The sequence below is a fragment of the Ruditapes philippinarum genome, unplaced genomic scaffold (genome assembly GCF_026571515.1).
Source record: "Ruditapes philippinarum isolate M1 unplaced genomic scaffold, ASM2657151v2 ctg57_1_1_1_1, whole genome shotgun sequence".
NCBI classification, from domain to species: Eukaryota; Metazoa; Mollusca; class Bivalvia; order Venerida; family Veneridae; genus Ruditapes; species Ruditapes philippinarum.
This window is the reverse complement of record NW_026855294.1, coordinates 41996-154657: the sequence shown is the minus strand read 5'-3', so window position 1 is coordinate 154657 and position 112662 is coordinate 41996. Positions and strand designations below refer to the sequence as shown.

Below are 112662 nucleotides of genomic sequence, written 5' to 3'. Positions count from 1 at the left end.
GAGTATCAATATACAAAACCTGAGCAGCAAAAATGTGCAGGCCGATCTGGCGGCAACTGAATATTCTTATGAGATCAGTGCAGACTAATCAGCCGACACATCCGTGCCATTCCTGTTCGATACTGTCAGTACCTAGTTTTATAAATTCCCTAAAAATGATAAATGGTCTTGTCCAGATTAAAAGATGAACAAGTCCATTACAGATAATTAGCGTGGTCAGGGTTAAAAAACATCAAGACGAAACATTTGTAAAATATAAATCAGTTTTATATCATGGCAATTAATATATTACATAATATATCCAGAAAAAACACGCTTATATATATAACGACTGTAAAATTATGGTTGGCCATAAGTATTGTTTTTTGTAAGTCGCCATTCATGAATTATAAAGGCCCATTATGCCTTAGAAATGAATAATTTTTTTCCTTCTTAAGAAAGGGCAAACATGTGTTTTGCAGCGAGGAAATACATTTAATATTAGATGCTTATCACCCAAAATGTTAATTTATTCGTTATAAAAGTAGCAAAATGTTGAATTTCATACATAGTACTAAAAAGAGCCATAGAAGCAAAATATGGTTCGGGTAATTTGCCAATGAGTAACTTTTTTTGGAAACTAAAACAGGACACCAAAACTAATAAGCTTTTGAGTAAAAAAATAAAAGCATTTTTGAGGCACAATTGGCCTTTAAACAATAAATGTCATTTAGCCATAAAAACTAAAGTGTACATTTCTGCAGTACTATAAATTATGGGACAGTGACATATTTCTACAGAGATAGCATTATAGCACGACGGGAATCACCAGTCTGTGCATCAAGGGATCTAATTATTATCATGTATTATCAGTGAGAAAAGTGTGCCAGGGGGCCTTCCACCTGTCTACGTCACGAGGTGAGATTAAAAGTTGACATTTGATTAGCACACTACTATCAGATAAGGAATTCTGTATATCACGATGAAATTGACTGGCTAAAATTGGCTTTGTCTTTATCACAACAGGTGACTTTGTCATAATATACTGCCGATATTACCAAAAACAGAAAAAATGAAAATTTACAATCTTCGTAAAAAATCTAGCGGACAAAGGTTAAAGAAGGTCACGACAACTTGATCTTTTCGTTTTAACATTGGAATAATCGATCTTAAAGCTATGCCTAAAGATCCACAGAGATACATGTAGTTTGTAACAATAAATATTAAATTAATATTAGCTGTAAAAAGACATGCATATTCAAAATATGACGCTATTCACATATGTAATGCAACTTTTCACTGAAATTACTACTTTTTTCATTTGATTCTATTCTTTAAGTGTAATTTGAATATTGTAATTTCTGTGAGAGTAGTAAATTTATGTGCATGGAAGTATGCCCGAGTGGTTAATGTGTCGGGCTAGTGATCTAAGGTTGGCTGGCTGCGTTGGTTCAAACCCCGTCAGGGGCAAGCCATTGTTTCGTTGCTTAGTTATGGTTAGTTCCAGGAACGGATTCCAGAATGTTTCAATAAGCTTATAGCTTTCAACACAATCGAACTAAAATAAATTAGTATAAACTAATTTTAAGTGCGTAAGACCAGTCAGCATACACAAATTATCAAACAACCCTTACCACGCTATATCTCTAAAACAGTCTTGCTCATCTTTCAATATAGACGCAACCATTCATTATCTGAAAATACTGAAAATTTCAAAATATGTACCGACTTAATAGCAAACAGTGCAGACAATGAACAGACGGTATATATGTGCCGGCTGATATTGGTCTGCACTGTGGCAGTATGGGCATATTCGGTTGCAGTCGTAAAACATCGGGACTTCCGGTAACTGTTGGTTGCGAAGCATAATAGCCGAGGAGATCAGATTATTTCAGTTGCTGCAAGCAAGTTAAGGGTTTAAATAATTTTCCTATTCTTTAACACTTCAAATTTTCTTGAATATTGAAATAAAAATAATAGCTAATTTGTAGGCAGAATGCTTTAAATTAGAAAAAATAATTTTTTCTTATATTTTCAACCACACTTAAATGTTTGATCCTCAACATAATTGTAACCAAACTATATTATAAGATCGAAATATTTTAAAATTAAACAACAAACAAACATACAGTAAATCAATGGACATACAGTAAATCAATGGGAGATAGTAATTCATTATAAACAAGTAAGTATTAAACATGGGTTTTAACTGTCCTTCAAACATAATCTTCAAAGAAAGAGACACACTCTTATACCAGATTTACTATCACTACAACTTGTCAACGATCAACCCTACAAAAAATTCAAATCAATATTTCTTTTTTTATTTGTTAGTAACCTAAGGTTGGTAACTTGACCCTTTTCTCATAGGTTTCCTTGATATATGTGACACTTTTTTCAAAGATACTGACAGCAAACTGTTTAAAGTGTAATTTATTTTCGGATAGAAAAATCTATATTGATTACTTTATATACTACTATTTAACAATACGCAATCACTAGTTGCGTCCCTTTAACCAATAATAGATAAGACAGTTCAAGTTACTTCCCTTGATCTTAAAAAAAACCCTTATAATATTAACGTACCTGCTTCCCTGATTTCTGTTAGGGTTTATAAATTTCGCACTTACAGAATTGTAAAACAAATTGTTAACATGAATTACATGTGCAAGACCAAAATGACATTTGACCTTTTATTCTGACACAGAGGAGGTCTGGCAAGATTTATACCATATTTGGAACAAGGATGTAATGTACATGTATGGAATGTAACAACAAAATCAAAGCGCTGAAAGCACCGTATGACACAATAAAGCCAGAAGAAAAAAACTTGCCAAATCAGGGTGATACAGGCTTACTTATATAAATCAGTGCAATATAAAGAAACACACAATGGAAACCAGCAACTTCCTGTGATGAAATAAAACATTGAAGATGACAGGTCAATACCATTTCCTTTCATCTCCAGCTGATCAAAGAGGAAAAATTAAACCAAATCAAAGTATTTCACTCAATTGGACTGGAAAATTGAAGGGAAAAAATCCAACAAAAAACAACACAAAGCACACTTACTCTGGCAAAATATATTTAATGACAAAACCAAAAACAAGTAAAAACACCAACAGTTACTTAAAATCATTATCATCATCATTTACCCATCATTGAAACAATTGTTTTACGCATGATTAAAATATGTTAGTGGGGCACATTATACTTAGGGAAAACACTAATAAAAATGTATATTTTTATAGGGGAAAAACACCTATTAGAACTAGCACAAAAAATGAGTATTGTTGCTTAAAGTATTTTAGTTAAACAAATGTAAAAGTAAACTAACAAAATATGATATGACAAAAATGGAAGGAATAAATCATAATATGACATAAATGGAAGGAATTTTGAAATGTGTTTGTCAATTCAACTTAGCATTTATTTGTTCATATATTTTGTACAATACAGGTCTTTCAAAAATAATATAAAACTGAAATCAATTCTGGTCCATGAATTTTTTACATAATTGATATTGTTGCAAATTATACATTTATTTTGATATTCTAAAAATCTCATTTAAGCATAAAACTGGCAAGAACTATTTTGGACATACTATATTAATAAATAGGGGTAAGATAAAATGACAAGTTATCTAACAAAAGGTTTTAAATACAGGCAAAAACATCTAAAAATAAATATAATAAAACAATTTCATAATACAAAATGTACACACTTTTAAAGTTGCACACCTCCATATTTCTGCTATAATATTTTTTTCAATAGAAGTGTTTGTTAACAATATTAGAAATAGATCTACGATCACGTGAACATATAAAATGATTTAAGATGTAAGATAGTCCTAACTACTATATATCTATTGAGAAAGTGTCAGAATAGACCTTAAGTCTTTTAATAAGGCTTAAAGTGAAATACAAGTATTGTTTGTTTCCCTTCCTATAACCTATCCACAGGAATCACAGTAAACAATTTTTTTAACCCCCCCCCCTCCAAAAAAAAAAAAATTAAATACATAAAATAAAATAACAAAAAATTCTTTTTACTAAATATCAACAGAAGCAGTGTCTATCAATGAGAAGTGCATTCATTGTACGTTTTTATTATCTCATGTATTTGCATTGTAATTATACAAACTGGAATATATATTTAAAATAAACTTAGGTTCTAAACTTAAAACAGATGCTAAGCATTCACCTTTTATTCAGATATAAATAATAATTATCTTCAATAAAAAAAGAGGGGACACAAAAATACATTGCAAACATTTTTCTCACCTATCTACCAACCTAGCTACCCAAACCAAAACTGGCATTGGTCATTCATTGGTGTGGAAAATATTATCTATAAATTTCTTAAAATTTTCAACCATTTGAGACGCGTCACGACAAAACCTACATAGTGGGTTTGCGGCCAGCATGGATCCAGACCAGCCTGTGCCTCCGCGCAGTCTGATCTGGATCCATGTTGTTCCCTATCAGTTTCTCTACTTGTAATAGAGTTGGTAAGCGAACAGCATGGATCCTGATTAGACTGCGTGGAGGCGCAGGCTGGTCTGGATCCATGCTTGTCGCAAACCCACTATGTTGGTTTTGTCATGATGCGGCTCATTTTTCTTTTAAAGATTGATCTAGTTGATAATTTTTTATGCATCTGGAGGTATGCAGCTTCAAACTATGTTAACATTTTTTACAAAATAATATTTTGGACCCAAAACATTTTGAGCATTAATTAGTCTCATTGGTTTTTATATACAAATTCAAATGAAAAATCAGCAGAAAAAAAGAGAACGATTTGTCTGTCGCAAATTGTCTTATATGTCTGAAGCAAATATATCTTAAAATAAATTTTGATTAATGCAAGTTATATTATGTCAAAAGAGATCATTGTAAATCATATTAAAAATTCAGAGAACATGGCCACTCTCTGTGAATTTTTAAACAATTTGCCTGCTGATCCAAATGATCCCACTCCCTTCTTGAAAGAAATCTTCATAAGCCTTCTTAAAATATTGGCATGTACATTGTATGCCCAAGGTAAATTATATTTAAAAATTTCATTGTTGCTTCCTCGGGTTAATCATACTTTTTATAATCAGAGATCATTGTTACTCCCTGGAGTAGAGCATATTTAGTAATCAAACAGAATTGCCACTTCCTGGGGTTAAAGCCTATTTAATAATCAAAGGTCATGGCCACTCCCAGAGAGAGGGGGGGAGGGGTTAAATCATATCCAATAGTCATAGATCACAGCCACTCCCTTTGGGATAATCATATTCCAGGCCTTTCCCAGGGTTAAATCATATTTAATAGTCAGAGGCCATGGCCACAGTCTGGGTTTACCCACAGCAATTACCCTGCAAAATGTTAAATTTTGGACATAGGTTTTAGCTTAATGTTAAATTGTGAGTTTTCCACTTGACTAGAAGAATATGAAGTCTCTAGCTTTACTGGAAGGGGATAAGGCCAGGTGCCCATCTACATATCAAGGACCAGCAAGCAGTTGGGGATCAATAACTCAGTTTACAAACAATTTCTAAATTTTAACTTTCTTATGCATGTATTTTATAATTTTTTATAACATTTTGCAAACAAAAGTATGCTTAATTAATTATTCAAATATGCAAAGAAAAATGGGTGTATACATATTAATCAATTCACTGTCAGCATATATTTGACCTTAGGGTCTCACACTTTTGATAAACATTCTAAAATATGAGTATATTTAATGTTTTATGTCATGGTTTCCAAATAAAATTTCACTCTTTAACAATGCAAATTATGAAAAACATTACCTAATATAGGTCATATAAGGTATGGTAAAAATGTATAGTCTTAAACATTCAGTTTGTACCTATTTGTTAATGATGTCACACTGAAAAAAAATAGGCAATGATATCATGAAAACCATATTTTCTCCATTTAAAATCTATACTTCCTACTATATACGAGGGTTGATCAATAAATTCGTGGACACACTCCATAAATTGTTTTTTTTGGGAAGGAAAGTTAATATAATTATATTTGACATTTATTCAATTATTTATCAATTTGATGCGTAAGTTTCAGAGAAATAATCCATATATTTTATCCGAAATGACAGTTTTCAGAAATACATGTAAAGCTGATCGCCGCAGCTCATTTGCAACTAACGTTACGTCGTGACGTCGGCGTTACATCTTCTCAAAAACAATGCAGCACCAACTTCTACACATCGTTCATGCCTGTGTACCCACCAACTGAAAATGTTTTTATACAATGAAGTATCAAATGAACGCAACACAGACAATGCTATGGACTGCAAATCATGGAACCCGGTTAACTTGTGTCACTTAAACTCTGCCTTCAATTTCACTCGCATAACGTTCGCATCGCAACAAGTTTTAATTGGTCTGCCGCATCTCTTATCATCCTGAAGTTCTTCTCTACCCTCACAGAAGTGTATGTGTCACTTATAAACTAACGAATAAGACACTTTTTTTGTTCCAGATACAATAAGTATTTCAAAATGGTAAATATAACTTTTTTTGAGCTGCGGCGGTTGTACGGTATAGGGCTGCTATGGCGATACATATAATGAACAAAATGAGATTTGTTTTTAAAAAAATCACAATATATTTGAATAGTTTTAAATTATTCTCCTAAATAGCAAAAAATCTTTATAATATCTTGAATAATTATTAAGTTATTAATAGTGTCCATGAATATATTGATCAACCCTCGTAGCAATAAACATCTGCTTTTATATATTGTCACATGTAAACTTCACCATCTTCCACAGAATTTACTTGTCACATAGACCTCTGTGACATAGACCTATTTAACATAGACCTATGTGACTATATACATATTTTACACAGACATGCATTGTGACAAAGACCTATGTGGCATAAACTTATGTGATATAGACCCATGTGACATAGACCTATGGAACACAAGATATTTCAGTTATCAGTAAAACAATAATCTTTTGTGAATACATGCATGTTATATTTGAAGTACTGACATATTCTATAATGTACTTAGCCACATAGGTTCAAGGTGAATATATAATACTGCACTTTTTTAACTTCCATTTTCATTTGGTAATTGTGATGTCTATGTAATCCATATACACGGCTACTTTTGATTTATCAATAAACTATAATTTTTAACCTAAATGTATTATTAATTCACTACAAAGATATTTGACAGGTTGGTTATATGGCTGTATATAACAGGCTGTTTGCTATATAACCTCCAACTAGTGACTCAGGTCATATAAGCTTACAATTTTCCTATATAACCTCCACCTAGCGACTCAGGTCATTTAAGTCTACAATTTTGCTATATAACCTGAACATAGTGACTCCATTCATATAAGCTTAATTTTTTTCTATATAACCTCCACCTGGTGACTCTGGTCATATAAGCTTTCAATTATTACACAGGGTCATATAAACCTGCTAAATAATCATTATTACTAATGATATCTGTGCAGTTTGACAAGACTTAATACTTATTACTAATGATATCATTGCAGTTTGACAAGACTTAATACTATTGACTGCTCAATTCAAACATTTTCTTATCAAAATCCCTCATATTAACAATGGACTTTAAAACTGGAAAGTTACAACAAAATGAAATACCATTAACATTAATGGCGATTTTGGGAGTTTTCATACAGACATAGAGGCAAAATCAAAATTGTTCAAAAGAATTTCTTTTAACTTGGCATGTTGATAGAATATGATAACAGAAACATGTGAAGGGGTCACTGTTCCCATTTTTGAGTTATCTGTCCTTAAATTTGAATGTAGGGAAAATAAATCAGCAAGAATCATTTTCAAAATACTGAATTTGTACTAGAAAACTATCAAAATCTATGCTAGGAAACAAATAACAACAATGTTTTTGTAAACTTTTCAAAGACATACACATGTATATGAACACTATTCATTAACCATCATGTGATTAGATATAAGAACCTTAGTTTTTGTAAAGTCTATCAAAAATCTTGGTAACAGTCATGAATGCTCTCCCAAGATGCTTCACTTTGAGGAAAAAATAAGAAAATCTATTTATAGTCTCATTGACCTTGACGTTGTTCCAATTGCCCTGAATATTGTGCAAAAGGGTAAAGTTCCATATATAACTGAACAATACACTGAATATGAGTGGTGTCAGTCAATAATGAGAATTAGTAAGGAAGTGTAACAGAGAGAAGTATGTACAAATGGAACAACTAACCAGTAACTATATTTAAGCTCAAATAAAAAATTCAGGGAGCTTTAAAATTAAAAACTGTTTTGGAATAAGGACGATTTACATTAAAAACAGGCAATGACAGTAAAGTTTTGATAAAATCATATAGGAAAATGGAAAATAAATAAAATAATAATACACTTATACATGGGAAAAAAACTTAACGAAAGACTTGACCCTATGAGGGTGTTTCATAATGATGCCTCCATGAAAAATGTCACAAGCTTTTGATTATTTTCATATAAAATGATATCTTAAATATGTAAACCTATTTAATATCAAATATTTTCAATATTACACTAAAAGACAATGGTCCCATTTCTAATTACAAAATCTATAAAAATATTTAGATTTTCTATGATCACACTAGATTTGAGCTACTGGCTACATTGGACATCTCCACCCTGCCGTTTAGGGTGTGATCCTTAAGTAGTCTATTAGAGAGCCTCTCCTGCAGGCTGAAGCCCATGAGGTCCTTCCTGGTAATTAAACCTTTAAGAATGTTTGTATTATCTATCACAGCTAGATGACGTAGACCGAGCGTACGGAATATCACATATGTACGCTTTAATGAAAACTTCTCTGGTATTGCCAGAGCTGACTGGTTTATATATGGATTCTGAAAATTACAGAAAATAATTTATAATTTGAAGATTAAAAAGAACAAAATCTTTCAGTTGATGAATATGTTTGACTTTTCTTGGCGCTTGATTTAAAAAAAAATAGCCTGAATAAAGTAAGAATAGACTAACTCCAGAATTAAGAACATTGGGTTTTTCCCAGCTAATCTATAGGTACAAACAAACTTTTACAGTTACAGCTTTGAAAATAAGCGCAACAGGCTGACTAATATATTGTGATGGGTTTTGCAACGTGAAGCTATAACGGTAAAAATTAGGTTGTACCTAGAGATTAGCTGGGAAAAACCCACATTTGACGAGTACCAGATAACATCTATTCTAAAGATGAAATATTTCATTCAAAATCCATGCTACAGATATGAATCTTGCAAAGTGACCTATAATTATGGTCCCAATGACTTATGAGGTTTCAAAGAGGATAACTTTAATATAAGACACATCGTCCAATTGTGATGTACATAAAAATATTGAAATATGAAAACATATTTACCAAATCTATGACTAGGTCCTTGTACTTTGGATCTCTAAGATATCGCTCTAATTTATCAACTACTACCTCAGGATTTGGAACTTTATGTATATTCAACTGAAAATACAATATAAAATATATGTTCAACTGAAAATACAATATAAAATAGATAAAAAAATAATATTTAAGAAATAACAAACTCCAAATTTTCAATATTTTCGGTAGCACTTTCAACCATTATACTGGGCAACTTAACCTTGTACAAACGTAAACCATCAGTCCGCATATTTGTGACGTCTGATTTTGGTCTGCACTGTAGGCTGTTAAAGTTACTTAGTCGCCTAAATCACTTAGTCAAATGAGCATTAACATCTAAGTATATTTCCTACCTCAAATATAACAAAATCTAAGACTCTCTCTTACAATTCTTATCTTATGAAAGAAGTGAGTATTACCATAAATTTCCCTCACTCTCTTACCTCTATGTGATCGAATTGTCGAGCTTAGAAATCTTAATCGACGAATGTTTACTTCAAGTATTTCAAAATCCCAAGTACTTATTTTCAGCAACCGACAGTGCAGTGTTTAGCCAGGCTAGATTGCAGACTGCAAGTTGACTTGAAAGTTCAATACTCTGTAGCTAATTTTATAATTTTCCACAGTGTACTTTGTCCAAATGTCATATGGGTTCGCCACACAGTTCAGAGCAAAGCAACTTACCTGATCAAACTCGATCCATGTCGGTTCATCCGGAGATGTGTAATGCTGGTCTAACTCGGACATCGGGAAAAACAAATCCTCGTTCATCAGTATCACAGTCAATTCTAACCTGAAATTACAACATAACATCCCTAAATTTGTGTAATGGATTTGTCCAGCTTTGAATCTGGAAATGTCTATTGTTATATTAAGGGGTTTCAATATCACAAGTATATATATGTACATATTGGGAAGCTAAAAGTACGGTCACTTTGCACTGATGTCGATCGTGTTAATAAGACGGTCTTAAGATGGAGTGTATGACCATCATAGATCAAAATTCTTCGATAAGAATTCCAAAGTTGTACGATTGTTGATAAGATGGGCCTCTGGTCCACATTTGATAATGTCTAGTCAGTGAGAGCAATAAATGTGGTAAGTACAAGTATCTACCTTCTAACCAATAAAAAAAAATCTGACACCATTTGATAACATTTTTCATTATTTAACAAATCCTTTGTAATACCATAATATTCATGTTACATGTCCATGCTTAAGATACAAGTTATCTGAAGAGTTTCATTCAATAATCACTTAAACAACAGTCACCTCTTCATGCCAATTGCATGCATGTCTGTATACAAATATAAAAATATACCAGTAAATCTATTATCTATTATTCATCATTATTACAAAAAGGGCCATATTTTCTTACAATGGCTTTTTATTTTTCTCATAGTTATATAGAGTGAACTATTAACAAAATGTTAGTAAGAATATAGAATAGACAAACCTTGTTATCATTCCGTAGAAATGTTGTTCCTCGTCTGTACCGCCTTTCTTTATAACAGGAAATCCTCCATGAGTTGTATCATGCATCAGTTCCGCAAGGGTTCGAACATATTCCTGCGTCTTAATGGTAATCACAGGATGTGACATAATGTCACATGCCTGGAATAACTCTAAATTTACCCTGAAAAATTGAAAATCTATTTCTGTATATTGCAAACCGTTCATAAAAAAAATGTTCAGCCTTTAACATTATACAGCTCATCACAGGCTTGCTCTATTAATATTTGTTTGATACGTCCAATGTGAGTCCTTATAAAATATAAACTCATTAAAGAGTCTTAATTTCATTAAACATGTGCACATTGTGGAAAACACTGGCTACAGTGACCTACTTTCTGCTCAAAATTCATATATTTGGCTAATAGTCCATGGAAATTGCATGGAGGTAAATCATGTCACTTTGTGCTCTCTTTAAATCATGTCCTGGGTCTGTGCGTACTCAACAGCGAAAGCTGCTTTTTGTGCCTTATCAGGCCAGGCTGATGGATCCTCAATAAGCATACACTATAAATAACATTCTACTCAAGTGCCAGCTTGTACTTAAAAAATACACAAAATTACACCTGAACTCTTGTCTACCAGTTAGTACATGTACTTGACTTTTAAAGTCAATGATATTACTTGAAACGCAAATATTAATTAACAAAATTTTCATTAGTCTATACAGCATGTACAGTATTCATATTATAAAATTTCAAAAAGCAGGAATAGGTTAAAGGCACTGATTGGCAAGCAAAAATTACGTTTTCATCAGATTACATATGTATTTTTGTATATTATATTTGAATATGAAAAAGCAACAAAAAGCAAATGGAAAGAATATTTTCAAACCATTTTTCAGTATGATGAAATTTTTTCAGGGAAAATTTGAGGAAACAGCAGGATTTTAAAACATGTATAAAAAGGAATGCATTTATTTAAAAAGCATTTAACACAAACCTAACAAAACCTCCTTTTTCTTCTCCTAACCTAGTTTATTTAGAAATAAATATCAATTAAAACTTAGGGCATATTTGTATGAATTTTGCATTTATGTATGAAAGCATAGCCATTTATCCTTAGTTTAAATGTATCTACTTTTAGTTCAAATGTGATGTAAGTAGTTCAAATGTGATGAAAGTAGTTAAAATGTGATGAAAGTAGTTCAAATGTGACAAAAGCTTGAAGCTTACAAGTTCACTTCCTGGAACTAACCAGTACTGATTTCATATAAGACAAACAATTGTGACCCAAGTAGGGCTCAAACCCAACATCCTTGGTTGAGAGGCAGACACTCCTTAGCTACTAGACCACCCCTCTTCCATACCGTTATTCAACATTTTAAGTTCACAAAGAAACAAATTGTTCAAGCCTCTGTTTTAAACTGACCGATATTCTTGTTTAAAGAAAACTGAATTAATAGTGTACTGTGTGCATATTTTTACAAAGTCTCTACCAAAGCAATGTGAAATTATCACAAAGTTTTATGTTCAAAACATACATAATTATATTTTATAATGCAAAGAATTCATGCAATCTGTGTATATGTTCATTTTATTTATGTTTTAGTGAATAAATTATTCCCAACTATAGGATTGCTGTATAAAACTTACATTTTCTTATCAATTGTAACTCTGGGTTCTGGATCCAGGAAAGGTATACATTTTAATTCCAATAGAGCATGGTAAATTGGATGTGTGAAGAAATCCCCCACCCACTTAGCAACCATAACTGCCACCATGACAGGTAAGAGTACTTGAACATCATTGGTTAACTCCATCTGTAAAATACAATTTCATTGGTCGATATCACATTTGGTTAATACCGAATTTATATTTTAGTTCAATTTGTGTAGAAGACAATAAGCAATCAGTGTAAGTTTCTTGCTCAAGGAAACAACAGCTTGCCTCAATGGGTTTGAACCCACATGGCTAGTGATCCTTGGACTTCTAGTCCAAAATGTTAACCACTTGGCCATGCTGCCAGTCAACCACATATTTCATTTCAAAGTCATATTTGGCTTTACATCAATATAGAAACATCACATTGCATTATATAGAAACCATTCAGATTTACACATTATATGGCCACATTCAAAAAGAACCTTTTGTGAAGGAAGACTGTAAGAGGCCTCTCAAAGGCAATAAGGTACTCCTTCAGGCAATTGTAGAACCACAGACCATCCCTAAGCTAACTAAATAGCTAGTTATCATAGTCATATTGGTGATATATAAAGAAACCAGGGATAAGATACCTGCTAGAATGTAAGAACCTTATTAATAATATAAACTCATCAGTAACATATCCATAAATAACTTAAAATATGACTCAATTTATTGTTTTTACTGATGAAGGACTAAAGCTCCATTTTATTCATGCAATTATATAGCTTGAAAGTATGTTTTAGTACATTTGTATATCAATAATTATCTATGTACCATGATGACAGTGGTCGCCAGTGTGAGCCTGGTCACACCACCGAAGAATGAAGCAGCTCCAATGAGAGCGAACGCTCCAGGATCCATCCATTCCCAGTACCCCATCTGATGCACTCCAAACATGGTCACCATCATTCGACCAACAATACGACCATATATTGCACCAACCATTCTGAAAAATGATACATGGATTACAAAGATTTCGTAAAATATATCATTCATACATCTGCATTGTTTCAAAATAATTTCTTTATTAATGGTCTTAACAAGTAAAGTCAGATTATATTTTAAAGAAAATTTCAATCGGGAAGAGGCCCTTTATCGAGTCTGTTATATAAGCAAGAAAATCACTGGAAACTGTTTAGAATGTCTTTTACAGCTAATACAAGTTAAAATAGAACTGAACAAGAAGTGTTCATTAAAAACAAAAGTCAGCATACAAAATCTTTTAATTAATAATAGTTTAATGAATTTTGAGATATATATGTTTTAAATACATCAATAACTATTTCAAACTAACAAAAACCAATAATAGAACTGCTTTTCCAAATACGATAAAAATCATAAACTCATGTCCTCATATGAGCATAAAGAAATATACATGTATATCATATTTACTCACCTCTAAGACTGATAATCTATAAGTCGGGGGTCTACTTATACACTTAAATCGGCATTATATGTAATTTAGATTAAAGTGGTACTTACAACATAGGAACCAGCGCTCCACATGCTACAGCAGTACTACATGCCCATGACACAGCGATGAAATAAAATGGCAAGACAGAAAACAATGCTGGGTAGTTAAACTCCAGATGTGTGTCACGAGAAAACAAGAACGTCACAGCATCTTCTAGTGTACCAAATAACAAGGACGCCACTGAAAATTTGTACATCAACATAGATAAATCAAATATAACATGTGTGTACTTTACATACTTCATTTTGTGGGGGTTTAAAAAACAAAAAATTATCAATCTCATCTACCGTTTTATCAAATTAAGATAAATTTCTACTTTTTTCTTTAAGAGGTTGTCAAAAGTTCAAACCTTCATTGTAAGTTCCATTTGTAAGCATTGTAGTATTTGAGGTTTTCCAGACAGTACCCTGGGGACATGTGTATCTTACTACATACTCGTCTACATGCAAGGTGTTCCTTGTGTCATTGAAACAGCCCTTTCTATAAATAGAAACAACAAACAAATATCCGACAACAAACAACTATCAGATCAACCCTTAAAATGGCGACTTTTTCTGTATAGTGTATTTGTAATTTTTGGAACTTTGAAAACTGTACATTGTTGGCATGGGGAGATTGGTTCAAAATTTCAAAATAAAGTAAAACAGGCAACTGTACAGAGACCGATCACCCTGCCTGGATATGCAGGATGGTCCGCGCTATACAGTTGGCATAGGTAAATTACTACTAGATTTGCACTCCTATCATTTAATTTATACAAACTAACAAAATTATGAGGTAAATTTATATTTAAACTTAAGAAATAACCAAATTATTTAATGTTATAGCAATCGCATTAAAAGGTTAACAAACACCTTTTATTTACATGTACAAAATTTGTAAATGTTTACTAACATAAAAATTTACCTCTAATTAGTACATATGCATTGGATAATCTACACTGATTTTTTTTTTTTTTTTTTGGTTCTAGGAAGAAATCAACTTACACAATATCCCCTGTCTGCCCCTCTATGCAGGTAAACTGTGTACAACTAAAGGCAGCTGGTATGAGTATTGAAAAGATGGTTACTATTATCTAAAAAACAAAATAAACATTAAATATAACTTTTCTTGGAGGGGGTGGAGGAGGGGGCATCCAGGGCCAAGTGGTTAAGGTTGTTTACATCAAACCACTTGCCCCTCATCCCAGTGGTTTCGAAGTCCAACAAGAATTTTGGAATCTTTCATGTGAGGAAGCTTTCCAGCTAGCTTACAGAACGTCAGTGTCTGTTTGTGGCTAAAAAAATTCACAGAAGGGCAACCTGCCCTTCAGGTCTTCCTCCACTAGTAAAGCTGGATCATCTGCATATGACCTATACTATGTCAATGTGACATAAAACCCAATCAAACAAACAAACAAAAAAGGTTTGCTAAACTGAAGGATGAATAATGTAATAAGTAATTATGAAAGAGGAAAGTCTAATTTAACTTACCATAATAAGGCACGGTTCTATCAACTTGATCAGTTTTTGTGCCCAATCTTTCTTCACTTTGTACAGTATAGTTTTTCTAAACCTGGTAATTTTCAGGTTTAGAATGGTGAATGCTGCCCCTAGAAGTCCTCCAATTATTCCTATTATTAATGTAGGTAGAAACATAACAATGTTTACATCCACTCCTTGGTCGATCTGTGAAATATTAAAATATATTTCATATTTAACAATGAGATACAAGATTTCATCTGTGAGATAGATAATGTATGACTTATTTATTGCTTATCTCCTAATGTGCAGTACTACACCTACATCCTCAACTATGTCAAGTTGTAAAAATATCATATCTATTTGATGATGAAATACAATATTTCATCAGTATGATATTACCTTTATCACTCTCTGTTTTTTTCGCATGTTCTGAAAACTTGATATATTTTTTACATAAAATAGCACACAAAATATAATAGGAAATTATTTATGGCAGAACATTTAACTTTTCAAAAGCTGAATTGAAAGCTTCCATGCATGAATGAACCCTTGCGAGGATTTGACTCCAAGGTGGTAAGGGGGAGAAATGAATTTTGGTTAGCAACTTGAAAAACATAGCCACATAATCTCTTATTTTGAGAAACAAAAGCTCTCCGTAAGACAGTGCACTCTACTATTCCTGAAGCTCGACAGTAAGAAAAGAGGCATAACTCTGTAAAAAGGTAACATAGATTTTTTTAACCTTTGCTCATCATGTTAAGTCAATCACAGAAAAAAATTATGTGACGTTAAAATTGCAAAACTTAACCAATTGTTATGCCGAGGTGAGTACAATAGCTCTCCCTATTCTTAGAATAGTCAGGCTCAATATTAATATAATTTGCTTATTAACTCATGTATTGTATTGCCGTACTCAAAATCAAACCTTTAATGTTAACAGACCATATTCCTATTACTGCCATTCACAAATTAAAAACTCTACTGAAAAAGAAGTTAAACTTATTGTGACTTTTTGAGGCTATTCATTTCATTTCAATACTGACAATTACCTTTAAAATCAATGCATTCCTACCTCAAACAAAATATATCTGTTAGTTTTGAACTTTCCAAAGCTGCCTGTATAGTTAAAATCCATGAAAGCAGAGTTGAATAAATCTGTTGTGAATGTGGACACTATACAACAAAAGAAGATCTGCCACGATAAGGTCACTGTCCAGAATGATGACACTTCCTCCATCGAGAATAATAACCCACCCACCGGGGCACCGAAAGCAGAGGCCACACCCGCAGCAGCACCCGCTGATACAAAGTTTCTCCTGGAAAAAATATATGAATCACACTAAATCATGATTCTTAATTTTAAATTACATGTGAAATTTTATACAAACTATAAATTAAATATAGCTTTGATCATAAACATATCTGTCGCAAAAAGTTAAAGTTCTAAAAGACAACAATTAAATTAATAATAACAACAGGTTGAATTACTTTCCAATTATTAACATTCTAATTTCTACAAATTTCCTAAAAAGTCAATGATATCAATGTAAAAAAACAAACAAACACCTAAATAAAAGATATTCTTGCATAAAAACTACTCATGCAGGTCTACATTAATGGAAAAGAAAAACATGCATTAACGGATAGATCCTCAGGACCATATGCCATGTTTTCAATATGCATGACTCAGGGCACAATGTAAAAACAGTTGAATGCAATGATGGCCCCTATAGTCTTATTATCAAAACATGTCTGTCAAAATATATTCCACAAGCACATGGAAAGCATGGCAAAATTTTCATTTTATTAAAATAAAATACAGATAATGAAAGGTGAAATCACCAATCTAGACATACACTTTTATGCAAGGATAGTGCTAATGCATCTTTTACATCCTTATGCATACACAGATGTTAATGGAAAATACTACTTTTTCAACAATTTGTCAATTTTCAAGAAGGCACTAACCTAGCTTCCGATGTTCTGAATTTCTCCAAGATGGGTAATTTTATACCCAATGTCTCTGACTTGAACTGACTCAAACCAGCTCCAACAAGTGCCCTGCAAAATTAAGTACTTTATTTATTGTAAAAATGTCTAAAACATTGTAATTATACAAATCATCAGCTTGTTAAATGTTCCATTTGAATTAAAAGCAAATACTGAGGTAACGAAGGTTTATGGTCTTTGAAAATTTAAAACTTTTACTTTTAAACCTAACTACATGTGTAACATGTAACTCAATCTTAAAGCAACCTAAAAAGCGCAATTACTGATTACTAAAAAGGGTCAATTTCTGGCCACTTAAAGAAGCCCAATTACTGGAGGCTGAAGAAATGTTAAATGACTGGTCCATAAAAAACTAAATACTGGCCACTGAAAAAAGCTCAATTATTGGCAATGAAAAAAGCTAAATCATTGATCACTAATAAAGCTGATATACAGGTCACTGAAAGTAAAGATGAAATCCCCAAAGCTACCAATGGACTATTCTAAATTTCAAACCAGGGGAAAATCATTTACAATCAACATAATTACAACAGGAAGAACACATTCTGATTACTATATATCTTACCCTAAATGGATCATGGGCCCCTCTGGTCCAACCGGCAGACCACACCCGACACATGTGACACATGAGAAGAATTTTACAACCATGGTTTTAATGTTAAAGATATGACGGACATTTGTGCCGTTCAGAAAACCAGTGATCTCTGGAATGCCTGACCCTCCAGCACAAGGACGGAGATACTGCAAATATATTAACAGTGATGCTAAATATAGATTACAGTGATGCTAAAATTAAATTACAGTGATGCCAAAAAGGCATGCTAAAAATACATTATAAAGATGCTAAAAATAAATATTGATGCTGAAAATAGATTAACAGTGAACTGTGATTCCAAAAAATAAATCAATAGTAGAAGTAAAAATAGATTAATAGTGATACCAAAAAGTAAATCAATAGTAGAATACTAAAAATAGATTAAGAAGCAATGCTAAAAATAAACCAGTATTGGTGCTGAAAATAAATAAACAGTGATTCCAAAAAATAAATTAATAGTAAAACTGAAAATAGATTAACAGTGAGGCCAAAAATAAATAAAATAGATGCTAAAAATAAATCAATTGATATGTTTTAAAAAAATTCAGACGTATTCTATTTAAATCAACAAGAACTGTTTTTACCAATACATTCAAGTTCTTTTATACATTTTTAGCATGGTAATGGGAAATGTTTTGAACTTATATGTAAATTCAAAACATACAATCCTGATTAGTAAACAGGAACATTCCATTACAAAATCAGTATTTATCATTGTAACCTGCGATGGAACTTAGTCATAAGCATTTTGCCACTAGAATAGAGCTGAGATAACCAGGACATCTTTACAGTCTGGCCAAGTTTTATTCTGTCTGTAGCTTCATTTTTTGTATTTCCATACTGAAATCCCATAAACTGTGAATGGACTGATCCAAATTCAAAGATGAGCTAAACCATTACATAAAACCAGCCATTAAAGGGACTCCACTGAGGTCTATAAGCCTAAAGACATAAAATTTGAATTTCTTACATAAATGAGTTGGAGCACTCGAAACAAAAAGATATGCAAAGATAATTAAGAAATATAATTTTAGAAATAAATAGAAAATCATATTTTTGTCCTTTTCTTAGCCCGATTTGGGTTCGGTTTGGTTCATTACTAACAATTAGAATAATTATTCCGGAAAAACAGAGTGAACTAATGAGTAATAATTTGAAATTTTACTCAAATGTTGATAGTCTAGACTAACAGCAAATGTAATGTTAATCTTGAAAAAAAGATTTCCAGTCCTGCGATGTCAAAATTTCAGTGGAGTGTGTCAAAATTTCAGTGGAGTCCCTTTAAGAGGTTAAATGAAGGTAGAACAAATACTTACAATAACAATACCAGCGCTGAATATGATAAATGCTACACTGTACCCAGTGGCAAACAAACATGCCAAACCAAAATCATTATCCTGTAAATATAAAGACAAATAGAACATTAAGAAGATGGTATTTTTTGAGTAAATGTTTTCCATATCATTATCTTAAGAGAAGTGAGATATTTTGAATATTCTAACTCAGGTGTTTAGCAAATGTAAGATAATTTTTTTTTTATCTGCAAATATGGCTTATTCCATAATCAATTTAAAAAAACATTCCCCCCATCCCCCTTTCAATTCATGGAAAACTGTATATTTACTACAACTAGAGATTTACAATGAGTGATATAAACTGTATTTCGCCATTAAATAATTCATCACCACATCTTGGCCTATTGCTATAAGTCAAAATTGATTTTTTTTCATATGCCATATTTACTCATCTATTAGACAGGTTATATTTTACAGTTTTATCAGCAGTATTTTGCACTGACTCATATTTTCTTCAGTATTTTGTAAAGTGCCAAAATGGTGTCAAGTTCAATTCCCTAGAATGATAGGGAAGATGTCGTATTAAGCGAATAAATATAGTACTTAAAAACAAAATTTAGTAAGAAATATAAATCAAAATAAAAATACCTCAATATATTTCTGAGTTATCTCCCATTTAACATCAGCTATTTTCTCAATCAGCTGATGAAGTAAGAATCCTATGACACCAATGGTAAATCCAATCAAGCCCATCAGTGCCCAAACCTCTAATTGGTAACTAAACAAAACAAAAGATCTGTCGTCATACGAAAGTCAACAAGCTTTGTTTAATCTAACTTGTCACTAAAAGGTGAGATAATGAAATATGAATTGTATTCATATTATTCAAAGGGACAGTTCACATAAAAATGATAAATCCCTTCTAAATTACACTGTTTTAATTGTGCATTGGAAAATCAACTTTAATTATAGCACCAAAACAACACCACTACAAGGACAGGCAATGTTGGGACAGAAAGAAGGCTAATACCTTCTACAATCCCCCTCCCACATATATGTATTAGTTTGTTTGGATCTTATGAGCACCAACACAATTTAAGTCATATGATGCTGAAACAGAAAAGATGATTTTGGCATACCCCAGGTGTTACAAACTCAAAGCAACACCAGGGGTCAAAACCACCTCACCTGCTAGAGCAAAGAGATGCATATCCAATTTAGTTGCCTCTGACGATCATGCAGAGATAAACAGTGGCTGCAATTCTTATGCCTCAACCCTTGAAGGCAACCCCTCAGCCACAAGGGGTACATAATTATAAATATGTATTAAATGTTGATTGTACCTTGATACTTTCTGATGTTTGATCCATTTCTTGTAGATATCACTATGTGAGGGGAGATAATCTAAACTCTCGTAAGCTGCTAGAGTCAATCTTTCTTGATCAGTGTACTTGTGAGTTGTGTTCATTGACTCAAAATCTCTTCCCTAGTAAAATTACACATAATTTAGTTTCACTAAGTACTTTGTCCATTTGTTATTAGGTCTGCAAAAGTTGTTTATATATTGCAAATGAAACCATATCCAAAGAACAATCAATCCTAAAATACAAACCTTCTGAAAACACCTGAAAAAGTTTACAATCACTTTTAATGACACAAGTGATTGATTTATCTTTAAAGGCAAAATACCCAATCTGTAAAGATATTTTCAATAGCCTTTTTAAATAAATGTTGTCATCTTACCTAAATTTACTCAGAACCAATATGCAGATATTCTTTAATTTTCAAAATGATCATTATTTCTTTCCTATTCTTTTACATATCTATTAATAGTCTCAAAATAAAGAAAAACACTTTTACTTTTACTGTTTTAGCTTTAACTGACATAAATTCTGGCAAGTCTTTGCAAGTAGTCAAGAAAAGAAACTCAAGGGTATAGCCAGTGTCACTTCTAAATGCAAATTAATCTGAATAATTCAATTAAAATACATGTATGTTGAAATAGGTCTAAAACTTTTCAGAAAAAGAAATGCAGTGAAAATATCAAATATATCTTACTGCAGCAAGAAAGCTGTATTCATCATCAGTATGATACCGTATACTATCATCGACGATCTCATCGGTCATGGTGCCTGTTTTACTCATTATCTTCTTGGTTCTGTTAGTCACACCCGCTGACGTACCTCTCACTGTCGTTGTTATCGTGTCTCCGTCCATTGTTGAATTTTCACTGGCCAATCGGATATACTCATCTGCCATTACAGTCCATGCATGGTCATATTTTAACTAAAATTTACATTATATTTTCAATCTTCATACTCATAAACAATTACATACATCTCAGTTTCATAGTCATTTGTCTCTCAAAAGTTATTGACTTCATCATTTACTTATTCTTTACTGAAAAAATCACCTACAACTTGTGTATTCAGTGTGTAAAGGCTAGCATAATGGGCTCTTAAATACTAGCAACTTCCTATCAAAAAATGAATATATTGATACATATTATAAGGAAGTCAAAGTGCCCCTGCTTTGGCTTGTCAGGATATAGACTACAAAAAGTCAAATGCATATTTAAAGGAATTTAAATAAAACATAAATAAAAAAAGTTTTCTATCAGTTAGTGTCTTTTTTTGTTCATGGTCACCACCATTTAAATGTAACTCAATGATAATCTGCAAGTTATTCCAACAAAGGAACAATAGCAACTTTTTGGATGAAAAGTAATAGAAAAGCTGTTCAAATCAAATATGGAAAGCACGCATAGATGATAGAAATATAGAATAACACCTTTAAAACTAAAAATGTATAATAAAAATAATTTTTTTATCTGACTTCTCTGTTCAAAGACATACACATGCAGGCTATGCCAACTTTCATATTAGCATCAAGACAATCTTATCACAAAAAGAATGTTAAAAACTTACATCAGGTGGCTTATATTTCTCATTTTTTATTGTTATGGACAAAAACCAAATTACATCAAGATAAAATAGAAAAGCTAGTTGCAATAATATACATTCTTTTTATCATGTTGTCACGATTCAGAACTGTTCACTATTTAGGGGACAGGACAGAGAGGCAGTATGCTATTCAGAGGGTCTCGGGTTCGAGTCCTAGTCAGGCTGCACATTTTCCTTCCTTATTACATTTGGTGCCCAACTGGCGACTGTGACTGGATATAGCTAGGAGTTTAACCTTTTACCCCATGAGCATATTGCGAAAAATGGCCGTTTTCATTGAAAAGCCTCCTGTAACAAGTTCAAACTGCTATGAAACTATGAAAAATGCTTCAATACTGACGAAACTTGGCACAAATGTTGACTAGACCATAGCCTCTGTAACAGCATGCTCAATTGTAAATTTCCTGTTACCATGGCAATGGGGGGACGTCTCAAAAGTGCCAAAAATCACTATTTTGCATTGTTTTTTCCCATCAAAACTGATTTCAAAGTCTTGCAACTTTTCAAAGAATTGAGATAGAGTAAATGGCTTTTCAGTGTCGGTTTCTAGTTACCCTAAAATTGACCTGAGGCCATTTTTAGCCTACAGGTCACATGTCCAAAATTTTCTTGGTGATGAGGGGGACTAATGCCCCCCTTCAAACCCCCCAAACAGAAGGGGGCACATCCCCTTCTGACAACCCCCTGATGTAACATTTTGAAGGGGGGCGGCGCCGAAAAAGTGGTCACTTTTATTAACAACATTCCTCGAACGAAAAGCGAACGAAAAACAGTGTATGGGGCCTAGATAGGACATTTTTCACTGTTTGCGACCTCAAAAAAGGGGGGGGGGGGGGGGCAAAAAGCCGTTAAAACACGTCTATATCAGGGAAAAGGTTAATAAACATTGCTTTGTAACCCTGAGAAATTCGGGGACGATCTACAATCGCAGAGGAGTAAGTGTACTGTATGTAGCCCTATGTAGCCCTATGCCGGCAGATAACTCAGTTGGTTGATGCGCAGTACAGTATTCCGAGGGTCTCGGGTTCGAGTTCTGGTCATGCTGCACATTTTTCCCACCCTGTTACAAGGTTCAAAGCAACCTTGTACAAAAAATATATATTTTGTATATTTTTGGTCCCAGAATAGGCAGAAAGCAAAACTAGAATTTCCTAAACTTCCCACCTCTTAAAGTTTAAGTTAAACGAGTAAATTTATCAAAACAAAGACAATAATTTATATCGACAAGAATTTGTTGCGTTTAAAACAATAAAGAGTGAATTGTTGTTTCATTTTGATAAGATCAAAATAAAATTAGAAGATTACCTTTTTAACCTTAATTACTAATAGTTATGTGTTAGATGTCCGCCATTTTGTAGTCATGTGATATTTCATGTTTGATAAAGTTTCGCACCACTGACAATTCGTTCCAGTTTATAAATATTCCAACCCTTTTTTAAATAACCACATGAAACGTATTTTAAACCATTAGTTAACATTAATAAATGATTAAAGCATATTTAAAATCTATATCTGAAGTGATTCTGTGTTGGCCTACGAATCTCCGCTAACGGCTCATATATGAATCTCGGTTATGTCTGGCTCATAATATGAAACATTCAAATTATTTGGTACATTTATTTAATCAGAGAAAGATTACAGAAAATACAATGTATGAAGCTCCATGATTAAATCGATTACTAAAATATCATTAAATAATAACCGGTTTCAGACTCGTTGTGTAGAGTAAAATGTAAATAACGATACAAAACATAATTTCAATCACCTAATAGGTGAGGGTTTGTTAAATCAGAATTAAATCTACCAGATAACCTTACCTAGAAGACTTGCTGAAATTACCTGTTTTCTTGTCTTTGTTGTTGTGGTTGTTTTTTGTTTTTGTTCCCGCCCCCCCCCCCCCCCCAGTGTGGTCCGCCCCCCCCCCCCAGTGTGGTCCGTACTGTTGCAGTTACCTTTCCAGTCTACGAAGTATACGTCAGCAAAAATACTATAAAATGATACAATGCACAAGAAACGAGGATAAGAAATAATATATCTCTTGAACTAAAATATACTCAAAAGCAATATTATATATATCCTCATTTTTGTGCAAACGATGTGCGTACTAGCTGCTTTTCATCTTATTGAATAATACAAAACGTGCTGTAATTTTGCCGCAAGTAAAACACTGGCAGTAACAAAAGTTATCATAAGAACTCTAGGATATCTCCAGAGTTTTCACAAGAACTCCAGGACATTTGAAAATCGGACATAAATTTGTTAACCGGTGCGTCATATATATGTTTGCAACTTTGCAATATAATTTATTATGCCCCCGCCATGTAATGGCCGGGGCATATAGTGTTACCCTGTTCCGTCCTTCCGTCATTCCGTCCTTCCGTCATTCCGTCCTTCCGTCATTCTGTCATTCCGTCATCATCAGTTTCCGTTCATTATCTTAGTAACGGTTGCACACATTCAACTCAAATTTGACATATGGATATGTCATGAGAAAATACAGGTCAAGTTCGAATTTGGTCATGGTTTGATGATTTTTGGCAGAGTTATGCCCCTTTTACTTTAAAATAATATGAAATTTTCAGTTTCTGTTCATTATCTCCCCAGTGGTACAACACATTCAACTCAAACTTGACATATGGATATGGCATGAGAAAATACAGGTCAAGTTTGAATTTGGTCATGGTTCGATGATTTTTGGCAGAGTTATGCCCCTTTTACTTTGAAAATAATATGAAATTTTCAGTTTCCGTTCATTTTCTCCCCAACAGTACAACACATTCAACTCAAATTTTACATATAGATATGTCGTGAGAAAATACAGGTCAAGTTCGAATTTGGTCATGGTTCAATGATTTTTGGCAGAGTTATGCCCCTTTCACTTTGGAAATAATATGAAATTTTCAGTTTCCGGTCATTATCTCCCCAATGGTACAACAATTTTAACTCAAACTTGACATATGGATACGTCACAGGAATGCGCAGGTCAAGTTCAAAGTTGGTTATGGTTCAATGATTTTTGGCAGAGTTATGCCCCTTTCACTTTGAAAATAATATTAAATTTTCAGTTTCTGTTTATTATCTCCCCAATGGTACAACACATTCAACTCAAATTTGACATATGGATATATTTTTGGAACGCCCAGGCCAAGTTGGAATTTGGTCATGGTTCAATGATTTTTGGCAGAGTAATGCCCCTTTCACTTTGAAAATAATATGAAATTTACAGTTTCTGTTCATTATCTACCCAACTACTCAAATTTGACATATGGATATGTCAAAGGAATGGGCAGGTCAAGTTTGAATTTGGTCATGGTTCGATGACTTTTTGGCAGAGTTATGTCCCTTTCACTTTGAAAATAATATAGATACATCTTAGGAATAAGCAGTTTAAGTTTGAATTTGGTCGTGGTTCAATGATTTTGGACAAACTTATCTTTCTTGAATGTTGTAAAAATTTTGAAATTTCAGTTTCAGCACTGAAATTTATGTAGCCAATGCCCATTATTTTGGCTACAAATATGAAATATGCTATTTTCAAAAGATTTAGACTGAATAATTTCAGTGCCTTGAACATTGTATGAAAATGGTTAAAAATTATTTGTGCAAACAAATTTGGAACTAAATATTATAACATCTGAAATTTTGGCTGCATGCGGGGGCATCCGTGGCATGATGACACATTTCTAGTTTATTATGAATGGCAGGACTAAAGACCAGAAATAAACGGGTCAATACGTGCGAATTGGCAAATAATTTGGATATTTTACTCAAAACTACCAGATTTTAAACAAGAGGCAATGAAAAATGGCCCATGAAAAAGTTTTTGACACATAATACAAGATGTAAGGCAAAGGTAATCATTAAAGTTAAACTCACTTTTTAAAGATTTTGACGAGTGTTTTTGTAGTATATACAAAGGTTTTCCGACGAACTCCGTGACAGTTATCAGAAGAACTCTTGACGAACTCAATCCATCGTGTAACAGTTCCTCCCCGTGATAAACGTGCACACCTTTATCATACCTTCACTCTCATATGCGCGCGCTTTGTACATATCGGATGACAGCTACTGCAGATATAATGTTACCTCATTTGTGAAGAAATGGTAAAACTACTTAAATCAAATCCGCTTTTGCCTTTAATGGTATTAAGTGCTATAAATGGATATTATATAGTTTCATGCAATCAAAGTAAGTCATATTTTAATGTTAAAACAATTAGTGACTATTTTATAGTAAATCTATGCTTAGTTTAAGCTATGTAATATGTATATAGGGACAGTAAAACTCTCTGGGCAGATTATATGAATAATTATGTACCATTTTACCTTAAAATAATTAAAATAGATTTTAGAAAATATCTAATTATTAAAAAAATGATTTAATTGAAAAGTCTAAATTACGAGTATAATTTATATATAGAAACGCATTGGTTTAACCCATTCCCCAAAATAGGCTTATCGGGGATTTCCTGTTTCACCATGTGAAAAGTATATATATCGATATATTAAAGAAGAATCAATTCAATTCTTATTATATTTCACATTTTTGTCTTTAAGGAAAAACAAAGTATGCTGAAATTAAACTAAATATTTACAATTTTCTTGCATTAGAAAAGCTGGGGGAAAAAAAACATGAACAAAAACGCAGGCATCACTGGAATCCCTGAATTACTTTTTTGTTTTGTGACATTATGCTCATCCATGAGTGAAGCTCAAAATAATTTTACATTCTGTCTTATCTGTTTTCAATTTTATAACCAACTTTATCTGAATAGTCAATAATTTAAATAACATTCTGAATTTATCGGTAACAAAGGGAGGGCAGTCTTTCTTTTATATTTTAGGCAGTTTTTATATTTTATCCTAAGTGTTAGTGTTTAATATTTTTAGTGTTTGAAATTATATTTTTTCTTTGCAGTATTTCAAATGAATCGTAACACATTTACTAACTCTTAATCAGTGTAGTAAATCGACTATTTATAAAAAATATAATTTAAAACACCGCGCCTGACCAATTTAAATTTATAAATACGTACGTATGAAGTTTAACATTATACTCAATCACGGGTCAATGTCCATTAAATCTTTAGAAAAATGCAAGGTTTTTGGCTTACTTGACAGTAAAAAAAATGAGCATAATGTTACTCTTTAGGCCAATAGTGCCCCCAAAAGTACTTTTATTTTCATTTATCAATTTTATATATGTTTGTGTTCTATAGCTGTTTAAAACGTTACTTATTGGCCAATTACCTGAATTATCATTTGCATCAGTTGCTCTTTGGCAAGTTTTGTGATTTTGTATACATGTCAAAGTACTACATTGTTTACACCTTGCTTATTTCATGACAAATAATTTCATATTCAGCGCTGCATTGATCTTCCGCTGTTATCATCTAACAAGCTCAAAGGTAGTAAATATCATGTTTGACCTTTCGAAAGAAGAAATAAGAAATATTTATTCCTCACCTTTTATATTTTTGTATACAAAAGGCCTAGTAAAAGCATCGTTGGAAGATGCATGCATTTATATACGAGCAGTGTTGCTAACATGTTATCGTATAGTCCGGACAGGGTCTGATAGAGACCTTAATGTCAGTTCTTACAAATTAAGGAAAGAAAATAAAAAACTTATAAATTTCATTTAAGAATGAATTCAACAATAAAAGATCACAAGCGTAACAGCAAAAATACAAAATATTGAAGAAAAAACAAATTACCTCATGTTGAGGGCCTCGTGGAAGATTGATATGTTGTTCAAATGAGTTCTCTCGTTAAATGAAGTCTTTATTTATTATTGTTATTATTATTATTATTATTATTATTATTATTATTATTATTATTTTTATTATTATTATTTTTTATTATTATTATTATTATTATTATTATTATTATTATTATTTTTTATTTTTATTTTTATTATTATTATTATAATGATTTCTGCTTAGTGAAAATAAGGTACGTTCGGGGGTCCAGAGGGAAAAGGTGGGTGTGATGGGGTAAGGGGGGCATGACTGCTTGGCCCCCATCCCCCAGATGGGGAAGTAAATAACACGCAAGATCAACAAAATTAAGTGAGCATTTACTATGAGCAATATTCATACAAATTGCACACCATCACTAATTAATAGTTCAACAAAATTAAGTGAGCATTTACCATGAGCAATATTCATACAAATTGCACACCATCACTAATTAATAGTCATCATTAAGAAGTGAGCGATCACTCCCTGAAAAATGTTCACACTTTATTCTGTAATTAAATTTAGTATAGCAATGGTGATTGAATAAAAAAGATAATAGCTTAAATCTCGAGGCGTACTGCTTTAAACACGAAACTGCCTAGAGAAAAAATATTTAATTTATACATGCTTTACAAAAATATTTAAAAGTCAAATATGCAAAGATAGATAAAACTCTCTTTTAATGCCAATTATAAAGATATTGTTTACTATATAAGTGATGAGGGGAAATAACAAAACTTGGGCTTTACCCAATAGTCACGTGAAAGTTAAAGTTGCATCATTCATTTTATAAAGACATTGTTTACTATATAAGTAACAAGGGGCAATAACAAAACTTGGGCTTTACCCAATAGTCACGTGAAAGTTAAAGTTGCATCATTCATTTTTATTTTGATAGATTTAAAGACATGGGTAAATTTAATTACAGAGGCATATATTTTCCAATATTCTTATTCTTGTTGGAATATATAAGCTCAAATGAACAAGGTAGCTTTTGCATTCATAGATGTGTACTATATTTGTTGATTACGGGATTGTTTTCCAATTGTAAAGTTTAAGTTATTTTTAGATCCAAGAAACCTGGCTAAATCCCTCACAAAGCGATTTTAGTTCTTTTTTTTAATAGGTAACAAATAGTGATATTAATGTTTGTAGATGTTGGTCATCTGTCATGTTATCATGATATTTAAGTATCTTTATACATGCAGGTTTCAGTATGCGGAATTCTATAAATAGTATCATGCAGTTGGGTAAAACCAATTTTTATACCCAAAAATAGACGGGAAATTCCACGAATGAATTATCGATATCTATATATATGCATTATTGGTGCATAATTTTTACATATAATATACTACTATGAAATGTATCGGAATCCCACAATTTAAACTTGTCGCTACAATAATAAACCAAACGATTGACACGCTTGACACATACGTTTGACCTCATACCAATGCCTATTTTACTAGCATTGTAACTCTTAATCTCTTAATCACATAAACACGCTAAATAATAATAATAATAACAATAATAATAATAATAATAATAATCAAAAAACGAAAAAAAAAGAAAAAAAAAAAAAAAAAGAAAACCAAATAAAAACGAAGGAAATGTATCGGAAATGAAATGTATCGGAATCCCACAATTTAAACTTGTCGCTACAATAATAAACCAAACGATTATTAGGTGTTGTCCACACAAAAAATGAATGTCATTGAAGGATTTTGATTAAAACTTCTCGCAGTGATAGAGACAAGTGAAAGTACAGTGTCTCAGAACTATAACTCTACCTTAATTAACTTCTATAATTTTTTTCCCTCAGTTAACTCATTGAAGTTTCACACAGTAATTAATGCTCTACATTGTTAGTTTTTTTTGTCGAGCTCGCTCGCGGTGAGCTCGACTTAGTCGCCACTTAGTGTACGTGCGTCAGTCCGTCCAGTCTATATCTGGCTCATTTTTTTTAAAGATTACAAAATAATTTGTTACACATGTCCACCATGATTGGGGGTGTGTTGCACACAAAACCCAGGTCCGCCGCTCAAAGGTCAAGGTCACACTTCGGGAGCAGCGCTAAACCCGTGTCCGGAGGGTAACTTCTACATGCATGAAGAGATCTTTATATGACTTGGGACAAATGTTCTCCATAGTGAGGCGGAGTGTCGCGCGAAAAATTTAGGTGTCTGTGGTAATTTGGTAAAGGTCAAGGTTACAGTAAGGGGTCAGATGTCAAATAACAAATTAAAACATAGATGTATTTTAATGTTAACTTAGCACAAAGGTTCTCCATGTTGAGTTGAGTTGTCTCGCGGAAAAATGAAGGTCAAGGTCACAAGAGGTCAAAGGTCAAATAAAAATATTAATATTTTTTGTTTGCGCTGTATCTTGCGTATTCTTTGAAGGAATACAAAATAATTTGGCACAAAGGGGTTGGTATGTCGCACGTCCGCCGTTCAAAGGTCAAGGTCAAACATAAGGGTCAAAGGTCAAATAACAAAATAAAACATTCATTTGCGAGTATATACATAAATGCATTTTAATATGACTTAGTACGTTGAGTGCAAAATGAAGGCCAAGGTCACAAGAGGTCAAAGGTCAAATAAAAATATCAAAACTGTATTTAACGTATGCTTTGATGTATTATGCTTACTGGTCAGATAATTTTTGAATTGTTGATTTCCCTTTTGGTGAGCTTTGATTTCCCTTTTGGTGAGCTCTACTTCGTCGTCACTTCTCAATTTTGGCGGTTTGGTGTATATGCGTCCGTCATTCCGTGAGTAATTCTAGATTTGTCCTGTCTATAACTTGCTTATTCTTCGAAGGACTACAGAATAGTTTCATACAAATATTCACTATGATGGGGTGGTGTGTCACACGCAAAACCCAGGGCGACAGCGCAAAACCACGATGGCCCTAACTGAATTCCGTATGTTTTTGCGAGAAAGTACGAGCTCAGAAGAAAGATACGTACAGTGATCGAAAGTAACATGTGTTTGATATCATAAGAAATTTCTCACAATGGTTCATGCATGGGTTCACATATTTCGTATATCGCCTTTGTATTATCAGAACATATAAATTATTATTATTATATTATTATTTCACTGTGTATTAACTGCAATTCACAAGAGTTAAACTTACAAGCATAAACATTTGTATCTAAAGATAATGTGTCCTTGTTATTTTTTATTTCCAGCTACTCAACACCCATCTAGAACCGTCATTGTGTGGCACGCAAGCACGGTGCAGTCATTTGCTGCACAAAAGGACTTTATACTACGTGGCATCTCTCAACTCCAAACTGATTACTCAGAGATAATCATAATTCCAGTTAGTGCAACTGGTAATGAAACATTGAAAATTACAAAGACTGATAAGGACTGGATAAGTGATTTCGTATATCTAAGATTCAACCAGGGTAATGTCATTCAAAATACACTAATAAAAGATGCTTTAAGAAAGTATCTTAATCATGATACAAAAACAAAGATTGCCGAAATGCTATACTTTGTTGTCGATGATGCTTCAGAAATAGACAATGTGAATGAAGTGGTAAATGAATTAAAACGGAAGAAGGTATTCGTGATTTGCGCAACACATTCAGGAATTCCAAAGATGTGGCAAAGTCTTGCGACGGACAAGAACCACATCTTACAGCTGACTGGAAATAAAGATGATGTTGTCGTGGAAAATAAACTGATCGGGCTTAGTTACAATGGTAAGTCAGGGACGGAAATAAGATAGTTATGTCTTTGCATTTTATTACATACATGTACATGTGGTTATTTTTTATTCATTTTATTTTTGGCAAGTCAATAGTATGATTAATGCACTATTCTTGATATGCTCAAAAAGGGATTGAATTACATCTATCATAGATTATATACTTTTTATGTCTTCACATACTTAACCATTAATAAGCTGGAATCGAAAGTAATTAGTAATTTTCACATGTATATACCAAGGCCATTTTGCAAAACCTTGCAATCTCGCTGCTCATCTCCAGTTCAACAGGTTAATAATTAGAAAGAAAAAAGTTAGGATCTGTTTGCATATAATACACATGCTTCATTATTTCTTGTGTACTTTTTTACAGACTCTCGACTTCCCTGTGATACCAACTTATACTGGGATGATGTAAGATGCACGGAATGCATAAACATGTGCTCCATGATAACAAAATCTGTACCACCTAAGTGCGAAAAGCACTGCCCTTGTAAGTTTATTTTGTTTATCTTTATTTAGATGGGGGAGAGGCATTCCGATAGTTTTAGGGTCATAGTGACTTTCAAGCTTTTCTGATGAAAGGTAACGAAGATCCTTTCTTTATCGTTTGTTTGGATTCACTGCGCACTAACACAGTTTAGGTCATATTGCGACCAAGACCCATTTGAGCATTTTTTCAGGTGATTAATAAGTAGTGATTAATCTTCGGAAATATTTCATCCTATAATTAAAGAAGTCAACGTCAGTGGCCATGGTGGCGGGAGTCAAACCATTAGAGGTGACATTTTTAGTGTTCATCGACCTTAATGATTATTATGAACTGACCAAATCTAAACCGATTTGATTGACTTTATTTGCTTTTGTTTGTTCAAACAATCAATCCTGCATAGAGGCTTTGAACATTTCAGCTAAAACATTGTATTGTTTTGTGAGATATTACTACTTACTTTTAAGTACATTTTTAACCGAAAAAAGTGTTTACACTATCGATGAACTTACACTATCGATGAACTCTTTTTTTTCAAGATCTGGACAGAACGCCAACAAATCTCCCGACAACTATAATACAAGAAGATGTTGAAACAATTATTTCGGACCATAAAGGGCTCATCATTGGTGTTATAGTTATTACTATTATCATTGTGATCTGTTTGATCTGTCTTGTCGTCTTGAGAAAAAGGTGTTGTCGGAGACAAAGGGATGTCGAGACTGCACTTGCTGGTAGAGATACCACTGCAGTTACGGAAACAGGACACACTGAAGCCGGAGATAATGTACCAAACAATGATGACCATAGCACTGAGGAAGTATGAAATGTTTAAATGTTAATTCTCAAACTTGATCGCATAACTGAAAACATGACGGCATAAATGAAAACTTAATTGCATTGGTCAAACATAATTACAGACAAATGCGCATCGTTATCACGTTCTGCAATTTGCTTTATTGACTTTGTTTTTTACAACTTAAGTTTTGTATGTCAAATGTGCTGAGTTTATATCGGAATTTAAACGTATTCAGTGAAATTTAGTTGTAAACTAATTTACTTTTCAGCAGGATGAGGGACATGAAGAGACGTCTTTTCTTGATTCGCAAGCAGTAGATGACACGGCTTCACTTGCTACAGATGACGACAGTGGAAGAGAGAGTGCTGTAAGTGAACCCACTGGACAAAGTGAAAACCATCCAGAGGAACCGGTTGAAACAAATGAAGAAAAAATACCATTTAGTATAGACTTTAGATCTGGCGCCGAACTAGATGCAAGTAAGTAAAAATAAACATTAAGGAACCATGTTGAGGAAACGAATACTTGATTTTAAACTGTTTAGATTTTTCCATTACCCATTATGACATTACCCATTATTATTTACATAATGTATAAAGTTGTTTTTCATAATATCCTTAATACCAATTCCTTTCATGTTTGCCCTTAATAAGAATTGCTTCAGTTTCATTGTTGCCATTTTGTAACTTACAGATGGTCACACTTTTGGAGGGCCTGTCGTAAAACTCCACGCAGATACTCCTGCAGATGCGACATACGTTAAAGGACAGTATCCGGAGGATATGTAGAGAGAGGATGATATAGAGTCAAACAAAATGGACTGTACTGTAGTTAGTTATTTTGTTTGTTGGCTGTTCATAGCAATATTCTTATTATCATTATTTGTAATATATATAGATGATGGTGAACAACCATACTTCGATGGAGTTTTCAAATCACCTTCCGTTGTTGAGGCTGATTAAATAAACTCGCGTAAACAAAGTTCTCAGCATCCTTTTATGTTAAATAACACATAAATAATGTTTAATTATTGTTGTGCAGCATATAAAAAGTTGGTGCATGTGAACTCTTAGCGGTCCTTGGTTTTAAATCTTGAGGAAAAGGTAAGACTCAATGTCTCTTAAAAAAACATAACACTTCGGGAATGTCTTCTACAATTTTAGTGGCTGATCAGTCAGTCCATATACATTTAATTGCCAGACTGAGATATGGCTAACAACTACACTGGTGCAAAGCGTTATGTACTATTTCTTATATTATATCGCACTTTACTATACTATACGCAGAGACAAAATATGAGCGCTTTACTCCATTTCAAAACCTTGGGCACGCTTACAAATGTATATATTTGAACTGACGTAAACATTGATTTTTGACTATGTATGTCTTTATTAAAGAAACACGCATTTAGATTTATGCTTCCATATGCATTTCTAAAGGGCAAGTAAATTTATTATACATTTTCCTCAGTTATGTCCCCCTTTTTTACTTTGAATTTCTTGGTTAACGTTTTTTTGTTAAGGTTCATTTTTCTCAAAAAGTACCGAGTATCAAAAATGTTCACTTAAAACTTGGAGTGCCTGACTATGTAATTTAAAACGCATTTCCATTGGGCAGATAAGCATTTTTTGCTTAATTATTTCCTTTGTATTTCTTAATATTTTGCCTTTTTCACACACACAAAGAAAATAAAATAATAATGAATGAAATAACTAACAAGGGCAGGTAAAGTCTGCACATTTGCAGAATTATAACTTAACATTCACGTGCTTTTGTTTGTTTGTTTGTTTAGATTTGAATAGCATCCCGAAACAACCACTTTTCAATCACAACCTAAATTCGAACACATTGCTGATGTCATGTCAGACTAAATTGCACGAAGTAACATGTTGCATGTTGTGTAAACTTCAACTTCTGCAGAAATGCCAAATTTGATTAATTAATTGTCAAGTTTTAAGTGAGACATTGTAACAGTAACTATATAAACATATTCACTTGTTTAAAATAGGGACAAACATTTTTCCAAGCAAGCTATTTTTTTTTATAAAGTATTACCTACAGAAGTTTTACCATTTACCTCAGTCATAGGTGTATTTAAAATAATAACTTATATGATGTAGCACGACTTTACATAGTGGTCCTTATTAATATATTTTTCAAATGATGATTGTACAATAGATCTTTTCTAAGTGATACCAACTGGCAGATCTAGTCAAATTTCCATATTTGTCAATATTACAAAGTGGGGAAGGTAAAATGGCTGTGATGGTTGGATGCATTTATCATTTTGCGCCCCAATAAACGTACTAAGAAATGACACCTTCAGCTGCTCTTTTTGTACACATTAACAGTTTTCTAAGAAAGACCAATTTTAAAATTGATAAATGTTAATAGATTCTTTAAAGGCTAAAAGATTTCAAGCATAACCCCCCCCCCCCATTATTATTGACTGAAAACAGGTTAACTGATTGAATATTGGTTATTCTGGGGAAAAAAGTAGAGGTATTGTTACAGTCATGGCGGCGTTCCCGTTGCCGTTTTCGTCCCCAAACTTTAACCTTGATCGTTACTTTCTAAGTTCTCATATTTGGCCACAACGACCCTTGGGACAAGACTTTCAAGAAAACTAGACTAAACTTTGCGTTCATTCATAAATGACCTCGACATTCAAGGTCAAATGGCTAAATTTTGCTTGATTTTTGCTGATTTTGCTATAAGTGGCTATAACTTTGTTCTTTTTGAATGGATGGCTTGCAGACTTGAACATAACAATCTTCTAGGAAAGACCTTCAATTTAACCAAGGAGATCTTGACCTTCACTCATAAATAACATTGAAGGTCAAATTATTGTTGGTTTCATTTTTGCTGCAACTAGCTATTTCCTAGTTATTATTGAATGGATCTTTATATCAAACGCAAAGTGACATTGACAAGTGCAGTTATTGAATTTCGATTACATCGTCATAATTTTGTTATTTATATACGGATTTGATTTATACTTGACCTTTACATAATTGACATTGACTGTCAAGGTCAAATTAATAAAATTCTCTAATTTCCTATATCTTTGACAGCTGAACCATGTGCACAGTTTTAGATGTAAATTTGAACTTTGATATCAGTTGACTTAGATTTTAACAAAGTGACCTAGTTTTGAACTTTGATATCAGCTGACATAGAAATTTTATGAAGTGACCTACTTTTTTGTGCAATGAAATTTTAGACAATTTGCACAGTTTCAGATGTAAAATTGAACTTTGATATCAGCTGACCTAGATTTTGAAAACTTGTCTTTTTATGTACAGCTATGAAATTTAGACCATGTGCAAAGTTTTAGATGTAAAATTGAACTTTGATTTAAGCTGACCTTAATAATTGAAGAAAGTGAATATGCTATTGTCCTTTGATGTACAGCTATGAAATTTGAACCATGTGCACAGTTTTAAATTTAAAATTGAACTTTGATATCATCTGACCCAGATTTTGATAAACTGACCTACTTTCTAATCATTTGATGTACAGCTATGAAATTCAGACCATGTGCATTGTTTTAGACCAGTGACCTAGATAATTTGATATGATAACCTACTTTCTTTCCCTTTGATGTACAGCTAGTCAATTTGGACAATGTGCACAGTTTAAGATTGATATCAGCTGACATAAATAATTTGATGAAATGGCTAATTTCTTGTTGTTTTTGTACACCTGTGAAATTTGGACCATGTGCACAGTTTAGATGTAAAATTGATAATTAAACATTATAGTAATGAGTAATTTTTGTACAGAAACAAGTGTGACTAGACCTAACTATTGAAATAAAAAAGGGAAGAACGGATTTTCTTTCTTCAAGATTTATTTTAAGTCTTTTATTTCTTTGCTTTTAGAAAAAGTGTAAGAAACGAGCATTGTCCCTGCCAGGCCGTGGCTCTTGTTTTGTGGAGGCATAAACCTTTAAGCTTGTTTCAGTAATGTTGACGTGTATTTATTGTTGAATTATGTACATGTTTAGTATATGATTGAGACTAGAGCATCACACTAAATACCATATTCCGGTATACATCGGACAAAGCGCTTGAATATTAAAGATCCTGTAACACAATTTTTTCATGGTTTTATTTCATAAATATGATGCACAAATTAAGATTTGTCAATATTGTAAGTTCCAATAAGCATTCTAAGTCAAATTCTGCAATAAGAAATGAATGCATGTAATTTATTGATTAAATATTATGTGCACAAATATTTGAAGTACACATTTTACATATTCTTCGATGTTTGAAAATTGTTTTATTTGCATAATTATATACATATATAATATTTTGCAAGTGTGGTATACAAACAGTAACAATATCAATCACAAAACATACAGGATCTTTAAATACTTAAACGGCCGATATGCATTTTAAGAATGGAAAATGTAAGAAGCGCTGAAAAGCAATATTTTCTTCTTGTGGCAAGCGTCTACAAGTGTTGCTCCAGTTATATAGAGGATATTTGTTTGTTTTGCATGTAAGATTGAAATATAATTTAACTGAGTGAACACCAGACGCAACATTTTCACGAGTGGCGTAGCCACGAGTTAAAATATAATAGCTTGTGTTCACGAATGAAATAAATTTTAATCTTATATGTAAAACTTTTTTTTGTTACATTTTTAACATGATGTATGATGACATCGACTTTCTTTTCCTAAAGAAGCAAAAATTTACGCATGACGACATTTATTTCTGCCTGTTATTCCAGTTAGATATGATTTTCTTTTCATCCGCATTCAGATATAGTCCGGCTACAGTGAAAATTATATTTTATAAATTTCACTGGTGGTTTATATCAGAATAAAATCATCTGATAAATTACAATAAAACACGGGAAAGCATGAAATAAATCCATATAATATACATACTGTAAGTTTGTTACGTCGCTTTTCATTGGATATTGATTGGTTATATATCCATACAACCGTCTATGTAGAGCCATATTACTTGTCAATCATCTTTATACATGTAACTTATTTTATATATGCATGCATATATTTTTGAAGATTTACTAGTATATATACAAATTACGTGGCATATGTTCTGTTTTTATAATTGTGAACAGATAGAACAAACTTCATTAATTTACTTAACTTAATTTGTGGTGATAGAATTTTGTACATGAGTGAATACAGTAAGCGACATACATTTTGTGGGCTTATTTTGCAAAAACAAGTAAGAATTAAGATAAAAAATTTGGACATGCAATAATAGGTTTTGATATTGATCTAATTTACTAACTCCAGTGTTATATTCATTTAAAATTATTTTACCAAAACAGAAGAAATGTACCAAGATCAATTTGATACTGTATCTTTGCCGTGTTGTTTATGAAATCAAAATTTCACCGTCCTTGATTAAACTTGCTATACTTATGCATATGAAAGTACATCTACGTGTAATTGTATTTTTGAGACTTTATAGGGTTTTAAACTTCATTTATTAATTTACTGTTAAATGAATGAAATAAATTGTTTCTAGCTATGATTATTGTAACTAAACAAATCACTATTTACCTTCATGTTTGTTGTTGTGTATCAATGTATCAATCGTATATATATATATTTTTTTCTTATTTTTGTATTTTTATTATAACTGTTTACATGTATTTTCTTACTCTATTAGCAATAGTACATTTTTTCATTTTGATTTTTGTATTTTTATTATTACTGTTTACATGTATTTTCTTACTCTATTAGCGATAGATTTTTTCTTATTTTTTTATTTTTGTAATTTTATCATAATTATTAACTGTTTACATGTATTTTCTTAATTCATTAGTGATAGTATTTTTTCTTCTCATTTTTGATTTTTGTATTTTTATTATATCTATTTACATGTACATTGTATCCCCCCCCCCTGAAATCCAGGTATTTTAGGGAATTCTGACGGAAAAGCGAATGGGTCAGCCTGGTCAAATTGCATGGATGGACGTGCAGGCTTACATGGCTATATAATGGTGGCTTAGGCTAATCACTCCCGGTTTCAGCAGGGTAAGGGTTAAAAACACCTGGTCAGCAGTTTTCGTGTAATTAAGTTTCGTGCAAACTTAAAGCAGCATGCCTCCAGATTCATGCTAATTTTCATGAAAATTTTGAAAATATATTGAAAAGTTTAATATTGTGAAGTGAACAAAGAAAGGAGTTTACACATTGCAAACGACACTTATAATCCAAGAAAATTACCAAAAAAATAGGTCAAAATATACATAAATACCTCTTATTGCGTTAGTACTTAACGCAGTAAAATCTCAGTGATTGATACTGCAAAATCAGTCATTACTCGCACATAACATGTAAATAATTAATCAGATATTGAATCTTTTTTTTTCTTCTTCTTGTCGTTCGCCCTTCTACAACGTCACCCCAGCCACAGCGATGAAATGTGCAGTCTTCCGGAGGGCCTCAAGATTCCCGTAGAATTTCTCCTCCAGTGGGGTGCTTGCATGCTGGCCACACTTCTCTTTGCAGCTGCTCTAGATGTGGGAATCTTTGTAATAGATGTTTTGCTGTTTGATTTTCTACGGCACAGGAGCATACAGGTGATTTGGACAGCTTTAGTTTATCATACATGTGTGCGTTCAGCCTGTTGTGGCCAGTTCGTAGCCTGACATGGGCTACCTGTTCAGCTTGGGTAAGCAGATGGTAATCACCTTGTGCTGTCTTTGGCTTTCTCAATGCCTTTATACTTTTCTTAAGATCTTAATACATTTGTCTTAAGATTAAATTTCTTGATAATATTTTGGCTCATCTGGAGGCGTGCAGCTTTAAATACTGAAATATACTAAAAACATACATGTACTGTATTAAATAAAGATACCTGGAAAAAATGTTTCAAATCTTAACTGAAATAAATTGTTACAGGATAACTAGTTTTAGTGTAAAATTGTTACTGAAAATAGAAATATTCATTTAGAACATAGTACAAATAAGTTTATAATGATATCTGACTGGATTAAATGTATAGGAAAGGTGGGAAATTGTAAATAAATATTAGATAATATATTGTACAAGTTCTTTGTTTTACGTTGACAAAAATATTGTTACAACGTTGAGCTAACCGAAGGCTGAAATGTGCCATATATTAATATCCACGTTTTTTATATTTCTATAAGTCAATTGTTCATACATGTATTCTTGTATTCTGTTTTTTTTTTCAAAATAATTTTTATATATCATATTAATTACCTGACTATATTGCTTGGCCAAAATATTTCTGAACCTGAAATCTCCTTAAATAAAAGAATTTTGGTTTTCATTCAGGGGAAAAGAAAATGCAATTCAAATTATTTTGTACTTTTTTAAAATGTATATACTCTATATGCAGTCATTGGTCAACTCGGGGCCAATCAGAATATCAGAAACAGTCATATTTTGGCCATAAATTGTAAATGTAATGCTTCTATTATATAGCTATAATTAAATATTAAATGTGTGTGTGTGCAGTGAAATGTCAGTTCTTGTTTTCTTTCTCAGTTGTGAACATTTATACGAAGGCCATTGTATTAAAAAATATGTAATGGAGTCCAGGAAGAAACCATGCCTGTCTAATCAATACGTGGATATCGTAAGTTTGATTCTCAATGACTGTACCACATTTATTCACATTTGGGGGCTCCGTGGCCAATGTCGCTGACTCAGAACCATTTTCCCGTCACCGCAGTGCTACTGGTTCGAATATCGCTGGGGACTTTGTATTCTTTCATATCTTTTCCACCTAGCTCACGGGAGGACACACGTTTGACTAAGAGGCCTACCCGTGCCTGAAAAAATACTCAAAAGGGAACCTTAGCTGTTCTTTATGAATTAAACATGTTTCTGGGTCAATGATCATGAGGACACCCGAATTTTGCGTACTTTATACAAGTGTTTAAATGACAAAGCGGTAACCAAAACTCTTCCTTGACCTCGATCACGCGACATACAGTATTATATGCCGTGTAGATATTACTATGTTGGGGCCACATGCAAATATGAATTCCACCAGCTTGATCTTATAATTAATGTCATGGCCATTGAAACTTAACATATCTAGAGGCCATGCTTCTGGTATCTGCCATGTATCCCTAGCTGTGTCTGATATAGCTGTCAGTTGGAGACTAAAGGCTATTGCACTTGCTAATTTGAAATGTAATTAGATAAATGGGTAAGGCAGGTGGACCCTGGAAAACTGTTCTTTGAATAAAAATCGTAGTTTATGTAGAGCAATTACAAAGTCGTCGTAAAGTGGGAACACCACCCTATTGCAAAGGCAAAGTTGGAATGTAACTTAATCAAATGAAAGCTTTACGGTGGCTTCCGCAAAGTTTTTAAGTGCACTTACAAAATTTCTGCACCTGGTAATGTCAATGCCACGAGGAAATGGTGGTTCCAAATTATTTCACTGGCAATGCAATCGGAATAAGGATGCACTGTTTAAATACCCGGTAGAACAAAATTAAAATTGTCGCATCAGAAAATGACAATGCCACGCGGACATGTGGCGGCCACATTTCTTTGTCTAGCGCCCCGTGCTTTATATTTCCGTGATGCTGTTACTCAAATTTAAACTATTGCACTTGGCTAAATTAATTATGGAACAATGGATAGCTTCAGTGTTTTAACGAAATTTTGTAGAAGAGTTTTTTTGTAAAAATTAAGAACAAAATCGACGCACGCTAAGATGGCATCTGGCAAACTGGCGGCTATGTTCCTTTCACGGATTTTTATTACATGTTATTAAGATCAAGGGTTCTTACATGAGTGTCTTTAATTGAAATAGTTAAAGTTCCTTTTGCAAGAATCACAATTTAACTCTATTTAAAACAATATACAATAGATCGATTCAACTTTAATCAATGAACTATATAAGAAAAGATCTAATGATTTAAACTGGCTATTCTAAAAACAAGGTTCTTTTGAACTAGGAATTTCTCATTTAAAAAAAAAAAAATAATAATTTGATATAAATGCCGAGGACGGGCCTCATACATCTTCCGAATACTTCCGTAATTTAACGAATCATATTCCGCAAATCGAGTCATGCGTGTCAGCGTACCTCTGTAACGCTTGGTAGATTACACGGCGGGAATACACAAAACAGGGAATCTGACGCTTTGAAAATAAACATGGGAAGACGAAGCCGGTCATCAGCGGAGGGAGTGACAAACAACCCCCCTAAAAGAACAAGACGGAGATATAACCTAAGGCGAACAGCGTATGTACTGTTACTTTGCATTTACTTGTATTGTCATGAAATTAAAAGTTGTTAAACCAGTAGCCTTTTTTTTACAATCCGGTGCTACTGTAAAATATTCCCATGCTAAATCATCCGTGTACTGAAGAAAAATAAACAATGGTATTTGTATGCACCAATCCGAGGAAACCTTGAACACCATATAAATAATAAACTGATAATTTATGTTCAAAGTATTCTTGTTTACTGAACCACAGGTTTGGTGATGTAGCTCATTAATTATGGACTGATTGCACAAATTTTTTAATCAGGCCTGTGAAGTAGGCCTAGATCGTGCAGGTACAGTAGGGTCAGTTTTTACTGTAATGTTTTTACTTTTATGCTGTCCATGCAGTGATGGAAGAAAGCTGTTGTCGAGCATAACTATGCTGTAAATGCTGGAGGTCATCTTTATGGAGCAAATTTTAATTTTGACTGGTACGGGTTTTAGCCATGCTTTTCCCGGATTTGTCAAGTTGCATTATAACAACATTGACAGGCATTGTTTTACAAGTCTGTGGCGCAGGCACTTGTAAGTTGATGGAATTTTTATAATCTGACTGTTAATGCATGGTAAGGACTTATACAGAACTATGCTAGATCCAGCTATCCTCAGTGTTGGGTAGTCTAGATGTAATGGGCACGGGTGTGGTTGATGTGAAGGGATTGCAAATGATTGCATGAGATCCATTTATATCATCTAGTGGTCTACATTGCAATTTTCTTTTGGTTATTACAGGAGTAGAATGAAGAGAGACAGGCTACTTGGTGGTGACCAAGATGGAAGGAGGACTGTTGTGTCAGATGAGGACTTCAGGGAGAAAAATGTTGCACTTGAAGAGGTGAAATTAGGTAATTATATAATTAATTAAGCATTGTTATTTGAAACTAGGTGTGAAATCAGTTTTTCGGTTGAACTTTTTACCCTAAAACATAGCTCTTACAATCTGAGGATACAAAGTAATGGAGATTATGTTCACTCATTGTGAGTACCATATGTTGAGATTTATTGTAATCAAACTTTGTTAAAAACAAAAAATTAAAAAATTGTTGATTGCCAAGTTTGACCAATCAGCTTATTTAGATTTGAGCATTAGAGTCTTAGACCACAGGACTGGTTGGTTCAAGTCATGTGTTTTTCTTGACAAATTGTATAAATGTAACAGACGGTCTTTATAGAGAAGATTGCAGTACCTCTTGAAAGAATCAACACAGTAATGCTGAAAAATCCAACAGACATTTACAAGAGTACTAGAGTAAGGCACATTTCAAACTAGGTTTGGAAATTAGATAAAATGTTTTTCTGCTATGAATATTTGTTTGTTTCTTTGTTTGCAGGATCAGCTTTGAGCATTGAGTCGGTGGACACCTTGAAAGAAAAAAATCAGAAGGACCATCATACTGATGAATTCGAGGAAGATTTCACAGTTGTCCGTCGCGGTCAAGCCTTTTCGCTTAAGATAAAATTTGATAGAAATGTGGACAAAGATCAGGATATCATTGCCATTAAATTTTCATATGGTATGAAAACATTTATTTATTTCAAAATTTTGAGACAGCCAGATTGGTTTTTTCAAAGAACATGATCTTCAGGTTTATTTAAGGGCTAGATAATGATATAATTGTACTATACTATAGGACTATAGCGTTATGAATTTTTAGAAATATTTTCCCGAATACTTTTCGAGATGAAACCTTAACCTGAGATTTTTTGGCCTTGATTTGATATTTGTTTTCTATTTAGGTGCAAGACCATTGGAAAGCAAGGGTACTCTGGTCCGCTTACGTGTTGACCTGGTTGATGGTGTGGAAACTTTGGAGGGATGGCTTATCAAGGTGGAGGACTTAAAAGACGACACACTGACTGTAAATATTACCGCCTCAGCTGATACAATGATAGGAAAGTACGAGCTTCTCTACGAGACAAAGTTAAAGAACAGTGATAAAGATTTTACGAAGCAAGATCTAGACACATACATATGTGTACTGTTTAATCCTTGGTGCAAAGGTATGGATTTTTGTGGATTACTTTTGTTGAACGTATTTTTTTTGCATAGTTGAATCAAAGTTACTATGATTCAAAGTATAATTGTAGAGTAATATACACTAAAATGCCTGCTCAAAAGTTCAGAGCAATATATCTTGTATTTATAAGTACTTGTAAGAAATTTTATGCTTTTTCAAGCAAAGTGTCAATTATAATTCAGAACTTATCAGTAAGGACTAGGTTCTTCTGTCATAATCTATATGCTGAGTTCAAACATTGTATGAAATTGTCTACTTTTAAATTTACAGAGGATATTGTATACATGGACAATGAAGCTGAGAGATTCGAGTATGTACTAAACGATACAGGCAGGATATGGATTGGTTCAGCCAGATCTCATTTTGGTAGACCGTGGAACTTTGGTCAGGTAAATTATCTCCATGGTTCAGTTAAAACTCTTGTTCCAAATAGCGATAGAATGAAGATTAATTTTAGGTATGAGGGTCTATGTATATGTTACAGGGAAATTTTGATTGGTGCATTGATCTTTGAAAATCCTGAGATCTGACAAAGATAATCAAAAAATGTTTTATAACCACAAGGTCCAGTGATAAATATGCCTGGTTTGTTGCTCAGCAATGAGTATCATACTGAAATAATTTGAAAATGTCTTTATTTATTTTTCAGTTTGAGAGTCCAGTGTTAGAGGTTGCTCTAGGCTTACTGGACAAGGGAGAGTTGGCAGACTCGGGGCGTGGCAGTGCTGTCTCTATTATCAGATGTCTGTCAGCCTTGGTATGATAATATTTAACTTGTATTCATTCTAATCTTTTAAAGGGACTCAACTGAGGTTTTTCGACATGACGGGACTGGAAATAATTTTTTGGGATTATTACTCCATCTGATGTAGACCTATACTAATAACCTATGTACAAAATGTCAGATCATTAGCTCGCTCTGTTTTTCCAGAATAATTATTAAAATAGTAAAAAATGACCCAAAATTGAAAAGCGTTTAAATGCTTTTCAGTCAAATCGAACTGAGAATAGCACAAACATATGATTTTCAATGTATTTCTTAATTATAATTTATTTATATTTCTGTTTTAAGTGCTCATGCTAATCTATGTGAAAAATTAAATTTTTTATGTTTTTAGGCTTATTAACCTCAGTGGAGTTCCTTTAAGGCCTATGTGGCATTAAATGGCTAAGGTAGTAACTTTAAAACAGGAACAAAACATGTCAAAGAACTATAACACATGTCTGTATTTCTTGTGCAATTTAAGTTAAGTGCACAATCTTTTGTATTCAGTTTGAGCGTGTGTATGAATCATCATTCCTTTAACCCCATCCTTGGTGATGACATAGTTGTAGATTGGCCACTTTGTAGGTTGTGGGTCATTTGCTGCCTGGACATACCATGTCAATGTTGTTAACCTGTTTTAATTTTATATGTTGATTCTGATATAGGAATCATTTTATGTTATTAGTTGTCATGTATTGCTATTTGAATGTTTGCAGACAAACAGCATGGATGATGAAGGGCTATTGGAAGGAAAGTGGGCGTCAGAATATCCCAAGGGAAGTGTTAAGCCTTGGGAATGGACAGGGAGTGTGGCTATCATTGAAAAATACCATGAAACTGGAAAACCTGTACAATATGGACAGTGCTGGGTGTTTTCTGGTGTTTTTACCACTTGTGAGTAAACTTGAGTCAAATTTCATGTCCTGAATTTATGTAAATACACATGTGTTTGTTGTTTTTGAAAGCATGAGGCATACATGTGAACTTTTTTCGATGATCAAGTGATAGATTTCTTCAAAAAGAGGGAGATTTTAGAATTTGCAATAAACAAAGAAAAAAGTTCTGACATCAAAAAGAGGGAGATTTCTTTAATTTGTGAAAATACCCCTTATTTTAATAAAAATCTTTTAAAATATAGCTGCAGAAAGTGGGAGTCGCTTGCTAGAAATTGGAGTGTTCACATGTATGATGAGGTAACTATAGAGAGAACACAGCAGTTTCAGCTTAAGGACTTTATTTGTCCTGTAATTTTTTTAGCAGAACATATAGTGACAGATATATATTTTTGTCCTCCCTGTATCTTCTTTTTATGTGAACTCTCCATTTTCTCTTTACTTCTTTATTTATTGACTGATGTTTTAGATATTTGTTGTGTGTTGATATTTTTCACAGAACTTTTGTGTGGAATTTCAGGTTGATTAGGTCAAGGTCATTGAGGCTAATTATAGACTTTCCTACTTTATGCCATAGTAACAGTTATGTGGGAACTAGGAGATATTTCATCTTGAAATATGAGTACATGCAGAAAAAATATGTCAAAGAATCTGTTACATATTATGTAATATTTAAATACTTAAGTACAAATGTATTTGATATTTCAGTGCTGCGATGTTTAGGCATTCCAACAAGATCGGTGACAACTTTTGACTCAGCTCACGACACAGATTGCAGTATGACAATTGACAAACATTACAATCCAGATGGTGAGCCTTTAGATGACCTAGATGATTCAACATGGTAAGTTTGTTTCAGGAGAAATTATTATATTATGAAATATTATTGACAAGGCATTTTTAGGCACTTAAAAATTTCACGGAGCATTAAAGAATATAAGATATTTTCAGTTTACAATTTTGAGCTTGACTTTTTAAAGATACAGTCCTCACTACCTTGGTGTGTAATCGGATATGTATTTGCATGACCCATTTAGGAAGTTACTTGAAACAACACATGCCTTTGATGTCATAATTGTAGAAAACTCCTGAGATACAGAACATAGATGTTTACATTATTATATCCCTTTCTGAACTTTGAAATTTTCTTTTTAAGGTTTCGTGTGTAAGATCTGCCTTTACAATCAATGAATGTTTTCAATTCTTCACTTATGTGTTTATACTTGCTGTACTTCCTAATAGTCAAAAGTTAGCAGTAACTGTTAATGCAATATTAAAAGCCCTTTACTATTACAGGAACTTCCACGTTTGGAATGAGTCGTATTTCCGTCGCCTAGATTTACCCGACGGTTATGACGGTTGGCAAGCTCACGATGCCACGCCTCAGGAGGCTAGTGAGGGTGTGATGAGATGTGGCCCCGCCCCAATGAAGGCCATTAAGGAAGGGCATGTTTACCTTAACTTCGATACTGCTTTCATCTTTTCAGAAGTGAATGGAGATAAATGTGAATGGGAGGTAAAAACTTATTCAATCAAAAGCTGCTATAATGTCAAAGTTTTTTTTTTATACCATTTAATTGCTGATTTTGGGTTGATGGAAATAAGTTGTTTTTTTCCACAGTAAATCCTGAAGGATGGATTTTTTCCAGTAAATTCTGAAGGATTGATGGAAAAATGTTGTTTTTTCCCCTGTAAATCCTGAAGGGTTGATGGAAATAAGTTTGTTTTTTTCCCCTGTTAATCTTGAAGGGTTAATGGAAATCAGTTGTTTTTCCGCTGTAAATCCTGATTAAAATATGAAGTATAAAATGATTTCCAGATGTAATGAATGATAGTAAAGGGCCATGTTCAATATTGTCTTGTTTATTGTCTAGGTACATTCTGATGGCAGTATGACTATATGTAGTATTGACAAATATTCCGTAGGACATAACATCAGTACAAAGGCTGTTGGTTCTGGCGATAGGCATGATCTCACCCTTGATTACAAATATGCTGATGGTGAGTATAATACTGTAACATTTTAAGGCACAAAACCCTGTCGGTGAAAAGCTAGCTCACCACCGAGAGTGGTTTATGCCCTTATAAATTGGATACTATCTTTTATGTGAATTCATCACCTTTAGTTTTCGTATATTGTAATGCTCATTATATGAAGTTCTACCAACGTCGTTACATTACTTTCCCCTTCGAGAAGTCTCGTCCCGAGACTCGGCCTGGGAAATCTGTGGATAGGGCAACTCCGGTCTGGCAGTTGTCTACATCCCCCACACTGGCCACCAAATGTAACGTTTTAAGGCACACAAACCCTGTTGGTGAAAAGCTAGCTCACCACCGAGAGTGGTTTATGCCCTTATATATTGGATACTATCTTTTATGTGAATTCAGCACCTTTAGTTTTCGCATATTGTAATGCTCATTATATGACGTTCTACAAACATCATTACAATACTATTGTAAAGTCATTCAATTAAACTATCCTGTCTGTATCATAAATTAAATTGGTAGATACTTTTGTAGGCACCTTAAATGACTAAAATGCAAAATTTGAAATTCAGTTGTATATTTTTTTAAGCTTAGATACTTATGACCTTGTACATAAATGAATGAATGAATTTATCTTGCAGCAAGTATTGTATATCTAAATTATATATATCTGATCATATTGTTTCCAGTGTATGTAGGTCTTAGTAAAGGCCATCATTGAATATTGTTATATAGATGTATCATCGAAATTTTACATTTGCTTCAATGTTGATTCACAATTTCATTAGTTTAATAAGTTTCATATTGGTATATTGATAAAAAATACTTGGTATCTAATTGGTGTAGTGTAAAAATTAATGTACAAGTTCTAATGCTTAAAACATTACTTTTTGGATTGTACATACACTAGTATTAATTTATTGATATAAACAGGCTCACCGGAAGAAAGAAAAGTTTTAGAGTTTGTGAACAAGTTTAGTACAGAGAGAAAGAAGAACGTATACAAGAAAGAGCAGAAAAGAGAGGTATTCTTCACTAATATATCACTGAACTTTCTATTTTTTGGTAGTGTATGCACACACACAAAAATAATTGTATATTATTGCATTACAAGAGTTGAGGTTATCTCCCTTTGACTTTTCTTAGTCAAGGGAGAGTGGTTCAATTTGCCAATTTTTACAAATTTAATTTGCAATCCAAATAAATGAATTGAAGATGTATGCATTACAGTAGTTCTCTTTGTAAGTTCTAATACTCTATACACTATATTTTTACTGTACTCAAACCTGTCAGTAAACAAAAATTTGCCAATGAATAAAAATCTCTGTTAAGGAAAAAGTGTCGTCATGACCTATGTCATGTTATTGACTGCTAACAAGATTTAACAACATTAACATGGGTAAAAGTTTTCAGGTATTTGCCTGAATTTCAGATTTTTGATTCATCTAAAAGCTCTTTTTTTCTATTAAAAGCAATAAAAAAGTGCTAAATTAAGTGTTTTCAGGCTTTTTTGACCTTTTTAAAATGGACCGAAACTATTAGACTCTAATTAAATATTGTAAACTTGCATTGGTGTTGAGGTGTATTACTTTTTATTTTGAACTTGCATCTTTCATACCTTGTGATAAATTTTGATGTGATACCATAATATTTTTGTAACTTTCTATTTTGAAGCTTGAATTTGAGCTCATTCTACCAGAGACTGAGATCGGGCACGATCTAAATGTTGGAGTGAAGGTGAAAAACATCAGTTCGGAAGACAGGAAGGTCAAGGTCCGTCTTACATGCGCATCAACCTTCTATACTGGCGTGACGGGAAAGAAAGTGAAGGGAGAAATGACAGAGGTTGCTATCGAGGGCGGAGCAGGTGGGTTAATTTGTAGTTTGATATGTTATGATGTGTTTAATGCAACTGATGTTGAATCACTTTCCCCTTACCAATGTGGATTCAATTCTTAACATTGTTGAGGAATCCTTTAAAGATATACTATGCTCAAATTTGATATTAGAAAATATTAATAATTGCTACACAGTCTTTTTTGTAAGTATGAAATAAACATGATTTGTCTTTACACAAAGTAGATATATAATGTTTTAAATTCTAAACACTATAGGTGATCACAATAAAAGTATATAGTGTCATTTAAAAAAACTGGCATTTTTTTTTTTAAGAAAAGACCAACTTTACTTGACCTGTATTACGGAACGCAGCTTCACATACATAGTTTATTCATTCTTTTATTCAAGTTAGACATATACAGTATAATTTCATAGATTTCAATTAATTTCTGTGATTAAAATATTTTACTCAAGGATGAGCATGGTATATCTTTAATACAATCATATTTACAATATTTTGCTGTGTGAATGAATTTGATTTATTTTCTTGTCGTTGAATTGGACAAGAATTGCAAGATTGATTGATTATAAAACACATACAATATGATCATAGAAATGCTTTTTTTTTTCAGAGAAGGACGTTATGCTATCTATTTCACAAGAGGAATATGTTGAAGCAATGAACCCTGAGGCCAACTTTAAATTGACTGCTGTGTGTAGGGTAGTCGAGACCGACCATATGTTTGCTACCAGTGAACCTTTCTCCTTGAAGAAACCAAGTCTTGCTATCGATGTATGTTTTAGTATTCTAGATTACAGGTTGTTTGGGGGAAGATTGTTTTACACATATTGAATTTATGTGATGCTTGTTTTATTGAGAATTCTTTTGTAAGAATATAACAGTATATAATGCTAGTTTTTTTTTCTCTCCATATGTCGATGGAACTTGAAACTTAAAAACAAGCAGTTAAACATGTCCAGGAGCTGAAAAATATACTTCAATGTTAAACTTGACTCAAATAAATCATAAATGTAAATTTGATCCTCCTAGCAATTTAAAGTCCAAGCCTTTGAAACAGTGTATGTTTGTACTGCATTCATTTAAGTCAGATTGCTATAAAGGAGGCATTATTTTTATTAAAAATAGGCAGTAAATGTCTTAGACCAAGATATTTGACAAGCTTAATTTCCTTTAATTTTGTAAATATCCTTCCTTTTGAATGCTCCCATCAATTATGTATGAGATAACTATAAAATTGACCATATTTTTTTTGCAGGCTCCAGAAAAGATCTGCTCATCTGTTGATACTGTTGCTTCAATACGCTTCAAAAACACATCAGGCCTTAAACTTCATAACTGTGTATTCAATGTGGAAGGATCCTACCTTACTAAGGCCAGGCCATATAATTACAGGTAAATCTCTTTTTATTTGTATGTTTTTGACTTGGGACTTACTGTCCTTGAAATGTGATTTCTAATCGCAATGAATAAAGTCTGAAGAATTCATGTCAGGAACATACCATACTAGATTAGAGAAAGTTGGTGGTCCTGAATCAGTGTAATCTAGTGCCTAACATTATACAACATACACCATAAGGTTCCATTTGTCAAATGGAAAGAAAAGTCACCTTTGAAATTTAAGAAAATTTCCACAATGTTAACCATAACAGAAAAATAATTTTTCAAGTTCTGTTGTACCAACATGTTTAGTTATTAATTTTAACTTGTTTTTAGCTCACCTGAGCATATGCTCAGGGTGAGCTATTAGGATCACTCTTCTTCCGTCGTCCGTTGTCCGTTCACACTTTTAAAACGACATCTCCTCTGAAACCATAAGGCAGATCATAATGAAACTTCACAGGTATGTTCCTTGTGTGAAGCCTTAACAAAGTTGTTCAAAGAATTCCATTCCATGCAGAACTCTGGTTGCCATGGCAACCAAAAGAAAAAACTTTAAATATCTTCTTCTAAAAAACCCAAAGAGCTAGAGCTTAGATATTTGGCATGAAACATCTTCTATTGAGTGTCTACCAAGTTTGTTCAAATAAAAGCCCTGGGGTCAAAATTGGCCCCGCTCCAGGGGTCATTGATTTTCCCTATATGCATATAGTAAAAACTTAAAAAATTTTCTTTTAAAGAATGCAAAGAGCTAGAGCTAAGATATTTAGCATGAAACATGTTCTAATAGATGTCTACCAAGTTCGTTCAAATAAGAGCCCTGGGGTCAAAATTGGCCCCGCCCCGGGGGTCATTCATTTTCCTTATATGTTTATAACAAAAACTTAAAGAATTTTTTTGGAAAAAAAAAAAAAAAAAAAAATGCTAGAGATTATATACTAAGCATGAAACATCTTCTAGTGAGTGTCTTCCAAGTTTGTTCAAATAAAAGCCCTGGGGTCAAAATTGGCCCCGCCCCGGGGGTCATTCATTTTCCTTATATGTGTATGACAAAAACTTACAAAATCTTCTTTGAAAAAACTCAAATAGCTAGAGTTTAGATATTAAGCACGAAGCATCTTCTAGTGAGTGTCTACAAAGTTTGTTCAAATAAAAGCCCTGGGGTCAAAATTGGCCCTGTCCCAGGGGACATTGATTTTCCTTATATGTGTATAGCAAAAACTTAAAAATCTTCTTTGAAAAAACCTGAATAGCTAGAGTTCAGATATTAAGCATGAAACATTGTCTAGTAAGTGTCTACAAAGATTGTTCAAATAAAAGCCCTGGGGTCAAAACTGGCCCTGCCCCAGGTGTGTCATTGTTTTTAACTATATGTGTAAAGAAAAAAACTTGAAAAAATCTTCTTTTAAAAAACCCAACAAGCTAGACCTTAGATGTTTAGCATGAAACATCTTCTAATGGGTGTCAACCAAGTTTGTTCAAATAAAAGCCCTGGGTTTTAAACTGGCCCCGCTCTGGGGGCTTATATACAGGTGAGCGACTTAAGGGCCATCATGTCCCTCTTGTTTTTCGTAACACTTCCCTTTTACATATTAACCAACTGTTTAAAATTATTAACCAACTGTTTAAATAGTTTGATGAAAATATTTTGAAGGAAAGTGGTCCATCCCGATGACGAGATCTCGATAGACGTTGTAATGCATCCAAGGCGACTTGGAGAACGAACACTCCTTGCCACATTTTCCTCGGATGAGCTGACAGAAGTGGAAGGGGAGATAACCGTGTATGTTGTCTCAAAGTCGGAATGGGAGGAAAAAGAAAAAAATGGTATGATAATTGTCCTACTAATGGCTTGATATTTACAAAACTCTAGTCAGCCGTTATAATGCCAGGCCAGTCGTTCCTGCCTCTGCAATCTCACCATAGCTGAGACTGTTGTCTGCTTAATTTTAGTATTTTCATGATCAGCAACTTATTTTTAGCTCACCTGTCACAAAGTTGCAGGGTGAGCTTTTGTGATCGCTTTTCGTCCGTCGTCCGTCCGTAAACTTTTACTTTAAATGACATCTCCTCATAAACCACTAAGCCAATTTCATCCAAACTTCACAGGAATGTTCCTTTGGTGGTCACCTTTAAAAATTGTTCAAAGAATTTAATTCCATGCAGAACTCTGGTTGCCATGGCAACTGAAAGAAAAAACTTTAAATATCTTCTCTTAAAAAACCCTAAGAGCTAGAGCTTAGATATTTGGCATGAAACATCTTCTAGTGAGTGTCTACCAAGTTTGTTCAAATAAAAGCCCTGGGGTCAAAATTGGCCCCGCCCCAGGGGGTCATTGATTTTCCCTATATGCATATAGTAAAAACTTAAAAAATCTTCTTTTAAAAAACCCTAAGAGCTAGAGCTTAGATATTTGGCATGAAACATCTTCTAGTAAGTGTCTACCAAGTTTGTTCAAATAAAAGCCCTGGGGTCAAAATTGGCCCCGCCCCAGGGGGTCATTGATTTTCCCTATATGCATATAGTAAAAACTTAAAAAATCTTCTTTTAAAGAACCCAAAGAGCTAGAGCTAAGATATTTAGCATGAAACATCTTCTAATGAGTGTCTACCAAGTTTGTTCAAATAAAAGCCCCGGGGTCAAAATTGGCCCCGCCCCAGGGGGTCATTGATTTTCCCTTTATGCATATAGTAAAAACTTAAAAAATCTTCTTTTAAAGAACTCAAAGAGCTAGAGCTAAGATATTTAGCATGAAACATGTTCTAATGGGTGTCTACCAAGTTTGTTCAAATAAAAGCCCTGGGGTCAAAATTGGCCCGCCCCGGGGGTCATTGATTTTCCTTACATGTGTATAGCAAAAACCTAAAAAAATCTTCTTTGAAATAACCCAAAGAGCTAGAGTTTAGATATTAAGCAAGAAACATCTTCTAGTGAGTGTCTACAAAGTTTGTTCAAATAAAAGCCCCGGGGTCAAAATTGGCCCCGCCCAGGGGGTCATTGATTTTCCTTATATGTGTATAGCAAAAACTTAAAACAGCTGTTCAAATAAAAGCCCCGGGGTCAAAATTGGCCCCGCCCAGGGGGTCATTGATTTTCCTTATATGTGTATAGCAAAAACTTAAAACTCTTCTATGAAAAAACCCAAATAGCTAGAGTTTAGATATTAAGCATGAAACATCTTTTAGTAAGTGTCTACAAAGTTTGTCCAAATAAAAGCCCTGGGGTCAAAACTGGCCCTGCCCCAGGGGTGTCATTGCTTTTAACTATATGTGTATAGTAAAAACTTAAAAAATCTTCTTTGAAAAAACCCAATGCTTAGCATGAAACATCATCTTATGGGTGTCTACCAAGTTTGTTCAAATAAAAGCCCTTAGGTTAAAATTAGCCTTGCCGTGGGGGTGGGGGGGGGGGAGGCCTATATACAGGGTGAGCGACCTCAGGGCCATCATGGCCCTCTTGTTTGAATTTTCAAAATGATTTTGGGCTCTCTGAAGGGGAATATGTAGTGTGATAAATCAGGAAAGAAGGGAAGATCTGACATCCGCATATGCAACATATTAACACTTTTAATTAAATTTTGAACTTAACATTGCATGTTAACATACAAAGTTTATAACAGCTCTTTTCTAAATTGACAGCTTTTTGTGTTTCAGTCCATTAAATCTAAGTAATAACAGGGTGTCCGTTTGACCCTTGAAATGACACTTTGACCCTTCAAATTTCAAAAAGACCTGATTTGACCCTCAGGATTTTAACTGGAGGGTCACATTTTGTTAAAATAATGGAGATTTAGCCTTGTATCTGGTCAAAAGGCCCCTTTAGGATTTCATGGCTAGTGAACACCCTGTAATAAGTATTGGCAGATCTAAATTACCTTGTTGCCAAGTCATACTATCACTAATATTTCTGGTGACAAATGTGAAAAGTGGAATTTTAGGGGAAAATTAACCTGTTTTTGGCAAGGTGGAACAGCTTGCATTCAGCTGTAAAATGTTTTTAAAAATATCACTGTTTATGCAAACTATTAGTGGAAAGTATCAAAGACAAGCATGCTACTTTCTATCCGCAAATACAGATATTGCAGGTTAAGCACTGTTGATAAATGCTGTGTTTGTTTTTTTTGAATGGCTAGAATTTACTGTATCGTTGATCATTTATAGGTTTAATGCAAAACTGTTGAAACTAATGTGTGAAAAAAAAGGTTGATAAATGGTTTCCCAGAGGGCCTTCACATAATACTTGCCAGACAATAAAATTTTTTTAAAAGATGGTTAAAAGAAAAGTTTTTGTTTTTCCTCATTTAGGAGCTGGAGATGAAGGTGAAATAAATATGGACACTACAGATGCAGGTGGGGCAAATTCAGGCGCAGGAGATGAGGGCGGAGCAAATACAGGTGCTGGAGAAGGTGGAGCCAATTCAAGTGCAGGCGATGAAGGCGGAGCAAATTCAGGTGCTGGAGAACAAGGTGAAACAACCTCAAGTAATTAGGATTCATTTAAAAGGTGGAGTCTGTGGAAACAAAGGATGTGGCTTAAGAAAAGGATTGATGTGCATAGATTAGAAGATGACTGGATTGCAGATATTGCACAACATGATTTTTGATATAGATGATTTAATCATTAGAGGCACTCTGCAAACAGGTTTTGATTTCTAGACTCTGTATACATGATTTCGTAATAAGTGTGAAAACAGCTCAAGAAGACTAAAACCGGTGGAAGAAATATTTGTAAATGTATTTTTAGAATGTATATTATTTTTTGTCATTAACTAGAAAGGAAAATTCTAAATGCCATAAAGTTTCACTTGGTTGACAATCTTAAAAGTAAGTTGTGAATTTTATATTTGTACGTCACTAAAAACACACTGGCAGTGAGCTGGAAATGAATTCTTTTGTGCATTAAATGTTTTATTTTGGCATATCACATGGTTTATTTAAACCAAACATGAGTGTGACTCTTCCATGATGTAATTTTGATCTTGTTTTACACTGAAATTTAAATGTATGTTTATGTCCATCTGTTAATGACTTTAGAAGACTTATACATTATTTTTGAAGCTAATTCAGGTTACAAATAATTGCCAAATCTAAAGCTTTATTTTTATAATGAAACGTTACTGTGTGAATTGTTGCCAGATTGTTTTGTTCTTCCATGTTAAAGTCTTTTTTGTGTAAGGAAATCAAAATATAAAATAGGGTGCAACCTTCGCAGAGCAACCACCTTTAGGAGACATAGGTTTTGGTTGTTGCATTGTAGGGCTTTTTTTCCCTTCTATAACAGGGGCCCGATATAAGAGGCCCCTTCACAATTCAAAATTGCACTTTTGTTTTCACAAAGCGGCAGAAAAAAAAATCACAATTTCAAGAGATTTCACAAAATATTGGGACTTTGTCTTCGAAATACATTGTTTACCTTCCGGTAAAACTTGATTTATGCCAATTGCAATAGCACAGAAATAGTTTTAATCAAGTTAAATGGTTTTTTGCGCATGTAAACCGAGTTAATGTACCTACTGGATGCAGATTTTATACAGGTCAGAAATTATAACCGTTTCTGCTTTCAAAATGTTGCGAAATGCCAAGTAATATGTCAATTTTTTTTCTTCACAATTTTTAACATATCATGCTTTTTTCACAAAATGAATAGGCCCAGGCCCCTTCACAATTTTGGCAAAAAATGCCCTGCATTGAGGTATTGCTCTTTTAGTTAAGTTTATTATGAAGTTTTATTGCTGTGGGAGGACACAGTACTGTTCATAGTAAGAAGTAATTGCTCCACAGAGGGCCTGCTTTGCAAAGGTTGCACTGTATTGCACTAACATTCATATTATTCCATTAGAAAATCACATTTTTTAACAATTAAATTATGATAGTGTAATGTGCTGCCAAGTGTTCAAAACATTTTTTAAACGCATTGATTGATATAGGACCTTTGTCTGACTCTTAATGTACATTGTATGACAAACAAACTTGTTTAATGTAAAATAATTCAAAAAAAATATTTAAAAAAATTTAAGATGGTATGTAAACTAGGTCTTATTGTATATATTTTGTAAACATTTATAAAGTAATAACCTCAATTTTCACCATGTATTGATTAATTTTGTATTTCTTTTCTTAATTTTGATAAAAAAGAGGATTTCTTTGATGACTTTTACATATAATTGAAAAGTTGAGGTGTAAAGGTCTCGTCTACATTATTGGATCTTATGAAGAAATTATCATTATGTGTTATATTTAGCAAAATAGTGGTGTACTATGTATAAATACTTGATATTTTGTTCTTAAATTATATGATTTTTTTTTTCGTTTATTTCACACAAACAGTTTTTAGTGGTCATTACTCAGGAGTGTGAATTCCTTCATTTTTGTTTTTAATGATTATTATGAAGAGTGCTTTCTACACTTTTGTTTTGTTTTTGTTTTTATTTGGTTATGGATTTGATTGAGATTTTTGTTTTTTTCCTCATTTTTTGTTTTTTGTTAAGAAAAAAGTTAGTGTTTTCTGTTTATTCATAATGAACTATAGGTTTGTTTATTTGACTAAGTTCCTAGACATAAATAGCTGACGAAACAATTGTAATCTAATTTCTGTCAAATGTTTTGTTTCTTTTATTTTTTCTTCTCAAATAATAAGCATCTGTTCAAATACTGTGAATTCAATGAATTTTGTGGACATTAAATTTTGTGTTTTTTATCAAAAGCTATATATTTTTGTGGGTTTTTGTATAAATAAGTCAATGTAAATCATGTCATGCTAAATTATCTTGCAGCAGACTAAATTTTCATTTTGTTGAATCTTAATATTAATGGACCTATCCACTAAAACCACAAAAATTAATGCCCCACGAATAATAATGATTGTGTAGTAATGTAATAACATGCAAATGACCAACTCGTATAATGTATTAATAGTTTATTAAATGAAGTAGATTTCTTTTGTTATTAAATACCTCACATAAAATAGTGAAATCCAATTAAGACAGAAGTATTAACTGTTACATTATTGAATGAATTATATACATGTCAGATCTATTTTTAGCACATTGTATGTATGCTATTAGTTTTCAAATTACTTACATTTTACAATAATCTGAATAACTTAAAGCTATACTTTGGAGCTGAAGAAAGTACATACTTAGTAAATTGGCCTTAAAAATATTTCAAGTGAATCAATTTATTAATTTCTTTAAGTACGGTAGTCACATCTTACATATGATGCGGAAAAACAAACCCCAGCTAGTATTCAAAAAAAAATTTCTACTCAATTTTGGAAAGAACGATTATTCTTTTTTTCTGAATCTTGGTAAATTTCCATGTGTGGTACTTGGGTAATGAAATGTAAGAAGCCAATCAAAATAATAAGATTATAATTATATAGAAAGTTTTATGATCCATTTTCTGAGTGCATACTTTCTTTTGCTTGTCTGTGAATATTGAATTACTTTGTTACTCAGTGATAAGATCGGCCTTGACTTAATCCTGATTTTAGCCTTTCATTTTACATTCACTGATGATGTATTAAATTTTCTACAAGATTACTGTTAAATCCAACTGTATAATTCCATTGAATTTGTATTATTTATAATGCAACACTTGAGATTTTGATTTGTAAATACCTTGGATAAAGCAATATCATATTATGGTTAGAAATGAAGTTTTTTTTAATTTATTTTTTTCAACTTGAGATTGTTTATTTAGACTAGATAAAAATCCACTCAAACTATATAAAGATACTCATGTTTTAGTAGATATAGAAATTTTGGTGCACACATAGATATTTTAAAACAGACATTATAAGTTATTGTTAAATAGATTGATAGAATAGTTAAATTTTGAGATTACACATGTAGGTTATTCTGATCTTTGTTATTCCTAAGTTTTTATTTCTCGTAAAATATCTTTGATATGAAATACAAAGGTATTTTAATTTCATGAAATGTCTCTTTTATATAAAACCTTACAGTTTTCACATTATGTGTTCATTTGAAAGTTTTTATTGACAATTATCTTAGACATGGAATCTAATGGGTATTTGTCTCCCTTGCTAAATAAAAAATTATTAGGGTCACTTATGCAGAAATTGGTAATTACAGGTTTGTTATCAGGCAAAAGCCCATTACGGGGACAGAACACAGATGTGTTGAAATCAGTGAGAGGAAAAAACAACAGACAAACTACCCTGTTAGAAATTGATGATTAAACAGTTTCTTTTGCATAGTTTGACACTATAAATACTTCCCTTGAGTATCAAGTGTCTTACTAACGTATACCATTGTTTTAGAGCAGTTGACAAAATGTTTTAAAAATCAATTTTTAAAGGTTTTTCGTAAAAAAATCTGGAATCATGCAGCTTTAATATTGATTATTTATTGACAATTTCACATTGACTCAGATAAAAATTACGGCAGCACTCGTATGTATATCAGGGAAAGATGAAATAATTCCATTATACTTGTTTATATTTTGTATTTTTTTAGCTTAATTTGCATAAAACTGCTTTTTTGTCATAGTCCCGTATTCATTTTAAACCCATACCCTGCTGGAACCAACAGTGATTAGCCTTTGCCACCAGTATAGAGCCAGGCCAACTGGCATTTCTATGCAGTCTGCCAGACTCTATACTGTTGGTTGACTAACTTCAAATTTTGATCTTGATATCCCCAAAATTGATAATGGAATGTACCAAAATTGAAGGTGGGCAAGTTCATTTCTTAAATTTGGCAGGTTCAGGATTATTTAAAAAAATTAAATGTATGTCTTGCTTTTATAAAACTTAAACTTGGCTTTAATTTTGATTATTTTACATGTTAGATAATCAGGGCTTATTTATTATAAAAGTCTTAGTATTATGTGCAATTTGGCTTTTATTAACAATAATAATGAAAATAGATTACATTTTTTTTTGTGCATCCAATTGGGCAATATTATGTGCTTATGTCTATATGTTGTAAAGTTAACTTACTTCAAGGCACTTTGATGTTAAAATCTCGGATGAGGATGTAGGGTTGTGTGGGGACAGAGACTTATCCATTCATTTGAACTTACTAAGACTAGTTACAAAATGTCAAGTAATATTTGAAATCAATAAAAGGCTTCTTTGCATTGTTCAAAAATTTAAAAAAAAACAAACAAAAAGCAGAAAGAATTAGTGAAAAACCGTTGTTTACACTGTACATTTCTTGCCAAAATACATGTATGTTGTTGATTTTGCAAAGTGTGAATACATTAAGAAATTTAAACCTAAAAGCAATGTAACTAACTTGGAGATTTTATATATTTTGTGTTTATTATACAGCTTTTGTGCTCAATTTGTATATTATTATTATTATCTTTTTATACATGCATGGTAGATATTATAAATGTTGTAGTTACAGTCTTGCATGTGTGTTTTCTTTGTTTTTAAGCTTCCCCCAATATATTTGGTGATACATAAAGTAACTGTTTACTCCTTCCTTCCGTCATGCCTTCTTAACCTTGCTAGATCCAAAAGGGCGCCAGCATAGAGACAGACCAGTCTGCACACCTGCTAGATATATAAATGTTATTTAGGTCACTTACCTACTCTGTCTAATTAAACAATCCATTACCTGTGGGCTTAGTTGCCAGTATTTAAGGGTTAAGATTTCTAATCACTTGCCACTTACCTGCATGGGTTTGATTCCCAACAGTTGTTTTGGATTTTACAAAGGTGAAAAGTCAATGTGGCCTTGACTGTAAGGGAAAAAATTTGAATTAATCATAAAAGCACTATGTAACCATTACCATTCCATTGTGTAATTAAGAGGCTTGTTTTGCTTAACTAAACCACATGCCCCTAACCGCTGAGGGTTCGAGTCCACACAGGGACTTTGGATTCTTTCATTTGAGGAATCCGTCCAGCTAGGTTATAGAATGTAGGTGGTTCTGCTATGGTACTCGCTTATATCTGAAATAATGCACAGAGCGGAACATGTGAGGACTTGCTCCACCAGTAAAGCAGGAAAGTTGCCATATAACCCCAGTTTGACTTTAAACCCAAGAAAATAAAAATTCCACAATTTACAAAAGGCTGTTGAACCTATGCACGCAATGATAAGAGGCAGACTATTTCATGCTATATTAATGCAATAATTATGATTATTTTGCAATATTTGGTGTATGTTTTTTTGGGGCTGTCTGGATTTTAGATTTCTGTTGCCTAATGTTGTTTTTGTATACATTGACTTAAAAATACTTTAAAAAAAAAAACAAGGAGAAAAAAATAATATGTGTTCAAAATATTACGGTTTATGTAAGTGTGTAGTTACTGATCTCAAAGACTTTTTTCTTTTCTTCTTTAATGGTAACATTTTTTCTGTAAGTGTGTGTACTCGTCTTTGAAAATGGTTTTGTTGTTATTTTTATACTTGTGTTTTTATATGTCCATATACATGTATAAATATAATGCAATAATTAACCCACACATGTATCACTCATACTCATTAAAATATTTTTTTTTGAAAATCTGGTTGCCATAATTTTAATTATATTAAGGCAATACTACATGTAGAACTCAGTTTTGCCATTTCAATGTATCACTGGTGCCCTATGTCAAATATCACCTTCATACCTTCTTAAATTATTAGTTAAAAAAATTGACAGGTTATATGTCTTTATAATACTGCACGTTTGTAGCGTCATTTTTCATTGGATAATCGTGACGTTTATATAGTTTTATATACAAGGCTGCTGTCGATTCATGAAGAAATCTTACTTTTTTTCTCTAAAAATGATGCTTGCTGTATTATAAATTCGTTATAAAGATTGTTGACAGGTTATATGACCGTATATAAACGGCTGTTTGCAATATAACCCTCGCCTAACGGCTCGGGTTATATTTACAAATAGCCGTTTATATAGGGCCATATAATCAGTCAACGATCTTTATAACTACATGTAATAATATAAATGGTTGTTTGCAAATATATATCGAGCGGCTAGGCCATATAACCTGTCAGGAATATTTATAATGATTTTATCATACTGCAAACTTTCTTTTTTAGGAAGAAAAGTCAGATTTCTTCATGAATTGACAGCAACGTTTCAAACGTGCAGTATTATAAGTTTATTATAAGTTTAGGGGTAAGGTAGGTGTTTGTGTGTGCTAGACAACACGCACTTGTGCCATGTAGATTTATTATATACATGTACAAACACTTTTTCTTGATTGAATTTTGATTCTATAGCTTAACAACATCTTTGTCTTAAGTCTTCATCAAGTTATATTCAATGTCTTCCCATAATCTTTTTATTGCCGATAGAAACAAAAAAATAAAATAAAATGAAGTTTTTTTATTGTGCTATTGTGAAAATATAACCTTGTTGTTGTTTAGTGTTTATGATTTAATGTGAAAATCATTGCAAATTTTTAATAATCATAGAAATCAAGCCTTTAAGTGTGCAATTTCTTTTCATCTGTCAAACAGAAAATAATAGGATGATATTTTTTGTATTTTACCAATGAGATTGTCAGAAAGTTGTGAATTGTATCATAGACAATTTTTTTAACCCTTTACCTGCTGGAACTGAAAGTGATAAGCATTTTCCCACCAGTATAGAGCAGGCGAGCCTGCACATCCGTGTAGTCTGAACAGGCTTTATACTGTTAGTAGCCCCTGCTCTGACCTTTAACTTTAATAACCAAAGATTTAACCACAAACATTGGCATACGTGTGCTCTTTTATAAACAAATAGGTTGTGGTGAAATTCTTATTGAAGTCCACATATCTGATAATTGGAACTAGACAAGTGAGGGATTTATAAATTTATTTGGATATTGAATATCCTTAGACTTTAAATGGACTGTTTCAAATTCAAAGCAGGGCAAATCCATCACACACAAATTCAGCAGTGGAACGGTTGAAAGAGTTGTAGTTGCAAACTTGCATTCACTGTAACATTTTTTTTGTTTTCTCTATTTTTCTATATGTTAAAGTCTTTTGTATTTTACTTGGTAGTTTTTGGTATATATTTAGAATAAAAACATGTATAGAAATCTTGGTATTGAGTTGTATTTCAATGACCGTGTAGTAGGCTATATTGCCAATACTCTGCTATATAGAGTAAATTGTTGGAATTGATAACAAAGTCACGCTCATTGGAACTGATACCAGGCAGATCTACACCAAGCAAGGTTTGGACAAATGAGCCGCGTCACGACAAAACCAACATAGTGGGTTTGCGACCAGCATGGATCCAGACCAGCCTGCGCATCCGCGCAGTCTGATCAGGATCCATGCTGTTCGCTTAGTGAAGAAACTGACAGCGAACAGCATGGATCCTGATGGATCCATGCTGGTCGCAAACGCACTATGTTGGTTTTGTCGTGACGCGGCTCAAATATTTCCTGCATATTAGACTGTGAAACTTAAAAATCAAATCTTGATCTACATGGCAAAGCATACTCCGATTTTCGACATTTGAGCACATAATACAAAAATAATTTGTATCATAGTTTGGGGACCTTTCTGTTGAAAATGTGTCACAGTTAAATCGTATACATATACATGCACAGTGCGTTAACTGGAGTGCAGGTATTAGTTACCCGCACTCCAGAGCATGCCCATTGATTGGCTCATTTTTGCTGGGGTTTACATATTGTGACGGAAGAGCTTTGGAAAGCGACAGAAATGTGATATTCAGATGCTCGTTCATTGGTTACTTTTTCCCAGGGTTTCATATTGTGACAACAGGGAACGTGTTTTTATGTTTGACTATGATTCAAAAGAGAAAGAACATCAAACACTCGGCAATCTGATTAATACTCGGGGGGGGGGGGGGGGCGTAGCCTCGTACAAATCAGATAGCCTCGTGTTTCGAATCTCTTTCTATTACATAGATTTAATAAGACATCACTATATTACCTTGACTTTTGATGCAGAGTTTACAAAAATATATCGAGCTATCTAATCAAGACAGCACAAGATCTATATATAATCTTTGACATGAAAATTTGGCGACATGCACTTACTGTACTAGCTCAGAAGTAGCGATGGGGGAATTTATTGTGCTACCTCCGAAACATTAACCAGGCATGAATTTATTGAATATTTTTATCTATAAATACTAATTCCATATTTACAACTGTTTAATTGAACCGCTGTTCTCAAAGTCCTTGGCATGCGCAATGATAATTAAAATGAACTGTTGACCGGTCAACATATTGAACGGTTACACCCCTGTCATCAGGTATTTCCGTTAACGCCGTCCGCTACTTTTCGGTTATTAATTGAATTTTTAGAAAATCAAACGTCTGTAGGATTCAGTTGTACAAATGTTATTAGTAAAAGTATAATAGATCTACAGTTATTTCATGTGTGGAACTGTCAAAAACTGTTGCCCCGAGGTAGATCTATCAGGGATGACATTTGGAATTGTTGCCTTCGACCTTTGGCAACAGTTCCAAATGTCGTGGCAACAGTTTTGACTGTTTCACGAACATCCACGAAATAACTGTATACTGCTTGCCATATTTATAAAAAAAATGACGAACATTTTTATGGGCACGTTGATGGCGAAGAATGTAGAGGATATCATTGGATGGAGATTGTTCTGTTTCAAGATCTCTAGAGATATAGATCTAGATAAAATAGAGAGAAAACAAAAAGGTGATCTTATTGGCTTATGAATCTGAAAATTAAATGCAATTAACTTGTATTTCTTTGAAAACTAGATCTAGAATCTATATATCTAGTTCAACTGTACTGCAGTAGACGGCACAGGCACTAGACACAATTAATTTACCCATATACGCTCATAATACTATATATAAAGAATATTCTTTATATATAGTACTATGAGCGTATATGGGTAGATCTAAATTAATTGTGTCGAGTGCCTGTGGTAGTCGGTGTGTTAAAACTCCATCGATCATACGCAGGCAGTCGTGTAAAATATTGCAATTTTCTTAATTCTCAAAGAACAAACTCATAGAGGTCTAGTCCACTGTCTAGAGCTAAAATCAAAACAAAACAATATCCAAACCGTTATTATATCACTGCTAGATCTACTTTAACGAAATAAAATACTGCAGACATTTTCACAAAAAATCTTACGATTTATCTTAAGTTTTTGACTTACGATAATCTTAAGTTAAATCTTAAGTCATTTTCACAAAGCCACTCGTAAGTTAAAATTCAGTTACGATAAATCTTACGATAATAAAACCTAGCAACGTTCATTTGATATTGATGTGCGTGCTCTTTATTTGATTCCGGTTTTAAAATCAAGTAGATCTAATAAAGAGCTTGAAATATGTATTGAACATAATCAAATTTCAATAAGGACCAAAAATGATTCAAACTAATATAGATCTATTTTCTATCTTGATTGAAAATGATATATTTTCTATCTTGATTGAAATCAAAGTGATTCAGCTACGTTATTGCTAAGGTATTAATAAATAAAAAGGTGCCGCTAGTACATGATCGAAATTGTACAAATAATACTACAGTATAGTTCACATTTAAACTATTCATAACCCTCTCCATCGTGACGTCATCATATCATGACGTCACAAATGTTGATGTTGAAAAATAATTATACCTTAATTTGTGTAATTTATAACATACCGTTTGTATAATATATATTTGTCCCCCAATTTTTTGTTTGTTTTTATTCAGTTTAGGTAAGAGATACATGATATTTTACCCTGAAGAGAGAAAAAATTACACTTACGAATGGGAAACACCTACTGTATCGTAAAGCTACGACAGATTTTACACTTAAGATTTTCTTAAGATTTTTTGTGAAAAGAAGATTTATCGTAAGATTTCTCGTACGATAAAAAATTGTCGTAAGATTTTTTGTGAAAATGTCTGCTGATTTCAAGAAGATTTAAAATTAATGACGTCATGACGTTCTCCTATGACGTAACGGTTTTTTGTGCAGCGTTGCCACTGGCATTCCCGCGTTTATGTCGGGGCGATCTTCTAACATGAGAGGTAAGATTTTTTGAATTGTAAGTCTAGAGTAAGACGTTCGTTTATTTTCTTTTGAGCTAGATTATATTTCAAGATGGGAGGATTATTAGATTTTAGTGTTTAGTTCGTTCTCAACTTAATATGTTGTATGCTTCTCTACTGTACATAGAGATGGCTCCTCTAAAGTAGATCTAGATCTATTTAAAGTGTTTGGTTAGAACAGCTAGAGCCCTCTCTTTTAGACCAGCAATAACCTCATATATAAGGCCTAGAACATTAGAATCTGTAATTTGATAGGATCTAAATTTTATATCTAAAAGCTGAAAGTTTTTTTGTATATCTACTACTGTATACATGTGCGTATTTCTAAAATTAAAACTGCCATCTTGATTTCTAGATCTATTTCTATTTACAGATCTTCCGATAGAGAAGATGAGATAAGCTTGATTTCATTATGTAAGTTGCCATCTTCAAAATCTAGATTAACTTTTAAGAATTAAAACACTTTGTACATTGTTGGAGCAGCACCTTTCTAGGCGCTGGCAGAAATCATGATCAAAAAGTAGAAAAATATCGCCTTTCTTTCGCAATTTTTACATTTTTCATTCATTATCGTATATAAGTTGGTGTGAAGAGATGAATTAGCGTTTCGGCAGATGAAATGGCGAGATTTTAGCTTGCATAAAATCATTCAAGCGCCTTGTCTTGAATATAGGGCCTAGCGGATTACGATAAACATTAAGTGTGGTGCTCGTATCATACAATAATTACAAACGATTTCGGCCTGTGACATGAGTGAAAATTTTATCTATATATCTCTCTAGATACTGCCAACCCCTCTTACGAGTGTTATAGGCAGGAATTAGTGCACGTCGGATTGTTAGTAAAAGGTGAAAAACATAAACATGGTGTATTTCAAACAAAATAACAGACCGTGAAGTCAGCTATTTCCAGGTGTTTGTATGTGTCGAAGCTTCGAGAAAACACGTATTCCTAACTTCTTTATAAAGGGATTCGGGTGCAATTAGCATGTTTGAAATTGTTACGATTTTTTTATACTTGTCGATAACCCCCCCCCCACCCCCCAAAAAATAAAAAAAAAAACAGAAAAAAAACCAAAACAAACAAAATAAAAGAACTAAACTTATGGTTATCTTTTTAAGGTAACTTAAAAACAATCGGGTTAATATATAATTTCATCTTTTAATAGGACGACAAAACTAGAGCTTCAAGAGGAACTACGTAAGAAACAGTTCCAGTCACGTGTTCTGTATGAGCGCAGACGATCAAGTCTAGGTAGTGAAGCCAAGTACAACGCCGGAAAGATGTAAGATTCTCCAGTTATTTTCTTAAATATGATAATAAGTTTTAAATTTATTCGATGTACACTTAATTGATACATGTTTCGAAACTGCAAAGAAAGAAATACGCTAACACTTTATGTATGGAATATTTAGATTTTGGCTTTTTTGGTTTTCTGTCTGATTTGGTAAAGTTTTAAACTGATTTCAGAGTTTGAATTAAATAATAATAATAATAATAATGAAAATAATAAAAATAATAATAATAATAAAAAGAAAAAAATACCATTATTTAATATATTAATTATTAATCCAATACTTACAATATAACATAAAAAACAACAAACAAACAAAACAAAGCAAACAAACAAAATTTATGTTTATTTCAATAGATTCTTGAGACACTCGTATAATTTTAAAACCCTAAGAACTATTTTATTCATTTTGCAACAGGGGTTCGATATTTTACGCAAACGTATGGTTAGCCACTCTAACAATTTAGCAATTGGCATTTACACTCGGGTTAACCATAGATTCGTCTTTGTGCAGCAATAATCATGTAGCAATTGGCATTTTGTTTTAAACAAACTATGTAAATAAAAACTTCGTAATTAGCGTTAAAGGGACTCCACTGAGATCTTTTGACATGACTTGACTGGAATTATTTTCCCGAGATTTGTGTACCATTCATGTTTTTCTAGATCACTTACTGGTGTACAAATTTCCAGAGCATTCCCTCACTCCGTATTTTCAAATTCATTATGCAAAATGACCAGCCCTCCAAAAAAAAAAAAAAAAAAAAGGACGTTGCAACGCTTTTCACTTAAATTGGTCTAAAAAACCGCACAAAAATGAGATTCTCCATTTAATACTCATTATATTCTTTATTATTCTTTACATATTTCTTCATTTTAAGTGCTTTACTTGAGAATTTAGAATTTAAATGTTTTTTTTGTTGCTTTTTGGCCTCATCAGAGCTTTTTGACTTCAGTGAAGTAATTTAGCAATTCGCATCGAAGAATGGCACTCTATGCAACACGATTGATCAGCCACTCAAAATTGTAATATATTTAGTGTGTTTTCTACCCCGAGCCTTTCATCACATTTTCAAACCCAATGACGTTCGTTTACAACTTATCTTCTACATAGTTGAATATCTGGGTCGGTTACATTTACTTAATATTACATTTTACTTATTGAACTACATGAAAAGCACTCGAACATGTCAGAAAACCCCGACAATGTTAAAATAATTCTTTAAAACGCAACAACCACTTTTAATTAAAACAATCATTTCATATTTCAGTACAAGGGAACAAGAGAAATTACGTAAACAGCACCAACGTCTAGAAAATGCCAAACAACACAACAAAGAGCACTCAATGCTTGCAAGGGTAAGATGTTAAAGTCTAATATATCTGTTACAGTTTGTATTTTACTCTCTCCTCTTTTGTTCAAGATTATCTCTATCCCATCCACCATTTTTACGGTACCACACACAACGGCAACGTGCTGTCAAGATTTACAACGCGCCAACTTGTACGCACTTCATGGTACTATGTGGAGACTTATTCCCAAACTGTCTGTATAAATATCCAACACCATATTTTAACTTATTGACTTTATTGTTAATTTTCACCTGATTACAGACAATGTCAAAAAGTAATTTTTCATTGTCGACGCAGTAAATAATTTTCAGTGATAAAAGGCCTCTTCCAAATGGAAATTTTCTTTAAAATTATGCAATTTTTTTTCTCAAAAATCTGAAATAAAACCAGCTTTTTTACTTCCCAAAATAAAAATTTTAGTGAAAATTCTTTCCAAAACCAAGTGGCTAATTAAGCCATCTTCCCAATTAAGTGAGTAATAACACTGATTCTCAAACACAGAGGCATGATTTTAAATGTACTAAAAATGCAAGATTGAGCTTTTTTATACATTTCATTACAGCATTTAACACCGATGACGAAAACAAGAACGTACAATTATTTTCAAAATAAATAAACTGTATTCAACATTGACACAAAATTAATAGCGAATTCTTTCGAGTACTGGAAACTACTTTGGATCTATGTATGCTTTGAATTATTGTATGCTATGAATTTTTGTATTGTATGATTTTGAATTTTGTACGCTTTTCAGTATTGTATGATTGTGAATTTTGTATTGCTTTGAATCTTGTATGCTTTGAATCGTGTATACCCTTGAACCTTTGTATACCTTGGTCATAGCACGGACTTTCATTGACTTGTAATTAAAGTCCGTGATCATAGCAAGCTTTTGACTTAGTATTATAAATGCATTTGAAATTTGTATGTTTTGAATATTTAATAAACACTGTAAAATTTAGTTATAAACACGTGAAACCATTTGTATTTGAATGTTTAACATTTATTTAAAAAAGAAATACGCCCATAATCATATTTGTACGTAACAGCTGTCACAGTTCTTTGTAAAGTTATGATAATAACTACGGTATGAGTAACTGCTGTGCCTTGTAGAGCAGCGAAATATACTTTAATACTGTAAAATTCTGTAATAGTTATTGGTAAAGTAAATATACATGTAGAATGTCATATAAGTTTTACAAATTTATTTGAAAAACAAAGGTATGTAACTCTAACGAATTAATGAAGCAAAGTTTTACAACTACATGTATTAGCAACACAACGTACTTTTTCAAGAGAGGGAAGGGAGTTTTACACCTATATCATTCATTTGTAAAAGCAAAATTTAATATATGTTTTTTCTATTACTGTAATACATTTGACATTTTTATGACTGTAATAACTGATGTTAGTGTGTAAAGAAAATACATAGAATATGTACCTTTAAATATGTAATATTTATATGTAACTCTACTATGATAATTATTATGTGTGATATTTTTGTGCCTGTTTTGTCAATTTTGTTTGTAAACAAACTATATTTACGATATTTATTTGTAAAGCAAAGATGTGTACTTTTCATGACTGTAACACCGGTAGCATTTATTTGTAAATCAAATAAATGCACTTTTTACGACTTTAACACCGAAAATATTTATTTGTTCAAAAATATATGCACTTTCTACCACTGTAACACCGGCAGCATGTTTTATAAATCAAATAAATGTACTTTTTATGACTGTTTCACCGGAAATATTTATTTAAGATATGTACTTTTTACCACTGTAACACCGGCATTATTTATTCATAAATAAAAAATAATGCACTTTTTATCACTTTAACACCGGTAACATTTATTTGTGAAGCAAAGATGTGTACTTTTTATCACTGGAAGGCCGGTAACATTTATTTGTAAAACAAAGCATATTTATGGTGGCATATTTCTGCCACCAGATAGCCATATAACTAACTAGTTAATTAAGAGGTTAACTAGTTACGTAACTAGTTAACCTCTTAATTAACTAGTAAGGTATCAGGTTAACTAGTTACGTAACTAGTTAACCTCTTAATTAACTAGTTAGTTATCAGGTTAACTAGTTACGTAACTAGTTAACCTCTTAATTAACTAGTTATTTAGGTATCAGGTTAACTAGTTACTTAACTAGTTAACCTCTTAATTAACTAGTTAGGTATCAGGTTATCTGGTGGCAGAAATATGCCACCATACATATTCATGACTGCTATTCTTATATTTATTATTTTTATGGCAACAAAATGTTTTTTTAACTTTACATCTAAAACATTTATTTGTGTATCAACACATGTACATGTTATTTATCTATGAGAATTAAACTTAAATTGTTTGCTTCTACAACAAAGAAAATGTATTTTAATGTCGATATCACTCGTAACATTTTATATGTAAAATAACAATATATACTCTATTTATAAGTGATAAATATGTAAAATTTGTTTGTGAAACAGCAATATGTACTTTTGTATAAGTGTTATGATAAATTTTCATTTTAAAGCAAACGATGCACCTTTTAATGACTTAAGGATTTGTAAATGTTATTTCTGTAATACCTGTTATAACATTTTTATGCAAAGCATTGCATTTGTTATGAGTGTTGGGGCAACAGCTGTAAATTTATTTTCCCAGCAACGAAACATACTATTTTGAGTGCTGTAACTGTTACATTTGTTAAACTATGATTTGTACTTTTTTAGTGTTTTACCTGTATTAATTATTTGTTATACAACGATATGTACTTTTTTAAGTGTTCTTCCTGTAACTTTTATTTGTTTTGCTACGATATGTACTTTTTGAGTGGTGTACCTGTAACATTTAATTGTTATGCCATTTTATGTACTTTTTGGGTGCTGTACCTTTAAAATTTATTTTTATGCTACGATTTGAACATTTGAGTGTTATACCTTAACATTTATATATTATGCTACTATATGTACTTTTTTGGGTGTTGTACTTTTAAAATTTATATTTCATGCTTCGAGTTTTGATTGTTGTACCTTCAACATTTAATTGTTATGCTACAATATGAACTTTCGTATTTTCTGATCGCAAGATCAGTTAATACAAAGCTAACATCCACGGTCTAACACAAAATTTCCTAACAGACCTAACAACGCAAAGTAATTCTCACTCAAAATTGCTTAAAACCAGCAATTTAAAAGAAAGAATAATTTTTAATGTAGGCATTTAACGAATTACAGTGCATTAAAAGTTTAGATTAGTCAATAGAAATATGAGGTTACAATCACAAATTTCGCGGATGAATATCATTTAAATCAATGAAAATGCTATTTTTAGCTATGTCGAGTACCGAATACTCCAGAGCGTAGTACACAAATAAATCTTACTGTCGAGTAGTAGAATATTATACATGCCGGACTGTTTTGGCGAGAAGATTTTCGCTAAATTATTTTCATCAGTGTTAAACAACAGGTTTATCGTGAACAAAATACCTCGAAATTAATAAGGATTACAAATCTCAATTTAGAATTACAATGTATTTGTTTTTATTCGTACATACGTATTACTTCACAGTGGTGCAGAGGTAGCGCGCTCGTTTAGAATGTGAGAGGCCTAAGGTTCAAATACTAGTCAAGGCAACTTTTTTTGTGAAGTGTCTTTTTTTAGGAAGTAGCCACGATATGCAAGGATAAAGTGTGGCTGTCATAAAAACTGAAAAATGATTTTTGATGCAACTCTAGTCATGCAAAATTCCATATGTATCAATCTCAAACTGTTATAGAAAAAAATCTAAACGCAGTCGCTGTGTAAGATGAATTATAGTATATAAATATAAACTTATACTGGAAAATACATACAGATGGTCAGTATGATTAAGATTGCAAAGATCAGAAAATACCACAGAGCTTGCAGCCCTTTGATTTTGAGTGTTGTACCTCTAACATTTATTCATTTTGCTACGATATGTACTTTTTGAGTGTTCTACCTGCAACATTTATTTCTTATACTACAATATGTACTTTTTGAGTGTTGTTCTACATGTAACACTTATTTGTTATGCTACGATATGTACTTTTTTGAGTGTTGTACAATTAACATTTATTTATTATGCAACTGTTATGTTCATTTGAGTTTTGGACCCTTAACATCTATTTGTAAAGCTACGATATGTATTTTTTGAGTGATGTACCATTAACAATTATTTGTTATGCAACGATATGTACTTTTGAGTTCTGTATCTTTAACATTTATTTGTAATGCTACCATCTGTACTTTTTGAGTGTTTTACCTGTAACATTTATTTGTTAGATTATACGATATGTACTTTTTGAGTGTTGTACCTTAAACATTTGTTTTTTATACTACGATTTAACGATTTGTACTTTTGAGTGTAATACCAGTAACATTTATTTATTATGCTATTCTTTTTGAGTGTTTATTTGTTATGCTACGATATGTACTTTTATGAGTGTTGTACCTTTACTATTTTTTTGCTATGCTACGATATGCACTTTTTGAGTGTTGTGTTACCATTAACATTTATTTGTTATGCTACGATATGTACTTTTTTAAGTATTGTACCTTAAACATTTATTTGTAATGCAACGATATGTAATTTTTGAATTCTGTACATTTAACATTTATTTGTAATGCTACCATCTGTACTTTTTGAGTGTTTTACCTGTTACATTTGTTTGTTATGCTAGGATTATACGATATGTACTTTTTGAGTGTTGTACCTTTAACCTTTATTTGTTATGCAACGATATGTACTTTTGAGTTCTGTACCTTTAACATTTATTTGTGATGCTACCATCTGTACTTTTTGAGTGTTTTACCAGTAACATTTATTTGTTATGCTAGGATAATATATATGTACTTTTTGAGTATTGTACATTTAACATTAATTTTTTATGCTACGATTTAACGATTTGTACATTTTGAGTGTAATACTAGTAACATTTATTTATTATGCTAGGATATGTACTTTTTGAGTTTTATTTGTTATGCTACGATATGTACTTTTTGAGTGTTGTTCTACCATTAACATTTATTGGTACTGTTATGCTACGGCATATACATTTTTGAGTGTTGTACCTGTGACATTTATTTGTTATGTTATGATATGTATTTCTTTGAGTGTTGTATCTGTAACATTTATTTGTTATGCTAGGATTATACGATATGTACTTTTTGAGTGTAACTAACAGTTGTATTTTTAACATTTATTTCTAATGCAACGATTTTACGATTTGTACTTTTTGAGTGTAATACCGGTAAAATTTATTTATATGCTAGGATATTTACTTTTTGAGTGTTAATTGTTATGCTACGATATGTACTTTTTTAAGTGTTGTACCTTTACTATTTTTTTGTTATGCTACGATATATTCCTTTTGAGTGTTGCTCTACCTTTAACATTTATTTGTTATGCTACGATATGTATTTTTTTACGTGTTGTACCTGTAACATTTATTTGTTATGCTAGGATTATACGGTAAGTACATTTTGAGTGTTGTACCTTTAATGTTTACTTTTAATGCCTCAATTTAACGATTTGTACTTTTTAGTGTAATACCAGTAAAATTTATTTATATGCTAGGATATGTACTTTTTGAGTGTTTATTTGTTATGCTACGATATATATCATTTGAGTGTTGTACCTTTACTATTTTTTTGTTATGTTACGATATGTTCTTTTTGAGTGTTTTTCTACCTTTAGCATTTATTTGTTATGCTAAGATATGTACTTTTTTGAGTAATGTACCTTTAACATTTATTTGTAATGCAGCGATATGTACTTTTTGAGTTTTGTACCTTTAACATTTATTTGTAATGCTAAGATATGAACTTTTTTAGTGTTTCTTCTGTAACATTTATTTTTTATGCTACGATTATACGATATGTACATTTTGAGTGTTATACCTTAAACATTTATTTTTATGCTACAATATAACGATTTGTACATTTTGAGTGTAATACCAGTAACATTTATTCATTACTTTATGAGTGTTTATTTGTTATGCTACGATATGTACTTTTTCTGAGGGTTGTACAATGACTATTCATTTTTTATGCTACGGTATATACATTTTTGAGTGTTGAACCTGTAACAATTATTTGTTATGTTACGATATGTACTTTTTTGAGTGTTGTACCTGTAACATTTATTTGTTATGCTAGGATTATACAATATGTACTTTTTGAGTATTGTTCTACCTTTAACATTTGTATTTTTTTAAGTGTTGTACTTGTAACATTTATTTGTTATGCTAGGATTATTCGATATGTACATTTTGAGTGTTGTACCTTTATCATTTATTTTTAATGCCACGATTTAACGATTTGTACTTTTTGAGTGTAATACCAGTAAAATTTATTTATATGCTAGGATATGTACTTTTTGAGTGTTTATTTGTAATGCTACGATATGTACTTTTTTGAGTGTTGTACCTACACTATTTATTTATTATGCTACGATATGCACTTTTTGAGTGTTGTTTTACCATTCACATTTATTCTTACTGTTATGCTACGGTATATACATTTTTGAGTGTTGTACCTGTAACATTTATTTGTTATGCCAGGATTATACGATATGTATTTTTTGAGTGTTACACCTTTAACATTTATTTTTAATGCTACGATTTAACGATTTGTACTTTTTGAGTGTAATACCAGTATCATTTATTTATATGCAACGATATGTACTTTTTGAGTTTTATTTGTTATACTACAATCTGTACTTGTTTGAGTGTTGTAACTTTACTATTTATTTGTTATGCTACGATATGTACTTTTTGAGTTTTGTTTTACCATTTACATTTATTTGTACTGTTATGCTACGGTTTATATATATTTTTGAGTGTTGTACCTGTAACATTTATTTGTTATATTACGATTATACGATATGTACTTTTTGAGTGTTGTGTTTGTTCAATTTATTTGTTATACTACGATTATAGGTTATATATATATATTCTTTAGTGTTGTACTGCACAATTTACTTGTTATGCTAGGATTATATGGTATGTACTTTTTGAGTTTTATACCTGTAACATTAATTAGTTATGGTACAATTATACGATATGTACTTTTTTGTGTTTCACCTGTAACATCTATTTGTTATGCTACAATGATATGATATACACACATTACTTTTTGAGTGTTGTACCTCTGACATTTGTTTGTTATGCTATGATATGTACTTTTATGAGTGTTTTAAATGTAAAATTTATTTGCTTTACAACTGTTATTCGATATGTACTTCTTTGAGTGTTATACCGGCAGCATTTATTTGTTATGCTACGATTATACGATATGTATTTTGTTTGTTATGATACAATATGTACTTTTTGAGTGTTGTACCTTTAACATTTATTTGTTATGCCACGATTTTACGATATGTACTTTTTGAGAATTGTACTTGTAAAATTTGTTTCTTATGTTACGGCTTTACGATTTGTACTTTTTAAGTGTGGTAGCTGTAACATTTATTTGTTTTACTACATACTACATATGTATTATACGATATGCACAGTTTAGTGTTGTACCTGTACTTGTTTTGCAACGATTTCCTTCATCTATTGTTTTTTATGCTACGATTTGTATCTTTTGAGTGTTTTATTTCATGTCATTTATTTGTTATGCTATGGTTTGTACTTATTTTAATGTTGTACCCGTGACATTTATTTGCTATGCTTCGATATGTATTTGTTAGTCTTGTACCTGTAATATTTTGTTTTGTTATGCTACGCTAATACGATTAATACTTTTTGAGTGTTGTACCTGTAATATTTACTTGTATGCTATTATTATACTATTTGTATATTTTTGAGTGTTGTACTTGTAACATATATTTGTAATGCAAGGATATCCTACATCTATAATATTGATTTTTTATGCTACGAATTTTACCTTTCGAGTGTTGTACTTTGACAAATATTTCATTTATTTGTTCTGCTATGGTTTGTACTTTTTTGAATGTTGTATCTTTGATATTTACTTGCTATGCTGTGATATGTATTTTTAGTGTTGTATCTGTAATATCTTTTTGTTATGCTACGATAATACGATATGTAACTTTTGAGTGTTGTATCTGTAACATTTATTTGTTATGCTATCATTATACTTTATGTCTTTTTATGACCTCCCAGATGAGGGGTATAGTGTTTTGCTAATGTCTGCTAATTATCTTGAAAACTATTTATCACAAAGTCTTCATATTTCGCATACTGATTGATCATAATTAGTAAATGACCCTTTTTGATATAAGGGTCACTAGTTCACAGGTTTAGATCACAAGGGCTTTAAATGTCAGTATGGCTTCCGCTTATTATCTTAAAACCTTTTCTCACAAAGTCTTCATATTTCACATATTGATTGGTCATACCTAGTAGATGGCCCCTATTGATTTGGGGTCACTAGGTCAAAGGTCACAGGGGCCTTAAATATCAGAATGGTTTACGCTCATTATTTTGAAAACTTTTATCACAAAGTCTTCATATTTCACATACTGATTGGTCATATGGAGTAGATGACCACTAATGATTTTGGGGTTACTAATTTAAAGGTCAAGGTCACGTGGGCCTTAAATGTCAGAAAGGTTTCCGCTCATTATCTTGAAAACTATTTATCACAAAGTCTTCTTTTCACATATGGAATGACTATATATAGTAGATGACCCCTATCGATTTTTGGATCACTAGTTCAAAGGTCAAGGTTGACCTTAAATGTAAGAATGGTTTCAGCTCATAACCTTGAAAACTTTTTATCACAAAGTCTTCATATTTGACATATTGATTAGTCATAATGGGGTCACTAAGTTCAAATTTATGTCTTTATGTTTTACATATTGATTTGTTATAACTAGTAGGTCATTATTTTTTTTTTCATAAATGAAAACTTCCATGTACCCATTTATGGCAAGTTTCTCTAACAAAATTACAAACAATATGAGTCAAGGGCTAGAAAGAAGGGCATATGTGTCGTTCGACATTTCTTGTTTGAGTGTTTTATCTGTAATTTTAATTTGTTATGCTACTATAATACTTTATGTTTTGCTTTAGTGTTTACATGTAGCTTTTTTGTTAAGCTACGACAATACTATATGTATTTTCTTGAGTGTTGTACTTGTAAATTTTGTTTGTTATGCTTCGATTATACTATATGTACTTTTTGAGTGTTGTACCTGTAGCATATTTTTGCTATTCTACGATATATATGTTTTAGTATTGTACTTTCAACATTTCTTTATTATGCTATGATATGTACATTTTTTAGAGTTGTACCTGTAACATTTATGCACTTTTTAGTGTTGTACCTGAAACATTTATTTGCTATGTATTGGTATGTACTTTTTATTGTTGTACCTGAAACATTTATTTGTTCTGCTTTGAGCTGTACTTTTTAATATTGTACCTGTAACAATTATTTGTTATGCTTTGAGATGTACTTTTAATTGGTTTACCTGAAACATTTATTATGGATCGATATGTACTTTTTAGTGTTGTACTTAAAGAATTTATTTGTTATAGTTTAACATTTTAGCATTGTACTTGAAACATTTATTTCTTATGCTTTGATATGTACTTTTAGTGTTGTACAATTATCAGTGTCCACATCTTATCATTGAGAAAGTTGTATGTTGCCTAATACTAAAATTACAAACAGGTTATTATAGTGGTTTAACTCGTTCAAACGACAATTATGTACATATTTATATTGTATTTCGATCAGTCATATGAACTTAAAGGACAAGAAACTCGTTATATTTCGAAATTGAAGCAGTATTTTGACCGTATGCCCCAACTGTTTTTACTATCTTGTCGATGGTATGAACGTTTGATGATTTAACCTCGTTTTGGGGCTTGTGATAAACACACTGTCACCGTGCAATAGTTAGAATACACAGAACGGACTAACCTACGCTAAGAAATAAATAGTAATTTAATGCTAGGAGTTGATGACTAAATTTATACCAATATATTGAGTAAAGGTCTACCTTAATTAAGTATTTTTATAGATATAAAAGTAAATATTACATTATGTATATACGTACGGTTGTGGTTGTAGAAACCGAAAACTGTTGACATTACTTCGGATTTGGTTGTAACTGTACATCAGTGTGCCTTTTTAAATTGATTGATTGTCAGACACATTTTCAATCTTAGTGTTACCGAAAATGTTACTTTATTTTCCTTTCGATGTCAAATAAATACAAACGTTAAATATTACCAATGATTACACCCTCTGTTTTTGTTTACATCTATAACCACGCGGTAAAACTACTTTCAATCTGTATTAAGGTTATTATTGATAATACTCATTATATGTGAAATAAACCTCAAAAAATCTAATTATAGGCAGATGTCTCTTGAACCCGGAAGTCACATAAGCTTGTAAAATAAATACCAATAAATTTAAAAATAGATAGTTAAACATAAACATTCCTTAATTAATTATTTAAACATTTTCATGAAAAAGAATATCCTTCAAGCTAAACAAAATGCATTTTTCATTTGATTTACATCAATGCCCAGCAGGTACCAAAGATTTCGTTTTTGATTTTTAATTGATGTACCTATATAATCTTAAACAAAGCTTTGATAAGAAATGTGATATCATATGTAAATATTCATGTCATCTAATTGTTGTATTAGTTTGATGGTATATATGTCTATCTAAAACATGCTGTATAGAGATCCGTTGCGTTTGTAGGATAATGAGTATGGGCCTTAGCAAATTGATGTGAAACTGAGGCATGACCTATGGTACACGGCAGCTGCTGATGTGTCCCCAGCGGCGTCACCGATGGGTATCATTCCGGCCGCAATGCACATCTCGTGTGCACAGATGTGCATTTCGTCCGTGATGCTGCCACTCTGAGCACCGCCAGAGATGCACAAGGGATTATCGCTGACCATTGGTGATGCAGTCAGTAACCACAGAGCTCTGGGTCCTCCGACGTTAATTCAGAGTATTCAGTTCTATGTGGCACAGAGCCCTAAATCCTCAGACGTGAAATTAGACCTCAAATGTTTTTTTTGTTTCATTTTATTTTCAGTCGAAACTGAAGATGTCTTTATTAATTTTGCTTAAAACATAATTATATCGATGATACAAAATATAAATATTTTGATATGCTTTGAATTAAACCATCAGGTTCATAAAAATGAAGATGATTTATATATCTTCATGAATAAACCAACAAAAATTTGAAATAAATAAATAAATAAATAAAAAATAAATATAACCCAACTTTAATTTGCAATATTTGTGAAAGTATGTGCACACACTTTTTAACTGGATCGGCAGTCTGACGAACAATGACCTATCCAACCACCCACAACGAAATGCCTGCTTCAGAACGATACCCATGTGCAATTTTATTGAATTAATCTGTATAAATGTAAGTGCATAATATTGATGAACGTTTTCGAGAACTTTGATACTCGTAGCATATCAGTTCCCTTTTTCAGTGTTTGTGATAAGCCAAAGACCTGAAAAAAATGAAAATTAAATTAAAATTAATTAAAAATTCATCTTATTGCTCTGTAGAATCTTTGTAAATAATTGTTATTTATATATTTATTGTCCGATTTAGATTACTAAATATGCATTTTCTTGTGTTTTACCATCTTATGTCTGTAACAGATGTATCGTGTCCTGTCATTATGCTAAAATCTTGAACTACATGTATATATTTTTCCTAAAAAGACATGTCATCTGCTCATCATTTAGTTTTGTATTGTACGCAAAACATACGTGTGGGCGATCCAATTAAAATTATTCATCTGATGACTGTGTCAAGTTAAAAAGTGCAATTTCTAAGATTTTGTCATTATCATTAAAATATAGTTTTAACAAATATTATTTGACATTGTTTTTTTCCATTTTATTAAAGATTCTTGCTTTTGATTTAAGCAAAATAAAGGATTATCTAATTCAGAATGTATGCTTTTGCTTTAAAATTAGAAATGAAGCTTTCAATCTCTTTTCATGTGCTTTCAATCTCTTTTCATGTATTAACATTATACGATTATGATTTTTTCCCCATATTTTCACGCTTGCATTTTTATCAAATTGTCATAAAACAAAATAAGTTTTCAATATATCTAACACTAAAAGAATCTAAATATTACACTCTACTCTTTGCATTAAATTTATTATTTATTTGTAATGCTACCATTGTACAATATGTACTTTTTAAGTGTTGTACCTGTAACATTTATTTATTATGCTATCATTATACGATATGTACCTTTTTGGTGTTGTACCTGTAAAAACGTTTATTTGTTATGCTACGATATGTACCTTTTAAATGTTGTACCTGTAACATTTATTCGTAATGCTACGATAATAAGATATGTACTTTTTGATTTGAGTGTTAAACCTTTAACATTAATCTGTTATGCTACGATTAATAAGATACGTACTTTTGAGTGTTGCACCTGTAATATTTATTTGGTATGCTACGATTATAAAATATGTACTGTTTTAGTGTTGTACCTGTAACATTTATCTATTATACTACGATTATAAGATATGTACATTTTGAGTGTTGAACCTATAACATGTATCTGTTATGCTACGACTAAAAAGATACGCACTTTTTGAGTGTTGTACCTGTATTATTTATTTTTATGCTACGATTATAAGATATGTACTTTTTAAGTGTTAGACCTATAACATTAATCTGTTATGCTACGATTATACGATATGTACTTTCTGAGTATTGTACCTGAACAATTTATTTATTATACTACGATTATACGATATTTACTTTTTGAGTGTTGTACCTGTAACATTTATTTGTTATACTTCCATTATACGATATTTACTTTTTGTGTGTTGTACCTGTTACATTTATTTGTTATGCTACCATTATACGATATTTACTTTTTGAGTGTTGTACCTGTTACATTTATTTGTTATGCTACGATTATACGATATGTACTTTTTTGAGTGCTGTACCTGTATCATTTACTTGTTTAACTACGATATTTTTATTTGTTATACTACGATAATTTTATTTGTTATACCACGATAATAATTTACATTACATTTACATTTTTAGCGTTGTACCTGTAACATTTATTTGTTTTGCTACGATAATAAAACATTTACAAGAGCGTTGTACCTGTTACATTTATTTGTTATGCTACGATAGTAAAACATTTAAATTTTGAGCGTTGTACTTGTAACACTTATTTGTTTTGCTACGATAATAAAACATTTACATTTTGAACGTTGTACCTGTAACATTCATTTGGTATACTACGTATGGATTATACGATTTGTAGTTTTTGAGTGTTGTACCTGTAACATTTATTTGTTATGCCATGATTATACGATATTACTTTTAAGTGTTGTAACTGTAACATTTATTTGTTATGCTAGGAAATGTACTTGTTTGAGTTTTGTATCTTTAACATTTATTTGGTATGCTACGCTTATAATATATGAATTGTTTGAGTTTTATACCTGATACATTTTTGTTATGCTACGATTTGTAATTTGATTTGTCGTTTTTGAGTGTCGTACTTTTAACATTTATCTGTTATGTGTTTCGATATGTGCTTGTTTGAGTTTTTTACATGTAGCATTTATTTGTTATGCTACAATTATAAAATGTGAACTTTTGAGACGTGTACCTCTTATATTTTTGTTATGCTACGATTATATGATATTAAATTTTGAGTGTTTACCTGTAACATTTATTTATGATACTACGATTATACGATATGTACTTTTTTAGTGGTGTACCTGTAACATTTATTTGTTATACTACGATTTACGATATGTCCTTTTTTGAGTGTTGTACCTGTAACACTTATTTATGATACTACGATTATACGATATGTACTTTTTTGAGTGTTGTACCTGTTACATATATTTGTTATACTACGATAATACGATATGTACTTTTTTGTGTGTTGTACCTGTAACATTTATTTATGATACTACGATTATACGATATGTACTTTTTTGAGTGTTGTACCTGTAACATAGATTTTTTATGCTGCGATTATGCGATATGTACTATTTTTTAGTGTTGTACCTGTAACATTTATTTGTTATACTACGATTATACGTTATGTACTTATTTGAGTGTTGTACCTGTAACATTTATTTATGATACTACGATTATACGATATGTACTTTTTTAGTGGTGTACCTGTAACATTTATTTGTTATAGTACGATTATACGATATGTCCTTTTTGAGTGTTGTACCTGTAACATTTATGAATGATACTACGATTATACAATATGTACTTATTTGAGTGTTGTACCTGTAACATTTATTTATGATACTACGATTATACGATATGTACTTTTTTGAGCGTTGTACCTGTAACATTTATTTATGATACTACGATTATACAATATGTACTTTTTTGTGTGTTGTACCTGTAACATTTATTTATGATACTACGATTATACGATATGTTCTTTTTTGAGTGTTGTACCTGAAACATTTATTTGTTATGCTACGATTATACAATATGTACTTATTTGTGTGTTGTACCTGTAACATTTATTTATGATACTACGATTATACGATATGTACTTTTTTGAGCGTTGTACCTGTAACATTTATTTATGATACTACGATTATACGATATGTACTTTTTTGAGTGTTGTACCTGTAACATTTATATTTATGAAACTACGATTATACAATATGTACTTTTTTGTGTGTTGTACCTGTAACATTTATTTATGATGCAAAGATTATACGATATGTTCTTTTTTGAGTGTTGTACCTGTAACATTTATTTATGATACTACGATTATACGATATGTCCTTTTTTGAGTGTTGTACCTGTAACATTTATTTGTTATGCTACGATTACACGATATGTACTTTTTTGAGTGTTGTAGCTGTAACATTTATTTATGATACTACGATTATACGATATGTACTTTTTTGAGTGTTGTACCTTTAACATTTATTTGTTATGCTACGATATGTACTTTTTTGAGTGTTGTACCTTTAACATTTATTTGTTATGCTACGATTACACGATATGTACTTTTTTGAGTGTTGTACCTGTAACATTTATTTATGATACTACGATTATGCAATATGTACTTTTTTTGAGTGTTGTACCTGTAACATTTATTTTTGTAGCTGTAACATTTATTTGTTATGCTACGATTACACGATATGTACTTTTTTGAGTGTTGTACCTGTAACATTTATTTATGATACTACGATTATACTATATGTACTTTTTTGAGCGTTGTACCTGTAACATTTATTTGTTATGCTACGATTATACAATATGTAATTATTTGTGTGTTGTACCTGTAACATTTATTTATGATACTACGATCATACGATATGTACTTTTTGAGCGTTGTATCTGTAACATTTATTTGTTATGCTACGATAACACGATATGTACTTTTTTGAGTGTTGTAGCTGTAACATTTATTTATGATACTAGGATTATACGTTATGTACTTTTTTGTGTGTTGTACCTGTAACATTTATTTATGATACTACGGTTATACGATATGTTCTTTTTTGAGTGTTGTACCTGTAACATTTATTTGTTATGCTACGATTATACGATATGTACTTTTTTGAGTGTTGTACCTATATCATTTATTTATGATACTACGATTACACGATATGTACTTTTTTGAGTGTTGTACCTGTAACATTTATTTGTTATGCTACGATTACACGATATGTACTTTTTTGAGTGTTGTATCTGTAAAATATATTTGTTATACTACGATTATACAATATGCACTTTTTTGTGTGTTGTACCTGTAACATTTATTTATGATACTACGATTATACGATATTTTTTTGTTTGTGTGTTATACCTGTAACATTTATTTGTTATGCTACGATTATACGCTATGTATTTGTTTGTGTGTTGTACGTGTAACATTTATTGATGATACTACGATTATACGATATGTACTTTTTGAGCGTTGTATCTGTAACATTTATTTGTTATGTTACGATAACACGATATGTACTTTTTTGAGTGTTGTACCTGTAACATTTATTTATGATACTACGATTATACGTTATGTACTTTTTTGTGTGTTGTACCTGTAACATTTATTTATGATACTACGATTATACGATATGTTCTTTTTTGAGTGTTGTACCTGTAACATTTATTTGTTATGCTACGATTATACGATATCTACTTTTTTGAGTGTTGTACCTGTTACATATATTTGTTATACTACGATTATACAATATGCACTTTTTTGTGTGTTGTACCTGTAACATTTATTTATGATACTACGATTATACGATATGTATTTGTTTGTGTGTTGTACGTGTAACATTTATTGATGATACTACGATTATACGATATGTATTTGTTTGAGTGTTGTACCTGTAATATTTTTTATAATGTATGACTTTTTGAGTGTTGTATATAATAAAAATTCATTTGATATACTACGATTATAAGATATGACTTTTTGAGTGTTATACCTGTATTTTTTATTTGTTATGCTACGATAATAAGATATCTCTTTTTGAGTGTTGTACCTATAACATTTATTTGTTATGCTGCGATAATACGATGTGTATTTTTAGTGTTGTACCTGTAACATTTATTTGTTATTATAGGATAATACGATATGTATTTGTTTGAGTATTGTACCTGTACTATTTATTTGTAATACTAAGATTATATGATAATATGATGTACTTTTTGAGTGTTCTACCTATAACATTTATTTGTTTATACTACCATTATAATGTACTGTAACCCAATTTATATTCGCGAATACAAATTTTCGCGTTTTGCCGAGGTCGGACTCGGACTCGCGGATTGGAAAGTCCGATGGGGCTGTAAAATCCATTAGCCGACTATTAATCTTCAATTATTGAGGTCATAATTGGTGTCTTAAATGGGATTAACAATACGCTAGCCTTATATTGTAGTTTTCCCCTTTTTGTCAAACGATTTATTCAAACATTTATTTTAAAATAAGTGCGAGTATTTTGTATGCATATACTTAGTATAGAAGTGTAAATATGAAGAAACTTAAAACTGACACATGCTCCGTTTCAATCTCCTACGCAGTGATCTCCCCTTACATCAGGATTAAATCTCTGCCATCACAACATTTTCGTCAAGATTTTTGACGATATGAATTTTTTCAATTTTATATTCATTTTAAAAAGTAAACACGGTTTTGCTAATGTTTCAAGACTATAATGTATTAGATGTAAACTAAAATAAAAAATAATTTCGAAAACTTAAATATTATGAGAATTTTTTTAATAATGCACCGTTTCATTCCAAAACAATGGCCGCTTTTGAAAAAGATATTATTAAAGAAATTTATTTTTCATTATTTTGTATACTTTTGATAATTTTCTGAGAAAATATAACGGACGTAGGTACAAAAAGTTAAAAATAAAACAGAAAGAGAAAAATGACGTTAGATTTTCTATGTAACGGTCGATATTTACATTTGAATTTCGACGTTACGTCATGTGACTTTCATCATCATGTGACGTCTGTGAAGGCAGTGATTACAATTCTGCCAAGGGAGGTAATCAATGTGAGGAGTTTGGCTCCGTATAGTACCCTATACGGAACGTGATTGACAATAGGCCTACTAGTATTTCATAAACTGTATTAAAATGTGGATGTTTATTTTGATTGCTATATTGACATAGAGTTCTTTTGATATTTATACAATAGCAGTTACTGTAGTTTACTTAGTTTGTGTTTTATTGCTTTATCGCAATATTCATAACAATTCATTACTTCCTAACAGGTGCCCGTAAAATTCGAACATATCTGGTCAAGTAGCTTTGCATAACCACGTCTAAAATAAAAATTTATCTCCAATTTATTCGCGAAATCGTGCGGACTTACAAACAAATATTCGCGCTTCGTGGCCATCCGCGAATAAAGCGAATATTAATTGGTCGCGAATATTCGTTGGGTTACAGTATGTACTTTTTTGAGTGTTGAACCTGTAACATTTATTTGTAATACTACAATTATACGATATGTCCTTTTTGAGGGTTGTACCCGAAACATATGAATTTGTTATACTTCGATTATACGATATGTACTTTTTTGAGTGTTGTACCTGTACTATAACTTTTTTCTTTGCGAGGAAATGTTACATCTGTTCAGTGATTTATTTTACAATTTTCAAAACAACTTGTGGCTTTCTGAAGGGAAAATTAATCACGATAAATCAGAAAAGGTGGATAACCTGAAATCAAAATCCAACAACTGAGAAAGGAATTTACCCACGTATTTTATAAAATATTCACTTTTAATTCAATTAAACATGCATGGTACATAGAAAAAGCTATCTTATGGGACAGCTTTCTGTCTTTCAGTCAATTAAATTTATCAATTAAGCATATGTAAGTCAGCTGCTGTTAAGTCCTTGTTCTGGTGAAGATTGTGCACAGGGCATTTCAGGGGAAAATAATAAGCTTTTTTAGGGGATAGATATAACTATTTTGGGCTAGGGGAAACAGCCTTTATTCGGCTGTAACAGATAGGTAAAAACATCACTGTGACTATAATATTGCTTTTTTATACTACGATTTATTCTTTTTGAGTGTTGTACTGTGAGATGTATTTAATTTAAGTTATGCTATGATATGTTTTATAGTGCTGTCCAGTAACATTAGTTTGTTATGCTACAACTATAAATTACGATATGTACTTTTGTTAGTGTTTTACCTTTATTTATTATGCTACGACATGTGCTTTTTTGGATGTTGTTCTGTAACATTTATTGTGCTACCTTGTTCCGTTATTCCTTCACTCATTCACTACGTTGTTTCGTCATTCCATCATCATCAGTTTCCGTTCATTGTCTTGGCAACAGTTGCACACTTTTAACTCAAAATTGACATATGGGTATATCGTAAGATTATGCAGGTCAAGTTCTAATTTGGTCATGGTCCGATGATTTTTAACAGAGTTATGCCCCTTGAGGTAATTTTCGGTTTCCGTTGATCCCATAAAGTTGTACACATTCAACTCAATGACATAACGATACATCATAGGAATAAGCAGGTCAAGTTTGATTTGGCCATCGATAATTTTGGACAAAGTTATCCGTCTTGAACGTTGAAAAATTTGAAATTTTAAATTCCGCACGCTTACTTTTGTGGAAGTGGTTAAAATACAAGTCTAGTTCGAATTTTGTTTTTGTATGATGATTCATCTTCTTAAACTTAGAAAACATAAGAAATTTTCAGTTTAAACCTTTTAATGACCAATGTCCGAGTGTGAAAATAACAAGTCAAGTTCTAATTTGGTCATGGTCAGATGTTTTGATAGTGATCCCCTTTGAACTTGGAAAAGATTTGAAGATTCACAATTTCTATACAAATATGCAAAATGTTAACACTGAATAGTTTCAGGGCCTTGTACATTTATCTTGTGAGTGTTTACATTGAAATATAAATATAGAACACATTTTAGTACAATTTTTAACGATGATAACTTCATGTTTATTTTAAATACGAACATACGCATATTTTTTAAAGTATGATATCTGTGAAAACTAAGAAATGTTACTTTTTTCTGAAATATTTAAAAGAAAAGCATGTACAATATAAGTTATTATATGTGATATACCTGCAACATTTATCTGTATGGTAAAGATACGTTGATTTTGTTAGTTTAACACCAATAATATTAATTGTATTTATCCTAGTTTATACCAAATTTCTTTTTCTTATATCTTTGTAGCTAGATATTTTCCATTTTAAAATAACTATTATTGTTGTTTTGTCTGAAACCATGTTTTTATGTTTTTTTCTTGTTTTGGCAACTCACAGTGTACTATTTAATTTGTTATGTCATTTACAAAGAAGAAGAACATCTTCAATAAGTTTACTTTTAAATTATGAGCGGTTAACGTCTTAATTACCGATTCTGAGCCCCATAGTGTTATCAATTTAATATCGAGATCTGAGCGAATTGAACTGTGATGTTCACCCGGAAATAAGATAAGCTTGCAAAATAAATCACTATAGATCCAAAAATAAACGGATATTTATATAGAAATTGTTTACAATTTCATAAATAAGAATACGCTGCAAGTAAAATCAAATTTACTTCAAAGTTTATTAATATCATATTTCAATGTTCTTCAAATATTTCATTTTTGATTTCAAAACAAACGTATATAAACGTCTTAAACGAAGCCTAAATGAAAACTTATGATGTAATGTAAATATTTGAGTCGTTTGATTGTTTCACTAGATTGATGTCCATTTATAAAGTTCGTCTAAACGATACACCTTTGAGAGATCCGTTGCGTCTGTAGGATAATAATTATTGAGCAACCAACCGAGGTGAGACTGGCGCTCTTGTGGAACGCAATACTTCCCGTCGCTCCCCTAGCAGGACCTGCGAACTGTTTCTACCCTGGCGAATTGCTAATCGGGGGGTATGCAATAAACCCAGGTCGAGACGTTCCCGTTCGATGCTCTGGGGATCGACCAAGAGTTATTACGAGCCACAAGAGATAGTCTGACCTGAGCCCTAAATCCTCAGGCGTGAATTAGTTCTCCAACCTTTTTCTGTTTCCTTGCCAATTCAATCGAATATTGAGCAAATCATTTTTCTTTTAAGCTCGATTTTTCCGAAGAATAGATGAACTTTTGCTATAGTCATGTTGTCGTTGACGTTGCCGTTGCTCTTGCCGTTGTCGATGCCATAACCGTTGCCGTCCGAAAACTACGTTGTCATATGTTTTATTTCTCAATGGATTGCCTATTACATAAGAGATTATTATTAATGTAGCTACACTTTTAATTTTAAAGCTTACAATTATACAATGTGCAGGTTTTTTGCCAGTATTATTTGGTATTAGTACGTATATAAATGACAGTAACGGTATGTATACATTTTTACTAAGATATCAATAATGTGTTCATTTTTATAAGCTACATCTGTTACAATTATTTGGATAGCAACGATATGTAATTTTCTTATAAATATTATACATATGACATACATTAAAAAATAAATAGCATACAGTTTTGTAAGCGATATACCTATAACATGTAATAGCAAGATATGTAAACTTTAATGAGTACTACACCTGTAATTGTATCAACAATTCTATATATATATTTTATACATGATAAACAAGGAGAGGTGAATTTAGCAAAAAAAAAAAAAATGTTTATTAGTGTTACATCTGCATCCTGTATTTAAAAATCACCGATAATTGCATAACACTGACCAGCAAATCTTAGATAGTAAACATTCACACTTAATTTACTAGTAAATGTTTGTAAGTTTTATACGCAAAACTTGTTTTTAAACACAAATATGATAATTTCTAAGATTGTATAAGTATAACATGTATTTGTATACGGATACGTGTAATATAACATGTAGTATTTCAGGTTCATTTGTATGCAAAGCGAAAAGATACGTACATTTTATGATCCAATATGATATATATCAGACTTTGCTTTTTTGCTTTATCTGTAAAAAATTATCTATTTTCATTGAAACGCAGTTTTCACAGACGCACGGTAAGAAAATGAGGTCATACGTTGATCGGCTAATTGAACGTTGCACATCTAAATGGTGTGTATTTCAAATATTTAATTGAAGTATGCCATAAGGGCAAAACGCAAATATCAATTTTTATTTAAATTTACAAATTTATTATACGAAATCACGAACTTAAATTACAATTAAAGTCCATAACGGAATCGCCAACAAAATAATCGATAAAGTTATATCACTCATATAATGTGATTTTTGTGATAAAATCCAGTATTTCGTTGATAAACATAGAATAAAAGATTTTTTTCTATTACTTTAACAGTTGTGTCAGATTTTATTGCGTTTAAGTTATTACAAAAGTTGCCGATTGTTAAGTTTGTTTATCTTTCACAAAATGGTTAGTTTGTATGTTTGAGGTAATATATCTTTAAATAAAAATATTTTGACGCTTCAACATAAAGACTGTAAAAATCGCGTTCACTCGCCCATGAACAAGAATTGTTAAATGTGAAAAACTGTTTATAATGCCACTTTTATAAAACGAATGCCTAGGAATGCACTTCCTGATATTTTATATTAACATAAACAGTTTTAAAAGATCACCGTATGGATATGATAGTTATTATTAGTAAACTTCCTATCTAAATACAGAAGTACTCGTTAACTGTTACTTTACGTTTCACTCATCACATAACTTAAATCATTGTTTGACCTTTTAGCCTAACTTTTCGAATAATAGGGAGAACTGTTGTACTTACACCGGCGTCGGCGTCGCCTCACACTTTGGTTTAATGTTTGCTTGTAATTGATAGTTGATATCTTCAAAACTATTGAAGGGAATGGGTTATAACTTCACGCACTTATTAAAGAGAATAATAGGAGGTCACTGTCTAATGCCCATATATGTAACATGGATTTTGACAGAGTAATCGTCGTTTTTGATCTTAGAAAATTCTACATTTTTCAGATTTCACCTACAATCACTCTGAGTAGTCGAGCTGTCCTGCCAACGGCTCTTGTTTAAAATAACGCTTGATTTGATTCTTTTTAACAGTTAGTACAGCCTTCAGTATTGAGGAAAAAGAATGTAATAAAATACTGTAAACTTGCAGAGGCGCTAGAAATAAAATGAACGATGTCAATTCCTTTTGAATTCACTTTTTTATTTTTGAAGAAAATCTTAAATGTATCAAAAGACGTGTTATTTTCAGTAATTTTCGGAAAAAGCATATGCACACTTTGAAATATCTACTCAAAATTTAAAGAGAACTTTTTTTCCGAAAATGTTATCAGGTAACATTCAATGCACAGCTGTTAAGGTAATAAAATTAACTTCAATATACCTAAATATAGACATACAGGAAGAAAATGTAAGCTAGTAATTCATTTAAAAATAGACAGTGATACATGGTAATTCTTTAAACTGTGCTTGTCATATAAAAGAATATATTGCAAGTTAAGTCAAGTACATGTCTTAATTTATTTATATGGCTCCTCAAAATGCTTTAAATATTTCCATTTTAATTGCAAAATATATATGTTCATTATCTTTAACGAAGCTTAAATTAAAGCATGGTATCGTATGTAAATATTCAAGTCGTTAAACTGTTTAACTAGATCAGTGTCAGTTTATATATTCCTTCAGAATCAAACTGTATTAGAGATCCGTTAAGTCTGTTGGATAATCCGTATGGTCCATAGCATATCGAGTTGGGACCTAATGCTAACTCTGGACTACACTCCTCACCGGGATCAGCAAGGGTCTCATTCCATGTTTGGGGACATATCAAACACAGAAGTTGCCGCCTGGTGGTTACCAGTTTGGAGCGCTTTCCGGGGGTATGTGTTAGGTGCCAAAGAGGCCTAAATCCGCAGGCAGGCGAGAATTTAGATCTCCAGAGTTTTCCCCATTGTATTTTCAATCTAAATGTATGACGTCTTTATCTTGTGTAAAGTCGTATTTTACTACAAGATCTTCATGTCATAATTATCTGAACCGACCCGTGAACATTTTCAATCATCTTTGCTCATATTCCTTCATTAAAATTTGATTTATTTACAAAAATAAATAAAAAGAATTCCGTATATGAATTGATTGCATACGTTATGGAAATATATTACACACATATGGTAAGGAGGGATCCATACAATAATTTGAAATTAACATGTAGAACCCAGCTGAAAGGACTGCTACTTCAGAACAATTCTCATATCATAATATTCTTACTGTACAATAAACTGGTTTATATTATTTGATTCCGTGCTTGAAAATGTCATTGAATCAAAATGTAACGGAGATTATGTACGTTCGTCTATTCTCTAGGGGAAAAAAGGAATTTTAAAACTATAAACTTTAATATATTTACCAAACACACCTATTTCATACTTCTCAAATTTATGTTTTATCTGTTTTATTTTGACAATATGTACAAGTCACAACTGTTTCGATTATGTACTTACCAGATATCTGGCAGAAACAGTTAATGTTTTTTTTTAATACAATAACTTCATTACCCTTACAATGTTAGTGTTTTTAATAAACCCTTTCTAATTAATAACGTCTTTCTTGTGTGTTTTCTTTGTCAAGAAACCTGTATCTTGGTGCCGTCTTTATGCCCCCTTGAAGGGAGGCCTCATATAATCGCATCGTCTGTCCGTCCGTCTGTCCCACCTATTCGTGTCCGGACTGTAATTTTGTCATATATATAGGGATTTTGAAATAACTTGGCACAAATGTTTACCACATCAAGACAATGTGTCGCGTCCAAGAACCACGTCCCTACCTCAAAGGTCAAGGTCACACTATCATTTTGAAGTTTCAAATTATCGCAATTAGAGTAAAAAGGTACACATAATCGTGTCCGGGCTGTAACTTGTCATGCATTGAAGGATTTTTAAATTACTTGGCATAAATGTCTTCAACATCAAGGCCATGTGTCGCATCTAATAATTACGTCCCTACCTCAAAGGTCAAGGTCAAGGTAGAGTTTATAGGTGCACACATTCGTGTCCGGGCTGTTACTTTGTCGTGCATCGAAGGGTTTTAAAATAACTAGGCTAAAATTTATACCACATCAAAACATGTGGCGACAAAGACCCATGCCACTACCTTCAAGGTCAAGGTCACACTTATGATTTGAATGTACTCATTCTCTCGAAAAGAGTATGAAGATACACATTCATGTCCGGACTGTAACTTTGTCATGCATGGAAGGATTTTAAAATTACTTGGCACAAATGTCTACCACATCAAGACAATGTGTCGCGGCTAATGCTCATGTCCGTCTGTCTTCACTTACTCAACAATCATGTCCAGACTGTAACTTTGTCATGCATTGAGGGATTTTGAAATGATTTGGCACAAATGTCTATCTCATAACAACATTTTGTCGTGTCCAGGAACCTCGTCCCTTCTTCGAAGGTCAAAGTCAAACTTATATTTTGAAGGTTCATGCTATCACAATAAGAGATTACAGGTACAATAATACAAAGAACAATATTCAGCAATTAGTTACTTTCAGTCTTTTTTTTCATAATACCTGCATGCTTAAGAAACCTTTTCGGGGACATTCGTAGCTCTTGTTCTGTAATGTTTTCCGCAAGAGGTGGATGTATATATTGTTGAAATTGCAGTTACTGATTTTACCTTAACATCATTTCTTTATTTTTTATTTTTGACAAGCCGAGTAGCAGTTTTGCACTTTCTAGTACCATCCACGAGCAGGCTCCCTGCATCATTTTCAATTTTGCCGTTTTGGACGTTCTTTAGGGATTTCTTTTTATTCCTCTCTATTTTATACTTATTTCTTTTTCTGTAAAGTTCATCTTTTTTGTGATAACTTGGCATTATGAAATTAATTTGATATCTTAAAACAAGTTAATCACAAAAATATTGACACTCCTCTTCAAAATCTCGCGGTCAGCCTTCTTAGCTCACTAGTGAGAGCATTGTATTAGTAGCTTTTACAACTGTTACTGTTTTGATATTTTCTCAAAACAGATATATATATTGATGATTTCTATATCTATTATTTTATTTTATGTTGTGAATATAGATTCTTGATTCTAGAGTCACCAAGTTTCCCTTTGCGGGAATACATCTATTTAATCCGCAATTTGAATGGTGTTTATGCATTAAATTTGACATATTCTTACTTTTGTAATATATAAGTTCTTTAAACTAACTTAAAAACATATTGAGGATGCTTTCTAATTTAGAATTTCATTGTCATCAAATTGCATTTTAATATTCTCTTTCATTTCTTAATGTTTCAAGAAGATTGCGCATGATATTCTAAAATCAACATTTATACACATATGTGATTCAGGACCGTAGACTGTCCCTTCCGGATGATAATTTGTCAGGCGGACCACCACCAGCTTCTTCAACAATTTTGAGGACAAAAAGGCAAGCTACACTATCACTTCATTGTACTTATTATTCATTTAGATAAATATTTATTTTCCTCATTAACTATTTCTTAATCGTAAGTAATAATGAAACTATTGATCTGGGCTTATACATATTTTTACAATTATTTAAACATTTAAAAAATGCAATATTTTGGATAAACTAAAACTTTACCCACAGATCAATGAATGAATAAATATTAAATGCAATCACATTATAAAATAGGAGGACTAGACTAAATTATGAAAGTTTATGCTTTGAAATGTATATTTTAATTTTAAAGTGTGCACACACCAGATTATTCAAAGACCAAGTCTAGATTATTCAATTATGAGAAAGAAGCGACACCACGTAGCAAACGACAATTGATGACAAGCGCTCAGGACAACCTAATTGAGTCTCCATTATCACCTCAAGCATCGGCCCACTCTCCGACACATACTCCTTTACAGCCTCGGTCAATTCCCCCAATGTCTGCACTTGCAATGGAAGCACGTAAAGCCAGCTCTATAGAGATTGTAAAGAATGTTGCACGACTGCCACAGTGTATTGACGGCAGTGAGAAACCTAGCAAAGGTTATATGTAAATGTTTATAGTTTTTGACTTTTTACTTGCAGTTTTTAAAAAATTAATCAAACATATTACTAAGTTTTTGTAGGTAAGATATTACATATTAAATCGTAACTGACCAGGGCTGCGTTTAATAGAAAGTCCTAAGTGTACCCTAATAAGCACTATAACATAAGACTAACTTTTTAAAAGACCGTTTCAATAGATATGTTTCATCTGTTGTCAAATACTTAAAATAAACTTTAATGAAATTCACCTTCCTGAGAACAGTCGAGAAATACAAGGGCACGCGCTTGAAGTCGTTTACAATTTCGATATATAAACTGATTTCGGACTTGGAACGTTCTATGAAACGCAACCCTAACTACTAAAACCTCAGCCTTACATGCTTATTAACCGCCTGAATGTTGTTTCTTTCAGAGCAAGAAAGGTCACCGTCTGACGTTAAAGGTTTGGCTTTAAATACTCTGTTTATATGTTTGTGTTTAACCTTTGTACTTTGTTTTCAATATATGGCTAAGAAGTTGTTTTTTTCTTTTTTTTTTAATCATAAACCCAAACATTCGAATCATAATATAATCATTACATATATGGGGATTACACATATATACATGTATAGAATTTTCAATATAATTATTTTAAGCATATTTGTATCTTAAAGTTAATGAAATTCACCTTCCTGAAAACAGTCGAGAAATGCAAGGGCACGCGCTTGAAGTCGTTCACAATTTCGATATGTTGACTGATTTCGGACTTGGAACGTTGTATCAAACGCAACCCTAACTACTAAAACCTCTCAGCCTTACATGCTTATTGATCGCCTGAATGTTGTTTCTTTCAGAGCAAGAAAGGTCACCGTCTGACGTTAAAGGTTTGGCTTTAAACACTCTGTTTATATGTTTGTGTTTACCTTTGTAGTTTGTTTTCATTATATGGCTAAGAAGTTGTTTTTTCTTTTTTTCAATCATTAATCCAAACATTCGAATCATAATATCATCATTACATATATGGTGACTACACATATATATATAGAATTTTCAATATAATTATTTTAAGCATATTTGTATCTCAAGGTCTTCGAATAAATGTTTTGCAAGAAGAAAGATAAAAGCACAGGTCCTTGAACAAACTTTTTATGTTTTATTTCGGCTATATACTCTTATAAGATATCTTAATATACATATAAAGGCCGATTATGTAAAATATTTGATTATGTAACTAACGCCTGTGGGTAAAAAGTGGGTGTATTTTCTTTCTCTAAATTTTCTTAATATAAAATTATAAAAGGAAAAACTCTTGACCATTTTATTTCAAAATTATGTAGATTGTCTTGTATTCAGGATATGTCTTTATCAATCAATTCTAATCCAAAAATTAAGGAAAGACTGGACTATTTTTTTGCTATATTTCATTTTAAATTTGAAATATTTTCACAATATAATGATAAAGTTATACCAAAACAGATATGTCTGAAGTTTAGGGGTACTTCATGTAATAACCATGTTTGAATTTTGTTCCAGAAAACTTGTGTTAATTGACATTTCAAAATTAAATGTTCAATTGATTCTATATCCGTAGAGCAAAAAATCGCAAAAGTTGCTAAATGACAGATTGTATTTAAAAATATATTTTGTTGGGACTAAGCGCTTTAAAAACTTATATTGGAAACTTTCAAGGTTCGTGTTTGTGTTAGTAGACTTCAAAGGTATATTAGATGTTTACATATTAAGAATTTGTTTTGCTGTTTCAAATTTATAAAAGACCGCTTTACTAATATCAAAAAGTTGTTTTCTAGCTTCAGTTTCATCAATTTAAGATGATTAAACTATGGAAAACCATGGAATTAAAATATCTCTTAAAAATGTGTGTGTTTACAGATTTTTAAGATATCGAAAGAAGAATTTAGATGACATTCAAAAATAAATTTGCCACCGAATGCTTTTGATATGTTTTCATAAAATGCTTCTCGGTGCACATTTTGTTTTGAAACCCAGCAAGCTTCAATAGAGGCTATAAAGAACTTTAAATCTTTCGATTTTAAACCTCTTACGTTGTGTTTGCTTACAATAGTTTTACGACTAACTTTGTCTGATTTACCATCCATCCCATAAATAATTAAAAATGATGATGTTATGTCTTTTATAGTGTGATCAGGTTAGTTTTCAAGAACTGTAAATTGATAAGTCAGTTTTTTTAATGCGTATGTCTTAACTGTGACTTATCCTATTAAAGTTGATTTACGGTATTGCCACTGTTTTAAACAATTTTTAAATTCTTGTAGTGTAGATTTTCTAAGTTTAACACTTTCGTTTTTGAGTCTGTATAGAAAGTTATGTCAACAGTTTTAACTTGTTTGATGTCCAGAAAAAATCATAAAACAATATATTTTAGATTTGTACTTTTACGGACTCCAACTTTCATAACAACATATTTAAATATACCTGGTATTAAGTTTGAGGCCAATTGTACTTCCGATTTCATTAATGTGACTTTTATAAGATTTTCAAAAGAGTATTTTTCTAATATTTACATATGACTGCAAACAGTGTCTGTTTTGTTTCTTTATCATTTATTGTAAAGCCCTAAATATTTTTATCTTTTGCAATTTTCTTAGGAACAGTTGAACACATACGGTGAATAAGGAAGAACAAAGAGGACATCCTTTTCTTATTTTGTGTTGAATTTAGAAATTTTCTGACATATGACCATCACTTAAGAGTTTAACCAATGAAATAATTAAGTGTTATGAAGTTTATTAAAATGAAAATTTTTGTTTTACTTTGAAAGGTTACTTTCGATGCATTTGAAAAAATCCATAAGGTATTTCGATCGTATTTGTAAAACCATATACACTTTACATTGTATATATCATCTAAATTAAAATAACTATTTCATGAATAATGATAAAAAATGTAATATGTTGACAGGTTAGTTTTAGATTTATGTGTCAATTAACAAATATGAGTTTGTTTTTTTCTGAAGTTTTCAATACATTGTTTTTAAATTTAATTCTAAAATCAATTTGAAAAAAGAATGTTGTGTCTAAAGCATAACAGGTATTATCTAATTCACGTCTTATTAAAAATATTTTCCAGTTAGTTTTAAAGAAGATGACTTGTTTGGAAGAAAAGCATCCCAAGGGCGTGTAAGGCGCGGTTCAATGCCGGCTTCCCTTCCTAAACCTCTCATTCAAAAGAGACGTGCTTCACTTCCAGTCCCTGACATTGAAACTCCAAAACCTCCGTCACGAGCAAGGCGCCACTCTATGCCAGCAAATGCGTCCACATTACCAAGAATATCTATTGATGAGGCTCCAAGTTTAGGCAATAATCATGATGAAGACGAGACACGGCTTGTAGCACTGTATAATAAGGCCATACAGACTGTACAGTTAGCCGATGAATCTATTTTGGCAGGATGCTTACCATTTCCAAACCAGCTTAAAGTAATAAAATCTATTGTAATATTTATGTGAGATTCGCTTTCTACAATCAATTAAATTGTGCGTAATAAATATTACTCAATGTTCCATGTTACAGCGACCCTGCTTCTGACCTTGTCTACACAATTTTTTGATTACTTTTTTTCTCTCTCAAATCTTTGCCAAACTGTGTATCAGATAGCCTTTTCATTTATTTCAGCGGTGCTTTCTTTATAGTGAGCAATTTTGCAAATTGAATGTATGTACATGCTTATTTCTCACATGGTACAAAATGTTTTTATGTTTGGGATTTATATTTCCGGAGTTTTTAAATCGTCACTTTTTTCTTAATGACAAAATTGTATGTTTTCTTATCAATTCCTTTTGAATGTTCGTTTCGTATGTTTAGCATGCTTCCTAAATCACTTTCTCTTGTTGTTTTTCTCTAAGGAACGGAGATTTTCGCATGGATCTTCTTTCGATAGATCGTCTGGATCCGGGTTTGATCTTTCAACCCTGAAAGAACTTGAGTCAATTCTCACTGACGCAAGAGTTTATTCAAAAAGGTGAGCTTAGGAATGAATTGAAAAATAATGAAACACACCGCTATAACGCCAGTTACAAACTATAGGAAATCAATTCTAGAAAGTAACAAAAAAGGTTTTATTTGAATGCCCATTATGTCTCAGGTATTTTTTTCTCAAAAAAGCATTTTATTTTGGGTGCCCTGTTATATTTTTCAAAAAAACAAAACAAAAAAAACTTACTGCTCAATATTCTGATGTATTCTTTTGTTATGTTGCTTTTTTGCAATAACAACAGTTACAGTGTATAAGTATTACATATAATTTCCAATTCAGGACCACTTTCTTCAGGTAATAAACATCATACATATCTAAAACAAATATTCAAATGTTATAAATGCCATTTTTGCCATTTAAAAAGAAGGAAAAAAATGATCTTTTCTGTTGCATGATGTGTCTTTAAATGTAGAGGTGTCCTTTGACTTTGGCGTCTGTCTTTTAAAGGGATATTCAGGCAATATAATGACTGAAATATTAAAATGATCTTGTGTACTCAAATCACGTTAAATTGACACTTCTTAAAGTCCAAGCATGAATTTCTGTATTAATTCTACATATTTTGGGTTTGAAGTGTAAATATATCTATGTATGTTGAACGAAATTAAGACGCCAACAGAATCACCGAATACTTATAAAACAAGTCATGTGACTTGAATAAACCCTTGAAGTATTGTGGTAATTGTATGATTAAAACAAGTCTAAGTCATTCATTTTGGCATGATCTTTAACGTTTCCAGAGTTCACTGTGACAACTATTGTGAAATCTTAGCGCTCTAACCTGACCCACGCGGGTCAAGTTAGGAAACTACAATTTTATTCTTTATATGGAGAAAAGTTTTGTTCCTTTGACTGCCTAGTGTATTCATTTTGAGGATATTTACAGAATAATGAATGAAAAATTCAAAACTAAGAAATGAAAATTTTGCCTGTGTCTCCCTTTAATCAAAGTATTGAGGATCGAAGACATATTCGGGTCAAAAACGATGTTTACTTGTAAATCACATGTACTGGTCAATAAAGCGGTTAGGAGAGTGGTTCAAATAAACTCCTAACTTCGAAAATACATCCACTTCTTCAAAAATAGCTTGCCAGTAAATTTAATCTTTAAACGTTTTACATGCTTATATTTTGTACCAACCTTATAAAACATCCGTTCAAAGTTAAAACCTTTAAAGAAACATACTTTGCTTTTGTTTGATCGGCCCACAAGGCTTTTGGTAGCAAACTAGGTAGATATTATAAATATACACTATGCTTACAGGAAAGGTTCTACTGAGGAATACGGTTGTCTTGATGTTGCACAGAAAAGAGCACAGAAAAAGCGTATTGAGCATCTTGAGCAAGTACTGAGAAAGTTAAATCCGACGTATGACACAAGTGTCGACATTGATCCTATGAAAGTAAGTCTTCAAAAAGTGTCAAATAATTCTATGTATGCTGTCACAAATAAATTTTAAACATTTTTACGGTCAAAGGCTATACAAAGTAATCCGCGTACTATTTCATTACCAAGCATTGATAATATTTCAGTATTAATTAAACACACAGACATTTCCTAATACACAAAGCTTTTCTCAGTCGAGTATTTATTTAAAGACAATAATTCTTATTGGATTTTCCAAATGATGACAGACTATTACAAAAGTTCACTTAGTACATGTACACTTATGCGTAATTTAAATCATTAAAACATATAAAACTCTTCCATATTACAAGCAGGAGGTCTGATTCAAAAACTACGTTAATGATGCAATGATGTCATGTGCATGCGCAGTACACTGAAAGTCTTAGTTTCTTAGCGGGTCAGGCGCAACAAATCTAATACTAGCAATATACACAATATAAAATTTCACAAATTTACAAAACCATTTATCAAGTGTAAAAAAGGGTTAAGCCAAAAGTTGTAACAGTATTATCGTTGACCCTCCCCTAAACAATTCCTTTTCGTTTCGACTGATATTGGTTTATTATTTTATTATCATCAAAGTTCGTGCACGATGCATTTCAGGTACTTCAATGCAGTTACCTTCGATTGTCCAAGTCAAACATTGAGACACTTGAGAATATGCTAAAACAACAAGGCAAAGATGTAGGAATACATAGTCATATGGACGTAGAGGATTATGATATTTGGAAAAATTTGAAAGAAGAGCGCGTTGATCTTCAAAAGCCACCCGTAGCAGCAGACGAGGAAAGAAGATCCTCTAAAACGAAACGACCAATTCATATTTAAAGTCGATTTTTTCGGGAGGTTTAAAACATGACCGTATGAATATTTGATCTCTTTATTCATTTTTTTAAAGTTCGTTATTTATTGTTTTTATGTATCGTTACATAATAAAATGAGCGCTTTACCACTTCAATTGTTACCGTTATTTGTTAATTGAAGGCTTAATGTCTTAAAATATAAAGGGTTCTCTGAAACACGAAATTCGAAAATCGCTAGGTCGATATGATTCGCCAATTTTCCGATTTAATTCGATTTCCAAAATTCTAAGATGCGAAATTTGATATTTGGAATTTACAAATTTAGCGCTTAATTCAAATCAACACGAAATATTAAACGTTAGTTGGATAATTATTTTCAAACTTTTGTATTGGAAAAGGGCAAAGTTGCGAAAAAGATTTCGTGTTTACGCTTGAGAAAAGATACCGTACTTTCCGCCCCTGATTTGAATTTTCGGCATTTGTCAGGTCACATCTAGTTGGATAATATCTCATAACCTGACTGTAAAACATACGCTCAAATTACAATTTTCACCTACTCTGTTGGTGTGACGTAAAACCCAAACACACAAACAAACAAACAAACAAACAAACAAATAAACAAACAAATAAAAAACAAACAAACAAACACACATAAAAACAAGCAAACAATTTTTTTCCAAGACACATTTAAAATGCATACTATAAGTGCACATACAATATAGCTAATATAGGTCCTTCTAACAGACTGACTTAGATAAAATACGTATTAATCACTTGGAAAAAACGTTCATAGCGTAACACTATTGGTAAAAGAACAACACGAAAACACAGCGACATTTTCTTCCTAAAACCATGTAAATGTGAATGATTGGTGAAATATCATACAAATGATCTGATTGCTCTTTGGCCTTTCTTCATCAATCAGGAGAATCCCATTGACGTTTTAGTCTCGTCTGATTACATACAACATGTTTACTTTCTAGTTTTTATAGTTAATAGTATAACAAAGTATCATTGATTTTTGTTGAAAAATGATAAAACCACTTAAATTATTTGCTAATTTAACTGAAACAAATAGAGTTCTTTATAACTGTAAAAGCCTAAAGGATTCTTTAAAATATTAAATAATGTATGCGCTTGCTCCACATGATAACAATTACATTTAATCTATTCTAAAATGGCCCCTGAATGAATGGTATTGTTTGTAATAAGCAAGAAAGGCAGTCTCTCGATAGGAGATACACCGTGCTATTCCGAGTGTGAAATAAGACTAGTTTTCTCGTAAAGTGTTACATAATTAAGAAAGCAAATACATTCATCAAAACACGAAAAGGACTGAATTTCTTAGAATCTCATACCATGTTTAGTCACACTCTTGCATGTCTACATTATTGCCACGTAATGTCTTCGCCGCGCAATGAGCATGGCATTCCGGATCAGAAATAATTTGATGCTTGTCATATAATCATTTTATTGAATTGCAGAAAAATAAAAAAGTGTATAATATCTTCAGATATGGTTAGAACAACATGTCTAGGGATGGTAAAAAAACAAAACAAAAAAAACCCCATTTCACTTAGGAAAAATAATGGGGCATATTGAAATTTATCCTCTTCAGGATACAAAACAAGCCGTTTGGAAATTCATAATGTAATTGCATTTACTTACGGTTTGCTTGCCTGCCTTGGGAATTATATCCGCATCGTTTTTACCCAATTTACATACGATTCCGAGGAGAATATTCTTATTTATATAGTCGTGTCTTGATTGTTATCTATCTTGTTCTTATGTCTCAAGCATTAAAATAATTGTATTTTGTTTTTAAAGTGACTTATTATAGTACTACGTGAAGCGCCACTTATTTGTTATCTTAGACATAATAAATTAGGAACATTTAAATTACTTATTTGTCGTTTTATCATCTTATGGTGTCAGATATGTATTGATCTTAAAGATGTATAAATGAAACGTCTATTACATTTGAAAACGATGAATGAAATTTCTTTTTTATTACTTAATACTTTTGTTTATTGTACAGTCAAATTTGATCGATACTACATATTAAGTCTAAAGCTATTCCTTTTCAAATTATTCTTGGCGTCAGTTACTAGGTTAATTTAGCCCGGATTATAAAATAAAAAAGTTAACAGGGTCTTGACCATATCGTGGATGTTTGGTTGCTTTGCAGAATTTTAGTTTTTGCACACTGACCTGCAAACATTCCGAAATACTCTCAAGAGTGAATTATATGTAAATGTATTAGCATGACAAGAACTTTCATATACAGGAAAAGAAACATAAAAATCCCTTAAAAGTAGTATGGCATTGTTTACATTAAAAATTAAAGCAAATTACTTTCAGAGAAACATATTATTTGTTATATCAAGAGAAAAACCCACAGAACTTTTGACGATCTTGTAGAAAATAAACTTTAATTATATTCTTTTTCAAATTATATTCTACACACGAGAATAACATGATCGTTAATCTGTCCAAATGAATTACTAAGCGTAAACATAGTTTCAATTCTAATACAATAAACAAAAGACAGCGTGACATTTATGAGAAAACATTACCACACGTACTGTCGGAAATACTGTCAAACTATCAATTTCCGCCTGTAAATTGCCATTTATATCACGTTTCTCTTAAGAAATATGAGATAAATTATTGTTGAAATAATACCAGGAATAATAGAATCTTAAGTTATCCATATACATATTTGTGTTTTATTATAACATTGTATGATTGTATATTTATAAAGAAAATTCTTGAACATTAAATTTGGAGTTTCTGGAGAAAAGATAATAAAAACAAAATATTTTTAACTTTAACGTAATTGTTTGCCATTGTTTTGAATTTAGAATAGGCAGTTGAAAATTTGGGGACATCAATGTAAAAATACACAATGAGCTACCACAGGAACCAAAGGCTTATCGCTTCGTTCCGACATGTCAAGACTTTAAATGACAGACTTTCTGTGATAGAATACGAGTGATAATGAATATAGTTTCTCATAGTTTCATGTCAAACTTATCACACCACTTACTTATAAGTTTATAACAGTTTATAATATATTAAGTAGAGTTTAAATATAAGAAAATAAAATGTAATACCAAAAGCCGAAATACTAATTTAATTTTTTCAAATATTTTATAACCTTATAAGGTAAATTTCAGTACAGTATCAGAGCCGAAAATAATATATATGATATACACAATGTACGCTTAATATTAAACTACACTCTTTGGGAATTCCACATACCCCTAATTATAAATTCAATTCATTTGGTTGTCTTCCCTACAGGTTGATATACGTAAATATAATTATAGCATGACGAGTTACACGTTAACATATTTTCTAGTTATAATCATTATTATGAAGGATATTGGTCGTTTTAGTAGACGAAAGCAAAATTTTAACATGCCGTTCAAGTTTATTATATTCCAGTCACAAGGAGAAACCATATACCTGGCAAGGTCACACTGCTGTTGTTTTATTATCTCCGACAAATTGTAAACTAAGGAACCCTTAAAAAATTACCGAGGCCACATAATAAAGATAACCGTTTCTTTCATACTTTTCCAGTCGATTATGTAAACATGAAAATCTTCAGCTAGAATAAAAGCATTAGTGCCTATCACATTTGTGACACACACACACGCTAAAATACATTTGGCTACATTTTGTTTTAAATTATGAACTTCAAATATCTGAACAAAATTAAAAAAATGTGAAACACCCATAGAAAAACTTTAAAATATGTAAGTTGTTGATTAAAACTGTATCATTTTCAGATGTGTTTATTTCCTTTTTGCTTTATTAAATTTTCATGGATTAAAAAGAATACAACTCAATTTTTTAGATTAGATTCATGTAAATATTATAGGGTGTAACGAAAATTGCATGGGAAAAAAACCGATAATTTATCTGCTTCAGGAGCAAAACAAATGTTGCTTTGTTTAAAAGCTATAATTATCAATTTAATCAGGTTACAAAATAGTCTTTATAGCCAGTTTGAAGCCAATAATATGTAAAACGTATTTCCATTTTTAATGTAAGTGATATAAATGGGCAATTTCGTTGCACAGACCAGATTTTTATACTTCACAACTGTAAAAAGTTGCCCTGTACTTCACTTCAGTGTTGTTATATTTTTCTGGTCTTTTGAGATCATTGATTGCAACACTTTTAAGTTTTGAAAATTGAGTACCGCTCAAGACGGTACTAGGGGGCGTGTGAGATGTTGCACCTTTTCATTATCCCTCATGTACAGACTCAATCAAACTAACTATTTCTAATAAAGTTAACCCATTTAAACAGTACGTATTTTATGAACAGTTTAAAGGTATGTATACAAACAATTTTACAAGAGTGATGATCAAATATATGTTTAATCATAAATAAAACAAAATGAAAGCATAAAGCTGTATGTATGCATTGAAGCTATCACCGTTCTTTATATTCGAGTTCAGACCTACTAGATGGGCCTATCACCGTGACTTGAGTCTGCCTACTGTATACCTGGAGTATAACACCTTAATTTATATTTCAGATAAGAACTACTAGATCAGCCTATCCCCATGGGTTGCCTGGGCCTAACTGTATGCCTAGAGGCTATCACCGTGCTTTATAGTCGAGTTCAGACATACTAGATGGGCCTATCACCGTGGGTTGTGTGAGCCCCAGGCTATCGCCGTGTTTTATATTCAGATTTGCAGATAGGAACTACTGCATAGGCCTATCATCGTGGGTTGTGTTGGTCTCACTGTATTCCTTGAGGATATCACCGTGCTTTAGTTTTCTGGTAAGAACTACTAGATAGGCCTGTCACCGTGGGTTATGTTGGCCTTACTTTATTCAATGAGGCTATTATATTTCAGATAAGAACTACTAGATAGGCCTGTCATCGTGCGTTGTGTGGGCCCCACTGTACTCTTTTAGGCTATTATCCTCGTGCTGTATATTTCAGTTCAAACCTGTTTGGTAGGCCTTACACTGTGGGTTGTATGGGCACCACTGCCTTGTGTTCAATGGCTAAGTGTGCATGACGTCAATTCCTGTTAAGACATGCTCTTTGGCGCAATTTCGTCAAACAAGATTTAAATACTTATAAAGTTGTAAGAAAACTATATCGTGATCGATCGGAATAATGTTAACTTCATTTTCCGAAGGGTTTTTGCCTTCATAATGTTTCTTTTGAATTATACAGAAAGAACAAATCGACGGTCTAAAAACGACCATGCCACGCGAAAATCTCATGAACATATTTATTCGGTTAGGGCCTTGAGCCTTATACTGTGTACGAAACACCCGCAAAACTTGTACAAAATCAAATCTGCAGAAGAATCCGACAAGTGGTTTTAAAACCGTTGGATCGAGAATATGGTGCTTTTACAATGATTTATATACAGACAGAACAAATCGACTGTCCAGAAAACGACCATGCCACGCGGAAATTTCACGGGCATTTTATTTGGTTATGGATTTGGGGCCTTATAGGGTGAACAAAACACCCTCCAATCTTGTACGAAATCGAATGTGCAAATAAATCAGAGAAGTGGTTTTAAAACGGTTGGCTCGAGAATATGGTACTTATAACGACAATTTATATAGCGAAAGAACAAATCGACGGTCCAGGAAACGACAATACCACGCGGAAATCTAGATTTGTGCTTCGGGCTTCGGGCTTTATTATATGCAAGACGGATCCTCCAAACTTGTACAAAAACGAGTCTGCAATGAAATCAGACAAGCGATGTTTAAACATTCGGCTCGAGAAAATGGTACAATATTCTGAAAATTTATCTACTGAAAAAACAAATCGACAGCCCAGAAAACGACCATGCGAAATTCTAACGGACATATTGATTGAGTAAGGGTCTTGGTCTTTATAATGTGTAATGAAGACCCTCCATACTTGTACAAAATGGAATCTGCAAAGAAATCAAACAAATGGTGTTTAAATGGTTGGCTCGAGAATATGGTGCTTTTTTCTGAAAAATTATCCACTTTGTATCCAGAAAGAACACATTGTCGGCCCAGAAAACGACCATGTCATGCGGAAATCTCACGAACATATAAATTTTATTGGACTCTGGCCTTTATACTGTGTACGAAAGACCCTTCAAACTTGTATAAAATCGAATCTGCAAAAGAATCAGACAAGTGGTATCAAAACGGTAGGCTCGAACATATGGCGCTTTTTACGATAATTTGTATTCAGAAAAAACAAATCGACGGTCTAAAATATGACAATGTTCGCTATGACATGATGTTTCTTTCTTCATATATGTAACACAATTTGTATATTTCTTACAACACATTTCAGTTATATGGTTATTGACCTATAATTATAAAGTAAAGTCAAGTTCTAGGAGCAAAAAATATATGAACGTTTTTTTCTGTTCTTTTACCCAACCCACTTCTTAAAAGCTACTTTGGGATAAATGCTCAGGTAAATCAGGTAATAGTTTTATGCTTAACTTGAACTGATAAAGAACATACAATAAAATGACACTTTCTTTTATTATATATGAACCTGAATTTTAGGTAATGGCAAGCTCTGAGAACATTAAAATTTTAAATGTTTTTCGGTTATTCTACCCTTCACACTTTCTTTAAGCCCTTCTCTTATTTGATAAATGCTCAGGTAATGATTTATATTCATTTATCTAGATAAAGTACAAACAACACGTATATTGAATCAAATTGTGTTATTACGGGATAATGAAAATCATCAAATTATCAAAATCTGTTATTTTTTACAACTGTTCCGGTAAATTTATTGTGACAATCTTAAGTTTAAAGGTCTATTATAGTGTTCCTTGCTTAACTGATTCATAAACTAGACATATTATATCTGTTATTGTGTATTTAAACCTATATTGTTTTGAAATCTAAAAATAGAAAGTAAAGAAACAAAAAATATTTGGTATTTTGTCATATTTGTTGACCTTATTAGCGGCCATCTTGAATTGTAACTTAAGAAATGTTTTTAGAAACTACGAACAATACTTTTTATAATGGTAATGTTTCTTTTTGAGATGTAGTAGCTTGCAATAAAACCTCGCCATCTCTTGGACTACTTGTCCCTGCTTGTCCTTCATATTTTTAAAGTCTCAGCAAGATTTCTCAACCACTGGTTTCATTTACATAATAAACAAAAATGTACCGTTCATAATCAACATTTTACATAAAATGGAAACATCTTTTCATTAAAAAAAACATCCACCGATGTGTTAATACAGCACATTGGTTATTATGAAATCTCTAATGTGGCACAAATTACAGTTTGAAAAAAAAAAATATGTTAAGAAAACGTTGAGAATGAAATTCACGTTAATCATTTGAAAAAAACTTCTACGCCATAACTCTTCAATTGCTCAACTTATAATACAAAAACACAGCGGCATGCGTAAATGCGAAGTATTGTTGAAAAATCACACAATGATCAGATTGCTCTTTGGCCTCTCTTCATCAATCAGAAGATTCTTATTGACATTTTAGACTCGTCTGCTTAAATAAAACATGTTTACTTTTTCTGGATTTATGTTTCAAATCACAGCACTATTGACTTCAGTCAATAACTAATAACACCATTAAAATTTCTTGCTACAACAATTGAGTGATTATCATTAATTGCAACACCTGAAACTGTTCTTCAAAATAGCATAAAACAATGTTTTTTTTTCACCTGATATCATATTACTTTTTTGTAATACACGAGCAAATAAATTGACGTTATTGTATGTTACTCTGAATATCACGTATTGAAAGTATATTACATTTTATTCTAAATGTCAAACAACACAAATAAATAACAACATAGCTTAATTCTGAGAAAATCTAGCTCAAACTTGTTACAACGTTTTAAGTTTGACACCAGTTCTTTGCACTTGTCTATCAATTTGTGCCCAAGCTCAAGGATAACAGAAACGCTGTTGTTTGTTAATTTCGCAATGACAAAAACGTATGATCTATATTAATCTGATTTAGATTTTGGCATGACTTTTGTTATCATAGTAGAAAGAACTTTGTGTTAAGAGAAAATACAACAGTGAGAAATACCATTAATTTTACAAAAGAAAAGGTAATAAGCCATGTTGAAATTTATCCTCTTCATGAGACAAAACAAGCCAGTTGTAATTCATAATGTAATTGCATTTACTAACGGTGTGCTTGTCTGCCTTGGGAATTATATCCGCATCAATTTTGTTCAGTATAGAGACAATTCCGAGGATAGTAGTCCTTCTCAAAATAGACAGGCGTATGTGTTTTTCTTTCTTTATTCGTTTTGCATACGTTTTTGTCGGACAAAGAACAATGACGGCAAATCTTGTCGTTAATCCCCAAATCAGATTTGCGCTGATGATATAACAGGAGTCACAAGTGAATATGGTAGTGAGCATACAGTATAGAATGTTTTTAATGAAATAAAGGATATATTTTATGTTTAAATGATTTGAGAACAATCTAGAATATAACAATGCTTCAAACATGTAAAATATATGAAAATAATTCACCATAATGTGCGTAAATGACTAATTCTTTTCCAAAACCGGAATAGAAATTTATAAATCCCATCTTAATAATAGAATTAGTGTTGTATTGATTCGCATTAGAAACTCAAGCAAATTACTTTCTAGAGAAGAATATTTTTTGTCATAACACAAATTTTATGAGTTTTCTATTGTTATTGTTTCTAAAAAAACTTTTCTCAGATATTTTCTACACACATGAATATCATAATCGTTAATCTGTCCAAATGAATTACTACGATGCAGAAACATTATTTCCATTACAAAAACAATGAGACATTTATGAGAAAAATACCGCACTTATTTTCTTAAATATTGTCAAGTTACCGGTTTCCGTCGGTAATTTACCATCAACATCAATTTTCTTTGTATAAAGTGATATAAATTATAGATGAAAGTATGCTGGAAATACTAATATGTATGCTTTCAAAACCTAACTGGAACAGTGATTAAATTCAAACTTAAACGTCGTATTCGCGGTTTGATTTAGTTCATTGGTGAAGGAATAAGCATTGCAACATATCTCACACCCGCCAAATTACTATGGCGAAAGCGGTTTTCAATTGCTCAACACTAAAAGTATTGGAAGAAAAATTCCTGGCAAACATGTACAATATCAGCAAGATAACTAAGTATAAACAAAGACAAGAAAATGACAATTACAATACAATATACCAATGACAAATTGCCAGCACAATAAATGAAGAAAACCTGAAGGACAATATTTCCCGAATGCTTTATGATAAGGATAATCAGTTAAGTGTCTGAGAAAAAGTATATAAGATGGTTGCCGAGCTTCACATTGCACTCTCTGGGAATTCCTAAAACTGACAACTATTAATACGAATTCAATTCATTTGGTTGTCTTCCTCACAGCTTGATATATGTAAATGGAATTATGGTATGAGGAGTAACACGGAAAATGATATTCTACTTGAATCAGCAGTATTGATAGGCGTTTATAAATAAGTTTATTAATAAGAAGAGGACACTGGTCTTTCGGTGTTTTTGTACGCAAAAGCAATAGTGGAGTTTAAACAATACACGCCAGAAAATTATTACAAAAGATAGAATAAAGCGGCAGATATATGAGTGTATAAATTGTTGATTTGAAAAAATAAATCCTTATTTTCAAAATGGATGTAAAATTCATTTCTCTAGATCTTTTTCACTGCTTTTTTGTCAATACTTGAAATACGAATAAGACATAAAACTGCTTTATTTTAATTACCTCCTCGTTCTTTGTTAATCATAGTATGTATGAATATTGATATAAAAAATTTTTTCTTGAGACAATTTCACTGCTTTGAATACAAATTCAAATGCTTTATTTCAATTTATATCAACCCTGTTCTTGACATTTCATATGATCTAATATAGAATGTCTTTTGGAAAATGTATAGATAACACTATTTATTTTTTATTTGTAATAAAATTTCTAACCTTAAGCGTGTTGCTTTATTTTAGTGGTAAGGTTATTTTGTGGTAAAAATGCTCTAAAATTCTAATTTTGTACATATGTGAACAAGACCAGATTTATACCATGTAATACTAGTGTCTTATTACTATTTAAATTAACCACAACGTAGTACCGGCCAGCCTTTCTAAACGTTACCTTATTGACGCAGCAATAGACATTAAAAAAGAATAAATGAATAAATAGATAAATAAAACATCAAAAATAGATAAAAACAAAAGTCTGTTTCCGATATGCGCAATTTAAATTTGCTACACAAACATAGTATTTCCATTTCTATTATGTGACTTTTGATATTCAAATAAAATTGTGGGGGAAAAGACGTCTCGACCCTTAATAAGTTGTATTATTTTGTAATTTGATTTTAATAATAAAGCATGATAAAAGGGCGGTTTATTGGGATTTTTTTCACTTAAAAACCCCAAAATAGTCTTGGGGCCCCTTTAAAATTTATTTCTAGGGGGAAAAAAAAATTCTTTTGAACTTTTCTCAGTCATTTTTGTTCAACAAAACCCCAAATTACGGCCTTTTACAAAATAAAACAAAGATCCCGGTTTATTATTAAAAAAAGAAGAACTGTCTTTTTTCATTGTCGGGAAAAATCTTTTTCTGACACCCGGCTTCATCTCTTTGGGGTTTGTATAAGCCCTTGATTTTTTAAAATCATCCCAAAAAGGAAACTATAGTTTAAATTTAGACAAGCGCCAACTAAAAAAGTTTTATATTATATTGAATATATTAAAGTTTTTTTGTTTGTGGATTCACCCATTAACAAAAAATTTCCCTCTTTCTTTTAGCAAAAAAATAACTGTTGCTTATTGGACAAAAGCATTACGTACAGGATGGCAACAACAACAATAATAAGAAAAAGAAGAACAACAATATCAACATCACCAACAACAGAAGGAGTTGCAGCTGCAGCAGCAGCAGCAGCAGCAAACAACAACAACTAATAATAATAATAACAGCAACAATCGGCCAATGATAAAATTAGTTGTTGAAAATTTTCCCAACTCTGACCTTTTATTTGAGAAACAAGATTTAACCAAAAACATTGACAGGTGCTCTTTTGT

General features: G+C 31.9%; 4 protein-coding genes across 7 annotated transcripts; 3 read left to right on the top strand and 1 right to left on the bottom strand.

The window, feature by feature from the left end:
- Positions 1 to 7005: 7005 nt before the first annotated feature.
- LOC132742794 (chloride channel protein C-like) lies at positions 7006 to 23727 on the bottom strand. Of its 2 annotated transcripts, XM_060731271.1 has the most exons (19): positions 23641 to 23727; positions 21431 to 21658; positions 20716 to 20858; positions 20021 to 20150; positions 19394 to 19474; positions 18048 to 18223; positions 17441 to 17533; positions 16545 to 16788; positions 15482 to 15676; positions 14996 to 15084; positions 14359 to 14489; positions 14018 to 14189; positions 13310 to 13481; positions 12485 to 12651; positions 11832 to 11861; positions 10834 to 11013; positions 10062 to 10170; positions 9363 to 9458; positions 7006 to 8850 (listed from the first exon to the last, which is right to left on the bottom strand). In XM_060731271.1, exons 2-19 carry the CDS (start codon positions 21629 to 21631, stop codon positions 8593 to 8595), a joined length of 2667 nt encoding a protein of 888 aa, XP_060587254.1. In that variant the 5' UTR covers positions 21632 to 21658; positions 23641 to 23727; the 3' UTR covers positions 7006 to 8592. The 2 variants fall into 2 exon arrangements, with proteins under 2 accessions (XP_060587254.1, XP_060587255.1); XM_060731272.1 differs by lacking the exon at positions 11832 to 11861.
- A 2641-nt stretch (positions 23728 to 26368) lies between these two features.
- LOC132742793 (uncharacterized) lies at positions 26369 to 37354 on the top strand. Of its 2 annotated transcripts, none has more exons than XM_060731269.1 (6): positions 26369 to 26524; positions 31273 to 31794; positions 32173 to 32292; positions 32829 to 33109; positions 33357 to 33567; positions 33782 to 37354. In XM_060731269.1, exons 1-6 carry the CDS (start codon positions 26437 to 26439, stop codon positions 33874 to 33876), a joined length of 1317 nt encoding a protein of 438 aa, XP_060587252.1. In that variant the 5' UTR covers positions 26369 to 26436; the 3' UTR covers positions 33877 to 37354. The 2 variants fall into 2 exon arrangements, with proteins under 2 accessions (XP_060587252.1, XP_060587253.1); XM_060731270.1 differs by lacking the exon at positions 26369 to 26524 and adding an exon at positions 28911 to 29063.
- Positions 37355 to 42157: 4803 nt separating this feature from the next.
- Positions 42158 to 55833, top strand: LOC132742792 (hemocyte protein-glutamine gamma-glutamyltransferase-like). Its single transcript, XM_060731268.1, has 16 exons — positions 42158 to 42318; positions 43076 to 43188; positions 43675 to 43857; positions 44081 to 44344; positions 44632 to 44750; positions 45011 to 45118; positions 45844 to 46021; positions 46729 to 46864; positions 47317 to 47536; positions 47895 to 48021; positions 48940 to 49031; positions 49681 to 49873; positions 50478 to 50638; positions 51123 to 51259; positions 52899 to 53071; positions 55549 to 55833. The coding sequence occupies exons 1-16, from the start codon at positions 42230 to 42232 to the stop codon at positions 55731 to 55733; spliced, it is 2478 nt and encodes an 825-aa protein (XP_060587251.1). The 5' UTR covers positions 42158 to 42229; the 3' UTR covers positions 55734 to 55833.
- A 10286-nt stretch (positions 55834 to 66119) lies between these two features.
- LOC132742791 (uncharacterized) lies at positions 66120 to 101669 on the top strand. 2 transcript variants are annotated; one of them, XM_060731266.1, is made up of 12 exons: positions 66120 to 66206; positions 66601 to 66641; positions 67396 to 67512; positions 68793 to 68880; positions 94706 to 94785; positions 95072 to 95364; positions 95780 to 95809; positions 96201 to 96230; positions 98455 to 98804; positions 99231 to 99346; positions 100626 to 100764; positions 101373 to 101668. In XM_060731266.1, coding segments are annotated over exons 2-12 (1470 nt in total). In that variant the 5' UTR covers positions 66120 to 66206; positions 66601 to 66639; the 3' UTR covers positions 101598 to 101668. The 2 variants fall into 2 exon arrangements, with proteins under 2 accessions (XP_060587249.1, XP_060587250.1); XM_060731267.1 differs by lacking the exon at positions 95780 to 95809 and having other exon boundaries at positions 101373 to 101669.
- The last annotated feature ends 10993 nt before the right edge of the window (positions 101670 to 112662 follow it).

Coding starts and splice junctions, on each gene's coding strand:
- LOC132742794 (XM_060731271.1), bottom strand. CDS start 21,631: ATGGCAGATGAGTATATCCGATTGGCCAGTGAAAATTCAACAATGGAC. Junction 12,652..13,309: donor TGGCGACCACTGTCATCATG/GTACATAGATAA, acceptor TGTATTTTACAG/ATGGAGTTAACCAATGATGT. Junction 11,862..12,484: donor GTTACAATTGATAAGAAAAT/GTAAGTTTTATA, acceptor TAAATAAACTAG/GTTAGGAGAAGAAAAAGGAG.
- LOC132742792 (XM_060731268.1), top strand. CDS start 42,230: ATGGGAAGACGAAGCCGGTCATCAGCGGAGGGAGTGACAAACAACCCC. Junction 44,345..44,631: donor GTTTAATCCTTGGTGCAAAG/GTATGGATTTTT, acceptor TTAAATTTACAG/AGGATATTGTATACATGGAC. Junction 47,537..47,894: donor GAGATAAATGTGAATGGGAG/GTAAAAACTTAT, acceptor TTTATTGTCTAG/GTACATTCTGATGGCAGTAT.
- LOC132742791 (XM_060731266.1), top strand. Junction 67,513..68,792: donor AAGTACAACGCCGGAAAGAT/GTAAGATTCTCC, acceptor TTCATATTTCAG/TACAAGGGAACAAGAGAAAT. Junction 98,805..99,230: donor CATTTCCAAACCAGCTTAAA/GTAATAAAATCT, acceptor TTTTTCTCTAAG/GAACGGAGATTTTCGCATGG.
- LOC132742793 (XM_060731269.1), top strand. CDS start 26,437: ATGGTAAAACTACTTAAATCAAATCCGCTTTTGCCTTTAATGGTATTA. Junction 31,795..32,172: donor GATCGGGCTTAGTTACAATG/GTAAGTCAGGGA, acceptor ACTTTTTTACAG/ACTCTCGACTTCCCTGTGAT. Junction 32,293..32,828: donor GTGCGAAAAGCACTGCCCTT/GTAAGTTTATTT, acceptor TTTTTTTTCAAG/ATCTGGACAGAACGCCAACA.